Source organism: Helianthus annuus, chromosome 10 (genome assembly GCF_002127325.2).
Source record: "Helianthus annuus cultivar XRQ/B chromosome 10, HanXRQr2.0-SUNRISE, whole genome shotgun sequence".
Taxonomy (NCBI): domain Eukaryota; kingdom Viridiplantae; phylum Streptophyta; class Magnoliopsida; order Asterales; family Asteraceae; genus Helianthus; species Helianthus annuus.
Window position 1 is genome coordinate 2,794,302 of NC_035442.2, and position 143,328 is coordinate 2,937,629.

General features: G+C 36.4%; 16 protein-coding genes and 2 non-coding genes across 20 annotated transcripts; 4 read left to right on the top strand and 14 right to left on the bottom strand.

Annotated features, from left to right (window-relative positions):
- Positions 1–15,959: 15,959 nt before the first annotated feature.
- LOC110880564 (probable pectin methyltransferase QUA2) lies at positions 15,960–21,755 on the top strand. Its single transcript, XM_035979034.1, has 9 exons — positions 15,960–16,424; positions 17,689–18,426; positions 18,508–18,643; positions 19,007–19,247; positions 19,871–20,096; positions 20,208–20,377; positions 20,484–20,787; positions 21,056–21,194; positions 21,289–21,755. Exons 2-9 carry the CDS (start codon positions 17,693–17,695, stop codon positions 21,451–21,453), a joined length of 2,115 nt encoding a protein of 704 aa, XP_035834927.1. The 5' UTR covers positions 15,960–16,424; positions 17,689–17,692; the 3' UTR covers positions 21,454–21,755.
- Positions 21,756–21,883: 128 nt separating this feature from the next.
- Positions 21,884–21,956, top strand: TRNAV-UAC. The gene has a single exon. It is a non-coding gene; the product is annotated as a tRNA-Val (tRNA).
- Positions 21,957–24,052: 2,096 nt separating this feature from the next.
- LOC118483339 lies at positions 24,053–34,644 on the bottom strand. The gene is made up of 5 exons (XM_035979035.1): positions 33,756–34,644; positions 31,555–32,662; positions 30,999–31,145; positions 29,698–29,918; positions 24,053–24,428 (listed from the first exon to the last, which is right to left on the bottom strand). The coding sequence occupies exons 1-5, from the start codon at positions 33,807–33,809 to the stop codon at positions 24,153–24,155; spliced, it is 1,806 nt and encodes a 601-aa protein (XP_035834928.1). The 5' UTR covers positions 33,810–34,644; the 3' UTR covers positions 24,053–24,152.
- Positions 34,645–38,952: 4,308 nt separating this feature from the next.
- On the bottom strand, positions 38,953–41,651 carry LOC110880427 (myosin-12-like). Its single transcript, XM_022128949.1, has 7 exons — positions 41,580–41,651; positions 41,437–41,496; positions 41,186–41,320; positions 40,916–41,065; positions 40,009–40,130; positions 39,878–39,904; positions 38,953–39,208 (listed from the first exon to the last, which is right to left on the bottom strand). The coding sequence occupies exons 1-7, from the start codon at positions 41,649–41,651 to the stop codon at positions 38,953–38,955; spliced, it is 822 nt and encodes a 273-aa protein (XP_021984641.1).
- A 26,869-nt stretch (positions 41,652–68,520) lies between these two features.
- LOC118483479 lies at positions 68,521–68,627 on the bottom strand. Its single transcript, XR_004870768.1, has one exon. It is a non-coding gene; the product is annotated as a small nucleolar RNA R71 (small nucleolar RNA).
- Positions 68,628–73,813: 5,186 nt separating this feature from the next.
- Positions 73,814–74,284, bottom strand: LOC110880425 (glycine-rich RNA-binding protein 10-like). The gene has a single exon (XM_022128948.1). The coding sequence runs from the start codon at positions 74,282–74,284 to the stop codon at positions 73,814–73,816; it is 471 nt and encodes a 156-aa protein (XP_021984640.1).
- A 507-nt stretch (positions 74,285–74,791) lies between these two features.
- LOC110880424 (loricrin-like) lies at positions 74,792–79,171 on the bottom strand. Its single transcript, XM_022128947.1, has 5 exons — positions 78,771–79,171; positions 77,793–78,179; positions 76,818–77,204; positions 75,843–76,229; positions 74,792–75,248 (listed from the first exon to the last, which is right to left on the bottom strand). The coding sequence occupies exons 1-5, from the start codon at positions 79,169–79,171 to the stop codon at positions 74,792–74,794; spliced, it is 2,019 nt and encodes a 672-aa protein (XP_021984639.1).
- Positions 79,172–79,675: 504 nt separating this feature from the next.
- LOC110880423 (loricrin-like) lies at positions 79,676–80,146 on the bottom strand. Its single transcript, XM_022128946.1, has one exon. It carries the CDS (start codon positions 80,144–80,146, stop codon positions 79,676–79,678), a length of 471 nt encoding a protein of 156 aa, XP_021984638.1.
- A 506-nt stretch (positions 80,147–80,652) lies between these two features.
- LOC110887076 (loricrin-like) lies at positions 80,653–81,123 on the bottom strand. The gene has a single exon (XM_022134980.1). The coding sequence runs from the start codon at positions 81,121–81,123 to the stop codon at positions 80,653–80,655; it is 471 nt and encodes a 156-aa protein (XP_021990672.1).
- Positions 81,124–81,627: 504 nt separating this feature from the next.
- Positions 81,628–82,098, bottom strand: LOC110887075 (glycine-rich protein DOT1-like). Its single transcript, XM_022134979.1, has one exon. The coding sequence runs from the start codon at positions 82,096–82,098 to the stop codon at positions 81,628–81,630; it is 471 nt and encodes a 156-aa protein (XP_021990671.1).
- Positions 82,099–82,602: 504 nt separating this feature from the next.
- On the bottom strand, positions 82,603–83,073 carry LOC110887074 (keratin, type I cytoskeletal 10-like). The gene has a single exon (XM_022134978.1). It carries the CDS (start codon positions 83,071–83,073, stop codon positions 82,603–82,605), a length of 471 nt encoding a protein of 156 aa, XP_021990670.1.
- A 507-nt stretch (positions 83,074–83,580) lies between these two features.
- Positions 83,581–84,048, bottom strand: LOC110887072 (keratin, type I cytoskeletal 10-like). The gene has a single exon (XM_022134977.1). It carries the CDS (start codon positions 84,046–84,048, stop codon positions 83,581–83,583), a length of 468 nt encoding a protein of 155 aa, XP_021990669.1.
- A 19,993-nt stretch (positions 84,049–104,041) lies between these two features.
- On the top strand, positions 104,042–108,706 carry LOC110883804 (5'-adenylylsulfate reductase-like 4). Its single transcript, XM_035979037.1, has 5 exons — positions 104,042–104,402; positions 106,775–106,962; positions 107,636–107,760; positions 107,844–108,155; positions 108,662–108,706. Exons 1-5 carry the CDS (start codon positions 104,178–104,180, stop codon positions 108,691–108,693), a joined length of 882 nt encoding a protein of 293 aa, XP_035834930.1. The 5' UTR covers positions 104,042–104,177; the 3' UTR covers positions 108,694–108,706.
- A 732-nt stretch (positions 108,707–109,438) lies between these two features.
- LOC118483340 (uncharacterized hydrolase YugF-like) lies at positions 109,439–112,223 on the bottom strand. The gene is made up of 4 exons (XM_035979036.1): positions 111,412–112,223; positions 110,320–110,412; positions 109,914–109,981; positions 109,439–109,800 (listed from the first exon to the last, which is right to left on the bottom strand). The coding sequence occupies exons 1-4, from the start codon at positions 112,111–112,113 to the stop codon at positions 109,608–109,610; spliced, it is 1,056 nt and encodes a 351-aa protein (XP_035834929.1). The 5' UTR covers positions 112,114–112,223; the 3' UTR covers positions 109,439–109,607.
- A 3,407-nt stretch (positions 112,224–115,630) lies between these two features.
- Positions 115,631–119,931, bottom strand: LOC118483341 (probable protein phosphatase 2C 10). Its single transcript, XM_035979038.1, has 5 exons — positions 119,751–119,931; positions 118,477–118,716; positions 117,197–117,473; positions 116,253–116,407; positions 115,631–116,031 (listed from the first exon to the last, which is right to left on the bottom strand). Exons 1-5 carry the CDS (start codon positions 119,772–119,774, stop codon positions 115,894–115,896), a joined length of 834 nt encoding a protein of 277 aa, XP_035834931.1. The 5' UTR covers positions 119,775–119,931; the 3' UTR covers positions 115,631–115,893.
- A 3,081-nt stretch (positions 119,932–123,012) lies between these two features.
- Positions 123,013–126,155, top strand: LOC110889595 (protein CDC73 homolog). 2 transcript variants are annotated; one of them, XM_022137159.2, is made up of 5 exons: positions 123,013–124,214; positions 124,916–124,998; positions 125,106–125,199; positions 125,230–125,234; positions 125,977–126,155. In XM_022137159.2, exons 1-3 carry the CDS (start codon positions 123,233–123,235, stop codon positions 125,196–125,198), a joined length of 1,158 nt encoding a protein of 385 aa, XP_021992851.2. In that variant the 5' UTR covers positions 123,013–123,232; the 3' UTR covers position 125,199; positions 125,230–125,234; positions 125,977–126,155. The 2 variants fall into 2 exon arrangements, with proteins under 2 accessions (XP_021992851.2, XP_035834932.1); XM_035979039.1 differs by lacking the exon at positions 125,230–125,234.
- Positions 126,156–127,649: 1,494 nt separating this feature from the next.
- LOC110889594 (glutathione S-transferase T3) lies at positions 127,650–130,367 on the bottom strand. Its single transcript, XM_022137157.2, has 4 exons — positions 130,049–130,367; positions 129,911–129,984; positions 128,527–128,833; positions 127,650–128,436 (listed from the first exon to the last, which is right to left on the bottom strand). Exons 1-4 carry the CDS (start codon positions 130,163–130,165, stop codon positions 127,873–127,875), a joined length of 1,062 nt encoding a protein of 353 aa, XP_021992849.1. The 5' UTR covers positions 130,166–130,367; the 3' UTR covers positions 127,650–127,872.
- Positions 130,368–131,653: 1,286 nt separating this feature from the next.
- Positions 131,654–141,474, bottom strand: LOC110889593. 2 transcript variants are annotated; one of them, XM_022137155.2, is made up of 8 exons: positions 141,089–141,474; positions 138,803–138,943; positions 138,052–138,279; positions 136,976–137,183; positions 135,418–135,554; positions 134,554–134,634; positions 133,644–133,710; positions 131,654–132,040 (listed from the first exon to the last, which is right to left on the bottom strand). In XM_022137155.2, exons 1-8 carry the CDS (start codon positions 141,391–141,393, stop codon positions 131,732–131,734), a joined length of 1,476 nt encoding a protein of 491 aa, XP_021992847.1. In that variant the 5' UTR covers positions 141,394–141,474; the 3' UTR covers positions 131,654–131,731. The 2 variants fall into 2 exon arrangements, with proteins under 2 accessions (XP_021992847.1, XP_021992848.1); XM_022137156.2 differs by lacking the exon at positions 141,089–141,474 and having other exon boundaries at positions 138,052–138,274.
- Between the last annotated feature and the right edge of the window lie 1,854 nt (positions 141,475–143,328).

The window sequence follows — 143,328 nt, forward strand, 5'->3', positions numbered from 1 at the left end:
TGCGTAGCTAATTCGTAGCAAAATATGCTCGTAGCTAATCCGTAGCAAACTCGTAGCAAAATTTGCCACCATTTTTCCATAGCAAAATTGCCCACGGATTTGCTACGGATTTTGCTACCGGTTTTGCTACGTTATTTGATTTATATTAATTTTTTCACTTTTGCTACGGATTTGCTACGAGTTTTGCTACGAAATTCATTTGCGACGGAAGTTCGTAGCTAACCGGTAGCTAATTCGTAGCAAAATGTGTTCGTAGCTAATCCGTAGCTAAGTCGTAGCAAAATCTGCCACCACTTTTTTCCGTAGCAAAACTCCGTAACTGATGCCTGTTTTTGTAGTAGTGGTACCTGTTTGGACTAAACCTAAAACCGCGAATTCCGTATTAGGTTCGTGTCGTATTTTCGGGCCGTGTCAGAAATTCACACCCCTAGTTCTTTCTGTGTTTTAAAAGAGACATATTCACATATCTATGCAAAGAAGAAGCAAAATGTACACCAAATATGATATGCGAGAGGTTACTGATGTAAGAAATGATTCTTTACCTGACTTTTGATAGAATAAATTGATTCACATGAGTCCACGTGTATAACTAAAGTTTGCCAAAAAAGTTCGGTTCGAGAATCGAAACTGGTAACCCAACCTGATGATGTGTTGCAAAACACACTCATTTATCTATGTATTTTGTCTCTTATTTCAATAGGTTTTTAGTTGTTTTGGTCATTTTAGGATTGCATTTTATTAGCATATGTTTTCGCAGGTGTTCGTGTGCAATTAGAGCTAAAACGAGCAAAAACGGTGAAGAAACAAGCACGCAGGATAAATGTATCCGGCTTTGGATGTGTTTCGGAGGATGCAAATGAATTAGAAATAAAGATATTGGAAGTTGCAGTGATAAAGGTTGAAATACGTGGATGTAGAAAAAAATGAGGATAAAAACAAAGTTAGAATAAAGATTTTACGAAGAAAACAAAATTATGGTGAAACTCATTGATGGCGTGCCGCGAGGGAGGGAGGCATTCCCTCTCGCAACACGTGAAGGGCTAAAAAGTTCCAGAAAACTATGAAAAATGCCATTACGACTATTTTGTCTTATCTGCGCCTCATGCGGCATGCGAGACATATTTAAGCCTCCCTCGCGACGTGCGAGGGAGCTGTTTGTCGAAAAACAGGATGCTTTCACCTATTTAAAGCCAATTTCAACCCCAGTTCGTATTCCACAACCTCTAGACGACTAAGGACGATCAAAAGGAGAATTCCAAGCTTGAGGAAGGTGCTAGGATTGAAGAATTAATGTAAAGTTCGGATCTTTAAATAAATTCGCAATCTGTTAGTTAACTTTTCGGTTTTTATTTTATTTAACTGTGATGAACACCATGTATTTGATTTCTATTCTATGTTTTGAACTTATGAACATGATTACATGTTACTTTGCTAAACCTAGGTTTAATGATCTTTTGACTGTCTGTTGACTTTTTAACCAAGTTTGTGTTAAATTTACAATGGTTCTATCGTTTTACTGATTATGATCATGTATGCTTTAGTTTTGTTGTGATTACTTAATTAGTTCCCATTATTGATGTGTTCGAAAAAAAAGAGATTCATCATAGACACGTTAAAATCAACTGTTAGTTCGTTTATTTGATCCGTTTGCGTTCTAACCCTATCATTAGAGATAATTATATGTTAATTAATCAACTAAAATCAGTAAACTAAAGTGTGAATCCAATTCTATTGATTTGAGAGAAGATTTGGGATTGCTAGCTTGGTAGCTTTTCGTTGTTATACAGATTGGGTGACCGATAACTCAGCTTCATCTGTCTATTCGAGTCTAGTTATTTCCTGGGTTGTTAGTGTATCATCTTAGAACTAGCTTCACACCTAGCATATTTTTAGGGTGTCTTTACTGGTTTAGATAGTTGTGGGATTCGGGATTTCTAGGGAAACATGTATCCATCTAGCACTTCATTCACATTCTGATTGGTCTTAATAGATCGGGTTTTAGGCTCTTTAGAGTGTGGGTCACATTCATAGTTCTCTAATCATTATAGGATCCATTTTGGTTGTTCTTTTTAGCTCAGTTTCTAAGATATGGAAAGGGGGGTCCCGCTCCTAGCTGAATAGTAACGATAGGACTTCAACATCTCTAACGGGAGGTTAGTCGGGTTAGAAATCAGAACTTGGTAGATTTTTAAACTTGGAAGTCATTGCATGTCATTATGGATTCTTACCTAGGTAGTTTGTTCATTCTCATTAGTTACATGTTTGCTTGTTTTATGCCTTATCTTTGTTTTAGTCTTGTTAGTTGTCGTTAGTTTAATTACGTTTTTAGTTAATTAAAAATCCGCTTCAAAACTAAAACCAAATAATCCATTTAAGTAATTAGTTGAGTCAGAGTCTAGTTTAGCGTCGTTAGTGATATCTGGACTTCATTAGATTGTACTACTGTTGATAGGTACACTTGCCTGTATAGTGGTCTAGCATTCAAAAGAATCTAGCTTAAAACTAGAGTGTCTAAGCTAGGTAAAGTTTAATAGACCATATTTACCACATCACCTGACCGAACCGGTTTCACCCAAACCGGTCCCAAACGCTGGTTTGGCTCCCTACACTATAAAAATGACCCGAACCGGCTTCATATCCAAACCGATCCCTAACCCGAACTGATTGAAATAGGTTTCGACCATTAGACTCATTCTAGTCGTTAGAAAACGGTAATTTGATCGTTCAGGGCTGATTTCTAACCCCCATCACCATTTTGCCATCCCTTGTTATTAAAAATAGCTAGTGTGTTTATGTGGTTGATTACAACTTAAAAAAAAAGCGCTCTCGTCCCGCAAGCGTTTCACTTCACCATACTTCTGAAATGCTTCCAAGTGTTCCCATTTGGACCGAAGACGATGAGTACACCTTGGAACGTGCCTTGGAACATGCTTTTGCACACGTTTGGACCTTAGACTTACAAGATGGGGGTACAAGGTATCATTGTCGTCCTGATTTTAGGAATCGCTTTAAGGATAGATTGACAAGAAAGATTTGCAGCCGAGCGTACAAGTGATGAAATCAAAATAAAGATGTTGAGTGTATCCAGGATGCTTACAAGATTTCACACAATCCACCACAGACAGATGGTCGAGTTGGAAGATTCAAATAATGAGGAGAATGTTGTTGTAGAATATATAGCCGAATATATTTACAAAAATGTAAATTGGAAGGTAGGTTTTTTTTTTTCATTTTATTTATATGTAACCTTTCTTTTGTCAACTACAAATTGTGTGGAACAAAACATGAACTGGTTTGAAACCGAACCAAGACTGTCACTCAAACCGGTTCCAAAGCAATTTGTAAACCCGCAAAAATCGACTTTATACATATCCGCATTTTCACGTGACTTTTAATTATATGTATAATCAGTGGCGGATCTAGGGGTGTTTTGGGGGTTCTCAGGAACCCCATCGATTTGGAAAAAATTGATAAAAATAGTGGATAGTTTGTATGATTTTTAAAAAAATAGTAAGAAATAGTGAAAATCTACCAAAAGGAACCCGATCGAAAAAATCCCTGGATCCGCCACTGTGTATAATTGCTATATGATATAGCTATGAAAAATAACTTTTGGATGTTTTTTATGTTTTAATTAATCCACATTTTTTATGATTTAGTTTGTTTTAGAAAAACACTCACGTCCAATATGATTAATTATTTTTTTTTATTCAAAAACTATATACACTCAATATGGTAAGGTTAACATTTCATGATTTAAATTTATTTCAGTATATATTAATAAATTATCGCCCTTTTAGCTAAACTATAGTTATTTTTAAGAGGGGATAATTTTTATTCAGAAAAAAATCATAATTGATCCATTAAATGATATGATAGCAACGTAAAACAGAATGAGTAATGCTACTGAACTGGGCCCCATCTGTCCCAAAATTTAAATATAAAAATTCCATGACGTATGATGCATGTGACCATGATACTAGAATATCTAATTCTTTAATTATTTTAATTTTAATTTTAAGAGAATACGATATCAGTTTCTCGTTTCCTTGGCCTTTTCAATCTTCATGTGCCAAGGTGTACGTGTATATATTTCACTATTGAATATAAGTTAGGGTATAAGGGGCGGAATCCGTAGAACCCGTTCATCACCAAATCATCGGCTGACACCTCATCTTCCCTAAGGGGTACCCGTCGGAACTTGCTCTCTCTGCACCGGTGTTCCTGTGAACGCGCCCCATGCACCTTCTTCATAGCTCAATGATTACAAACACACACAAAATCAACCCTATGCGGATCAGTGATTAGTGATACCCTCTGCCCCTACCTGACCAACCTTACATGTGACCCGTGTGCCGATGTTCCCGATATACCCACGCTACTCGCGAGCTCTACCCGATGTATGTCTCCAACACCCTTAGACGTTACCCATTTAACTCGTTAACTCATTTGATCTATTTAAATAACTGAGGGGCTGTTTGGCAACATCTAAATGGTTAAGTGCTGAACCAATAAGAGGTCTGAACCATTAAGAGCCTGTATAATGCTTAACCGTTCAGATGCAAATGTCTGACCAATTCAGATTAGAGGTCTTAACCATTCAGACTTTGTATAAATCTTAACCATTCAGAGGCAAATTTCTGAACCATTCAGACATCTGCTCGTGAAACAAACAGTCTGAACCATTAAGTGTTGAACCAGTAAGAGGTCTGAACAATTAAGAGCCTCATAAGAGGTAAACAAACAGTCCCTAAGTTATGCACTTCATGTTTGGATTACCTTTGTTATATATTGTTCGTGTTTGAGCTTGGGTTTAAGATCATAAAACAAATTAGATATCGTGTTGTATTCGTCATGGATGACTATACTATACAAATTCTGTCTATGTGAAAAGAAATTAACAAAGAAGTTAAATTGCTTTTAAAATCATCTCATCTCAAAACATATTTTAGTTTGTTTCATTTTGGGTAAAACAAAATAAAAACATCATGTTTTATGAAACCTCTATGTAGCTAAATAACAATGATATACATACACCAATGACGCATTAAAGTGACTCATGAGACAATGATATAACACATACGGCTTAAAGGACTTTCTTCTCTCCCTTAGGCCGGAGGGTGAGAAGGCCGCCAGCCCTGTTACCTCACCTCTGATAGCGCCGAAGGGGCGCCATCATCCATAGCCAGCCAATTAAAAGGGGGGTGCCATGGTTCATCCGCCACCGTGGTAACGAGGAAGAAGGTGTGTGCAGGTGGGGCCCACATCATTTCATCCAATAAATTTTTTTATTTTGTTTAAAAGGGGGCTTTATACCATACCATGCAAGTTAAAGGGGCTTTATTCCATGACGTGGCGTTGACGTGGAACTGGCGTGGTGTGATAAAGCCTCTAGGGGCTTTATCCCACACCCTCCAGCCTTAGGCCATGTGTAGTCATAAAGTTCTTTGCGGGACATTATGCGACAAGTGGCGGAAAATGCAAAAGGGGGGCTTTATGGGGCTTTATATCACAAGAGGGTATGTAAATATATGTGTGTGAGTGAGGGAGTAAGGGGCAAAACGTGATAAATTTTGCGGGGATTCAAAATTCAGACCCCATAGCGTCGGTCATAATGGTATAGCCGGACGCTATGGGGCGTTATACACCATTACAGCGCGATATAAAGCCCTATTGCGGATGGTCTTATATGACCCATATAACTCATACATAGTCTGTTTTTTATGTTTCTGGTTTTTGTAATATGTTTTTTATCGTCCCTCCTTTTTTGTAAGCTTTCTAACAGCTTGCTGACTCTTTATATATAGCTATAAAGATAATTGCCGTTAAAAAAAAAAAAAAACTACATAGTCTCATATGATATGTATGACGTGCCTACAGGTGTCATGATGTCTACTTATGGGGAATGATGTACCAATAATAACAACTTATAAATAACATAAGGGTATCTGCGGCACACTCGGGAGTGCATGCGGTGACCCCTAACCCCGATCGGGAACACCGTCGCCATCAACGCGGGGACCCGATTCGGGGAATGGTTTCGGTGTGTATTCACCGCGTTGAAAGGGCATGATTTTTGAGGAACGGTCATTATTTTAACGGTCGAATTTAAAAAAAAAAATTTACTTTTTAAACATATATAAATAACCACACCATTCACTCAATTTTTATACTCTCAAACCACAACAATTTCACACATTTTTTTTACTCTCCAACCACACCCACTTCACTCATTTTTTATACTCTCAAACCACACCCACTTCAAACCGAGCAATGGAAAACCAACCCCGCGAAGCCAAGAAAAAAACTAAGGGACGGGGCTCGCAACCGTCTCGTGGTGGTTCGAGCGGTGCAAGTGCACAACCACAACCCCCTTTCGGATACACTTCACAACCACCGTTTTTTTTCCAACAACCTTCACACCCCTCCTTTTACAACACCCAACCACCCAACCTTCAAGCCAATTTCGGCTATTTTCAAAATTTGTTATCAATGGACGCTCCTCCTCAATCCTCCGCCTTCGACCCATATGCTTTTTCGTGCCCCACAAGTTCCATCTACACGAGGAAATGTCGAACGTCCTCTACCTATTTACGACGACGAGGACGATGAGGTAGTGCCCGAAACTCAAAATTTGGGCGACGAGGACGAGGACGATGAATGTAATGTGGATGAAGACGCGGGCAACGAAGAAGATGACGCTCGTGATAAAAAGGGAAAAACGGTGAGCGAAAAATGGACAAAGGTCCAAGAAGAGGCGTTGGCGAAGGCGTGGGTACATTGCTCTACCAACAAAAAGAAGGGCAATCAACAAAACCGTGATAGTTTTTGGCGTAAGATTTTAGATCATTTTAACGCCACCGTCGGTGGAAGTAACCAGACCGTGCATCAAGTACGGTCTAAATGGAACCCGATGTTGACGAAAATAAACTTTTTCAACGGCCTATACCAACAAGCGGTAAAAATTATATTTTTTTAACATTGTATATTTTTTAGTTTTATTTACTAAGTTCATATTTTTTTAACACTTATTATTTTATAATATGTAGGATCGCACACGAGGAAGCGGATGTAAGGATATCGACGTGATGAAAGTCGCTTTAAAAGAATTTAAAGAGAGATTTCCGAACGGTTTTCAACATGTCGAGGCGTGGGAGGTCGTTCGAAAACACGACAAATGGGCCCAAGTCCCATTGTTGGGTGAGGAAGGTGAAGGTTCGGCACATAAAAGAAAGCCCGTTGACGTGGACCCTTCGATACCGGATATGAACGAAGACCCCTCGCCACAAGGACCACAACGGCGAGACAAGCGTCAAGCGACATCGTCCGAGGGAAGCTCGGCCGAGTTGGCGGCACAATTTAAAGAGTACACCGCCATGAAAGAAGCGAAGCACGCGATGGAATTGGAGGCGATCGAATTGAGGAAGAAAAGAGAGTCGGAGGCTCGCGAGCTTATATCGGAACAACGCGAGATGATGAAAAACTACAATTACGATCGAGATATGAAAACATTCCTCAAGCCGCACGACGATGCTCCGCCAAATATGTTGCCGTTCATCCTCGCCCGAAAGCGCGACATCGCTAACAAGTACGGATGGCCATGCGATTTCTAAAATTTTTATTTTCTAGTTTTAATGTAATTTTATTTTCTAGTTTGAATTTAATATTTATTTTTATTTTCTACTTTGAAATGTCTTTTGTTAAATTTTATTTAATTTTTATTAATATTTTTTTATAAACATGCATAATTTCAACAAATAAAAAAACAAAAAAATAAAAATAAAAAACAAGTCATCTAAGAGGGGAGTGCCGCCATCAATTTAAGGTGTTAGGGGAGTTTAAGAGGGGAATTGACGTGGCACACGAGGATTGGTGGGGCGTAAGAGAGGGGACTCCCCTCTTAGAGGAGTGCCCCTTACACCCTAAGAAACACATTAACCAAACATTGATTATCAAAATTGGTTTTCCTCACCTATCTAATGTCTAATGTTCAAACTTCTTATGTTAGTCCCTTCGTTATGGCTTAGTGGTAGGAGGATTGGGTTTTTCAACGGAGACTCAAGTTCAATTCTTATTTTTGTCATATTGGGGTGGATATATGCAATAAAGAATTTGGACTAAGCCTTGTGTGAGGTTGTCAGTTTGATTCCAAGCCCAACCGGGTTTTCGTCCCACATTGTGTTACGCCAGAGAGTTCCACTCTTGTGGTGGTACAACGACTGTCAAGTGGCAGTTTGGTATAGTTTCCCGGGGGAACGATCAAAAAAGCCGAAATTTGAAGTAAGCGAGGGCCCGATTAAGACAACATAGTTTGACCAGAGTGGAACAGTACATTGCTCTCCGAATTGAAGAGTGTGATAATCTTACACATGAAATTCACTGTTTAAAAAATAAATAAATTATGCTTTATATACTTGTACCTTATACATTCTTAATGATATCACATCTTCTAATTTTCCTTTTGTTCTCTTATATTTTGATAACTTTTCATTTTTTTCTATTAAAGTATTAATAACTTTTACTTTTTTTTTTCTCTTAAAATACAACATAACCCTTATGATTTGGTTTGAATTTTCAAAAACCCTATACTTTTCGTTTCTTACAACATAATTTTTTTTTTCTAATTTTTTTACATAGAATGCAATCGTTTCGACTGAGTTATTATTTTTTATGATAATGTTTTACGTTTTAGTCTAAATTTCGAAAGTTAACACGTTGTAACACGTTTGTGTTGTTCAACATCTTCACATCTATTTTTTATGTTGTTTAACGGCCTTGTCGCAACAGACAGGACCTAAGTCGACCTATTCTTTTTTTATATGTTTTACGTTTCGTTCTAATTTTTATGAGTTAACACACTGCAAAACACGTGCGTACTTTAACGTTTTTACGTCTACTTTTCATTCGGTTTAACAGTCTTGCCGCAATGCGCGGGACCTAAATACTAATCTATAATAAATAATATCAAAATAGACCATGAGAAAAATATTATTACCTTGTTACATTTGCCCTTAATATACATATAATATGATTCATGAAACACTAAAAATGACATAAAGTAGAAAAACAAAAATTGTTAAAGATTTGTCACATGAACACCAAGGTACATTGTTCAGAGCGTACCATTTCGCATTTACCCGAATATCCTTCAATGGCGGTGTTAAAGCTCCATATCAAAAAACCACTTTCTCTCTCTGTATCTATACATGACTACCATAAACAATGACGAATCTTGAGATTTCCGACCGGGGGTCAACGTCTATACCAAAAATTTCTATAAAATCTGGGGTCAAAAACGTAGATACCAAAAAATTTCTATACGAAAACTACATACTCTCCACTAACAAGTAAAAAGTTTGGGGGTCGGCCGCCTCATAAAGCTACGCCCTTGAGCATAAGCCAATGTGTAGTGGGGGTTATATAAATAAGAGGTTATACGACAAGTGAAAAATGTGTAAGAAAAACGTGCCGCTACTTTTGGCGGCAGATCGATGGTGGTTATAGGTGACCCCAATTCTCAGTATCCTATTTCTATTAATCTATAGTTAATATCTATAAGAACAATATTGTACAGGTTGAATAAATTTAATTTTATATACAAAATAAAAAAGTTATATCTTTAAAACCACGTGTATTACACGAGTTGAATAAATGTAATATTGTTTACCAAATAATAAAATAGTACATCTTTAAAAAACCTCATTTATTACAAGGGTTGAATAAATGTAATTTTATATACCAAATAATAAAAAATTACATCTTTAAAAATATAAGTATTACACGGTTTGAGCAAATGTAATTTTCTGTACTAAATAATAAAAAAATATATATCCTTAAAAAACCTTGTGTATTGTATGAATTTTTTTCTAACCTTTTTGGCCCTTAACGTCTTTTTTTAACCCTTTTGGCCCCAAACATTTAACGGATGAGGTTAGTGTTAGGGACCAAAAGGGTTAGAAAAGAAGACGTTTGAGGCTTAGATGTTAAAAAATTCTTTTTTGGGCTAAAAGGTTAAAAGTGATATAACTACAGGGGCCAAAATCGTAATTTTTTCTAAAGAATTTTTTAACATTTAAGCCCTCAACGTATTTTTTTCTAACCTTTTTGGCCCCTAACGTCTTTTTTTAACCCTTTTGGCCCCTAACATTTAATGGATGAGTTTAGTGTTAGGGGCCAAAAGGGTTAGAAAAGAAGACGTTAGGGGCTCAGATGTTAAAAAAATTCTTTTTTGAGCTAAAAAGTTAAAATTGATAGAGTAAATTACGGTTTTGGCCCCTGTGGTTGTATCACTTTTACTATGTTAGCCCAATATAAGAATTTTTAACATCTCTGCCCTCATGGTTTTTATAACTAACCATTATGACCCATAAGCCTAACTATTTTGGCCCTCATGGTCTCTATAACTAACCATTTTGGCCCCCATGATCTCTAGACTTAGGGGCCAAAATGGTTAGTTACAGAGACCATGGGGGCAGATATGTTAAAAATTCTTATTTTGGGCTAATATAGTAAAAGTGATATAACCATAGGGGCCAAAAACGTAATTTACTCAAATTGATATAACTACAGGGGCCAAAATCGTAATTTTCTCTAAATAATATTATAAATGAGAAGAAGATTAAACTAAATAATAATTATCCATAAGATATTAAATTAAATAATATTTAATAGGAGGGTTATCTATAATTAATATCTATAAGAACAATATTGTACAGGTTGAATAAATTTAATTTTATATACAAAATAAAAAAGTTATATCTTTAAAACCACGTGTATTACACGAGTTGAATAAATGTAATATTGTTTACCAAATAATAAAATAGTACATCTTTAAAAAACCTCATTTATTACAAGGGTTGAATAAATGTAATTTTATATACCAAATAATAAAAAAATTACATCTTTAAAAATATAAGTATTACACGGTTTGAGCAAATGTAATTTTCTGTACTAAATAATAAAAAAATATATATCCTTAAAAAACCTTGTGTATTGTATGAATTTTTTTCTAACCTTTTTGGCCCTTAACGTCTTTTTTTAACCCTTTTGGCCCCAAACATTTAATGGATGAGGTTAGTGTTAGGGACCAAAAGGGTTAGAAAAGAAGACGTTTGAGGCTTAGATGTTAAAAAATTCTTTTTTGGCTAAAAGGTTAAAAGTGATATAACTACAGTGGCCAAAATCGTAATTTTTTCTAAAGAATTTTTTAACATTTAAGCCCTCAACGTATTTTTTTCTAACCTTTTTGGCCCCTAACGTCTTTTTTAACCCTTTTGGCCCCTAACATTTAATGGATGAGTTTAGTGTTAGGGGCCAAAAGGGTTAGAAAAGAAGACGTTAGGGGCTCAGATGTTAAAAAAAATCTTTTTTGAGCTAAAAAGTTAAAATTGATATAACTACAGGGGCCAAAATCGTAATTTTCTCTAAATAGTATTATAAATGAGAAGAAGATTAAACTAAATAATAATTATCCATAAGATATTAAATTAAATAATATTTAATAGAAGGGTTATCTATAACTAATTAAAAAAGATTAAATTAAAACAATAATTATATATAAGAGATGCTCTAATATGATGACAAGTGTCTCAAAAGTGGTTTCTTTTATTATATAGTATAGATTTTAAGAGAATACGATCTCAATTTCTCGTTTCCTTGGCCTTTTCAATCTTCATGTGCCAAGGTGTACGTGTATATACTTCACTATTGAATTTAAGTTAGGGTATAAGGGGCGGAATCCGTAGAACCCGTTCATCACCAAATCATCGGCTGACACCTCATCTTCCCCAAGGGGTACCCGTCGGAACTTGCTCTCCCTGCACCGGTGTTCCTGTGAACGCGCCCCATGCACCTTCTTCATAGCTCAATGATTACAAACACACACACAATCAACCCTATGCGGATCGGTGATTAGTGATACCCTCTGCCCCTACCCGACCAACCCTACATGTGACCCGTGTGCCGATGTTCCCGATATACCCACGCTACTCGCGAGCTCTACCCGATGTATGTCTCCAACACCCTTAGACGTAACCTATTTAACTCGTTAACTCATTTGATCTATTTAAATAACCGAGGGGCTGTTTGGTAACATCTAAATGGTTAAGTGCTGAACCAATAAGAGGTCTGAACCATTAAGAGCCTGTATAATGCTTAACCGTTCAGATGCAAATGTTTGACCAATTCAGATTAGAGGTCTTAACCATTCAGACTTTGTATAAATCTTAACCATTCAGAGGCAAATTTCTGAACCATTCAGACATCTGCTCGTGAAACAAACAGTCTGAACCATTAAGTATTGAACCAGTAAGAGGTCTGAACCATTAAGAGCCCCATAAGAGGTAAACAAACAGTCCCTGAGTTATGCACTTCATGTTTGGATTACCTTTGTTATATATTGTTCGTGTTTGAGCTTGGGTTTAAGATCATGAAACAAATTAGATATCGTGTTGTATTCGTCATGGATGACTATACTATACAAATTCTGTCGATGTGAAAAGAAATTAACAAAGAAGTTAAATTGCTTTTAAAATCATCTCATCTCAAAACATATTTTAGTTTGTTTCTTTTTGGGTAAAACAAAATAAAAACATCATGTTTTATGAAACCTCTATGTAGCTAAATAACAACAATGATATACATACACCAATGACACATTAAAGTGACTCATGAGACAATGATATAACACATACGGCTTAAAGGACTTTCTTCTCTCCCTTGGGTGAGAAGGCCGCTACCTCTGTCACCTCACTTCCGATAGCGCCGGAGGGGCGCCACCACCCATACCCAGCCAATTAAAAGAGGGGCGCCATGGTTCATCCGCCACCGTGGTAACGAGGAAGAAGGTGTGTGCAGGTGGGGCCCACATCATTTCATCCAATAATTTTTTTTTATTTTGTTTAAAAGAGGGCTTTATACCATACCATGCAAGTTAAAGGGGCTTTATTCCATGACGTGACGTTGATGTGGATCTGACATGGTGTGATAAAGCCTCTAGGGGCTTTATTCCATGACGTGACGTTGATGTGGATCTGACATGGTGTGATAAAGCCTCTAGGGGCTTTATCCCACACCCTCCAGCCTTAGGCCATGTGTAGTCATAAAGTTCTTTACGGGACATTATGCGACAAGTGGCGAAAAATGCAAAAGGGGAGTTTTATGGGGCTTTATATCACAAGAGGGTGTAGTGATAGGGGGTTATATAACCCTTCAATTATACATACATAGGTATGTAAATATATGTGTGTGAGTGAGGGAGTAAGGGGCAAAGCGTGATAAATTTTGCGGGGATTCAAAATTCAGACCCCATAGCGTCGGTCATAATGGTATAGCCGGAAGCTATGGGGCGCTATACACCATTACAATGCGATATAAAGCCCCATTACGGATGGTCTTATATGACCATATAACTCATACATAGTCTGTTTTTTATGTTTCTGGTTGTAATATGTTTTTTGTCGTCTTCTCCTTTTTGTAAGCTTTCCTGCAAGCTTGCTGGCTCTTTATACATAGCTATAAAAGATAATTTGCCGTTAAAAAAAAAAACTCAATACATAGTCTCATATGATATGTATGACGTGCCTACAGGTGTCATGGTGTCTACTTATGGGAATGATGTACCAATAATAACAACCTACAAATAACATAAGAAACACATTAACCAAACATTGATTATCAAAATTGGTTTTCCTCACCTATCTAATGTATTCGTTATGGCCTAGTGGTAGGAGGATTGAATTTTTCATCGGAGACTTAAGTTCAATTCTTATTTTTGTCATATTGGGGTGGATATAGCCAATAAAGGATTTGGACTAAGCCTTGTGTGAGGTTGTCAGTTCGATTCCGAGCCCAACCGGGTTTTCGTCCCACATTGTGTTACGCCAGAGAGTTCCATTCTTGTGGTGGTACAACGACTGTCAAGTGGCAGTTTGGTATAGTTTCCCGAGCGTGGGCCCGATTAAGACAACATAGTTTGACCAGAGTGAACAGTACGTTGCTCTCCGAATTTAAGAGTATGATAATCTTAAACATGAAATTCATTGTTTAAAAAATAAATAAATTATGCTTTATATACTTCTACCTTATACATTCTTAATGATATCACATCTTCTAATTTTCCTTTTGTTCTCTTATATTTTGATAACTTTTCATTTTTTTTCTATTAAAGTATTAATAACTTTTACTTTTTTTTCTCTTAAAATACAACATAACCCTTATGATTTGGTTTGAATTTTCAAAAACCCTATACTTTTCATTTCTTACAACATAATTTTTTTTTTAAATTTTTTACATAGAATGTAATCGTTTCGACTGAGTTATTATTTTTATGATAATATTTTACGTTTCAGTCTAAATTTTGAAAGTTAACACGTTGTAACACGTTTGTGTTGTTCAACATCTTCACATCTATTTTTTATGTTGTTTAACGGCCTTGTCGCAACAGAGAGGACCTAAGTCGACCTATTCTTTTTTTATATGTTTTACGTTTCGTTCTAATTTTTATGAGTTAACACACCGCAAACACGTGCGTACTTTAACGTTTTTACGTCTACTTTTCATTCGGTTTAACAGTCTTGACGCAATGCGCGGGACCTAAATACTAATCTATAATAAATAATATCAAAATAGACCATGAGAAAAATATTATTACCTTGTTACATTTGCCCTTAATATACATATAATATGATTCATGAAACACTAAAAATGACAAAAAAATGACATAAAGCAGAAAAACAAAAATTGTTAAAGATTTGTCACATGAACACCAAGGTACATTGTTCAGAGCGTACCATTTCGCATTTACCCGAATATCCTTCAATGGCGGTGTTAAAGTTCCATATCAAAAGGGTGCTACTTTCTACACCCACCCTATCTACTTTTTTCACCCCCTCTTCTCACATACTTACAGGTGGGGCCTGCGTGAGACCGACAGTTTTCCTCTCACAAAGGGGGGTATAATCCAGTGACGAATATACCCACTCTCTCTCTCTATTTATACATGACTACCATAAGCAGTGACGAATCTTGAGATTTTTGACTGGGGGTCAACGTCTATACAAAAAGTTTCTATAAAATTGGGGGTCAAAAACGTATATATCAAAAAATTTCTATGCGAAAACTACATATTCTTCACTGACGAGTGAAAAGTTTAGGGGGTCGGCCGTCCCATAAAGCTACGCCCTTGACCATAAGCCAATGTGTAGTGGGGGTTATATAAATAAGAGGTTATACGACAAGTGAAAAATGTGTAAGAAAAAGGTGCCGCTACTTCTGGCGGCAGATCGATGGTGGTTATAGGTGACCCCAATTCTCAGTATCCTATTTCTATTAATCTATAGTTGTTTAATTAACTTAATTAATAATTTAATTTATTAATATGATGTAAATCTTATTGATTGACGGCAATTCTTGACACGACCCGCTAACTCGACACTACAAAAAACAGTTTCGGATTGACTAACACGATATGTTTGAAAAACAGGTCGTGTTCGGGTTGACCCGTTAACCAGTATAAAAAACTGTTCGAGTTGACGCATTAACCCGTTTAACTATTTTAAAAAAAAATCTTATGTATATTTGTTTTTGTTTTTTTCGTTTCTATTTTATATAGTTAGTCATCATTAAATAATGTTATCGATAACCCCGCTTAAAACTCAACAACTCACTTATAAATTTATAAAATTGTCAACTTGTATGACTCATTTAAAAATACAGGTTACACTGTTACGCGAGTCAGGATCGGATTGACCTATATATAATATTAATATGGGTCGAGTTTGGGTTGAACCCGTCAACCCGCCAACTTGTAACACATCAACTCGACACGATTTACACCGCTAATTGTTGTGTTATTTTAGTAAATATAAAATTAATAACAACAATAATAATAATAATAATAAAATAATTACACTTGGTATCCAAACACCTCTTCATTAACGCGTGATCTGATTCTGATGAGTGAGAAAAAAAGAATTTTATTTCCGCGTTTAATTTTTTATTATTATTATTTTTCAAAATTTGTGTTTTTTTTTTGGTATTTATCCAATATATTATTTTCACACATCCATAGTCTGCCACTACCCATTGCAGTTTTCAGTGTCAATCTGTACATATACATACAAATATGTTAAATATTTAATATTATCTATATATTTGTATCTATATGTTTTCTCTCTCTTCTTTCTGTCTATCTCTATCTTTGTTACTTAGTATATAGTTGAAGTGATGAGTAGCATTCACTATCAACTTTTGTTGTGATTGGGGAGATTCATATAAAGGGAATTATTTATTTATTTATTTTTTTGTAATAAATAAATCAGTTTAATTTCTACATATAAGGGAGTTTGCAGGATCATGTGATGAAAAATTGCAGAATAATTGACTGAAAGTTTGAAACTTGCTTCAGTTTCTTGCATTTAATCAAGGTAAGAGCTTCTAAATTTTAATTCTTTTTTAGTTATCCAGTTCAATATTTTTAAATTTGTTGCACCTAATCAAGTTAAGAGCTTCTAATTCTAGTTTTTTTTTTTTTTTTCATTTTGAATTTTGCTTGAATTTGTTGCATCTGATCAATAAGAGTTTCTAATTCTAGCTTTTTTTTATCATGCAATTCAGATTTTTTCTTGAATTATGTTTGAATTTTGCTTGAATTTGTTGCATCTAATCAAGGTAAAAGTTCTGTTTTTATTTTTTAATCATCCTAAGCAGAGTCTTTTTTTTTTTTTTTTTTTTTTTTTTTTTTTTTTTTGGGAATTTGCTGCATCTAATCAAGGTAAGAGTTTCTAATTCTAGTTTTTTTAATCATCCAATTCAGCTTTTCTTTTTGAAATTTGTTGCATCTAATCAAGGTGGCAAATTCTAGTTTTTTTACCATCCAATTCAATTTTTTTTTTAATATTGTTTGAATTTGATGCATCTAATCAAGTTAAAAGTTTCAATTTTTATTTTTATATCATCCAATTCATTTTTTTTTCTAAATTAAATTGCTTGAATTTGTTGCATCTAATTAAGGTTAGAGTTTCTATTTATAATTTGTTGCTCGTCTACCTCCTATTCTTATGTAATTTGCCCTGGTGATTTTAATGAAATATATACAGAAAAAAAAAATCATCTATTTTTTGCTGTTTTCTTTCTGGTTTTAATGGAATCTTTCCCATGTATGTAATGCACTGATGTTTAACATCTGATCATCCTCATGAAACTGAATTATACTTGGTAGTTGGTATTATTATTAAGAGTAAACTTCCGTTTTGCTCCCTGTGGTTTGGTCATTTTAACGGTTTTGCTCCAATAGTTAAAAATAGCCATTTTCCTCCCTGATCTTTCGAGTTTGTCGCCAGTTTGCTCCCTAATCTTTCGAGTTTGTCGCCAGTTTCCTCCCTGATGGAGTTAGAGGCTGGGAGCAAAATGAAGATAAGTTAGAAAAATCAGGGAGGAAAATGGTTATTTTTAAACTATTGGAGCAAAACCGTTAAAACGACCAAACCACAGGGAGCAAAACGGAAGTTTACTCTATTATTAATTTATTTTGAACTCAAAAACACTTATGTTTAAGGGTTGATCTATTTGACTTATATGAGCATCTTTGGTCATTTGCAACTATATTCTAAGTGTATCTTTTTTCAAAATTTAGAGACGTTGTAAAAATGTAGTGTTTGTGTGACATCTTTATGTGCTTTTCGAATGTAGAACAATGTCACGGCCGCTCCACAGAGGTTTCTCCGGCGGCGGGAGACTATCCGGCGACTTTCATGACTTCTTAGAAGACTCCCAGATGAAATTCAAGGCCGAAAAGGAAGATTTCGATAAAAACCGATTATCCCCTAATCATAGATGCTCATGGAACCCATTTCATTTTATGTTTACATATACAACTAGTTCACCATCCAAACAAAGTGTTCACGAAAACGGTTTTATTGTTCCTGATACATTCAGCCCTGTATCATCACGAAAACGCTATAAACTAACGTTATTTTTACTCAAGTTCAGTTTATTCGTTATTGTATTTCTTGCGCTTACGGGTTCGTTTTGGTGGACACTATCACTCACAGCCGCGTCTAGAAACCAGACGTTTCGCGGGTCTTACAGACGCCTTCAAGAACAACTGGTTTCGGATTTTTGGGACATTGGTGAACTCTCACTAGGTGCTTCTAGAACAAAAGAAACAAAAGAAACAGATTTTTGTCCTCTAGAGTGTGAAAATCACATACCATGTTTTAACATTAGCGAAAATCTTGAATCGGGTTTGACCGAGGGTCAACAACAAGACCGCCATTGCGGGCCCACATCGAAACAGAATTGCTTAGTTCTTGCTCCTTCGGGATACAAGATTCCGCATAGATGGCCTACTGGAAGAGACGTTATCTGGATCGATAACGTTAAAATCAACGCACAGGAGGTACTTTCGTCGGGAAGTTTGACAAAAAGGTGTGTTTCGAATCCTCTTTACGTTAAAACAAATAAACAATATGAACGAAAGTTGTCGAATGTGTTATGATGTGGATGCAGGATGATGCTGTTGGATGATGATCAGATTTCGTTTAGTTTTGCGTCTTCGATGATTGACGATAGTATCGAAGACTATTCACATCAGATTGCGGAAATGATCGGTTTACGAAACGAATCTTACCTTGTACAAGCTGGAGTAAGTGAAAAATACGAGTAAACTTTCGTTTTGCTCCCTGTGGTTTTGTCACTTTAACGGTTTTGCCCCAAACCTTTAAAAATAGCCATTTTACTCCCTGATGTTTTGGGTTTGTTGCCAGTTTGCTCCCTGCGGGGAGCAAAATGGAAAAACAAACAATTTGGATGGAGTTAGAGGCGGGGAGCAAACTGGCAAAAAAACTGAAACATCAGGGAGTAAAATGGCTATTTTTAAAGGTTTGGAGCAAAACTGTTAAAATGACCAAACTACAGGGAGCAAAACGAAAGTTTACTCGAAAAATACCCTTTTGAATATATTTTTCTTAATGATGTTTGCTTACAGATTTCTACATTTTTTTATCAGGTGAGAACGGTATTGGATATAGGTTGCGGTTTTGGTAGCTTAGGAGCACATTTCTTTCAAAATCATCTTTTGACTATGTGTATAGCGAATTATGAGTCTTCGGGGAGTCAAGTCGAAATAACTCTCGAAAGAGGTCTTCCTGCAATGGTTGCTTCTTTTACTGCAAAAAAGTTGCCATTCCCGTCACTTTCGTTTGACATGGTACATAGTGCGTGGGATGGGATCGCCTGGAATCACAAAGGTACCATTTTCGTTAGCTAAATTCTCGTTATCTTCTGTTACCATTCGTTTTACGCCTCAAGACTTTCGTTTTGTGAGTACCACTTATGTGGTGTCTAACTGCTAGATGTTTAGTTACTGTAATATGCCAAACGAACCTAAATAGAATACAATTAGTGATTAAGAGGGGGGGGGGGGGGGGTTCATAAAACTGTGCTAAGTATTAAGAAAATGACGAACTGGGAAAAATGTAAAAAACGCGAATTTGTATCGCCACGTGATGTAAAACGCAAGCAAGGACAAACACTAACTTATACCTCAAGCTGCCGTAAAACGTAGACTAACTAGAATTTACGCCGACAAAGCTTCAACTTAAAGAAAAAAAAACAAAGTTGAAGGGCCAAAAGTGAAACATACAAACTTAAAGGACTGAAGACGTAAACTAACTTCGCTACAAGATAAAAACACTAAAAAAAAAACCTTAAAACACTGTAGATAAGAAACTACCTTATTTGTTATATATAGTAATAGTAATTTCATAGCTTAGGTTTTGTTACACTTGCATTAGATTTCATATGCACTACTCATTTATACTTTATACTGAATAGTGAATAAATCATCTCCTTTTTTTTTCAAATGTTATAGACGGTATACATTTGATAGAAGTCGATCGAGTTCTTAGGCCTGGTGGATACTTTGTTTGGACCTCATCGGTTGCAAACACACGGGCTTCTGGTCGAAAGAAAGATAATTCAAACACAGGGGATATCGTGCGCAATTTTGCGAAAGATCTATGTTGGGATTTATTATCGCAACAAGACAAAACCGTTGTGTGGAAGAAGTCTAGTAATAAAGATTGTCATGCTTCCCGGTAAGACCACATCCATACATACTACACTTTTTTGTAACCATTCCTGTTTAAATTCCGTTTTTACGTTTACTGATATCGTTTTGTGAACTATTTTTTAATTTTATTTAATAGGAACCACGACCCTTCGGTCTGCAAAGTGGGCCATGATGTTGAATCGCCGTATTATCATCCACTAGAGGCATGCATTGGAGGAACACACAGTCGCCGGTGGATTCCAATTGACGAAAGACCAAAATGGCCTTCTAGAGCCACATTAAGCTCCAAGGAACTCGCGGTTCATGGTAAAAAAAAATCTCTTTACATTTTGACGAAAACGTAGTTTAGAATCTAGTACAGTTACATACAGACGCTTAACTCGATTACTATTATTGTTATTATTGTTATCAGGTGTACCTTTTGATGATCTTATTGAAGACGATCTGAACTGGAAACCGGCGGTTAGAAATTATTGGTCGCTACTTTCCCCACTTATATTTTCGGATCATCCAAAACGACCCGGAATAGAGGACCCGATTCCCCCTTATAACATGGTCAGAAATGTGTTGGACATGAATGCTCATTTTGGCGGTTTTAATTCCGCCTTATTAGGAGCTGGGAAATCTGTATGGGTCATGAATGTGGTCCCCACCAGTGGGCCCAACCACCTTCCGCTTATCCTAGACCGAGGTTTCGTTGGTGTCTTACATGATTGGTACATATTTAATTCTATTGCACCTCTTAGTCTCTTACATAGTCACATTCCGTTTTACAAGTGGTAATTTCGACCCGTTTACTTACAAATGGGCTTGGTTTTGTTTTTTTAATAACTCAACATGTTAAATAAAAAAAAGTTGGTAAAAAAAGGCGAACGGGTTGAATGTTTCCCTTTGTCAAAGTTGGTCCAGATAAGAATCTGCCCGCTCTTGGGCCCGCTCCTCATCACATACTAAGAAGTTTAACATTTGAACCGGACCTTGTAGGTGTGAAGCATTTCCAACGTATCCTAGAACTTATGATCTGGTTCATGCCGAAGGCTTTTTATCACTAGAAACTTCAAAGCGGCGTCGTTGCAGTATGCTGGATGTATTCTTTGAAATGGACCGGTTACTCCGCCCTGAGGTATCTAAATAACATCATAAAACAAAATATAATAAAAACATTAAAAGATTAAAATGGTGAATGTTTTTTTAACATTATAAAAAATGAATTGCAGGGTTGGGTGATACTACGTGACACGTCATCTCTAATCGAAGCCGCAAGAACAATCACTACAAGATTAAAATGGGAAGCGCGAGTTGTAGAAATAGAGAGCAACAGTGACGAAAAACTCCTTGTCTGCCAAAAACCTTTGATAAGAAGGCGGTCAAACCCGTCTTAAATAAAGTCAATATCCATTGGACAATCATACACTTCAACAGTAGAAGTTTTACAAAAAAGCAAAAATCCCATGGGAGCCGTAAGGCAATCGTGGGGCGAATGTAATTAGGCGGATATTTATAGTCGGGGAGGATTTTACATTTTTTTTTGTTAGAAATCGGTTTGTGTTGTTATCAACTATACGAAAAACGGGATGAATTTAGTTATGGTTATAGGAATAAACAGAAGCTGGGATCAGTGTTAATGATAATGATGATATACAAAGATTTGGATGTTGAAGCAAAGTGTTATGTTGTTGTCTTTTATGTTCTTGGTCATATTTTTCATTTATCACCATGTTGTTTGATTCATTGAAATAAAAAAATAGAATAATAAAAAAATAACAAGCTTACCTATTTAATTAAGAGTGTAATCTAATAAAATACACAAAAGCAGCTGTGGTGTAGTGGTTATCACGTTTGCTTTACACGCAAAAGGTCTCCGGTTCGATCCCGGGCAGCTGCAATTAATTTTTTATATTATGTTCATAATTCTTATGGCATCCCTTTATGTATGTTATGATATCCCTTTGATATTTAATTTGTTTTGGGTGTCTGGTTGGTTGTAGGCATGTTTTTTTAGTAAAATTTGTCGTTCGAAAGAAGAAAATAGTTATGAGGTAAAATTAGTTATCAGTTTATATACTTTGATAGCCGAGCTACAATGCTCAAAGGTGTGGCATCAATGGCGTCGTTACACTATATTAGCAATGTGATTTGTTACCATGACATAATTAGCCACAAAGTTAGGGTTTGAGTTAAACATGTTCGGGTCATAAAATGCCCGACATGCAAATAACATTATTAAAATCGTCTGTAAACAAGTTCAATACCTAACATGTTTATAACACAAGTAACATGTTTATTAAGATGGCATAGATTTAAAGTCCTTTCCTTAAAGGGCTAATTAGGTCGTTAAGGATTTTTATCGAGGCGTGTGGATTGGTCCTATCATATTATGCTTATGGTGGATGTCATACGGTGTCATAGACTAATCTAACCCTTATGGTAAATTTTCTAGACTAGTTTAATTTGGGGGATGTAGCAACTAATTGTTTACTCATGTGGAAGAAACTTTTCAAAATTGGCCATGATTAACATAGAGAAACTTTTTGAATAATAACATATTAAAGATATTAATAATGATTGGAATTGAGAAGAGATCTTTAAAATTATCACACACCAACATAAAAATCAAATTTCAAACCCCATAACGATTTTGATAATTACAATCTACAAGTTACTTTGATATTTAATTAGTGATGTAAACTTGGTTAGGTTATGCATTATACTCTTCCATAATTACTGACTGCCAGTCTGCCACCTCAACGTCAAATCACCATCTCTTCCACCCCATGGGCGGTTCTATATGGGGACCTACTTGTAGTATTAATCAACGTGGTAGTAGTAATAGTAGTAGCCACACAGGGTAGGGGTGAGGGTCCCGCTAATAACAATGGATAAAAATGTTCGTTTACGTAGCCCTCGAAGAAGTCCTGATTAGGCCCCATATTGCGTGTTGCCAGTATTGAAGGCTTGAAGCACCATTAGCAAATACTTGGGCATCGAGCATCGTTCACTCGTTAGCAAGTAAGATTCACCATTCTAGCAACCCGTCAATCGTTCACTTAATCACTTGTTATATTCTTTATTTCTATTTTCTGACCTTTATTTTTTATTTTTCTAATCAAATTGTTAGTTTAGTGTATTTTATATTTATGTTTGCAGTTTAACAATATATGGTTTCTAGCTTAAAAAATATAAAAGTAAAGTTATGTGCATGACTTTAAAGAATGAGTTCATCAAAGATGGTGTTGTGTGTCACAACCCAAAATGGCTAAATGACTGTTTTCTTCATGTTTGTTTTGGCTAATAAGAATCTAAGATTTCCAAAATTACCTTAGAGCACATCCATTATCCATGCTCAAATTAGTTTTGACACCATATTAATGCTTCGAGTGTCTTCTAAGTTGTAGAGTTTTTATAATATTTTCGAAGTGATTTGTTTTGTCTGAAACTAAGAACATAAATACGTAATACATTAGACACGTTAGCTAATGAGCCAAACAAATTACGTCAAACGCATATCTATTGGTATGGTATTTGTTTTAATAAAATTTGGTTAATTTAAAAAAATTATTATTATTATTATTATTATTATTATTATTATTATTATTATTATTATTATTATTATTATTATTATTATTATTGGTATACATAATCAATGTATAAATAGAAAAGAAATGTGTATCTTTTGTTTATTCTACTTGTAGTTTACACAAAAGTTGTTGTGGTGTAGTGGTTATCACGTTTATTTTACACGCAAAAGGTCTCGTGTTCGATCCCGGTCAGCAACATTTAATGTGATAATATGTTTTCTATTTTTTTAAGTTGCTTGTACAAACATTTTCGTTCATTGAATACGAACACATTCATTTTCTTTCTTTGTGTTCATTTAGAACAGTAATGAACAAACATAAACGACCACCAACAAGAAAATCCGTTTTCATGTTCGTTTGTCTACTCGGTTACATGCCTAAACTTCTCAAACATAAATAAAAGTAGAGCAAAAGGCTTCATTTTATTATTATTTTTCAAACACAATTTGGACCTATCAACATTTCACAATCCAACACAAATAAACAGAAAAACCATGATCAATCTACAAACCCTTAGTAGACCGATGATGAGCGCGGGGCTTCGCCCCATGCCGCCCACTACCTTTCTGACCATCACCGCCACCTCGATGCCGACTAACCGAACCCGACCCGCCACTCCCGATCCTCTTCACCGACCTTCTACGAGAACTCAAACCTCCATTCCCGAGTGCAGCTTTAGCAACGGCTTCCGTAGCAACTTCCCGGGCCTTTTGTGGATTCACGGGTTGTTTGTTCAAGAATGCGAGTTTTGGAAGAAGCCCGCAAAGCGTTTTTCGGATTTGATCATCGTTAATCTCCACACTTCTATCACATCCCCACACTTCAACCCAGGCCCACAAAACCAACCTGGAAATCTTAATCTCCGACATGGGGAAATTATTCGTCTTAACCAACCACAACATCAACACGGGTATGATAAGGATCCCAACCACAGAGAAGGCAGTGTCCACACTTGGGAATCCGGTTGGGAAGATGACAATTATGAAAACCAGTATGATGGGAGATATGGGGATTACAAATACGATGAAGGGTATAATGTAAATCAAGGATATCCGATACAACAACAGGTCAATCAAAGAAATCACATCCCACACCCGATTCCACAAAATCAAGTTCAACATGGAGTCTTACAATTCAATGCGGGGAATCAAAGAGCTAATAACTGGGTTGGGGGGCGATCGAATACAGTTTGTGGATGGTGTCCCACAAGTCGTTCAGGGGGCGCCAACTCAAGGCGTTTAAGGTCACTGTCGACCAGTTGTAGTACCTAACTCGTCGGCTATAGTCACACCGGTTGGAAACAATAACAGACCGTTTGAGGTTAGGCCTCGGTACTTGGGCCACCTCCCAGAGTTTTATGGAAAAAAGAACCGAAGAACCATACTTGCACATAGCAAGTTTTGATTCAATTTGCCAAACTATAGGAGGTTCGGGTTTTACAAAGGATGAGGTTAAGTTGATGCTGTTTCAGCTTACCTTGAAAGACAAAGCTCGACAATGGTTCACGACATTACCTCCGGGTAGTATCTACACTTGGCAAGAGATGAAGCAGGTGTTTTTGGACGAGTATTACATGATGAATAGAACCAGTGAAGCTCGGGATGCAATAAGAGCCTTCCAACAACATTCATGGGATGTGTTCCATGAGGCGTTCACAAGGTTTAAGGAGTTGCTAAGAAAATGCCCCCATCATGGCATTCAGACATGGGAATTGATTAAAGCGTTCTACGATGGGCTACTTCCTGATGATGTAAGAGATCTCATAGCCATCTGTAATGGTACGTTTCTCACGAATACAGAAGCTGCAGATTGGGCATATTTGGAGAGACAGAGTGCTACTTCTAAAAGGCAGGCACAGTCTAGCAGGAGAGTAAGATCAGCATCAGCGAGATCAGTTGATTATGAAGCTGAAGAACGGGTCGAGAAATTGAAACACCAAAACTTACTATTAGAGCGACAAGTGGCTTAGATGAAGTTGGGAAAGGGACCCGAAGTTAGGGCGGCTAGTGCATAGAGTGTACAGATTGTGGTGATTAGGACACTAGGTTGGAGAGTGTCCCTCGAGGATGGGTCAGAATGAAGAAGTGAATCAAGTATTCGGCAAACGAAAACAATATGATATGAAATCGAATACATATCATCCAGGTTTGCGAAATCACCCAAAATTTAGTTATGGTAATTCTGCTAATCAAATAAACCATAATTTTCAGGTACCCATGCAAGGAGGTCAACGGTATCAGAGCCGTCAAGGTAATTACTCGCAAGGTAATTACCCAACTTAGGGCCAGTATAATCAGGGTAATCAGCAGGGTAACTCCTAAAGTGCTAGTGGTGGAACGAGTGATGACAAATTAGATGCAATTATGATGTTTATGAAGGACATCCAGAAGGATAATGAAGTTTGAGACAAAAATTCCAAAGCAATGCAGAAGCAGCTGGGCAGTTAGCAGAAGATCTGGCTCAGTTGAGAAGAGATCCAGGTAAGTTGCCAAGCACTACCACAGTTAATCGAGCACATCAGTCATCTAGCGCAAAGAATGGAAGAAATGTGCACGTCAACGCGGTAAGTATTCTTCCAACTTTTGAAACTGGGAGTGTTGAAGTAACTCCACCATCACAATTAGTTGAAAAGGTTGTGGAGGACGTTGATACTGAATCGAATTCTCAACATGAACAGGAAATGTTTGTTGAAGTTGATGGTAAGAAAGTTAAAGTTCCATTTCCTATGGCGTTATTAAAACCATCTGACACATTTGTTTTGGGTAAACGGGACCCACCAAGGGATGAAAAGTGGGAAAGTTTTAAACAAGCTAAAATTGATCTACCCTTACTCGATGCGATTAAAGAGAGTCCGATCATATTGAGTGTTTGAAAGAATTAAGTACCCAAAAACGACTTCACAAGTTTCCTAAAAAACTTGATTTGACTGCAAATGTGAATGTCGTTTTGTTGGGTACCCTTCCCCCAAAACTTCAAGATCCCCGTTATTTCAGTGCAAGTGGGTGAATTTAGAATAGAAAGGGCATTGTTGGATCTTGAAACGTGTGTGAGTATTCTACTAGGGAGTCTGTATGACCAATATGATTTTGGTCCGCTGCAAAAAGTCAACACCACCGTGGTGTTGGCTTATCAGACTCCCATGTGTTCGAGGGGGATTGTAAGAGACGTGCTTGCGAAGGTTGAAGAGGGTTACTACCCAGTTGACTTTTTAGTGCTTGATTGTACCACAAGTTCAAAGAACACATAACCTCTAATCATTCTGGGTAGGTCGTTCTTAGCAACTGCTCATGCAATTATCAACTGTGCTGATGGAACGGTAAGTATGAGGTTTGGTGACCGCGAATTGCGGTTAAATGTGTTTTCGGATGCGACTAATCCTCCCATTTCAAGTGAACGCTCAAAATCTGAAAATGGTGAAGAAAATGTCTCTCCTGCAAAGGAGATTCAAACAAAACAGGAGTGTTTGTTGGTTGACAGGTTTGAAGTGGCAGGAAGCGAACCAGTAAGGAAAAATGAAGGTGCGTCTCATGAGGGGTTCAAGACAGAAAAATGGAAGCCACGAGGGAAGAAGAAGGAAAAGAAACCGCCTGAATGTGATAATGCAAAACGGAGGTTAAAGTTATTCGGTCCAATGTGGAAGACAGTGGACGACTTACCAGAGCATTGGCGGAGTACAAACTTATAGGCCATGGGACGCAAGCATCCCATTCGACCACCATGAAGGTATTTCAGGTATGGTATGGCTGACCTTTATTTTTTATTTTTCTAATCAAATTGTTAGTTTAGTGTATTTTATATTTATGTTTGAAGTTTAACAATATATGGTTTCTAGGTTAAAAAAATATAAAAGTAAAGTTATGTCCATGACTTTAAAGAATGAGTCCATCAAAGATGGTGTTGTGTGTCACAACCCAAAATGGCTAAATGACTGGCTAAATGACTGTTTTCTTCATGTTTGTTTTGGCTAATAAGAATCTAAGATTTCCAAAATTACCTTAGAGCACATCCATTATCCATGCTCAAATTAGTTTTGACACCATATTAATACTTCGAGTGTCTTCTAAGTTGTAGAGTTTTTATAATATTTTCGAAGTGATTTGTTTTGTCTGAAACTAAGAACATAGATACGTAATACATTAGACACGTTAGCTAATGAGCCAAACAAATTACGTCAAACGCATATCTATTGGTAGGTAGAGGATCCTGTAAAAAGTCCAACTTTTGTGATAAGTGTGAGAAATAATTTGGGAATGACAAGTGTCCCTTATCTTAATTAATTCAAAAGGGTATATTAGTAATTGTCCATTCTTATCAATTAATTGATTTCCAAAGATAACTGCCAAAAATATCAGGCGATATATTAGGGATGTGATTCGAATTCGATTTGTTCTATACATTTAATTGTTTACGGTAAGTTCTTGTTGTAGTGTTATATTCCCCAGTCAATAGTGTTATATTATGTACAGGTATCTTTAATCTCCTTTTCATAGTGTTTTATCCCCATCAATAGTGTTTTATTATGTATAATGTCTTACAATAAATAGATAGTGTTATATCTTTCTATAGTGTTTTATCATGTAATATACTGTTCCTTTTCATAGTGTTTTATCCTCATCAATAGTGTTTTATTCTGTATAGTGTCTTACAGTAAACAGATAGTGTTATATCTTCCTATAGTGTTTTATCATGTACTATATTGTTCCTTTTCATAGTGTTTTATCCCCCATCAACAGTGTTTTATTTATGTATAGTGTCTTACAGTAAACAGATAGTGTTATATCTTCCTATAGTGTTTTATCATGTAATATACTGTTCTTTATAGTGTTATAAAAAGTTGTTATGAAGGAAATCAAAGAATTTATTTCAGTACGAGAAATTCGCTGATTTTTTAGGAGATTGATGGGGGTTTTGAAATAGTTACCATAAATTCGCTGATTTATAGGAGATTGATGGGGATTTTGAAACAGTTACCATGTTTGAAACGTTGGAAAAGTCACTATTGCCCTTTAATTTTACATAAAGTCCTTCTAATTAAAACACAATTTACATTTTATACCCTACTGATCTCAACCACTAGATCAAATATCCAATGGTTTAAAACACTTCTTACCATTCTCACATTTTAGACACTTTTTATCATATCCCTACCCTCTATTGGTATGGTATTTGTTTTAATAAAATTTGGTTAATTTAAAAAATTATTATTATTATTATTATTATTATTATTATTATTATTATTATTATTATTATTATTATTATTATTATTATTGGTATACATAATCAATGTATAAATAGAAAAGAAATGTGTATCTTTTGTTTATTCTACTTGTAGTTTACACAAAAGTTGTTGTGGTGTAGTGGTTATCACGTTTATTTTACACGCAAAAGGTCTCGTGTTCGATCCCGGTCAGCAACATTTAATGTGATAATATGTTTTCTATTTTTTTAAGTTGCTTGTACAAACATTTTCGTTCATTGAATACGAACACATTCATTTTCTTTCTTTGTGTTCATTTAGAACAGTAATGAACAAACGTAAACGACCACCAACAAGAAAATCCGTGTTCATTTAGAACAGTAATGAACAAACGTAAACGACCACCAACAAGAAAATCCGTTTTCATGTTCGTTTGTCTACTCGGTTACATGCCCTAAACTTCTCAAACATAAATAAAAGTAGAGCAAAAGACTTCATTTTATTATTATTTTTCAAACACAATTTGGACCTATTAACATTTCACAATACAAATAAACAGAAAAACCATGATCAATCTACAAACCCTTAGTAGACCGATGATGAGCGCGGGGCTTTGCCCCATGCCGCCCACTACCTTTCTGACCATCACCGCCACCCCGATGCCGACTAACCGAACCCGACCCGCCACTCCCGATCCTCTTCACCGACCTTCTACGAGAACTCAAACCTCCATTCCCGAGTGCAGCTTTAGCAACGGCTTCCGTAGCAACTTCCCGGGCCTTTTGTGGATTCACGGGTTGTTTGTTCAAGAATGCGAGTTTTGGAAGAAGCCCGCAAAGCGTTTTTCGGATTTGATCATCATTAAGATTGGTTTGAATTGGGTTACCCAACAGATTTAAAGCTTGCAAAGAGTTGTAATTCGCTACTAGTTGACCAAGTGCTTTTGATGTTGTAATTTTGTTGAAACTTAAGTCCAGTATTATTAATTTTAGCAGCCTGTGCAGCCCGTCGACGTTGCTAATTTTGTTTCCGGCAAGGTATAGCTCCTTAATCAGAGTACAGTTAGATAGCCCTGCAGATAAAAAATACAGCTTTGACTTTCATGGTCAAACAATCGAATTTCGGTTTCAAAGATTATGCGTATAACAAAAACCAACTTTTATATATATATATATATATTTTTAAATGTTTCATAAAAATATAATTTTCTCTATTTTTGAGTAATTGTTTTAGCTAATTGTGCGAATTGCTGACACGACATGAAAACACGACACGAACCTAACATGAAATTCGTGGGTTTGTAACTGTTATAAATGGGATCAAGTTAGTCTTGGGTTGAATTCGCAAACACGTTAAGCTAAACTGGTCGTGTTCGGTCAACCTGTCGGGTTCACGGGTTGACCCGTTTTAGCCTGTTTATTGTTTTTTTTTTTAAATGTGTTTTATGTCATAAAATTTACTTGTCAGATGTTTAATGCCAAAATTCAAAAATAAAGTTAAAAAGATATATTGAAAATGAAATTTTATAAATTATAGTTTATACATATAATTGTATTATGTACATTGGGGATGGTTCAAATGAAAACCACTTTTATTGCGAAAACTCGAAAACTAACTAAAAAAGCCTAAAAAACACACAAAAAAAAATTTGTCAATTTTTTGTTATAAAAATCGCTAGTTTTTTTATATAAAAAAATTTCAAAAAAAAAAAAATTTGTAGTGCATATGTGTAGTACACATACACATGTGCACCACAATTTTTTTTTTTTGAAAAAAAGTTTTTTTTTATATAATTTAAATAGCGAAAATTGGCATGCAAAAAAAAATGGTATGTTTTTTAGGCTTTTTTAGTTAGTTTTCGAGTTTTCGCGATAACTAGTGGTTTTCATTTGAACCTTCCCCTATGTACATTTTGTATTTTTTTGCTGTAAAAAAAATAAAAGATCAAAAAAATCGGGTTAAACGGGTTGTGTTCTTATCCACCCGTGAATACTCGTGTCTCGTTCCGAATCATGTGTCTGACAGGATTTTCGGTTCACGTCAAATTTTTAGGTTCATGCCAGGTTGGACCCGCGAACACAACCGGTTTAACACCCCTAAACCCCATGAAGGCTAAATGGTAATTTTACCGAAGGAAAGTCGAGTTGCTTACCCTGCCCGATTCGTGAAATCCGGTTGTAACTTAGGTCAAGGATCCTCAACCGAGTAAGCTCTCTAAGGCCTTCAATAACACTAATCTTGTTTCTCGATAAATTTAGAACATGAAGACCCTTTGGCAATGACCCCGGTGCTATATTCACTACAAAAAACACCGTAAACCAGCATAAATCAGTTAGAGTTAATTACTGTTTTCGTCCCTGTGGTTTGTCAAAAATCACTATTTCAGTCCATTAGTTTAAAAAGTGCGATTTCAGTCCCTGTGGTTTCACTTTCATAACCATTTCAGTCCCTGTGTTTTCACTTTCGTAACTATTTCAATCCATTTATTTTGTTACTAGAGGGACTGAAATGGTTACGAGGTGGACTGAAATGGTTACGAAAGTGAAACCACAGGGACTGAAATCGCAATTTTTAAACTAATGGACTGAAATAGTGATTTTTAACAAACCACGGGGACGGAAACAGTAATTAACTCAATCAGTTAATATTCGCGTCGAAAAACATTAAAAATGAAATCTTGAAAATGGGTTGGTATAGAATTTAGAAACCTATTGAATTCCCGGATAAGTTGACCGAACGAAGACTGGTAAAGCTCGAAATTACGGGAATGACCTTTAGTCCAATACCAGAAATATAAGCAACCTTTGAAGAAGAGTTTAAAGATTGTATCACCCTGTTTGCGTATGCAATCTCTTCAGGAAGATCGGTAACATCTTCGGCCGGCTTTTTACCGTTGTCCGGTGAGGGCGGAAACGTAATTTCACCGTCTTCTTCGTTACCGATTGTCAAAACAGGTCCTGCTGGTATCTCTTGAACCCATTCATCTACTCTTGTCAATGGTGATCCAGCTGGAAAAGCCATCCACTGATTAATCGAATTCCATCGTTGATCTTCTTTGTTGACCATTTCCAGTTTTGACTTTGACTTTGACTTTGACTTTTCAGTTCTTCTGTTTGGTTCTAGATCAGAAGAGTACCCTCCTTGTTGATTGATTATAAGAAGCTTATTCTGAACTCCTTTTATCGGTTCGTGTAAATTTCTATGACTCCACAAGAACAACTTCCACCATAATCTTCGGCTTTTCGACGGCAAGATTTGACTTGAAGAGCACTTTCGGAGAATCACTTTATCAGCACTGTAATTACTCGTTATAGAAACAGGACTCATACTACCATCTCCTGCTAACTTCTGCAAATCTTCAAAAGACTCGTTCGGGGCGATTTTCGGTTTTAACATGACCCGTTTCGTTTCGATATTCGAACACGATCGCTTTAGCTTCGGGGAAGGTAAAAACGGCTTCTTTGAAGTCCCGGGATCGCTTAAATGCCCATCTTTGTTGATCTCTATGTCTGAATAATTGTTTTGATGATCATCTTGTTCTTGAACCGGGAGGTTAGTTTTGGAATTTGCGTCGTTTTCGTGTTCGTCTTCACCTTCGTAATCGTATGTCACCTCTTCTTGTTGTTGAGATTTTACAGGAGTTTCAAGGTTGACCACCTTGACATTGCAGGCTGAACTCTTGGGGATAGAAAAGGGTACATCTAGACTGAATGTTGACTTTGACTTTGACTTTGGGTTTGACTCTTGGTCATCTTTATCTATAGGTTTTCCCAAGTGTTGTAAATTCACTTGCAAAGTTTTATTATCATTCTTTTCCTAAGAATAAAAACAACATATGAAGTCAAAGAAAGTCAATACCATGATCATATTTCTAAGAAAGTCAAAGAAAGTCAACACCTTAAAATATTAATTAGGAAGTTGACTGCCCAAAAAATATAAACTTCTTTACCAAATTAGAAACAAATAAAAAATATATAACCAATTTAATACACATCCGATACGGAGCTGATCCAAGAGTTAAAAGGATTCGTACTTATACCGATCGGACTAAGGCAAATTAACTAAAAGGCTCAACTTAAAAATGACATGATATGTGCTACATTTAGGGCTGTGAACGAGCCGAGCCGAACCGAACCAGGGTGGGCTCAGGCTCGGCTCGTTTAAAAATCGAATCGAGCCGAGCCGGCTCGTTTAAAACCGAGCTGACTTCGAGCCGAGCTTTTTTCGAACTTTTTTCGAGCGAACTTCGAGCGAGCCTCGAGCCACGAACTTTTTAAACAGAATAGTAATTTTAAGCGAACTATAAAATGAATAAGAAAAGATTTATTGTTACTTACCTTAATCTATATCTTTTAAATCAATATTAATAATTAAAACTATACGTTAACAATCTACTTCTTTCGATAAAAAGCTATAGCCTACATTCGGAGTTACATGGCTTATAAGTAATGGACGGAAACGTCTCAACAGGTCGGATCATGTGACATATGAGTAAATGACCATAGACTGATAGACTGTTTGACTCTCAAACCCGAATCCCATCATCTCGAATACCGATTTTGATCTCTTAACTGTTTCCCCAATTTTTGCAACTTTGATTTATGTTCCTTTTATTGTAAAAAAAGTCTAAATATTTTAGCAAAAATGAACATAGTTAACTTATAAATCTTTAATTCAAGAATGAATTTACATCAAGATAGTTGGTAAACGGGCAACAAGTTGTACCGCTACCCCTTTTTGAACAGCAAAACTAAGTCTTTTAAACCTACGTCCATAGATCTTGGGTCATAACATTACTATGCATGACCCTTTGAACTCGACTAAGTAGGTCCACAGCCTGTGATTCATATATATTATCAAACAAACTAAGAATCCTTACAAAATTCAAATACAAAACATGAAATCTCACCTTAATCTTCTTGTTCTTCCCTGCCAATGGAGTAAAGCAGCAAAGAATAGACATGATTTCTTGAAACCCCTTTAAAAGATTCAACTTTTATCAAAAACCCACAAACAAGATTCAGTTTTGATAATCTGGGAACAAAAAAGATTCAATTTTTATGAAAAACCCACAAAAAAGATTCAATTTTTATCAAAAACTCACAAACAAGATTCAATTTTGATAATCTGGGAACAAAAAAGATTCAATTTTTATGAAAACCCCCACAAAAAAGATTCAATTTTTATGAAAAAACCCACAAAAAAGATCCAATTTTGATGATCTGGGAACAAAAAAGATTCATTTTTTATGAAAAACCCACAAAAAAGATTCAATTTTGATGATCTGGGAACAAAAAAGATTCAATTTTTATGAAAAACCCACAAAAAAGATTCAGTTTTGATAATCTGGGAACAAAAAAGATTCAATTTTTATGAAAAACCCACAAAAAAGATTCAATTTTGATGATCTGGGAACAAAAACAAGATTCAAATATCAGCTGTAATCAATGGGCAATGGGTTTCTTGAAACCCCTTTAAAGATTCAATTTTTATACAAAACCCAATAAAAAGATTCAGTTTTGATGATCTGGGAAGAAAAAGATTGAAATATTAGCCGTAATCAATGGGCAGTTTCCAAAGAAGAGATGGTGGTGAAGTGGGTGAAAAGTGGTGGTCGGAGAATGAACAAGTGGTGGTTCCGGCGGCCCTTTTGGAAGAATAAAGAGGGTGCACCACCGTGACAACTGCCAGAGTGATGGGTAAAAAGAGCTTCTGTGGAGAAGCTTGCTGCCAGCTGCGGTGGTGGTTGGTTGTGTTCGTTAAGAGAGAGGGCGGATGAAACTATGAGGGACAGTTATCATTTATGGAGGACCAAATATAACAATAATTGTGCAGGTAGAAGGGTAGGAGTGTAAACGAGACGAGGCGAGCCCGAGCTTGTCTAGGTTTGAGCTTGAGCTCGTTTAACATATAAAAGCTCGAGCTTGAGTTCGGTTCGATTCGAGCTTTATTTCTAAAGCTCGAGCTCGGCTTGAAGGTAATTTTTCAAGCTCGAGCTCGGCTCAGGCTCGACTCGTATAGTATTTATTAATTAATTTATATTAATTATAATTATAATTATTATTATACATATAATTAAGTTATTTTTTTTATATTTATATAAATGGTAATTATTATTATATAAAAATATGTTTAATATATTAATAAAAAATATATAAACAGAAAGCTCGTTTAGGTTCGCGAGCCGGCTCGAGCTCGATAAGCGAAGCTCGGGCTCGGGCTCGTTTACTAAACGAGCTTGTTTTTTAGGCTCGGGCTCGAGCTCGTTTAAGCTCGGCTCGTTTGAGCTTTTTTTCGAGCCCAGCTCGAGTAGCTCGCAAGTAGCTCGGCTCGTTTGCACTCCAAGCAACGGGTCATCCACAACAATTGTTTAGTTTTGGTATGATTTTATCTTTGGCAGATTAGGGTTTGCAATTCAAAAAGGGGTGACGTGAAAACAATTTATAGCTATATCGTATTTAAGTACACATATGGTGCACTGGTGTAAATGAAGGATAAATAGGGATGGCAAAATAACACGAGTTTAATGGGTACCCGAAATCAAAACATACAAGATAGGTGTACCTGAAGTTTGATGGGTGTATTTCAAGCCCGACGGGTATAGGACCAGATATGAGATTAGTTTAAAGAAAGTTGTGGCATGGGAGATGTGTGAGATTAGATGAAACCTGACCCGATTAATCGAAACCACATACCCGTTTATCAGAATCATTTACTAAAAACAGTTTTATTTTAATTTTTTTATTTTCCCTTAACCTATGTTTATTAGTGTCTTATTTTGGTATATTCATTATGTGAAAACTTTTATTTTAATTTTGAAATATGTGTTTACTACTATTATTTATATGTAAATGTTGTGAAGCATATATATAAAATTACAAAAAAAAAAAAAAAATATTGTATTATTTATTTATGATAAAACTTATATGTATGTAATGTATCATATCTAGTATAGTTTTTATATAAATAAAAACCATGTAGCAACAACAACAATAATAATAGCAATGTACTTGGAAATCCCAATAGGTATTTTTTTAAAATAAATTAACGGGTATACCCGACAACCACGGGTATGCTTGATACCCTACAGGTAATTACTCGACAAATACCCGACGGGTATTGGCACGGGATAAGACACAATTTCACAACCTTCTACGTGACTGGGATTACTAATACCCAACCCGAACTAGGACCCATTGCCAGCCCCAGATTAAACCCAAAAAATAAAGTCGTGGTTTGCCCAAAAGGATATCGACACATGTTTTACATCAATTGAAAACTATAAAAACAAATACTAATATTGGTTCAGAATTTTCGATGATACCAACATTGGTACCGATATTGTTCAATCAGTATTGGTTCTGTTAAATATGGCACCAGTATTGTACTGTACTGGTACTTGACATAGTTTATGATACCCATGATTATAAAAACCCCGACTAGTCTCTGAGTGTCACCGATTAATCACTAATCGGATGGTCACCGATTAATCACTATGCGGTCAATAGTGATCCTATGCTTCCCTTGGCGAAATTCCGGTCAAATTTGGACAAAACCTTATAAATTCCCGTCAATTACTTTAAAAATGGCTTAATGGGGGGTTAAAACATATCTACTTAACTTAAAACTACATATGAAAATGTGTGTGTGTATAACTAAAAATTACATATAAAAAATCTCGATCTGATTAATCTCTATTAATCCCGACTAATCGCTAGTCGATACCCCACCGATCGACTAGCGCCTAACGATTCTTACAACATTGATGATACCTAAGAAATAAGTTATTTTTCTTTTTAATAAAATTTATATCCAAATGTTAAGGATAGAAAATTAAAAACTAGTGCGTATTTTGTTTTATTTTTTAGTTGACAAACGTATGTTGTAAAGAAAAATAAAATTATTAAAAAAAACTGAATAGGTTAAAAGTGTATCTTATTTGTGAAATTGAAACTAAAAAATAACAAAAGAAAACCAAGTGTCATATTTTTAGACGTAACGTTACTCTTCATCGAAATTCAATGTATGTATAATTAGTGGTGTGTAAATGATATTCTTTTTTTATATCTATCGTTAAAACTAAAACCAAAAAAGATAGAGATCGTACGCGCATCGTACACGGTTCTGAAATAATTATTTATTCCTTTATTATTAAAATATGCATTTTTTTTAAATCAACTTTCATTAACCAAAAAAACCGGCTAACTATCTATTAAAATATGCAATTATTAGTTGTTATTTTAACAGTAACCTTATTATTAAAATATGCAATTATTAGTTGTTATTTTAACAGTAAAAGTAAAGCAATTATTAGTTGTTTTTTATTTATACTCGAGATAAGATAAGATTACATTAGGTACTCTTAAAATTTATATATAGCTTAATAAAAACATTCAAATTTTTAAAGCAGTGTTTAAAATACTTGTTAATGAACAGAAATAACCAATAACAAATTGGCACGTGTCCCTTTCTATCACCGTAGATATCAAATCATCTGTAACGGAAAATGTCTTTTAAGGGCATTTTCTGACACATCAGCATCATAACGCCCCATGTAATAGTTAAGGTCCCTTATTGTCCTTTCATTTATTACTTTACATGTTTTTTTTCCTCATTGAGCATTATTCTGAAATGTCCTTCCTTCTTCATGTCTCTATGATGCCCATAAATGATGATATGGAGGCATTATCAAACCCTGTCATACCCATATAATGATCATTACGCATGGCCTCAGTATGTTAGTTTAGTATAATTTGACCAACAACAAAATGACATGTGTCAAAACAATATTTTGTTTGCTAGGTACACAATATAAGTTTTTCATTATTCTATTGAAATCTAACGACTATCAACTTGACATTTGAGGCAAAGTTTAATGGGGTCATGCCTCGATAACCTCAATGTTAAACATGCGTGAAACGCTGTCCTATAGGGCATTAGGCTCAGTGTGACGCTGGATGCAGTTACAGCAGTTCACGCACCAATAAAATGTGTTTTCTATTCTAAGCTCAACATTTATACATGTGTTTTCGCATAGCAAGCCCCCGATAGGTTTGCACGATAGATGTCTTTGAAATGAGATGAGTACTTATGATCATTCTTTTACCAAATCTTTTCGAAATATATATTCTTTTCTGTGTTATACAATATATTTATATCAATCTCTTGAGAGAAAAGAGGTAGTTTGCATTTCACAAGGCAAGTAATAACAAAACCACATTATAACATTTTCATAAAATCACTCGATTTTCTATTGAAGTTGGTTGTTTCAGTTAATTAGCTATAGTTAACTATTGATAAATTATAAATACATAACTCTTTAACATGCAAGAATGCAACAAGACATAATAGAGTATATGTTTGTTGTTTATTTGCATTTTGAGAGACATAATAATAGCTAAAGGGATGGTGAGGTCACATGGAAAACTATTAGTTAGTGGGTCCATTACCACAAGAGAATATATTATATATCTAACAGAAAATGATAATTTGGTGACCACAAATTGTTCAAATGGTAGATTTGTGATGCAAATAGCACCACCTCCTCTTATTTTCTATCATTATTTATATTTTAAACTTATTTAATATTGCATTATTCTTGTTCTGGTCAAGTATTGTAAGATTAAGGAAGAAATATGATCAGGGGTCTTATTTATTAATGTTAATCATATAACTAGACTAGTGGGAAGGCCTGCGCGTTGCGGCGGGTGTCCCGATTGATATCGATTCAAGTATAATATCTATTATAAATCGACTCAGTTGCATCTCACAAACACTCGACTGATGCAAGTCTTGACACTACACTGTTACTCGAACATGAACTACTCAACTGGGCTATATGGTTCTTATGTTTTTTTTAGTTTTTAAAATCATACTAAACAAGAAAAAAAATGTTTGTGGGCCAGGCCAAATCGACCCTACATTCTTTGACCCATTATCCAACCCATTGATTATGTGTGCATTCACTCTCCTAGACATGGTGTCCTAACGACATAACGTTTATCAATGAAACAACAATCATTTTATCCAACATTTGCAACTCTTAAGAAACTTCGTCTTCTTTATCTAAATTTGTGTCTTGATTTTTATCAACCACCATCTGCCTGTCACATTTCTCCCTTCTCCCGTTTCCATAACTGAAGAATGGCCGTTGCAAAATGCCGCATTAAGTCAACCACTTCTTTGCTAGAGATTCTGTGCATGGCTTGAGCCCATTGGTTACATATTATGAATATAGCCGGTGCATTGATTCGACCTGGTGAGTAGGGAAGCGGTCCATCCACGGTTTCTTCAGGCTCGTACATAAGGCTTTTAAGAGGCCATTGGCTTAATGCACTCACAAGTTCCTTTTGAGCACCAAACCTACATGAGAACCGTATAGCCCAGTTGAGTACGAAAGAAACAAAACTAAGCTTCTTCACTGGTAACTCGATACAGATAGTGGCTTAATTCGCTTTTGATTTGCAAGAATTAATATACAAAATAGCATTCAAACGATTAAAGTGAGTTTAAAGGGGAAAACTGGGGATGTTTACGGTCCGGTTCAGCCAGTTTCGAGGAAAATTTTGGGCGGTACCACTAACTACGATTTTTGAGAAAAAGACAAACCAAAACAAACCGGCTCGATTGGTTGGGTCGACCAAATCCATTCGTTTTTGGTGGTTTAAACAAAAAAAGAGTCAAAAGCATAACTTTTTTATTACATTATATTCCTAAAAGGGAAAAAAAGAATACATATTGAATGGCTGGTCTGATTTACACAGCCAGCGCTTCGACCGGTTTTGACAAAAATTTTGGGCGAAACTTTTTCGTTTTTTTTACGATTTAGACAAAAATAAAGAAAAGAATCAAAGCATAATTTTTTTATCAAATTTAAAAAAATATAAGAATTGTTCCTACATAATATATATATCATTGTATTCCTAAATTGAGGAAAGAAAATTATGTTGAACTGTTAATTCGGTTTACCCGGCCAACTCTAAGTTCCAAAACCATAAACCGTCAAACCGTTAAAACCAAACAGTATATAACCAGCCGTATTTCTTCGGTTTAATAATCCTACATGTAAACAACAATCGTAAAAGTAAAAAAAAACTACCTCAGATATGCGATTTCTTCTAAAAGCGTTCGCAATGGACGCATCAACTCCGATCAAATCAAACTCCATATCTTCTTCGTTATGCTTAATCACTTTAACTTTAAAATTCTTCCTATACTCATCCAGCCTTAAACTATTATCAACCCCCAACGTCGCATACGCATCGGAGTACGTTATATCCTCTGTCTTCAAATTAACAATCAAAACAGCCCAAATTCAGTCATCAAAACTAATTAAAACAATAGTTTGTTTAATGTACAGAAATTAAACCTAACCTATAAGATTAAACATAAATTTCTCAAACATAGTTATCGAATAATGTATGGAAAGCATACCAGCAAATCACTATAGTCAAATCCGTTAATGTACATAAATTAAACCTAACCTCTATGGAAGATGCACACCTTCATACTACAAAAAATAGCTCCATCTTGAATTCTTCTCAAACCATTACCTGTTCTTTAAACCATGACCTACAAAAAACAAAGATCCATCTTAAAAACACAAACAAATGTAAATGATTACATAGCTTTTATAGCTTTTGCAAAAAAAAAAAAAAAAAAAAAAAAAGACCACATGATAACACACGTAAACCAAAGTACTAAGAACATGTGCATTTATAGCTTTTCAGTTTAATGATCAACAAATTAGATAGCATGGTGGATTAAAAGATACTTAGATAAAGAAGAACACAAATGAAAATTATCATACCTTTCTTTAGCAAGTTCAAAGAGGTTTCAAATATGTGACCATATTCAACCCGTTTTATCATTTTAAATGGGTTGACTTTTGTAAATGGGTAATTCTAGCTTAAAGGAAACGAGGCAAAAGGGCTGAAAAGGGCTGTTAATGTATTTCAATGCATATAACCTCCTAAATAATTTCAAAAATTAACTTATTCTACCGAAACTATTTTATAAAAGGGTTGAACTTTTTGTTTTTAGGCCAACCCATTTCATCATGTTTGTTACCTGCTCATCCTGGTTGATTCCGATAACATCCATAGCATTTCTTGTTTCCAAATACACTCGCCCATCATCTATATTCGCTACTTCATAGCAGTTAGTCCGATTCAAATAATGAAACTTTCTCGGGTCTCCTAATTTGAACCTCTTGACATCCTGAAAAAGAACAATTGTATGTATAATCTATATGTAAAAACCAAACTCCACTCAATACAATATTTACAATAACCGAATTCACACGTATTTCCAAAAAAAATGAAGTCATCTCAGGGTTACGGCACAAAGCATATAAAAACAATGGTAGTTCATCTCGGGATCCGACACTTGGCAAACTCGTGATCTTTCTAGAAGGTAAGTTCTAACCACAGTCCACAGCTCTAGATATCTTCCCTTGCTTGTCGAATTGGATCTCTACAAATTTACCAAAACGACTGGTACAATCACTCAGTCATGTGAACTTTCCTGTAAATTAACTTTTAATTCATTAAAACAAATGTATCTAAATGAATTATTATGCGGACTTTTACCCTGGAATTGTTGTTCTTCACCATTTTGGCATTCCCAAAGGCTTGCAGAACTGGATTTGACTGGTAAATAAGGTCATTAGTGTCTAAAGTTAAATAAATCTATATATCATATAAAATTATCATTAATTGTTTTCATCACTCACCTCTAGAATTTGTTGTTCGATTGTTCTTCCTTCTGTACCCGATCGACCTCCCATGAAAGCAAGATATCTCATTAACACGATTAGCATTGAGCAGCTTCAGACAACAACTCCAGCAACAAATACGGCCAATCAGTAGCCGAATTCGCCAAACTCCTCAAAAACTCATCGCTTTTATTCAACCGTTTAACAGCATTCGCCCTAAACCGTGACCGTCATTGACCCACATCTTCAAAATTTTTTAAATCAAAGCAGATCCATATTAGTCCTGGTGCATGAATTAATCAGAAATATGACCAAAAGCTAAAAATCAAGAACTGAAACAATTTTGCCCTAATTTGTGCTTACCTTGTGAGACCGAGCAGCGAAGCAAGTAGTAGCGCTGATCGCCGACGAATCAGCGGGGGGGTTTTTCCGGCCATGTCAACAGGTCTGCGATGAAAGTGTCTGGTTTACTCTAAATGAAGATGTAAAGTGGGTGAAAATAATTACCTTCAAACGGATATCATCATCACCGCCGCCTGAAGACTCCATCGTCCTCTCTCTTTCGATTTCCTGGTCACGAATCGCCACCAGTTGGTTGGACGACAAATGATTCATTTACCTGCTATTATATTAGGGTTTTTTAGAATTCCATGTGAAATCCCAAAGTTAACTCTGAATATTGAAATGGACGGTTCAAATCACCGGCCTTAAATGTAGGCTCTTCTGGAATTCCATATTCCATGGATGAAATCCCTAAACTGGCCTTACAGTGTCTTAAAATTTTGGGCAGTACCCCCTCTAAAATGGTTGTACTCCTCTTGTACATCATGCTTCAAAACTTATACATATGGTAAAATTACAATCATGTACATCACTTCTTCTTTTTATAGTATTATAGATTAGTAGGTTATATTATTGCAAGAATTAGTATTAAATCTACTGTTTCATATTATTAAGTTATTTTATTATATATTGTTTGAAATAATGCAAGAGTTGAAAAAACAGAAAGTCATGGGGTCAAATTGTCTAAGTGGCCAAACCTTTAAATTTCCACACAAATAGAATTGGATCAAATAGAGCAAGGTAAACTTTTTTTTTTATTTTCAAATAGAAGTTAGGATTTCAAACTCAAGTATAAAATTTTGGATAATAAGGTGTGACTGGCAACTCTAATGGGTGGCCAATGGTGTATATGATATTACCGAATAGTTATGTGCTTTTTTTAATGACGAATTTCTTTTAATCCGTGTTGTTTGTGAGATTTGAACTTAAGACCTCACCCTCTCAAACATAAATATTTATAGAGTTATGTTAATATATTTTTATGTAAGATTAAAATTAACAAGATAATTGGTTACATGTTAGAGTACTGGGTCAAACTTGGGGAGAACAAAGGTGGGTAATTCATAATGAACTATATTACATAAATGGTAATGTCTTGTGAAAATCATATGAAGTCTATTGGAAATCTGACATTCTTTAATTTAATCAAAAAATAGATTTAACAAGTAAAGTGAATCCAGAATTGATGCATATATATATAGGTAGTACATAAAGCATAAATACAAGTAAATCTACAACATTATGAATATGTGAGATGAGCAAAGTTTACTAATCCTATATATATATATATATATATATATATATATATATATATATATATATATATAGGAAGCCGCTAGAATGAAAACCATCTCGAGTTGTAAGAACCGCGAGAACTACACCCCACGGAGCGCCGTTCGCCATGATTTTTTTTTACAAGTAGATGTGTATATTATAAACACAGCCGTAAAAAATCATGGCGAACGGCGCTCCGTGGGGTGTAGTTTTTTACACCACAAGTTTGGTGAAAAAAAAAAGAAAAAAGAAAAAAAATTAAAAAAACCAAACTTGTGGTGTAAAAAACTACACCCCACGGAGCGCCGTTCGCCATGATTTTTTTACGGCTGTGTTTATAATACACACATCTACTTGTAAAAAAAATCATGGCGAACGGCGCTCCGTGGGGTGTAGTTCTCGCGGTTCTTACAACTCGGGGTGGTTCTCATTCTAGCAGCCCCCTATATATATATATATATATATATATATATATATATATATATATATATATATATATATATATATATATATATATATATATATATATATATATATATATATATAGGGGAAGGTTCATTTAAGAAGAAATTTAATGTGAGAAGAAAAAGAAGAAATGATATATTAGTAAAATACTATTTCATTTATAACTCATATCATGAATTTTTAACTCTTTAATTAATTAGTCAATTAATCATTAATTATCCTACATATAATCTACAAAACCTACACATATCAAAATTTTTCTTCATATACCCTACACATTATAGAATTTTATCCTACACAGTCGAAATTTATCCTACACACCTCGAAATATATGCTACACAAGTCGTAATTTATCCTACTAGTAATTTATTCTACACTTTAAATTATGTTGTTTTTTTAATTTGGAAAAAGTATATATTTTGAAAAGGAGTTACAAATTTAATTTAGTTAGTTATTAAAGGGGAAGAAAACAAATTAATGATTTTTGTAAGATTACCAATATACCCTTATATTAAAATTAAATGCAAATATTAAATGAAGTAAAATGAAGCATTCTTATTGGTTAAAACTTCTTCTTTTTTCTTCTTACAACAAAATTCTTCTCATTTGAACCCTCCACTATATATATATATATATATATATATATATATATATATATATATATATATATATATATATATGGTCCGGATTTAGGGAAAACGGTGAAAAGTGTGAGAACGGTGAGAACACTTATGGATCGTCAGATCAAAACAATCTATGGACTAGACTGGCGCGGTGGCGTTTTCGTAAATAACATCAATTTTATTACTTGAACGTATTTCATTAAGGGTAAAAATGTATTTTACTGCTCAAATTCAAAAACGCCAAACTAAAACTAATGAGCAACACGCCATTTAAAACGACTAAAACGCCAAAACTTAATGATAAAACATGTTGCAGACTTAGCAGGTAGATGGAATAAACAGTAACTAAAAGTCAGTTATTAACATTTATTAGAAAAAATTCCCTCCTAAACTACACGCCAAAAACATCATTATATAAACAACGTTACCATCACTTCCATTGATCATAATAAAAACGTAATCTTTAACCAAAACGCCAAATTTAACCAAAACGCCAAAATGGCAACCATCGTTTCATAGAGATACACCCTCATAATCAGAAGATTCGTAATACGTTTTGACAACAGAAGAAGAGTGTACAATCAAAGCCATTTTGAACATGGAAGAAGAGGTACAGATGAGTATCCTATCACTTGGCATCCCTCTTGATAACGAATGTGATGAAACACATAAGGTTACGAGGAAATTAACCAAAAAATTTTGACCATACAAAGCAAAGGCAAAAATGGACCCATTCATCATATCATGGCGTTTTGATGAAGATACAGACATGGTCACCGTTATATGTGATAACGGGACGCAGGAAGACTACGTGCTTGAAGACATCATGACCAAGCAAGGGGTTGGGTTCCTGGAGGAGTACACAACACCACATGTTTGAACACATACATGAACATAAAATTGGCGTTGATGCAGGACATGTTCAAATGGAGGCTTCAAAATCTTTAAGAACAAGAAGCCAATGAAAGTGAAAGTGATGACTTGGATGAGATACTAGAAGAAGAAGACGAAGGGAGTGATGGATACTTCTCAGATAAAGTCCTTTCTGACGAGGAGTTTTAATTTTTTTTTATTTTCTTTTGTGTAATTTTTTTTCAAATAATAAAATACTATATTTCTCTTATTAGTTACAAAATGCCAGAAATGCCATTAAATACAAAACACCAAATAATAAAAACTATTTTTTGTGTGTAATTTTTTTCGTGTTAGTGTATTTTTCATCTTGGTCTACAAAATACCATTAAATATAAAATATAAAGTACCAAACTTGAAAGATGGGACATATTGCAGCCTTAACATATAAATATAAAGTTGAACAAAACATTAAATATAAACAGTAACTGAAACTGAAACGAAGGATACTTTATTACTAGCATTTATTATAATAAAATTCTGCCTAAACTATGCGCCAAAAACATCCTATAAAGAGAAACGTCTCAGTACAATCCATGATCACAACCAAAAACAACGCCATGCTTCCTAAATAACACTCACTTTAAAACGCCAACAATAGTTAAAAAAACCACAGATGGCAAACCTTGTTTCTTGGATATTCAGTATTGTTCTGTATGAAGTTTCACTGAATGGATTCTTACCTGAGGTGGGTAACTCTATAAGATTTTGCTAAATGATATGGACGAATATTCAAGAAAAAGAGCCTGATGACAATGATATGTCATTTTGTGTGCTTTGTTCTTGAAGAAAGTTTAGATGATAAGAAGGGATCGATCCCAGTGTAAATGTTATTTTGGACTCCATGATAATAATAGCATCCACAAAGACTTTGATCTACAACAACATGTCAACAAACAACAATAGATCACACCAAAATACAGGATGCCATATCTAAGGTATTCAAAGGTTTAAAGCACAAAAACTTCAAGAAAAAGAGACTGATGACAGTGAAGATTTGGATGAGAAATTCGATTAACACTTTTAATTTTTTTTTCATTTTCTATTTTTTCTAATTTTTGGGGGTTTTTTTTCTGTGATTTGTTATCTAATTCTCCACTGATAAAATACATTATTTCGGTAAAATGTTTACAAAACGCCAAGATGCTACAAAATACCAAACCCCTTAAAGTGTGAAAACTGTGAGAACGGATCATGGCCGAACAAGTTGTTGCTATATAAAACGCCAAAATGCCGAAACTTAAAATAAAATTACTTTAACCAATTATTATTAAAAAAAATCCAAAAAATAACCATCAAAACAATGTATAAAACAATGTGCCATCTTTATCTAAACGCCATTAAATACAAAACGCCAAACCCTGAAAAGATGGGATGTGTTACAGCCTTAACAGATGAGGCTGAACAAATAGTAACTGAAACGACGGAAACTGTATTACTAACATTTATTATATTAAAAGTCACGCCATCGTAATTGAATTGATTTATCTTTTCAAAACGCCATAATTGCCTTTCACATTATAGGCCTGCATACTACATTGCATGACAAATGATACACAAAAATACACATCAAAAAATTACTAATGTTTTTTAGCGCCAAAAACATATATCTACCTCGCGCCAAAAAAAGGTCATTATATAAGTAGAACAGGTAAACAAAGCTTGGAGTATTATACAAGTAGAACAGGTAAACAAAGCTTAACACTCCACACATTCTCTAAACACGCCACAGATTGTCTAAACACGCCACACATTGTCTAAAAACGCCATACAACTTAAAAAAATGGCTCAGGTTATTGCATGGAGGTTTGAGAGGTCAGGGAGACGTTTCGTCCTAAAGTTCTCTGACAGGAGAAGGGTGAAAGTCAAGACAATCAAGGCCATACTTAGTATGGATGAAGCCGTTCAGAGGGATATTCTGGCCCTTGGGATTCCAGTAGCCTACGATTCTGAAAGTACTCGAACGGTAATAAAAAGATTGAAGAGAAAATTTCCTGCAGATGATGATGATGTTGACGATACTGATCTACCAAAAGTTACCAGTTGGAATTTGGATGAAGAATCAAGAACAATGAACGTGAGTTATCAACACGGGGTAGATTATTCATTGACAATGGACGAAATGTTGAACCCAGATAGACTACATCTTTTGAACATCTCTGTGATTTCGCACCTTCGAACGTTGCAAGATCCAACGTTGTGATGATATTTAAGTATAGGATGCAATAAAGAAGAGACGAGATTATGGCGTTATACGCCAATGCACAAGATGATGATGATGAGTCTGAAGAAAGTGATGAACTAAGCGATGGTTACATCTCTGATGTAATACCATCCACAGAAGACTATTAGTTTTTGTTTGATTCCATCTTAGTTGTACTCTTTTGAGTTACTAATGAATTATATTGAATTTAAGAACGCCATGAACGCCAAGAAATTTACCTTTATAACATATATAGGGTTAATTGAACTGGTGAAATCTACAAAAACACCTAATGAATTTGGGAACGCCATGGACGCAGAGAAGTTAGAATTATTAATTGATTTTAATGAATTTGGGAACACCATAAAAGCCAAAATATTTACTATGTAATACAAAAAAGATTAATTCATCAAGGAAGATCTAAAAAAACATTAAAACGCCAGGTAATTATTGAATCTAACTAAACGCCAAAAAAATCTTACACGCCAAAAAATGAAGCGGTGTTGTGAGACGCATTGAAAAAAATATTATAAAAGGACAAAAATGCCCCTCCACCCTTCATTATATCGCATGCCACGTGTTCGACCAGGATCCGTTCTCACCGTTCTCACACTTTTAGGCGTTTTCTCCTGATCCCGTTTATATGTATCTATATATATATAGTGGAAGTATAATGTACAATATGCCTTATCGTATGAGCGTACGAGATTTAAAGTCCGCACGTTATAAACCCCATAAATAAAATCCCACAGGTTGTAAAGTAATAAAAACCGCAAGTTAAAAAAACAAAAAAACGCATGTTGAAAATGAAAAATTCCTCATGTTGTATAAAAAATCACATGTTATAAAAAAAACTTGCATGTTATGAGCAAAAAGCCGTATGTTGTAACTCAATCTCGTACGCATCGTACGTTAACACAAATTGTACGTTAACCAACCCATATATATATATATATATATATATATATATATATATATATATATATATATAGTGAGATTACTCGCGCTTCGTTGCGGGATTTCGGTCAATATTAGCTCGGTTCGATACGGTACCAAGACTCGAAATAACAACCGAAGGAAATACGCCCAAAACGATATCGACACGTGTTTAATATTGATCGAAACCATAAAAATGAATACCAGTACGATACCAATGTTGTTCAACCAGTTCCGTTACCGTAGCCGCACTCGCTATAGGTATTGCGAATACAACTCCATCTTCAACAAACTTTATAGCGACACATCAAGAAAACCATAAAAATAAATACGATACTGTTACCAATGTTATAATTCAAACAACACTAAATTGATTCCTCACACTAAAGAAAAAAAGTCAATTATGTTTAAATAAAGTAATAATCCAAAAATAAAATATAGTAAAAAATAGTTAAAGTAATAAAATATTATATTAACTAGATAACTAATAAAATTAAATATACTAATACAATAAAGAAAAATCTAAGGGTAAATTACATTTTTCGTCCTTTATGTTTGTACCGGATTGTAACGGATAGCCTTTAACTTCAATAATTACACTCACAATCCTTTATTTGCAAAACGTATTACACCCTAGGTCCTTTGTTATTAACCAGGTTAAATTTTTCAGTTAAATATGAAATATTCTCTGCGCATAAGGGTAATTTTGTCCTTTAATTAGTAATTGGTCCTGCACTTCATAAAAATCTAATCTATCACAAATGCCATCATCAACCAACCCAGATCTTGATAACCACGCCTCTCTCTCTCTAACACACTTTCCCTCTGATCTTAAACAACAAATCAAAGCCAAATTCAACGATTAAACAGAAAAGACGAGAAATCAGATCAAATGTTCGTAAAAAACATCAAAAAGAGTATCTAAGAGATTGGTACCGGCGCTGCAAGAGGTAGGAGGATCTTTCTGAAGATCCTTGGGCTCCTTCAAGATCCGCTTCGAAGCCATCGCTCAATGAAACCATAAATTTGAGCAAACAGAAACCTAACGAAAGTTAGATGACGTTTTGCAAAAATGAGAATCAAGTTTGATGATGTCTAGTTTGGATATTACATGAAAGATTTGGAGATTTGGGAAATTTGGGTTTGGTTTAATATGGGTTTAGTTGATGTTTATGATAGATTTGGGTTTTGTTTGTTTGATTTGCAATGGCAACTGGAACAAAAAGGGGGAGGTGCACGGTTAAAGGTAAAAAAGAAATGAGGGGTTGTTTATTGCAGAGATTGGGAGACGCAAGAGAATATGAAGTAGATATGATCTAAATTTATATTCAACAACACCCTACTAATTATGTTCTCCACCACCCCCACCACCTGCTACCTCAACCACCTGCCGTCTTCTTTCTCACAACACCACTTGCGGCAAAGCAACCATAACCCGTAGATACATCCGGCACTAACAACACTAAAAAAATCACCTTTTGTCAACAAAATTACCGATCTTCAGGTAGGGTGTTTGTTGTTGATCTTTGGGGTAGGGTGGCGGGAGGTGGTGGCGGTAAGATGTGGTGGTTAGGTTTTAAAGTTATAAAATTGGGGAAGAAGATGTGTGTATGTAATTTTTTTTGGTTTTATGTATTAAGCATTTAAATAAAAACCTGAATTGACGATAATACCCTTAAGTGAATAAACTTAACTGAAAATTTTAACCTGTTTAGTAACAAAGGACCTACGGTGTAATGAGTTTTGCAAATAAAGGATTGTGAGTGTAATTATTGAAGTTAAAGCCTATCCGTTGTAATTTAGTACAAACATAAAGGACGAAAAGTGTAATTTACCCAAAATCTAAAGTTAAAAATTATTCAAAGTAACAAAAAAATAATAATAAAATAAATGTTATTGTAGCAAAGTTATCACCAGTCGATGGTGGAATTCCGCAATTGGGTGCTGAGATTGGAAATGATATGAGCGAATTATGATACTAAGATAGAAGTCTTAATGTGATCTAAGGGCATGTTACACTAAGACAGGCATAAGTAATGACCATTTTAATTATGAAGCTTTGATATTGTCTATTACTAACATCAAAATAATAGACTAACTTAAAAAATCTACTTAAATGAAGACAAATCACCTTTGGGCAGAAGTGTAATCATCTAAGCATGTGTGCAAAGTAATTGTGACAAATCAGTTTTGACCAGAAATAAGACAATCACCTTAGTTATGCACTTGTTAAGTATGCTAGACATGAATGAAGTAAATTAGCTTTGGCCAGAAATAAGACATTCACGTTTGTAATGCATAATTAACATAGCTTTTATAATACTTGAACAATAAATAGTTGTATCAAATCACCTTTGGGCAGAAGTGATACATCAAAAGCTCATCCAAGTGAAGCTATTCGGTTTTGTAAAAAGTTACCTGATTCTCATTAATTAAGTGTTTACAAAACCAATTATTTAACAGCAAACCACCTGTTAGCGCGGATCGAACTTTTTAATAGCAAACCACCTGTTGTTACAGGGGGACAAAGTTCCCCCGCACGGGGTTCGTGGCGGAGCACCGAGCTAAAATTTAGTTCACAATAACAACCTAATAAAGTAATGAGATTTCGAAAAATTGACATGTCGAGAACATATTAGATTTTGGATAAAATTTAGTTTTCGAATATATCCGAAATTGTGATTTCGAATAGGATTTCAGATAAAATTTCGAATTATTCCGAAATTGATTTCGAATGATATTTCAGATGAAATTTCGAATCTTTCCGAAATTGATTTCGAATGATATTTCGGATGAAATTTCGAATCTTTTCGAAATTGTAATTTCGAATAAGATTTCGGATGAAATTTCGAATCTTCACAAAATTGTGATTTCGGATGAAATTTTGAATCTAAACTTACGTTAAATCATCCATATCCATACAATAATAATATAATAATAACCATCATCTTCATCATAAGAAGAAGAAGAATATTCCACATACTAACTCAAAAGATTGCCCTAGAGATCACTATAACTAGCAATATGAGGATGAGCACCAATATTATAAGCACCAAGAATCGGGTCAGCAAATGAAGACTATCGGGGTCTGCCCTGAATCCACAACTGAATCCCCACCCGCTACCACCGTCTTTCTCGCCACTTCCGGAGCCCCTTCCGTAGCTTTGCCCACAGCTTCCTTCCTTCCAGGTACCCCCCCTTCACCAGAGGACGAGCCTTTTCGGTAGCCACCAACAAACCCAATTTTGCCGCTCTGCCGGTTCCTTCCGTCGCTTCCACCGAAAACCATTACAATATTAGGAACTTCAGCAATTTTTCCTCCTCCTCCATCACTATCGCCGTCGAGAAAAGAGCTAGCGGTATCACACGGTCGGGTGTAGTACGACGGTGAAGCGAAGCCAATCATGATCGCCACCGCTGTGACGAATAGAAGATGGGTGAAACTGCCACAAGCCATGATTAAAGTCAAATGTGAAACTGAATGAAATGTTAAACTAGTGTGTTGGTAGCCTAATGAAGTAATGAGATTTCAAAAATTTGACATTTCTAGAACATATTAGATTTCACATAAAATTTGGTTTTTGAAGTTATCCGAAATTGTGACTTCGAATAGGATTTCGGATGAAATTTTGAATTATTCCGAAATTCATTTCGAATGATATTTCGGATGAAATTTTGAATCTTTCCGAAATCGATTTAGAATGATATTTTGGTTGAAATTTTGAATATTTCCGAAACTGATTTCGAATGATATTTCGGATGAAATTTCGAGTCTTTCCGAAATTGATTTCGAATAATATTTTCGGATGAAATTTTGTATGAGGTTTTGAATCTTTTCGAAATTGTGATTTCGGATGAAATTTCGAATCTTAACTTAGGTTGAATCATCCATATCCATACAATAATAATATAATAATAACCATCATCATCATAAGAAGAAGAAGAATATGCCACATACTAAGTCAAAAGATTGCCCTGGAGATCACTATAACCAGCAATATGAGGATGAGCACCAAGATTATAAGCACCAACAATCGGGTCAGCAAACGAAGACTATCGGGGTCTGCCCCGAATCCACCACCGAATCCCCACCCGCTACCATCGTCTTTCCCGCCGCTTCCGGAGCCCATTCAACAGCTTTTCCCACCGCTTCCTTCCTTCCAGGTACCCCCTCCTTCACCAGAGGACGAGCCTTTTCTGTAGCCACCAACAAACCCAACTCCGCCGCTCCGCCGGTTCCTTCCATCACTTCCACCGGAAACCATTACAATATTAGGAACTTCAGCAACTTCTCCTCCTCCTCCATCACTATCACCGTCGAGAAAAGAGCTAGCGGTATCACACGGTCGGGTGTAGTACGACGGTGAAGCGAAGCCAATCATGATCGCCACCACTGTGACGAATAGATGATGGGTGAAACTGCCACAGGCCATGATTAAAGTCAAATGTGAAACTGAGTGAAATGTTAAACTAGTGTGTTGGTAGCCTAATGAAGTAATGAGATTTCAAAAATTTGACATTTCTAGAACATATTAGATTTCAGATAAAATTTGGTTTTTGAATTTATCCGAAATTGTGACTTCGAATAGGATTTCGGATGAAATTTCGAATTATTCCGAAATTCATTCCGAATGATATTTCGGATGAAATTTTGAATCTTTCCGAAATCGATTTAGAAATGATATTTCGGTTGAAATTTTGAATATTTCCGAAACTGATTTCGAATGATATTTTGGATGAAATTTTGAGTCTTTCCGAAATTGATTTCGAATGATATTTCGGATGAAATTTTGTATGAGCTTTTGAATCTTTTCGAAATTGTGATTTCGGATGGAATTTTGAATCTTAACTTAGGTTGAATCATCCATATCCATACAATAATAATATAATAATAACCATCATCATCATCATAAGAAGAAGAAGAATATGCCACATACTAAGTCAAATGATTGCCCTGGAGATCACTATAACCAGCAATATGAGGATGAGCACCAAGATTATAAGCACCAACAATCGGGTCAGCAAACGAAGACTATCGGGGTCTGCCCCAATTCCACCACCGAATCCCCACCCACTACCACCGTCTTTCCCGCCGCTTCCGGAGCCCCTTCTGCAGCTTTGCCCACCGCTTCCTTCCTTCTAGGTACCCCCTCCTTCACCAGAGGACGAGCCTTTTCTGTAGCCACCAACAAACCCAACTCCGCCGCTCCGCGGGTTCCTTCCATCGCTTCCACCGGAAATCATTACAATATTAGGAACTTCAACAACTTCTCCTCCTCCTCCATCACTATCGCCGTCGAGAAAAGAGCTAGCGGTATCACACGGTCGGGTGTAGTACGACGGTGAAGCGAAGCCAATCATGATCGCCACCGCTGTGACGAATAGATGATGGGTGAAACTGCCACAAGCCATGATTAAAGTCAAATGTGAAACTGAATGAAATGTTAAACTAGTGTGTTGGTAGCCTAATGAAGTAATGAGATTTCAAAAATTTGACATTTCTAGAACATATTAGATTTCAGATAAAATTTGGTTTTTGAATTTATCCGAAACTGTGACTTCGAATAGGATTTCGGATGAAATTTCGAATTATTACGAAATTCATTCCGAATGATATTTCGGATGAAATTTTGAATCTTTCCGAAATCGATTTAGAATGATATTTCGGTTGAAATTTTGAATATTTCCGAAACTGATTTCGAATGATATTTCGGATGAAATTTCGAGTCTTTCCGAAATTGATTTCGAATGATATTTCGGATGAAATTTTGTATGAGGTTTTGAATCTTTTCGAAATTGTGATTTCGGATTAAATTTCGAATCTTAACTTAGGTTGAATCATCCATATCCATACAATAATAATATAATAATAACTATCATCATCATCATAAGAAGAAGAAGAATATGCCACATACTAAGTCAAATGATTGCCCTGGAGATCACTATAACCAGCAATATGAGGATGAGCACCAAGATTATAAGCACCAACAATCGGGTCAGCAAACGAAGACTATCGGGGTCTGCCCCGAATCCACCACTGAATCCCCACCCCCTACCACCGTCTTTCCCGCCGCTTCCGGGGCCCCTTCTGCAGCTTTGCCCACCGCTTCTGTAACACCCCAAAAACATAAACCCGTATATTATAAAGTTCAAAGAATAGATAAACAAGAGTTTACCAACTAGGAATTTAACCTAGTTAAATTCCAAGTCTTGAATTAATGCATGTTATGGTTAAAATAATTAAAACTAAAGAAAAATCATAGTAAGGGGACTAAACTTGTCAAGACTCAAAGTTGTGTTACTAATAGTAACAAAATTAAACCAAACCTCCCAAATTGGGAGTCTGGTCGATCAAGAAACAAGCAGGGGGCGACATCCCCATATCCAAACCCTAACTCAAGCAAAATCTCTTCAATTGAAGCCCTAAATCAGTTCCAAATCGAGCTTTAATCACATATTAGTAAACACCTCGTTGTGAGGATCAAAAGGTATGTGAAATTCAGTGATTTTGTTACATCACAAATTCTAGGTTAATTGTGAAACATGAGAAATTTAGTTTGATTGTTGATGCATGACAGTAATTAGTTAGATTAAAGATGATATAGTGTCTAGGATTAAAACCTAGACAACTATATATGAAATCATGCCCTAATTTAGGAAAATTCCATGAATCCATGGATGTTAAGTTATGGGTTTTGTATGTTGATGATGAATATTAGGATTTTGAGTGTAATCCTAGTATAAATTTCATTATAAGAAGTAATTACAGTGATATTGATACTAAATGTATACAAAAATTGTTATTATAGTGAAATTTGATGGCAAATCATAAAGTCATGAACTTGTCTATGAAGGTGGGAAAATCCGACCCGCTAGGTGTTTGTAGAAATGCCTAAGTGGGGATTTAAATGTGAAATTTGGATAAAAACGCAGATTTGATAATGGTCCATAATTATGTGATTATGGTCATAAAAAGGAGTTCTAAACATGTTATAAAAACTGAATTTTCTAGGCAAAGAGTCCGGTTCATCTAGCGGACAAGCCGGAGGGAGTTCACGAGGAAAAGATGCGCTCTAAAAGGTATGAAATTTATCGTTTCATTACATTATACATATCGTAGCTTTATGAGTTGGTTAAAGAGGAATGAAAGCATGATGACCGAGAATTTCCATTATGTCATGAATTTGGCTATTGCCCTAAACAAGTTATAAACATGAAGTCGAGCGTCCGTAAGGTGCTTATACTCCGCACCCAAACGGGTCAAACAAGTTATGGTAATAAACACGAAGCATGACTTTATTATATTGTGCGAATAATACATGAGGTGTAGGCCGTGTAACGAACACCGTAGATAAACTTATAAGCCTTGTTCTTTTTATAGATGCTAAGTTTTGATTTTGATGCTTGATCATAGTACGAAAGATCAACTAGTAGTCTTGCAATTAGCGTGAATGTTAATTTCCGTAACATGCCCGATTAAGTTATAGTTGAGTAATGTGATAACCGATGTACAAATACGAAGAACTAGCCCAGCCGTTTAACGAATCATACGAAAGTATGCTGTTTCGACTCATAATGAACCAGCAAAAACTGCATTTTTAAACAAGGGAGAAATGTGCAGAGTCTACCGTAAATTACGGTAGTACCGTAATTTACGGTGACCTGCAATTCTTTTACGGTGGATACCTACTGAGTTACGGTAGGTCCCAAATGTCCAGAAGTCACCGTAATTTACGGTGACACCGTAAATTACGGTGGAACCTTGTTTGATAAAAATTGTTTTGATCAATTTCTCGAATCAGTGTTCGGACCTGGTTCGAATACGTAATTTCCAAGAGTGATAGTACTAATGCTTGTTTAAAATGTTAGTTCTCAGGTACCCAAGTAAAGGATGAAGATCAAGCAAGCGAGTTGAACCGAACACACACATTTTTAGAACGCTTCCGCATCCAAACTTTGTGTTAAAAACTATGTAAATTAATGGTAGTTACCGTCTTGAATGTGGTTTGTAACAACAATACATGTATGTTGTAAATATTTGGGTTTAAACTATGAAAGTTTTTGTCAAGTCGACATTTTGGCACTAAATGCATGCTTTTTAGGTTGTTAAATCTGGTAATATAAACTGGGTCTTACAAGTTGGTAATCAGAGCTTAAGGTTGCCAATAAGTGTTCGGTTCAAGCTTGATCAACATCCGGTAGGAGTAATTGCTTAAGTAAAATTTAAGGAGTATAGAAATAATTCACGAACAAATATGCATGGAAAAGAGTGTGTAAACACACTCAAATACAAGAAAAGCATGAAACAAGAATAATAGAATCAAGAGTGTGTAAGCACACTCAAACACAAGAAAGGCATGAAACAAGAATGATTGAGTCAAGTTACGAACTTGACCAAATCAAAACAAGTAAAACATGTATTACAAATGAAATGTTTAACAATGTATGTAAACATTTCAGTATCAAAGATGGCAAGTGGAGGTGATGGTGATGCGGTGCCAAGAGTCACCGAACAAATGAGAATAGTGATTGCCGAAGAAGTTGGAAAGGCGATCGAAAACAGTTTGTCGAACTTCATTGATAAAATCCAAAATACGGTTTTATCAGTGGTAGAAGAGAGAATCAAGAAGCTAGAAGATAATTCAAATCTAGCAAAGGAAAAATCTGGGGAACGAAAACCTTGTTCATACAAGGAATTCATAGCTTGTAAACCCCCTATATATAATGGGGAGGTTGATCCAATCGTGTGTCAGCGATGGATAGGCGATATCGAGGGGGTATTCGAGAGAACCCACTGTGATGAGAATGACTACGTAGCTTATGGTACGGGTCAGTTAAGAGGTCAAGCGAAGGACTGGTGGGATAATAAAAAGAAGGAGATTGGAAACGAAGCGGCCAAGGCCATGACGTGGGAGGAGTTTAAGACGCCGTTTCTTAAACACCATAGCCCCAAAGCAGTTATAAACAAGATCAAGGAAGAGTTCATGCAACTCAGACACAAGGGTGAATCCATAGACAAGATCACGGGGATGTTTATGGACAAAATGAAATTCTGTGACGATCTGATAACGAACGAAGAGCAAAAAGTTTACTATTACCATAACATGCTAAGCGCAGAATATAGGGAGTTCATAACCCCTTCAAAGTATGAGACCCTTACCGAGATTGTCAATGCTGCTCGGGAAAGGGAGATTGAGTTGAAAAAGAGTATAGAGCGGGGTGAACGAAGGGCACAGGATATAAATCCAAGCCCTACCAAGAAAGCAAGAACGAATGAAACGTCAAAGAAATCAGATGCAAAGGGCGGTACACCAAGTTGCAAAATCTGCGGCAAGAATCATAAGGGTGAATGTCGCTTCAAAGATAAGCCTTGTCCTATATGTCGAAAAACAGGACACATGGCTATATCATGCCCGGAAAAAGTGACCGTTTGTTACAATTGTTACCGAACGGGTCACAAAAGATCGGAGTGCCCAGAATTGGCCGGAAAGAAAGAAGGGCAAGACCCAAAGGGTGAAGCCACAAAGGCCAAAGCAAGATCGTTTCAATTGACCGCTGCTGAAGCAAAGGTCGAACCTGACGTGGTCTCAGGTACATTCACTATAAATTCAATTCCCGCACGTGTGTTATTTGATACTGGTGCGAATAAATCCTTTGTTTCATATGGGTTTATTCGACACCCTTCATTTGTTCTAACAAAATTACCTATGCCTTTAGAGGTAGAGATAGGTAATAATAAAATCTTTATTGTCTGTGATGTATGTGAAAACTGCACGATGAATATCGATGACGAGGAATACACAATAGACTTGATCCCGATGTCGATGGGAGAATTTCAAGTGGTAGTGGGAATGGATTGGCTATCCCGTTACCACGCAAAGGTGGTGTGTTTCCGAAAGGAAATAAAGCTAACGTCTCCTAGCGGAAAGCAAGTTACGATATATGGAGAAAAAGGAGGTAACCCAGCGATATGCACAATGCTAGAAGCTCATAAACTCATGAAACATGGATGCAAGGCCTTTATGGTATATGCGAGCGAAACGGAAAAGGAACTCCTCAAAATTGGGGATGTATCGGTCGTGCGAGATTATGAAGACGTGTTTCCGGAAGAACTACCGGGGATACCGCCAGAACAGGAGGTAGAGTTCGGAATCGAGTTGATTCCGGGCGCGAAACCCGTGGCCAAGGCGCCATACCGACTTGCACCGTCGGAGTTACAAGAATTGATGTCTCAAATTCAGGAATTTCTTGACAAGGGATTTATCCAACCGAGTGTGTCTCCGTGGGGCGCACCAGTCTTATTCGTGAAAAAGAAAGATGGCAGTATGCGCATGTGTATCGATTACCGGGAGTTAAACAAACTCACGGTGAAGAATCGATACCCACTTCCAAGAATTGACGATTTATTCGACCAACTGCAAGGAGCAAGTTGGTTTTCCAAAATTGATCTCCGATCCGGTTATCACCAATTGAAAGTCAAGGAGGAGGACGTACCCAAAACGGCTTTCCGTACGAGGTACGGGCATTATGAATTCCTCGTAATGCCTTTCGGATTGACCAATGCGCCCGCGGCTTTCATGGACCTCATGAACCGGGTTTGCAAACCCATGCTAGATAAGTCGGTAATTGTATTTATCGACGACATTCTGGTATATTCAAAGAGTGAAGCCGAGCACGTGTGTCATTTGCGGGAAATATTAGACACACTCAGACGAGAGAAGCTGTATGCAAAATTCACGAAGTGTGCTTTCTGGTTACGGGAAGTACAGTTTCTTGGACATCTTATTAGTGCTGATGGAGTACTAGTAGATCCGTCAAAGATAGAAGCTGTGACGAAATGGAGCCCTCCAAGAAATCCCTCGGAAATCCGAAGCTTTTTAGGGCTTGCGGGATATTATCGGAGATTCATACAGGATTTCTCCAAAATTGCCTTACCATTGACCAAATTAACTCGTAAGGAGGAAAAATTCGTGTGGGGCATTAAGCAAGAGGAAGCTTTCCAAACACTCAAGGAAAAGTTGACCCACGCTCCGGTACTGACTTTACCGGAAGGAACTGAAGACATGGAGGTTTACTCGGACGCTTCTCAATTGGGGCTCGGATGCGTGTTAATGCAACGAGGCAAGGTCATCGCCTACGCCTCGAGGCAATTGAAGATTCATGAAAATAAATATCCGGTTCACGACTTAGAATTGGCAGCGGTGGAGTTTGCCTTAAAGATATGGAGACATTACTTGTACGGAGTAAAGTTTACAATCTTTACCGACCATAAAAGCTTGAAATATTTCTTCGACCAGAAGGAATTAAACATGCGGCAAAGACGGTGGTTGGAAACCTTCAAAGACTTCGATTGCGAAATACATTACCACCCCGGTAAGGCCAATGTAGTGGCCGATGCGCTGAGCCGCAAAACAGATTATGCCCCGATACGGGTACGATCAATGCAACTGGTTGTGACTTCAAGTTTACTAGAACGAATTCGAGAAGCACAAGATGAAGCTGTAAAGGCGGAAAACTGGAAAAGGGAAAGAATTATTGGTCAAGTTAAAGACCTTGAAGTGGGCAGTCACGGCCTAAAGACTCGTTTTAATAGAATCTGGGTTCCTAACACATGTGGTGTTAAGAAGCTTCTACTTGATGAAGCTCATAAATCCCGTTATTCTATTCACCCGGGAGCGACCAAAATGTATCACGACTTAAAGCAAAACTATTGGTGGCCCGGAATGAAGCGGGACACTGTGAAATACGTGGAAAAGTGTTTGACATGCCTACAAGTCAAGGCGGAGCACCAAAAGCCGTATGGTAAACTCCAACCGTTAGAAATTCCGGTTTGGAAATGGGAGCAAATCACGATGGACCTATTGACCAAACTGCCTAAAACAAGTCGTGGTTTTGATGCTATTTGGGTAGTCGTGGATAGGTTAACCAAAAGCGCTCACTTTATTCCCATTCGTGAGACTTATACATCTGAGAAAATGTCGGAGGTTTACACCAATGAAATCATAGCAAGGCATGGGGTACCGATATCCATTGTGTCAGACAGAGATACTCGGTTTACTTCGAAATTCTGGCGTGAATTCCAAGAACAGATGGGAACTAAATTGTTCCTTAGCACTGCTTATCATCCACAAACGGATGGGCAGAGCGAAAGAACAATACAAACATTGGGTGATATGCTGCGGGCTTGCATTATTGACTTTGGGGGTAGTTGGGATGTCCATTTACCCTTGGTCGAATTCGCATATAACAATAGCTATCACGCGAGCATTAAAATGGCCCCGTATGAGCTATTATATGGCAGAAAGTGTCGGACTCCGGTATGTTGGGGAGAGGTGGGCCCGCGAGGGCTAGCACCAACTGATATAATCCGAGCTACAAATGCGAAAATCGACATAGTTCGGACGCACTTGAAAGCGGCTCAAGACCGGAAAAAGGCATACGCAGATAAAAGAAATAGACCAATTGAGTTTCGGGTTGGCGATATGGTCATGCTAAAGGTTTCCCCATGGAAGGGTATTATCAGATTCAGAAAAAAGGGGAAGTTAAACCCGAGATTCATTGGGCCATTTAGAATCATTGAACGAGTTGGTAAGGTAGCTTATCGACTTGAATTACCCGAAGAGTTGAGTGGGATTCATAACACATTCCACGTATCACATCTCCGGAAATGTTTGGCCGACGAGACCGCTCATGTCCACTACGATGATATCGAAGTGGATAACAGTCTCAACTATGCAGTAAAACCGATTGCGATTTTAGATCGTAAAGAGAAAAGCTTGAGGAACAAAGTGATACATCAAGTCAAGGTCAAATGGGACCACAGAAAAGGGTCAGACACTACTTGGGAACCCGAAGAGGAGATGCGGCGTCTCTACCCTACATTATTTGGTACGTAATTCGGTTTCGGGGACGAAACCCTTTTTAAGGGGGGTGGACTTGTAACACCCCAAAAACATAAACCCGTATATTATAAAGTTCAAAGAATAGATAAACAAGAGTTTACCAACTAGGAATTTAACCTAGTTAAATTCCAAGTCTTGAATTAATGCATGTTATGGTTAAAATAATTAAAACTAAAGAAAAATCATAGTAAGGGGACTAAACTTGTCAAGACTCAAAGTTGTGTTACTAATAGTAACAAAATTAAACCAAACCTCCCAAATTGGGAGTCTGGTCGATCAAGAAACAAGCAGGGGGCGACATCCCCAATTCCAAACCCTAACTCAAGCAAAATCTCTTCAATTGAAGCCCTAAACCAGTTCCAAATCGAGCTCTAATTAAATATTAGTAAACACCTCGTTGTGAGGATCAAAAGGTATGTGAAATTCAGTGATTTTGTTACATCACAAATTCTAGGTTAATTGTGAAACATGAGAAATTTAGTTTGATTGTTGATGCATGACAGTAATTAGTTAGATTAAAGATGATATAGTGTCTAGGATTAAAACCTAGACAACTATATATGAAATCATGCCCTAATTTAGGAAAATTCCATGAATCCATGGATGTTAAGTTATGGGTTTTGTATGTTGATGATGAATATTAGGATTTTGAGTGTAATCCTAGTATAAATTTCATTATAAGAAGTAATTCCAGTGATATTGATACTAAATGTATACAAAAATTGTTATTATAGTGAAATTTGATGGCAAATCATAAAGTCATGAACTTGTTTATGAAGGTGGGAAAATCCGACCCGCTAGGTGTTTGTAGAAATGCCTAAGTGGGGATTTAAATGTGAAATTTGGATAAAAACGCAGATTTGATAATGGTCCATAATTATGTGATTATGGTCATAAAAAGGAGTTCTAAACATGTTATAAAAACTGAATTTTCTAGGCAAAGAGTCCGGTTCATCTAGCGGACAAGCCGGAGGGAGTTCACGAGGAAAAGACGCGCTCTAAAAGGTATGAAATTTATCGTTTCATTACATTATACATATCGTAGCTTTATGAGTTGGTTAAAGAGGAATGAAAGCATGATGACCGAGAATTTCCATTAGGTCATGAATTTGGCTATTGCCCTAAACAAGTTATAAACATGAAGTCGAGCGTCCGTAAGGTGCTTATACTCCGCACCCAAACGGGTCAAACAAGTTATGGTAATAAACACGAAGCATGACTTTATTATATTGTGCGAATAATACATGAGGTGTAGGCCGTGTAACGAACACCGTAGATAAACTTATAAGCCTTGTTCTTTTTATAGATGCTAAGTTTTGATTTTGATGCTTGATCATAGTACGAAAGATCAACTAGTAGTCTTGCAATTAGCGTGAATGTTAATTTCCGTAACATGCCCGATTAAGTTATAGTTGAGTAATGTGATAACCGATGTACAAATACGAAGAACTAGCCCAGCCGTTTAACGAATCATACGAAAGTATGCTGTTTCGACTCATAATGAACCAGCAAAAACTGCATTTTTAAACAAGGGAGAAATGTGAAGAGTCTACCGTAAATTACGGTCGTACCGTAATTTACGGTGACCTGCAATTCTTTTACGGTGGATACCTACTGAGTTACGGTAGGTCCCAAATGTCCAGAAGTCACCGTAATTTACGGTGACACCGTAAATTACGGTGGAACCTTGTTTGATAAAAATTGTTTTGATCAATTTCTCGAATCAGTGTTCGGACCTGGTTCGAATACGTAATTTCCAAGAGTGATAGTACTAATGCTTGTTTAAAATGTTAGTTCTCAGGTACCCAAGTAAAGGATGAAGATCAAGCAAGCGAGTCGAACCGAACACACACATTTTTAGAACGCTTCCGCATCCAAACTTTGTGTTAAAAACTATGTAAATTAATGCTAGTTACCGTCTTGAATGTGGTTTGTAACAACAATACATGTATGTTGTAAATATTTGGGTTTAAACTATGAAAGTTTTTGTCAAGTCGACATTTTGGCACTAAATGCATGCTTTTTAGGTTGTTAAATCTGGTAATATAAACTGGGTCTTACAGCTTCCTTCCTTCCAGGTACCCCCTCCTTCACCAGAGGACGAGCCTTTTCTGTAGCCACCAACAAACCCAACTCCGCCGCTCCGCGGGTTCCTTCCATCGCTTCCACCGGAAATCATTACAATATTAGGAACTTCAACAACTTCTCCTCCTCCTCCATCACTATCGCCGTCGAGAAAAGAGCTAGCGGTATCACACGGTCGGGTGTAGTACGACGGTGAAGCGAAGCCAATCATGATCGCCACCGCTGTGACGAATAGATGATGGGTGAAACTGCGACAAGCCATGATTAAAGTCAAATGTGAAACTGAATGAAATGTTAAACTAGTGTGTTGGTAGCCTAATGAAGTAATGAGATTTCAAAAATTTGACATTTCTAGAACATATTAGATTTCAGATAAAATTTGGTTTTTGAATTTATCCGAAATTGTGACTTCGAATAGGATTTCGGATGAAATTTTAAATTATTCCGAAATTCATTTCGAATGATATTTCGGATGAAATTTTGAATCTTTCCGAAATCGATGTAGAATGATATTTCGGTTGAAATTTTGAATATTTCCGAAACTGATTTCGAATCATATTTCGGATGAAATTTCGAGTCTTTCCGAAATTGATTTCGAATAATATTTCGGATGAAATTTTGTATGAGGTTTTGAATCTTTTCGAAATTGTGATTTCGGATGAAATTTCGAATCTTAACTTAGGTTGAATCATCCATATCCATACAATAATAATATAATAATAACCATCATCATCATCATAAGAAGAAGAAGAATATGCCACATACTAAGTCAAATGATTGCCCTGGAGATCACTATAACCAGCAATATGAGGATGAGCACCAAGATTATAAGCACCAACAATCGGGTCAGCAAACGAAGACTATCGGGGTCTGCCCCGAATCCACCACCGAATCCCCACCCGCTACCACCGTCTTTCCCGCCGCTTCCGGAGCCCCATCTGCAGCTTTGCCCACAGCTTCCTTCCTTCCAGGTACCCCCTCATTCACCAGAGGACGAGCCTTTTCTGTAGCCACCAACAAACCCAACTCCGCCGGTTCCTTCCATCGCTTCCACCGGAAACCATTACAATATTAGGAACTTCAGCAACTTCTCCTCCTCCTCCTTCCTATCGCCTTTGAGAAAAGAGCTAGCGGTATCACACGGTCGGGTGTAGTACGACGGTGAAGCGAAGCCAATCATGATCGCCACCGCTGTGACGAATAGATGATGGGTGAAACTGCGACAAGCCATGATTAAAGTCAAATGTGAAACTGAATGAAATGTTAAACTAGTGTGTTGGTAGCCTAATGAAGTAATGAGATTTCAAAAATTTGACATTTCTAGAACATATTAGATTTCAGATAAAATTTGGTTTTTGAATTTATCCGAAATTGTGACTTCGAATAGGATTTCGGATGAAATTTTAAATTATTCCGAAATTCATTTCGAATGATATTTCGGATGAAATTTTGAATCTTTCCGAAATCGATGTAGAATGATATTTCGGTTGAAATTTTGAATATTTCCGAAACTGATTTCGAATCATATTTCGGATGAAATTTCGAGTCTTTCCGAAATTGATTTCGAATAATATTTCGGATGAAATTTTGTATGAGGTTTTGAATCATTTCGAAATTGTGATTTCGGATGAAATTTCGAATCTTAACTTAGGTTGAATCATCCATATCCATACAATAATAATATAATAATAACCATCATCATCATCATAAGAAGAAGAAGAATATGCCACATACTAAGTCAAATGATTGCCCTGGAGATCACTATAACCAGCAATATGAGGATGAGCACCAAGATTATAAGCACCAACAATCGGGTCAGCAAACGAAGACTATCGGGGTCTGCCCCGAATCCACCACCGAATCCCCACCCGCTACCACCGTCTTTCCCGCCGCTTCCGGAGCCCCTTCTGCAGCTTTGCCCACCGCTTCCTTCCTTCCAGGTACCCCCTCCTTCACCAGAGGACGAGCCTTTTCTGTAGCCACCAACAAACCCAACTCCGCCGCTCCGCCGGTTCCTTCCATCGCTTCCACCGGAAACCATTACAATATTAGGAACTTCAGCAACTTCTCCTCCTCCTCCATCACTATCGCCTTTGAGAAAAGAGCTAGCGGTATCACACGGTCGGGTGTAGTACGACGGTGAAGCGAAGCCAATCATGATCGCCACCGCTGTGACGAATAGATGATGGGTGAAACTGCGACAAGCCATGATTAAAGTCACATGTGAAACTGTGTGAAATGTTAAACTAGTGTGTTGGTAGCCTAATGAAGTAATGAGATTTCAAAAATTTGACATTTCTAGAACATATTAGATTTCAGATAAAATTTAGTTTTTGAATTTATCCGAAATTGTGACTTCGAATAGGATTTCGGATGAAATTTCGAATTATTACGAAATTCATTCCGAATGATATTTCGAATGAAATTTTGAATCTTTCCGAAATCGATTTAGAATGATATTTCGGTTGAAATTTTGAATATTTCCGAAACTGATTTCGAATGATATTTCGGATGAAATTTCGAGTCTTTCCGAAATTGATTAAGAATGATATTTCGGATGAAATTTTGTATGAGGTTTTGAATCTTTTCGAAATTGTGATTTCGGATGAAATTTCGAATCTTAATGATGTGTGTAAAATGCAACATATAAATCACATCAATTAAGGCATAAAACTAACCCTTTTTAAGTACTAATGTTGGAAAAAGAGTGTTTTTGTCTTCCTTTTGTATTTTCAGGATGAAATGAGCTCAAATTCACAAAAGAAGCAAAAAGACAACTAATTCTAGCATAAATACAAGAAAAGGAATAAAAGTAGACTGCCCGGACCCTCAACAGCATCCTCCAGAGCAAAGAAGAGAAAGCAGAAGTCTGAACACGCCCCGTGCTCAGCCAGCACGGGGCCGTGCCCAAGAAGCAGCATAAAAGACAAACTTATAGAAGCTTCCATTGCCCACCACGGGGCCGTGTCCAGCGGGCACGGGGGCGTGGTGAAAGTACAGCAGGCGCATTAATTGTAATTGCGAATTACAATTAATGAGGAGAGAGAGTGTCAGACGGGCACGGGGGCGTGTCCAGTGGACACGGGGCCGTGCCCAGCCTTCTGTTCAGCCTATAAATAGGAGTGCTTGGTTTCATTTCAACTCATCCCTTGGCACACCACCTCTCTCACACTTCATCCACCACCCACCACCACCATAACACCATCATCCACCACCATCATCCATTGTCCATCATAGAGTGTGTGAGTCGTCTCGGGATCCAAGATTGATCGTAAGAGTTCTTGACAATCAAAGCCATGTTTGCCTAAGTCTCTTACATCACTTGGTGAAGACAAGTGTTTAGTATAATACTTTTTATTTTCAATCTTTTGCACTTTTTATTTGGTTTTGTATTAATGACTTTAATAACTAGTTGCTTATGTTGAAGGTGATCTTTCCTTATCGTTTGTCCGTGGTGTCTTGGCATTATTTTACTGTCTATATAAAATAAAAGATTTTCACCATTCATATCTCCACGGTCTATATGGAGGTATGTTGGCTACCTGGTCGGTGGTTAAGGGAACGGTTTGGTAAGGGTCTTGCCCTTGTTCAGCGTTTAGAGGTCCTGCTTGGGACCTGGGTCAAATTTAGTAGGATCTCCTTCAATGCCCATAGGTATTCGATGGCGGGGATCCAAACTCTTTGACCCCCTCATAAGTTAACTACTATTAATACTATAACCCGGCTATTTAGGACTGTATCCCTGCTGACTCAGACTACTTAGCCGAGGGTAACGTCACCGCCGAAAGCGGGGCCTACCACAATTTGCATTAATAACTTAATTCATTATCTTTCAATAATCCGACCCTTTAGGATTGTATCCTTGCTGACTCAAACTACTGGGTTGAGGGTAACGTCGCCTTCAAAAGAGGGGCCTACTACAATAACTAAGATAATCTCTTAAACAAGTGCAAAAGTGCGAAAATAATCAAAGGTTATACTAATACACGTGTCGGATCCAAGTGATTCATCTTGTCTATCTGTTTTATTTTATTTTTATTTTTCAGCATTTAGTTAGTTTTTATTTTCTTAGTTTAAAAACATTTTTCTTACTTTTTTATTTGATTAGACGTTGAGGATAAACCGGTATTAAAAGCTCTTGTGTCCTTGGACGACCTCGGTATCTTACCAACACTATACTACGTCCACGATGGGTGCACTTGCCCATATGTGTGTTTAGTGTTAGTGAATATCGTGTTTTTATAAATTTAAAACTTGGCTAAAAGTGTAAAAAGGGTTTAAATATACATCAAAAATATATTACACTACACACGCATCAAGTTTTTGGCGCCGTTGCCAGGGACACAAGGATTTTAAGAAACTTAGGAATCAACGGCCTAATCATATTTTTATTTTTCTTTTTAATTTTTAGGATTTTTCTTAGTTTTTTCAGCTTCTGCAGGGCTCAGCACGGGCCGTGCCTGGTCGGACACGGGCCGTGCCCAGCATCGTTACTGGCAGTTTTTTTTTTTGTTTTCCAAGTTACAGAAGGCTGACCACGGGGCCGTGCCGGTGCAACACGGGGCCGTGTCCAACTTCCAGTAACTGGGATTTGGAAAACAATCACTGAAACTCCGACCACGGGCCGTGTTCGCTAAACACGGGGCCGTGGTGAACCTTCTGACCAACATTCTTTTCTGTTTTTATTGCAGGACTTGGAACCCAACGCCAACCTCACGTAGTGTATGAGCTCCAGTTCCAATAAAGACATAAAAGAACCACTAGAAGAACCCGAACGCTTTCTCAGAAAAAGGTTAAAAGCCAAAAACCAAGAGAAGGTTTCGGGTGATCCACCTCCAATGGCGGACCAACGTACCCTTATGGATTATCTACGACCCACCGTAGGTAATCTAGGCGCCGCTATCAATGCTCCGAATGTCGAAGCTAATAACTTAGAACTCTGACCGCATTTGATACAAATGCTCCAGAACTCCGCAACCTTCCATGGGCTTGCGGACGAGGATCCCCATCTACATATAACTAATTTCTTGGAAATATGTGATACCTTTCGGATCAATGGAGCATCAAACGACGCCATCCGCCTCCGTATGTTTCCCTTCTCACTAAAAGACCGAGCGAAAGCTTGGCTCAACAACCTCCCAGCTGGATCGGTAAACACCTGGGATGAACTAGCCCAAAAATTTCTATATAAGTATTTCCCTCCCGCTAAAACTGCTAAGTTAATGACTGAAATTAATACATATTCACAAGAGGACGGGGAATCCTTATATGAAACTTGGGAAAGGTTCAAGGAGCTATTACGCAAGTGTCCCCATCACGGCCTTGCAATATGGCAACAAGTATCCACTTTCTATAATGGATTGTTGCCACACACTAGGCAGACACTTGATTCTAGCTCCGGGGGACTTTTAGGTAATCGACGCCCACACGAAATATATAATCCAATTGAGGAAATTTCTCAAACCAATTTTCAATGGCACACCCCCCGGGGAAATAAGTCAATCGCCCCGGGCGCCCATAAGGTCGATGAAAGCACTTCTTTACAAGCCCAAATCGAGGCCCTTTCTTCAAAGATAAAAAAATTGGAAATGACAAAAACAGTCTCGGTTATGGCTTGTGAAGGGTGTGGTGGGTCACATGAAAATTGGAGTTGTATGAAAGAAACAGACGATCAACAAGAAATGGTAAACTACATTGATAATAGACCTAGGCCGTCGGGTCCCCCAACGGGAACTTACAACCAAGGATGGCGAAACCACCCAAACCTTGGTTGGAGGGAACCCGGCAATAGTAGTAACCAACAAACCCAACGAACAAACTTTCAACAACCAAGAAATGAGTCACAAAATTTCACTCAACAACAAAGTGGACGAGAAAGGCTCGAAGATACTGTATCTCGCCTCGTCTCCGACACTGATAAGAAAAACTCGGAAAGATTTCTACAATTAGAATCAAATTTTAGAAATCAACAAGCTAGTATTCAAAACATAGAAAAACAATTAAATCAAATAGCTCAAAATTTTGCCGAGAGACCGCAAGGCGCATTACCTAGCAATACCGAAACAAACCCAAAAGCGCAAGTTCACCTCATCACACTACGGAACCGCACCGTAGGGCCTGCAGAAGTGCCACCACCAACGGAAGAAACAGTACCCACACCTCTGCAGGAAAAGAACTCCCCTCCGTCACCAGAGCCTACCAAGGCTCCTCGAGTTCCATACCCCGGTAGGTTAATTCGTCAAAAGACCAATGAGCAATTCGCAAAGTTCGAAAGTCTGTTAAAACAATTGCATGTCAATATTCCTTTTATCGAAGTCCTAACCCAAATGCCCAAGTACTCTAAATTCATGAGGGACTTCCTTACACATAAAAAGAAAATTGAAAGTTTGTAATTAGTCAATTTAGGCGAAGAATGCTCTGCCCTCGTACTCAATAAACTTCCCCAAAAGAAAATCGATCCCGGAAGCTTCACGATTCCCTGCTCAATAGGGGAATCACCCGTTCGTAATGCCTTAGCCGATCTTGGGGCTAGCATTAACCTCATGCCCTCATCAATGTTCAAAAGACTCGGCTTAGGAACCACGAGCCCTACAAAAATGAGCATACAACTCGCTGATCGATCCGTCAAATTCCCACAAGGTGTCATCGAGAATGTCTTGGTAAAGGTAAGCAGATTCGTTTATCCAGCTGACTTTCTCATACTCGATATGGAGGAAGACACCGAGGTCCCCCTCATACTAGGGAGACCCTTCCTTGCCACCGCCCAAGCAGTGGTAGATATGAATGACGGGACACTCACCTTGAGGTATGGGGATGATGAAGTGAAGTTCGGAGTTGGGAAGAGAATAGAGGACGACGACCCGGTCAATTACATGAAGGTTATTGATTCGAGCTTGGATGCTGCTCTCCGATGGTGTAACATGGGACGCCAGGCATCCCACTCAGAAAACATATAACCTCGCATTGGGTCTAGCCAAGGACCCTTATAAACGTGGCGCACCACGGAGGCATTCCGCGGAACTATCCTTAGTTTAGTTTAATCTTTTAGTTTTAATTTGCAGAAATAAAACACACTCATGGTGGTAATGGATGAAAAAGGGAACGAGAAAAATGGCCCCATGCACAATGAACAGAGCAACCCGACACAAATCTCCATCACAGAAGGCTCAACACGGGCCGTGCCCAACCAACACGGCCCCGTGCTGAGCCACCTGCAGAAAAACGCCCAGTTCAGGTAACTGGACACGGGCCGTGTTCAGCGGACACGCCCCCGTGTCCAGGCTTCTGTCTTATCTCTTTAATTTCTGTTACTGGCACCTGACCACGGGGCCGTGTCCAGGATGCCAGTAACATAAATCTTTGCTTTTTAACCCACTTTTACACATTCTAATCAACCGAAAATCTTATTTTTGGGACACATTGAGGACAATATGTAATTTAAGTGTGGGGGGATGCTAAAACCTTGAATTTTGCAAATCCTAATTACAAGCCTTACACAAAACTCTATTGGAACCGCTGAACACCCCAAATTTTTTTTTTTTTTCAAAAACTTTTCGTTTTTTTTACTTGTCTTGGTTTAATTTGGGAATAACAAGTTCTAAAAAGGTTATATTTTTACAAATTTACAACCGATAGCGTCGTGATAACAAAGAACCAACATAAGAAAATTACGAAACGGCATAACAAGTCTAGTTAAAAATTCGATTATATATACTTGATCGCATTAAAAACTCATTCCCACAAAAGTGAGTTTTGAGCCTTTATTGAGCATACAAATATACATCTTTAGACTAAATGCTCATTTTTCGTTTCTTGTGTGAATAGCCGCTTGGTTCTTACAACTCTAGAACTTGCCACGACGATACATTCCCGGTCCTTACCAACTTAAACCCAAGTAAGTAAGTGATAGAGGCATTAGGACTAACCATATTTTTTCTACACCATTATTTTTCATTTTTTTTACCACCTACCCAAAATCCCCCTAGTTAGCCCCTTTGAGCCTAAACCTTTCATTTCATTACCCTAAAACCCTTTTTACCCACCAAAAACCCTTTTTTATTTTTCACCCTTTATTTTAGTAACAAGCTCGGTTTTTCGTAAGATCGCTATTTTATGTGACTTTCCAATATATATATATATATATATATATATATAATAAAATATATGATGAAGTCAAAAACAAACAAAAGCTATATAAAAGCTTGTTTGGAGAAATACTTCAAAATAAAGAATCACTAAAAACAAGGTGTGTCACGAAAACCGACGCTCTTTATGATTTTCGCCCTTTTACTAACCACTAACCCAACCACCCACCTTTAACCCAAGCCTAACCCTTCACCCAAAAAGTCCTCTTGATATTTACAAAGGTAAAAAGTTAAAAAGGAGGAGGATTGATTGCTTGGCAAGCCTATGAAAGGCGTAAGTTCCATGCCGCTCTCGAGTGATTCACTAAAAAAATACACCTTCGGCCGAGTGTTGAGTGATCTCCCGTGAGGTATGTGAACTTGTATATAAATGGAATTTTAATAAGGCATGCTATGCCCGAATAAGTAATTTATCCTGTGAAACGTTCTAAATAAATCATAACGAATAGGATTGTAAATAAATAAAAATAAAACTTACAAAGATCTTGGATTCCCGACACTCTATGACAAGCCAAAAACTTTCTCTTCTACCTATTCCATTTGGGAGTGTAAGCCACATTTAAAGAGTTTTGCTTGAGGACAAGCAAAAGTTCAAGTGTGGGGGTATTTGATGTGTGTAAAATGCAACATATAAATCACATCAATTAAGGCATAAAACTAACCCTTTTTAAGTACTAATGTTGGAAAAAGAGTGTTTTTGTCTTCCTTTTGTATTTTCAGGATGAAATGAGCTCAAATTCACAAAAGAAGCAAAAAAGACAACTAATTCTAGCATAAATACAAGAAAAGGAATAAAAGTAGACTGCCCGGACCCTCAACAGCATCCTCCAGAGCAAAGAAGAGAAAGCAGAAGTCTGAACACGCCCCGTGCTCAGCCAGCACGGGGCCGTGCCCAAGAAGCAGCATAAAAGACAAACTTATAGAAGCTTCCATTGCCCACCACGGGGCCGTGTCCAGCGGGCACGGGGGCGTGGTGAAAGTACAGCAGGCGCATTAATTGTAATTGCGAATTACAATTAATGAGGAGAGAGAGTGTCAGACGGGCACGGGGGCGTGTCCAGTGGACACGGTGCCGTGCCCAGCCTTCTGTTCAGCCTATAAATAGGAGTGCTTGGTTTCATTTCAACTCATCCCTTGGCACACCACCTCTCTCACACTTCATCCACCACCCACCACCACCATAACACCATCATCCACCACCATCATCCATTGTCCATCATAGAGTGTGTGAGTCGTCTCGGGATCCAAGATTGATCGTAAGAGTTCTTGACAATCAAGGCCATGTTTGCCTAAGTCTCTTACATCACTTGGTGAAGACAAGGGTTTAGTATTATACTTTTTATTTTCAATCTTTTGCACTTTTTATTTGGTTTTGTATTAATGACTTTAATAACTAGTTGCTTATGTTGAAGGTGATCTTTCCTTATCGTTTGTCCGTGGTGTCTTGGCATTATTTTACTGTCTATATAAAATAAAAGATTTTCACCATTCATATCTCCACGGTCTATATGGAGGTATATTGGCTACCTGGTCGGGGGTTAAGGGAACGGTTTGGTAAGGGTCTTGCCCTTGTTCAGCGTTTAGAGGTCCTGCTTGGGACCTGGGTCAAATTTAGTAGGATCTCCTTCAATGCCCATAGGTATTCGATGGCGGGGATCCAAACTCTTTGACCCCCTCATAAGTTAACTACTATTAATACTATAACCCGGCTATTTAGGACTGTATCCCTGCTGACTCAGACTACTTAGCCGAGGGTAACGTCACCGCCGAAAGCGGGGCCTACCACAATTTGCATTAATAACTTAATTCATTATCTTTCAATAATCCGGCCCTTTAGGATTGTATCCTTGCTGACTCAAACTACTGGGTTGAGGGTAACGTCGCCTTCAAAAGAGGGGCCTACTACAATAACTAAGATAATCAAAGGTTATACTAATACACGTGTCGGATCCAAGTGATTCATCTTGTCTATCTGTTTTATTTTATTTTTAATTTTCAGCATTTAGTTAGTTTTTATTTTCTTAGTTTAAAAACATTTTTCTTACTTTTTTATTTGATTAGACGTTGAGGATAAACCGGTATTAAAAGCTCTTGTGTCCTTGGACGACCTCGGTATCTTACCAACACTGTACTACGTCCACGATGGGTGCACTTGCCCATATGTGTGTTTAGTGTTAGTGAATATCGTGTTTTTATAAATTTAAAACTTGGCTAAAAGTGTAAAAAGGGTTTAAATATACATCAAAAATATATTACACTACACACGCATCACTTAACTTAGGTTGAATCATCCAAATCCATACAATAATAATATAATAATAACCATCATCATCATAAGAAGAAGAAGAATATGCCACATACTAAGTCAAATGATTGCCCTGGAGATCACTATAACCAGCAATATGAGGATGAGCACCAAGATTATAAGCACCAACAATCGGGTCAGCAAACGAAGACTATCGGGGTCTGCCCCGAATCCACCACCGAATCCCCACCCGCTACCACCGTCTTTCCCGCCGCTTCCGGAGCCCCTTCTGCAGCTTTGCCTACCGCTTCCTTCCTTCCAGGTACCCCCTCCTTCACCAGAGGACGTGCCTTTTCTGTAGCCACCAACAAACCCAACTCCGCCGCTCCACCGGTTCCTTCCATCGCTTCCACCGGAAACCATTACAATATTAGGAACTTCAGCAACTTTTCCTCCTCCTCCATCACTATCGCCGTCGAGAAAAGAGCTAGCGATATCACACGGTCGGGTGTAGTACGACGGTGAAGCGAAGCCAATCATGATCGCCACCGCTGTGACGAATAGATGATGGGTGAAACTGCGACAAGCCATGATTAAAGTCAAATGTGAAACTGAGTGGAATGTTAAACTAGTGTGTTGGTAGCCCAATGAAGTAATGAGATTTCAAAAATTTGACATTTCTAGAACATATTAGATTTCAGACAAAATTTGGTTTTTGAATTTATCCGAAATTGTGACTTCGAATAGGATTTCGGATGAAATTTCGAATTATTCGGAAATTCATTCCGAATGTTATTTCCGATGAAATTTTGAATCTTTCCGAAATCGATTTAGAATGATATTTCGGTTGAAATTTTGAATATTTCCGAAACTGATTTCGAATGATATTTCGGATGAAATTTCGAGTCTTTCCGAAATTGATTTCGAATAATATTTCGGATGAAATTTTGTATGAGGTTTTGAATCTTTTCGAAATTGTGATTTCGGATGAAATTTCGAATCTTAACTTAGGTTGAATCATCCATATCCATACAATAATAATATAATAATAACCATCATCATCATCATAAGAAGAAGAAGAATATGCCACATACTAAGTCAAATGATTGCCCTGGAGATCGCTATAACCAGCAATATGAGGATGAGCACCAAGATTATAAGCACCAACAATCGGGTCAGCAAACGAAGACTATCGGGGTCTGCCCCGAATCCACCACCGAATCCCCACCCGCTACCACCGTCTTTCCCGCCGCTTCCGGAGCCCCTTCTGCAGCTTTGCCCACCGCTTCCTTCCTTCCCGGTACCCCCTCCTTCACTAGAGGACGAGCCTTTTCTGTAGCCACCAACAAACCCAACTCCGCCGCTCCGCCGGTTCCTTCCATCGCTTCCACCGGAAACCATTACAATATTAGGAACTTCAGCAACTTCTCCTCCTCCTCCATCACTATCGCCGTCGAGAAAAGAGCTAGCGGTATCACACGGTCGGGTGTAGTACGACGGTGAAGCGAAGCCAATCATGATCGCCACCGCTGTGACGAATAGATGATGGGTGAAACTGCGACAAGCCATGATTAAAGTCAAATGTGAAACTGAGTGAAATGTTAAACTAGTGTGTTGGTAGCCTAATGAAGTAATGAGATTTCAAAAATTTGACATTTCTAGAACATATTAGATTTCAGATAAAATTTGGTTTTTGAATTTATCCGAAATTGTGACATCGAATAGGATTTCGGATGAAATTTCGAATTATTCCGAAATTCATTCCGAATGTTATTTCCAATGAAATTTTGAATCTTTCCGAAATCGATTTAGAATGATATTTCGGTTGAAATTTTGAATATTTCCGAAACAGATTTCGAATCATATTTCGGATGAAATTTCGAGTCTTTTCGAAATTGATTTCGAATAATATTTCGGATGAAATTTTGTATGAGGTTTTGAATCTTTTCGAAATTGTGATTTCGGATGAAATTTCGAATCTTAACTTAGGTTGAATCATCCATATCCATACAATAATAATATAATAATAACCATCATCATCATCATCATAAGAAGAAGAAGAATATGCCACATACTAAGTCAAATGATTGCCCTGGAGATCACTATAACCAGCAATATGAGGATGAGCACCAAGATTATAAGCACCAACAATCGGGTCAGCAAACGAAGACTATCGGGGTCTGCCCCGAATCCACCACCGAATCCCCACCCGCTACCACCGTCTTTCCCGCCGCTTCCGGAGCCCCTTCTGCAGCTTTGCCCACCGCTTCCTTCCTTCCAGGTACCCCCTCCTTCACCAGAGGACGAGCCTTTTCTGTAGCCACCAACAAACCCAACTCCGCCGCTCCGCCGGTTCCTTCCATCGCTTCCACCGGAAACCATTACAATATTAGGAACTTCAGCAACTTCTCCTCCTCCTCCATCATTATCGCCTTCGAGAAAAGAGCTAGCGGTATCACACGGTCGGGTGTAGTACGACGGTGAAGCGAAGCCAATCATGATCGCCACCGCTGTGACGAATAGATGATGGGTGAAACTGCGACAAGCCATGATTAAAGTCAAATGTGAAACTGAGTGAAATGTTAAACTAGTGTGTTGGTAGCCTAATGAAGTAATGAGATTTCAAAAATTTGACATTTCTAGAACATATTAGATTTCAGATAAAATTTAGTTTTTGAATTTATCCGAAATTGTGACTTCGAATAGGATTTCGGATGAAATTTCGAATTATTACGAAATTCATTCCGAATGATATTTCGGATGAAATTTTGAATCTTTCCGAAATCGATTTAGAATGATATTTCGGTTGAAATTTTGAATATTTCCGAAACTGATTTCGAATGATATTTCGGATGAAATTTCGAGTCTTTCCGAAATTGATTTCGAATGATATTTCGGATGAAATTTTGTATGAGGTTTTGAATCTTTTCGAAATTGTGATTTCGGATGAAATTTCGAATCTTAACTTAGGTTGAATCATCCAAATCCATACAATAATAATATAATAATAACCATCATCATCATAAGAAGAAGAAGAATATGCCACATACTAAGTCAAATGATTGCCCTGGAGATCACTATAACCAGCAATATGAGGATGAGCACCAAGATTATAAGCACCAACAATCGGGTGAGCAAACGAAGACTATCGGGGTCTGCCCCGAATCCACCACCGAATCCCCACCGTCTACCACCGTCTTTCCCGCCGCTTCCGGAGCCCCTTCTGCAGCTTTGCCCCCCGCTTCCTTCCTTCCAGGTACCCCCTCCTTCACCAGAGGACGAGCCTTTTCTGTAGACACCAACAAACCCAACTCCGCCGCTCCGCCGGTTCCTTCCATCGCTTCCACCGGAAACCATTACAATATTAGGAACTTCAGCAACTTCTCCTCCTCCTCCATGACTATCGCCTTTGAGAAAAGAGCTAGCGGTATCACACAGCCGGGTGTAGTACGACGGTGAAGCGAAGCCAATCATGATCGCCACCGCTGTGACGAATAGATGATGGGAGAAACTGCGACAAGCCATGATTAAAGTCAAATGTGAAACTGAGTGAAATGTTAAACTAGTGTGTTGGTAGCCAAATGAAGTAATGAGATTTCAAAAATTTGACATTTCTAGAACATATTAGATTTCAGATAAAATTTAGTTTTTGAATTTATCCGAAATTGTGACTTCGAATAGGATTTCGGATGAAATTTCGAATTATTACGAAATTCATTCCGAATGATATTTCGGATGAAATTTTGAATCTTTCCGAAATCGATTTAGAATGATATTTCGGTTGAAATTTTGAATATTTCCGAAACTGATTTCGAATGATATTTCGGATGAAATTTCGAGTCTTTTCGAAATTGATTTCGAATGATATTTCGGATGAAATTTTGTATGAGGTTTTGAATCTTTTCGAAATTGTGATTTCGGATGAAATTTCGAATCTTAACTTAGGTTGAATCATCCAAATCCATACAATAATAATATAATAATAACCATCATCATCATAAGAAGAAGAAGAATATGCCACATACTAAGTCAAATGATTGCCCTGGAGATCACTATAACCAGCAATATGAGGATGAGCACCAAGATTATAAGCACCAACAATCGGGTGAGCAAACGAAGACTATCGGGGTCTGCCCCGAATCCACCACCGAATCCCCACCGTCTACCACCGTCTTTCCCGCCGCTTCCGGAGCCCCTTCTGCAGCTTTGCCCCCCGCTTCCTTCCTTCCAGGTACCCCCTCCTTCACCAGAGGACGAGCCTTTTCTGTAGACACCAACAAACCCAACTCCGCCGCTCCGCCGGTTCCTTCCATCGCTTCCACCGGAAACCATTACAATATTAGGAACTTCAGCAACTTCTCCTCCTCCTCCATGACTATCGCCTTTGAGAAAAGAGCTAGCGGTATCACACGGCCGGGTGTAGTACGACGGTGAAGCGAAGCCAATCATGATCGCCACCGCTGTGACGAATAGATGATGGGAGAAACTGCGACAAGCCATGATTAAAGTCAAATGTGAAACTGAGTGAAATGTTAAACTAGTGTGTTGGTAGCCAAATGAAGTAATGAGATTTCAAAAATTTGACATTTCTAGAACATATTAGATTTCAGATAAAATTTAGTTTTTGAATTTATCCGAAATTGTGACTTCGAATAGGATTTCGGATGAAATTTCGAATTATTACGAAATTCATTCCGAATGATATTTCGGATGAAATTTTGAATCTTTCCGAAATCGATTTAGAGTGATATTTCGGTTGAAATTTTGAATATTTCCGAAACTGGTTTCGAATGATATTTCGGATGAAATTTCGAGTCTTTCCGAAATTGATTTCGAATGATATTTCGGATGAAATTTTGTATGAGGTTTTGAATCTTTTCGAAATTGTGATTTCGGATGAAATTTCGAATCTTAACTTAGGTTGAATCATCCAAATCCATACAATAATAATATAATAATAACCATCATCATCATAAGAAGAAGAAGAAGAATATGCCACATACTAAGTCAAATGATTGCCCTGGAGATCACTATAACCAGCAATATGAGGATGAGCACCAAGATTATAAGCACCAACAATCGGGTCAGCAAACGAAGACTATCGGGGTCTGCCCCGAATCCACCACCGAATCCCCACCCGCTACCACCGTCTTTCCCGCCGCTTCCGGAGCCCCTTCTGCAGCTTTGCCCACCGCTTCCTTCCTTCCAGGTACCCCCTCCTTCACCAGAGGACGAGCCTTTTCTGTAGCCACCAACAAACCCAACTCCGCCGCTCCGCCGGTTCCTTCCATCGCTTCCACCGGAAACCATTACAATATTAGGAACTTCAGCAACTTCTCCTCCTCCTCCATCATTATCGCCTTCGAGAAAAGAGCTAGCGGTATCACACGGTCGGGTGTAGTACGACGGTGAAGCGAAGCCAATCATGATCGCCACCGCTGTGACGAATAGATGATGGGAGAAACTTCGACAAGCCATGATTAAAGTCAAATGTGAAACTGAGTGAAATGTTAAACTAGTGTGTTGGTAGCCAAATGAAGTAATGAGATTTCAAAAATTTGACATTTCAAGAACATATTAGATTTCAGATAAAATTTAGTTTTTGAATTTATCCGAAATTGTGACTTCGAATAGGATTTCGGATGAAATTTCGAATTATTACGAAATTCATTCCGAATGATATTTCGGATGAAATTTTGAATCTTTCCGAAATCGATTTAGAGTGATATTTCGGTTGAAATTTTGAGTATTTCCGAAACTGGTTTCGAATGATATTTCGGATGAAATTTCGAGTCTTTCCGAAATTGATTTCGAATGATATTTCGGATGAAATTTTGTATGAGGTTTTGAATCTTTTCGAAATTGTGATTTCGGATGAAATTTCGAATCTTAACTTAGGTTGAATCATCCAAATCCATACAATAATAATATAATAATAACCATCATCATCATAAGAAGAAGAAGAATATGCCACATACTAAGTCAAATGATTGCCCTGGAGATCACTATAACCAGCAATATGAGGATGAGCACCAAGATTATAAGCACCAACAATCGGGTCAGCAAACGAAGACTATCGGGGTCTGCCCCGAATCCACCACCGAATCCCCACCCGCTACCACCGTCTTTCCCGCCGCTTCCGGAGCCCCTTCTGCAGCTTTGCCCACCGCTTCCTTCCTTCCAGGTATCCCCTCCTTCACCAGAGGACGAGCCTTTTCTGTAGCCACCAACAAACCCAACTCCGCCGCTCCGCCGGTTCCTTCCATCGCTTCCACCGGAAACCTTTACAATATTAGGAACTTCAGCAACTTTTCCTCCTCCTCCATCACTATCGCTGTCGTGAAAAGAGCAAGCGGTATCACACGGTCGGGTGTAGTACGACGGTGAAGCGAAGCCAATCATGATCGCCACCGCTGTGACGAAACGATGATGGGTGAAACTGCGACAAGCCATGATTAAAGTCAAATGTCAAACTGAGTGAAATGTTAAACTAGTGTGTTGGTAGCCTAATGAAGTAATGAGATTTCAAAAATTTGACATTTCTAGAACATATTAGATTTCAGATAAAATTTGGTTTTTGAATTTATCCGAAATTGTGACTTCGAATAGGATTTCGGATGAAATTTCGAATTATTCCGAAATTCATTCCGAATGTTATTTTCGATGAAATTTGAATCTTTCCGAAATCGATTTAGAATGATATTTCGGTTGAAATTTTGAATATTTCCGAAACTGATTTCGAATGATATTTCGGATGAAATTTCGAGTCTTTCCGAAATTGATTTCGAATGATATTTCGGATGAAATTTTGTATGAGGTTTTGAATCTTTTCGAAATTGTGATTTCGGATGAAATTTCGAATCTTAACTTAGGTTGAATCATCCATATCCATACAATAATATTATAATAATAACCATCATCATCATCATAAGAAAAAGAATAATATGCCACATACTAAGTCAAATGATAGCCCTGGAGATCACTATAACCAGCAATATGAGGATGAGCACCAAGATTATAAGCACCAACAATCGGGTCAGCAAACGAAGACTATCGGGGTCTGCCCCGAATCCACCACCGAATCCCCACCCGCTACCACCGTCTTTCCCGCCGCTTCCGGAGCCCCTTCTGCAGCTTTGCCCACCGCTTCCTTCCTTCCAGGTACCCCCTCCTTCACCAGAGGACGAGCCTTTTCTGTAGCCACCAACAAACCCAACTCCGCCGCTCCGCCGGTTCCTTCCATCGCTTCCACCGGAAACCATTACAATATTAGGAACTTCAGCAACTTCTCCTCCTCCTCCATCATTATCGCCTTCGAGAAAAGAGCTAGCGGTATCACACGGTCGGGTGTAGTACGACGGTGAAGCGAAGCCAATCATGATCGCCACCGCTGTGACGAATAAATGATGGGTGAAACTGCGACAAGCCATGATTAAAGTCAAATGTGAAACTGAGTGAAATGTTAAACTAGTGTGTTGGTAGCCTAATGAAGTAATGAGATTTCAAAAATTTGACATTTCTAGAACATATTAGATTTCAGATAAAATTTAGTTTTTGAATTTATCCGAAATTGTGACTTCGAATAGGATTTCGGATGAAATTTCGAATTATTACGAAATTCATTCCGAATGATATTTCGGATGAAATTTTGAATCTTTCCGAAATCGATTTAGAATGATATTTCGGTTGAAATTTTGAATATTTCCGAAACTGATTTCGAATGATATTTCGGATGAAATTTCGAGTCTTTTCGAAATTGATTTCGAATGATATTTCGGATGAAATTTTGTATGAGGTTTTGAATCTTTTCGAAATTGTGATTTCGGATGAAATTTCGAATCTTAACTTAGGTTGAATCATCCAAATCCATACAATAATAATATAATAATAACCATCATCATCATAAGAAGAAGAAGAATATGCCACATACTAAGTCAAATGATTGCCCTGGAGATCACTATAACCAGCAATATGAGGATGAGCACCAAGATTATAAGCACCAACAATCGGGTGAGCAAACGAAGACTATCGGGGTCTGCCCCGAATCCACCACCGAATCCCCACCGTCTACCACCGTCTTTCCCGCCGCTTCCGGAGCCCCTTCTGCAGCTTTGCCCACCGCTTCCTTCCTTCCAGGTACCCCCTCCTTCACCAGAGGACGAGCCTTTTCTGTAGCCACCAACAAACCCAACTCCGCCGCTCCGCCGGTTCCTTCCATCGCTTCCACCGGAAACCATTACAATATTAGGAACTTCAGCAACTTCTCCTCCTCCTCCATGACTATCGCCTTTGAGAAAAGAGCTAGCGGTATCACACGGCCGGGTGTAGTACGACGGTGAAGCGAAGCCAATCATGATCGCCACCGCTGTGACGAATAGATGATGGGAGAAACTGCGACAAGCCATGATTAAAGTCAAATGTGAAACTGAGTGAAATGTTAAACTAGTGTGTTGGTAGCCAAATGAAGTAATGAGATTTCAAAAATTTTACATTTCTAGAACATATTAGATTTCAGATAAAATTTAGTTTTTGAATTTATCCGAAATTGGGACTTCGAATAGGATTTCGGATGAAATTTCGAATTATTACGAAATTCATTCCGAATGATATTTCGGATGAAATTTTGAATCTTTCCGAAATCGATTTAGAGTGATATTTCGGTTGAAATTTTGAATATTTCCGAAACTGGTTTCGAATGATATTTCGGATGAAATTTCGAGTCTTTCCGAAATTGATTTCGAATGATATTTCGGATGAAATTTTGTATGAGGTTTTGAATCTTTTCGAAATTGTGATTTCGGATGAAATTTCGAATCTTAACTTAGGTTGAATCATCCAAATCCATACAATAATAATATAATAATAACCATCATCATCATAAGAAGAAGAAGAATATGCCACATACTAAGTCAAATGATTGCCCTGGAGATCACGATAACCAGCAATATGAGGATGAGCACCAAGATTATAAGCACCAACAATCGGGTCAGCAAACGAAGACTATCGGGGTCTGCCCCGAATCCACCACCGAATCCCCACCCGCTACCACCGTCTTTCCCGCCGCTTCCGGAGCCCCTTCTGCAGCTTTTCCCACCGCTTCCTTCCTTCCAGGTACCCCCTCCTTCACCAGAGGACGAGCCTTTTCTGTAGCCACCAACAAACCCAACTCCGCCGCTCCGCCGGTTCCTTCCATCGCTTCCATCGGAAACCATTACAATATTAGGAACTTCAGCAACTTCTCCTCCTCCTCCATCACTATCGCCGTCGAGAAAAGAGCTAGCGCTATCACACGGTCGGGTGTAGTACGACGGTGAAGCGAAGCCAATCATGATCGCCACCGCTGTGACGGATAGATGTTGGGTGAAACTGCGACAAGCCATGATTAAAGTCAAATGTGAAACTGAGTGAAATGTTAAACTAGTGTGTTGGTAGCCTAATGAAGTAATGAGATTTCAAAAATTTGACATTTCTAGAACATATTAGATTTCAGATAAAATTTGGTTTTTGAATTTATCCGAAATTGTGACTTCGAATAGGATTTCGGATGAAATTTCGAATTATTCCGAAATTCATTCCGAATGTTATTTCCGATGAAAATTTGAATCTTTCCGAAATCGATTTAGAATGATATTTCAGTTGAAATTTTGAATATTTCCGAAACTGATTTCGAATGATATTTCGGATGAAATTTCGAGTCTTTCCGAAATTGATTTCGAATGATATTTCGGATGAAATTTTGTATGAGGTTTTGAATCTTTTCGAAATTGTGATTTCGGATGAAATTTCGAATCTTAACTTAGGTTGAATCATCCATATCCATACAATAATATTATAATAATAACCATCATCATCATCATAAGAAAAAGAATAATATGCCACATACTAAGTCAAATGATAGCCCTGGAGATCACTATAACCAGCAATATGAGGATGAGCACCAAGATTATAAGCACCAACAATCGGGTCAGCAAACGAAGACTATCGGGGTCTGCCCCGAATCCACCACCGAATCCCCACCCGCTACCACCATCTTTCCCGCCGCTTCCGGAGCCCCTTCTGCAGCTTTGCCCATCGCTTCCTTCCTTCCAGGTACCCCCTCCTTCACCAGAGGACGAGCCTTTTCTGTAGCCACCAACAAACCCAACTCCGCCGCTCCGCCGGTTCCTTCCATCGCTTCCACCGGAAACCATTACAATATTAGGAACTTCAGCAACTTCTCCTCCTCCATCACTATCGCCGTCGAGAAAAGAGCTAGCGGTATCACACGGTCGGGTGTAGTACGACGGTGAAGCGAAGCCAATCATGATCGCCACCGCTGTGACGAATAGATGATGGGTGAAACTGCGACAAGCCATGATTAAAGTCAAATGTGAAACTGAGTGAAATGTTAAACTAGTGTGTTGGTAGCCTAATGAAGTAATGAGATTTCAAAAATTTGACATTTCTAGAACATATTAGATTTTAGATAAAATTTCGTTTTTGAATTTATCCGAAATTGTGACTTCGAATAGGATTTCGGATGAAATTTCGAATTATTCCGAAATTCATTCCGAATGATATTTCGGATGAAATTTTGAATCTTTCCGAAATCGATTTAGAATGATATTTCGGTTGAAATTTTGAATATTTTCGAAACTGATTTCGAATGATATTTCGGATGAAATTTCGAGTCTTTCCGAAATTGATTTCGAATGATATTTCGGATGAAATTTTGTATGAGGTTTTGAATCTTTTCGAAATTGTGATTTCGGATGAAATTTCAAATCTTAACTTAGGTTGAATCATCCATATCCATACAATAATAATATAATAATAACCATCATCATCATAAGAAGAAGAATATGCCACATACTAAGTCAAAAGATTGCCCTGGAGATCACTATAACCAGCAATATGAGGATGAGCACCAAGATTATAAGCACCAACAATCGGGTCAGCAAACGAAGACTATCGGGGTCTGCCCCGAATCCACCACCGAATCCCCACCCGCTACCACCGTCTTTCCCACCGCTTCCGGAGCCCCTTCTGCACCTTTGCCCACTGCTTCCGTCCTTTCAGGTACCCCCTCCTTCACCAGAGGACGAGCCTTTTCTATAGCCACCAACAAACCCAACTCCGCCGCTCCGCCGGTTCCTTCCATCGCTTCCACCGGAAACCATTACAATATTAGGAACTTCAGCAACTTCTCCTCCTCCTCCTCCATCACTATTGCCGACAAGAAAAGAGCTAGCGCTATCATACGGTCGGGTGTAGTATGACGGTGAAACGAAGGCAATGATGATCACCGCCGCTGTGACGAATAGATGATGGGTGAAACACCACAAGCCATGATTAGAGTCAAATGTGAAATTGAGTGAAATGTTAAACTAGTGTGTTGGTAGCCTAGTGAAGTAATGAGATTTCGAAAACTTTTTCTAGAACATATTAGATTTCGGATAAAATTTAGTTTTCGAATTTATCCGAAATTGTGATTTCGAATAGGATTTCACATGAACTTTCGAATTATTCCAAAATTGATTTCGAATGATATTTCGGATGAAATTTTGAATCTTTTCGAAATCGATTTAGAATGATATTTCGGTTGAAATTTTGAATATTTCCGAAACTAATTTCGAATGATATTTCGGATGAAATTTCGAGTCTTTCTAAAATTGATTTCGAATGATATTTCGGATGAAATTTTGTATGAGGTTTTGAATCTTTTCGAAATTGTTATTTCGGATGAAATTTCGAATCTTAACTTAGGTTGAATCATCCATATCCATACAATAATAATATAATAATAACCATCAGCATCATCATAAGAAGAAGAAGAATATGCCACATACTAAGTCAAAAGATTGCCCTGGAGATTACTATAACCAGCAATATGAAGATGAGCACCAACAATCGGGTCAGCAAACGAAGACTATCGGGGTATGCCCCGAATCCACCACCGAATCCCCACCCGCTACCACCGTCTTTCCCGCCGCTTCCGGAGCCCCTTCTGCAGCTTTGCCCACCGCTTCCTTCCTTCCAGGTACCCCCTCCTTCACCAGAGGACGAGCCTTTTCTGTAGCCACCAACAAACCCAACTCCGCCGCTCCGCCGGTTCCTTCCATCGCTTCCACCGGAAACCATTACAATATTAGGAACTTCAGCAACTTCTCCTCCTCCTCCATCACTATCGCCGTTGAGAAAAGAGCTAGCGGTATCACACGGTCGGGTGTAGTACGACGGTGAAGCGAAGCCAATCATGATCGCCACCACTGTGACGAATAGATGATGGGTGAAACTGCCACAAGCCATGATTAAAGTCAAATGTGAAACTGAGTGAAATGTTAAACTAGTGTGTTGGTAGCCTAATGAAGGAATGAGATTTCAAAAATTTGACATTTCTAGAACATATTAGATTTCAGATAAAATTTGGTTTTTGAATTTATCCGAAATTGTGACTTCGAATAGGATTTCGGATGAAATTTCGAATTATTTCCGAAACTGATTTCGAATGATATTTCGGATGAAATTTTGAATCTTTTCGAAATTGATTTCGATTGATATTTCGGTTGAAATTTTGAATATTTCCGAAATTGATTTCGAATGATATTTCGGATGAAATTTTGTATGAGGTTTTGAATCTTTTCGAAATTGTGATTTCGGATGAAATTTCGAATCTTAACTTAGGTTGAATCATCCATATCCATACAATAAAAATATAATAATAACCATCATCATCATCATAAGAAGAAGAAGAATTTGCCAAAATCTCACAAGCCATGATTAAAGTCAAATGTGAAACTGAGTGAAATGTTAAACTAGTGTGTTGGTAGCCTAATGAAGTAATGAGATTTCAAAAATTTGACATTTCTAGAACATATTAGATTTCGGATAAAATTTAGTTTTCGAATTTATCCGAAATTGTGATTTCGAATAGGATTTCAGATGAACTTTCGAATTATTCCAAAATTGATTTCGAATGATATTTCGGATGAAATTTTGAATCTTTTCGAAATTGATTTCGCTTGATATTTCGGTTGAAATTTCGAATATTTCCGAAATTGATTTCGAATGATATTTCGGATGAAATTTCGAATCTTTCCGAAATTGATTTCGAATGATATTTCGGATGAAATTTCAAAGGAAATTTGAATCTTTCCAAAATTGTGATTTCTAATAATATTTCGGATTAAATTTCGAATCTTTCTGAAACTGTGATTTCGGATGAAATTTCGAATCTTAACTTAGGTTAAATCATCCATATCCATACAATAATAATATAATAATAACTATCATCATCATCATAAGAAGAATAAGAAGAAGAAGAATATTCCACATACTAACTCAAAGGATTGCCCTGGAGATCACTATAACCAGCAATATGTAAGAAAAAGGATTTGAGAAACAGGACCTTATGGTAAAAATCCGTATTGGGTCAAATGTGTGAATTGGCAAATAAATACCATGTCGTTATAGATATAAAACGTTTGGTCGTTTAGGCTAACCGGGTTAAATGGTGATGATAACACCATTTGACAATATCGACTATAGATTGTTTGTCGAGTCATATGCTCTTAGGAACAAATAGAGTATGAGAAATTGCGTTACTATGAATTAGCAACAAATATGATGAGGTATTGAAACAGGTCAATACTTTGACCCAAGCCAGGTATGTGTAAATAAGATTATAGCTAAAATGTGAGATTTTGGTCAATATGATGTTGAAAGTCCTTCGTCGCAAGAGAAGGGACTAAAATTGACCAAAACGTCCTTGAACGATAAACCGGTAAGCGACCCTTTTTGCTGGGAAATAAGGTTTATGATCAATTAAGTCTTTTAATAAGTGTAAAAAGTTAAAGGTATAAGCCTTTTGGGTAAAACGTCTCAAAATGGGACTTTTCCGTAGAATGACAAACCGAGGGGCAGAACTCGAAATAAATAGTTTGATAAATTAAATCCACCACAAATATAGTTGTGATGGAAGATTAGCAAATATCTTAATATGAGAATAAGATATATGTAAAAGGGAGAGCGTGATATGAGTTTAAAATGCTTAATTCCTTACGGGTCAAAAAAAAGTATACACGCAAAATGGGTTACGGATGCATAGAAAACCCGTGAATAGAACCTTGGTTAATAGGAAACAATTATTGTATGATGTTCCTGAGAAATTGAATGCAAAGAAACAAGCTTGTTTGACAAATCATGAATGGGTCAAAAGTTTTATAAATAAACACAAAGTCGAGGGCTTAAAATCTAGAAAATTGTTAATCCGGATGTCGGATTCTAACTCTATATGATAGAGAACCAAATTACGATCACGTAGGAAGAAACGAGATGTAAAACGGACACAATTATAGTGAGTTATGAATGTTTTCGTGAAAAAATGGTGTTGCTGGTAGTTTGCAATTCCCAGCTGCAATTATTCTGTGAAAAAGGGGGGCTTCGCGCCCCGCGACCGGTATAGGCAATTGGCGTCAAGCAGCGCGACGGGCTTCGCGCCCCGCGAGAGCAAAGTATGAATCCTGTCGCGGCCCGTGACAGGTTAAAAGGCTGGCAAAAATCTGTTATTTGATTGTTTTGACTTACGGTTTTGTTTAGACATGTTATAAACTCCGTTTAACTAAAGCATTTCATGTTTCATGAAATGTAGGTATACCGTGAAGTGCCGGATGACGATCAAGCTAAATTAAGAACCGAACACGATCAAGATTTAAGCTTCCGCATTATGTTTCGTCATCACGTTTTAAGCAACGATATATATATATATATATATATATATATATATATATATATATATATATATATATATAGGCTAAAGATAAAAAGAAAACCACTTTTATTGAGAAAACCCGGGAAACTCTAAGCTCCCAACTTTCTTTTTGAAAAAATTAACACACGTAATATACATGTTTTTAAGAGTTTTGGGCAAAAAAAATCGAAAAAGCGCCGAGTAGATATTTTTAAAAAAAGAAACAAGTTTTGGTGTAACATATGTCACATTTGCTGAACATATTTTACACCAAAACTTGTTTATTTTTTTTAAAAATATCTACTCGGCGCTTTTTCGATTTTTTTTGCCCAAAACTCTTAAAAACATGTATATTACGTGTGGTAATTTTTCAACAAAAAAAAAAGTCGGGAGCTTTGAGTTTTCCGGGTTTTCTCAATAAAAGTGGTTTTCTATATATCCTTACCCTGTATATATGTTTTTAAAACCCCGTATTTTCAATCGTATGTGTAATTTAAAATAAACAATTATATACGAAACTTATATGAAATAACGTTAAATCAAGGAAGGGTCTTACATTTAGCTTTATGGTTTAGTTTTTTGCATTTAGCTTGGGGGGGGGGTGTTAGGTTTTTTTAGGTTTTTGGTGTTGTAGTGGGTTTATTTTGTTGTGTTCACATTACATTGGTTCTCGCAATAAAGGTGGTTCTTGCATGAACACTATCCTATATATATCGGGGAAGGTTCTATGCAGAACGCTAAATATTGCGAGAACACGCAGAACACAATGAATCACCCATTTTTTCAATTCGAAAAGCCTATCAAGTAAATAAAAAATGTTACAAATGTAAGATTTATTGTTTACTACACCGGAATTGAAAATAAAATATGGAAGTTTTTCACTGTATAACTTACACACATGTATTTTATTTGTAAGTTAAATTACCAATATGTATGTAGGCTATGTGTAGGTAAAAATATATGATTTTTTTATGTATATATAATACACACTAGGTTATCACCCGGGATTGCTTCCCGGGCAGCAAAAATTAATTTTAAATACTCAAAGTGTATACTTTAATACTTAAATAATGTGACGTATTAGGTAAGTTAATCACAAAGTGCATACCTTGTTTTTGGAGCATTCTATAAGCATAGAAGTTCCGCGGATTCGTGTCGTGGATTCAAAAGTAGATAAACATCAAATAATAATGTCAAAATTAGACTACTTCCCGGACAGGTAAAATTAATTTATATTAATCGAATTATATCGTTGAATAAAATGAAAAGACATGTTTTCAAACGTTCTTAAATGTTTAAATAAATAAATTAAACTTCGGTGTCCATACTATGCTACTATGCGGTACCAAAGGCGGACCCAGGATTTTAATTATTGTGGAGCGATCAAGACTTTTGCTGTGAAATAACACTATTTTTATCATGGGGCGGCTCTCTCCTTTTCTTTACATGTGGGTGCACCCCTATGCTACTTGAACCAGTAAGAAGGAACTCGAGGAACCCGAACCCAATTATTATTAATACCGGAACCCGAATACCCATCTTCATTCAGTTTGATAATCCAACCATTCCTAAAAAGAAAGAACCCGAGGAACCCAGACCCATTTATTATTAATATTCGAACCTGAATACATATTTTCACTGTATAACTTACACACATGTAGTTTATTTGTAGGTTAAATTACCAATATGTATATAGGCTATGTGTAGGTAAAAATATATGATTTTTTTATGTATATATAATACACATATGAATGTAAAAAAACGTAAAATTTTATAAATATTAACCTTAAATCCCAAAATTTAGTGTTTTAAAGTTGTTCTTTTTGTTCTCGAAATAGTTAGTGTTCTGTAATAATTCTCATCCTATATCTATATACAGAACTAACTACTTAGTGGAAGATTGGGAGAAGATTTAAAAGGAAAGTGGCCATCGTTAAAGCTTCAACTATGAGATAAAACAAGAGTAGGTGTGGTCTAGATATCTTACACTTTTGTTTTCAACCTCTTAATATTTTCATCTGCTAATTTTTCTTAGAGTAAACTTCCGTTTTGCTCCCTATGGTTTGGTCACTTTAACGGTTTTGCCCCAAACCTTTAAAAATAGCTATTTTACTCCCTGATGTTTTGATTTTGTCTCCGGTTTGCTCCCCGGCTCTAACTCAGTTAAAACAGTCACTTAAAAGTAGGGGTATTTTAGTAATTTTACTTGTAATCAGTAGGGTATTTTAGTAATTTTACACATAAGCATTTAATTATTTATTTTAATATTAAAAAATAAAAGTTTAATTATTTATTTATTATGTTTGCCTTCCCCTTCTCTCTCAATCTATACATATCAACACGTGAATCCATCTCATCTCCACCCTACTACCCCCTTTCTCCCCCTCGATGTGCTGACTGATGACAGGTTCCCCACCGGCGCTGGTTAACCGACAACACCCCTTACTTCACCTGCTCTTCTCTCTCGGCGATCGGAGCGCCATTCCGGTGACTCCTCCGACACCCCCCCCCCTTCTGGTTCCGTCAAACACACACCACCTGCATTCTTGTTCTCTGCAATTGTTCATGGAGAAAACCCTAAATCCACCATTGCGGCTCTTTTTTTTTTACTCAATTTGAGGACCGACCACCACCATTGGGGGGTGGTGAGCGGCGGCAGACATCAGGGAGCGAACTAGAGAGAGAGGGGGAGAGAGAGAGAGAAGCGGAGGAGCAGTCCGACGACTGCCCGTCGGCGGCGGTCGGAGTCTCGGTCCGACAGAATTTCCGGTAAAACCCCTTCCTCATTTCCTTCATTTTTGTGTTTTCTCTGAAGAGTCTGATGAAAGATGATAATGATAATGTTTATGGTGGCGGCGGCGACGATTATGGTGGTGGTAAGTGTGTGTGTGTGTGTGTGTGTGTGAGAGAGAGAGAGAGAGAGAGAGAGAGAGAGAGAGAGAGAGAGAATTGTGGTGGTGGTGGCGGCGGCGGACTATGGTGGCGGTAATGGTTGTTGTGGGTGATGTTTGAAGGTGAGAGCTGATGATGATAAAGTGGGGTGATGTTTGATATGTATCTGTATATATGAATAAATAGCAATGATTTTAGCTTTTTATTTTTATTAGTTAACTCTTTTAGGAATTAGTAATTAGTAATAGGTAATTAAATACTCATATATAAAGGTACTAAAATACCCTTACTTTCAACTGGATGTTTTAACCGAGTTAGCGCCTTGGAGCAAACCGGAGACAAAATCAAAACATCAGGGTGTAAAATGGCTATTTTTAAAGGTTTGGGGCAAAACCGCTAAAATGACCAAACCACAGGGAGCAAAACAGAAGTTTACTCTTTTTCTTATATATCCTTAAAGGACGCCTTTGGAAAATTTTGAGCCTGTCTTAAGAGAAGATATACACAAGGTAAACTTTGATTGAAAATGTAGTATACTAGTTTTTGCCCCGCCCGCGTTGCGGGGCAATAAACCGAATATTTCTCTCTCATAACATGTATGTCTGTATAGAGGGCAAAAGCGTAATAATATTTTGAGCTGGAGGCGAAATCATAATTTTAATCCGAGAGGAAAATCATAATTTTGAGGGGGGGGGGATCGTAATTTTATTTTGAACTGTGGGTAAAAACGTAATTTTGAGCTGAGGGCAGAATCGTAATTTTAAGGTAGAGGGAAAACCAACATTTTATTTTTAACTGGGGGCAAAACCGTAATTTTAAACGAAGGGCGAAACGGTTATTTTAAACTAAGAACAAAATTAAAAATGAGTTTTTGAACCGAGGGCCGTAATTTTGAGGTAGGGGCAAAATTATAATTTTATTTTGAGCTGGGGGCAAAAACGTATTTTTAAATGAAGGACGAAAGCGTAATTTTAAACTAGGAATAAAATTAAATTTAAAAAAGGTTGGTCTAATGAGGGAGTGCCAGGCAGCTGCCTCGCACTATTCCCCTTTGTGGGGCACTAAGCCGAATATTTCTTTCTCATAATATGAACGTCTATGTTTCAGTTACTTGTACTTATAACATGATCTAAAAAAATACATCGAGTCAACGAGTTAAAACAAAAGACTACCATAGTTTTGTTAAAAAAAACTAAAACGATGGAAACACTATAATTTTTAACTGGGGGCAAATTGTATTTTTTTTTTCAAGACAAATAAGCAGGTGCTAGGGCCCTCTGACACAAAAAACATTACACCGAGTCAACCAACTAACACAAAACACTACCATAGCTTTGTCCAAAAAAAATAAATAAATTAAACCATGGGATGACTATATTTTACACAGGGGCAAAATCGTAATTTTACAGGAAAAAATAAAAACAATGGCAAAATTGTAAATTTGAACCGAGAGAAAAATCGTAATTTGGCTGGACAAATGGGGAATTGCCAGGTAGGGAAAAAACGCTAGCAAAACTGTAAATTTGAACTAAGTGCAAAATCGTAATTTAGCTGGGAGGGAAAAAAACCAAACCAGTGGCAAAATTGTAAATTTTAACAGGGCAAAATCGTAATTTTGAACAGGGGCAAAATCGTAGTTTTTAACTGGGGTAAAATTGTTTTTTTCTAAACCAAAGACGGAGGCAAAATCGTAATTTGTCAAAAGCTAAAACGATGGCTAAACTGTAATTTTGAGCAGGAGTAAAATCATAATTTTAAGCAGGGGAAAATCGTATTTTTTAATTAGACTGGACCAATGAGGGAATGTGAGAAAGCTGCCTGACACTATTCCCCACATTGTATTTGTAATATAGATAAATAAATAAATGTAGTATAGATAAATAAATAAGTCAACAGGTTGTCAGGATCCGCCTAAATACACAACTTTCTTTGCGAGTTCTGGAAGGTTTCTGAACACTAAAGATGCGTCTAGGGCTGCCCGGAAGTTTCCCAAACAGCCTACAAGTTGCTGGAACATCTTGGCACCATCGGAAGACTCTAGATCAGCCAAGAACACTCTAGAATGACCATGAAAACACTTAGAAGTCATGGATATTTTGAAGGAACTCTCTAGAATTCAGCTCATAAAAATACTAGATATTTGTATGGAATTCTCTAGTTAAGAATTCTCTAGAACTAGTATGAACTAGTATAAATAGGTGATGAAGGTCTCATTTTGAGATCACCCCACATAACCTCTCATAACTCATTCATAACCCAACTTCTTGTAAAAACTTTGTACTTGTAACTTTGTTCAAGTAATACATAACCATCTTTGTTGTAGTATTGCACTACAAAATCATACATGTGATCCTCACAAACAAAGACTTCCGCTGCTATACATAACCAAACTCATCCAAAATGCTGAACTTAGAAGTATTCTAAGTGCCACACGAGAGTTCAAGAATAACTACGTGATAAGTGGTATATGTCGGTTCACTGGGATGGCAAACAAGAAAAGCAAGAAAGGAGCAACGAGCAAGAAAATCGTCTCTAGAAAAAAAAAGAGACACACAATCACAACCAGAATCAACAAGAAGTTGAAAGCCTGTCTATGGATTTGGCCGGATCCTTAGACAAAATGAAGACTAATGTCGAAGCTTCGGTCACACAACTTGGAATTCTTGTCAATCGTTCCTTGGAAAAGCTAGACACTTTGGGAACATTGCGAGATGAGTTAAGAGGACTCAAATAAGACTTCAAAACCACTATCGACGTCATACACCTCGAGATACAAGCCATGATCCAGGAGGAAATCACAAGGCTGCGGAGTGGGTAGACGCCAAGATCCAAAACTTTCGCAAAAACTTTGCTGGGTTAGAAGCAAAATTGATCGACACCAACAAGGCACAACCAGAAGCATGTCTGGGGTCCATGCAAGTAACGGGAAAAGCATAACATCAAAAAGTTCCCGAACAAAGAAAAGAAAAGATCCACAACCACAAAACCAGAAAAGAAGTCGGAAGAAGGACTTCAACTCGTTAACATGGTAAACGGGAGACCCATTAAGGCACTAGTTGACACAGGAGCAAGCCATAACTTCGTCTCAATAGATGAAGTAATAAGACTCGGTGTTTAAGTAACAAAACAAAACAAAACGCAACGATGAAGACCACAAATGGACCCATCCAACCAACACTAGGGACGGCCTATGGCGTCAAAACCACAATCGACAAATGGAAAAGTAAGATTGACAATGTATCAAAACTGCCACATAACTTAGGTTAATCATCCAATTATCCATACAATTATAGCATAATAACAACCGTCATCATCATAATTAGAATATGCCACATACTAACTCAAAAGATTAGCCTGGAGATCACTGTAACCAGCAATATGAGGATGAGCACCAAGATTATAAGCATCAATCGGGTCATCAAACGAAGACTACCGGGGTCTGCCCCGAATCCACCACTAAAGCCCCATCCGCTTCCACCACCACTTCCACCATCTTTCCCACCGCCTCCGGAGCCCCTTCCGTCGTTTGCTTCTGTCGCTTCCACCGGAAATCATTACAACTTCAGCAACTTTTCCTCCTCCTCCACCACTACTGCCGATGAGGAGAAAAGAGCTAGCCGGTGGGGTGTCGTACGACGGTGAAGCGAAGGCGATCGCTGTGTTTCCTCCTCCTCCACCACTACCGCCGACGAGGAGAAAAGAGCTAGCCGGTGGGGTGTCGTACGACGGTGAAGCGAAGGGGATCATGATCGCCGCCGCTGTGATCAGGGTGAAACCGCCACAATAAGTTGCCATGATGACTGATGAGAGTCAAATGTGTGAGAGTGAGTGAAATGTGCAACTGGTGACTTGGTAGGATCTCATATATATAGGATCATCCACTAGTTTGTAACATAATGCATAGTCTTGTACTTTGTGCTTATAAGGTTTTCATGTGCTTTTGTTTTAGGTGTTGTAATTTGTTCTTTTTTAAGGTTTTTCTTGCTTTTCATTGTCGTAGTTGAGGATGCTGGCATCAGCGACCCCACACTAACATTTATGTTTGAGGTCATATCAAAAGGAAGAGGAATATACTATACTAGGTTATATACCCGTGAGCTTCACAGTTATGGGTTGTTTTATAAAAATTTATATTTATAAAAGAATTTTATATATATGATTTCTTATAATTAGATAACCTCTTCATACTAACATTTTATTGGTTTTTGATTTTTTTAAACACCACTTTAACGTCCTTTCTACCACGTGTTTTTCTTACCACGCCGCCTTGCTAACGTGACTGCTACGTGACGCTTAACGTCTCCTCTTTATACCCTCCCACGCTTAATGTTTCAACCTCAAAGCACACCCAGCAGTTTATATACCCATGACCTTCACGGGTTATGGGTTATGTTAAAAAACTCTATGTCTATAAAAGTATTTTTATTTATGATTTATAACCTGATATCTTTTTCATGCTAACACCCATGTTTGACAAACCTTACCAATAAGAAAAAAAAAACAAAAATTGGATTACTTAGGGCATTTACTTCAATATGGCAATAAGTAATATAAATTGCAATATTATGAATTCTCTACAAAATACCTATTTAATTTCAGATGGTCACGGATCCGAACGAATATGGATCGGACCTTTTGATTCGAATAATCCAACTTGTACTAACGAATTATGAGTTCTAACTGTTAAACGGTGGAAATTGAAGTGAGTTAAATCAAATATTACAAAATAATTTAATAATAATATTTTAATAAATATAATTGATATTATGGTCAGGTTTTTTTGGGTTTTGGTCGGTTTGGGTCCGGGTTTTGACCAGGTAGAGGTGGGCCCGAGGTTCCTTTTTCTTCGGCCGAGTCTGAAACTGGTTTATACCCACACTAATTGGTTGTGTAAACCTTTTAAGTAGTAAACTTGATATTGTTAAACACAAGAAAAACCATTTTAAAAGTTCACACACAAATGACACAACTATAAATCTGTAGTCATTAGGGAAGATACCTTTGTAAGTCGGTTGAGACTTGGACCAGGATGAAGTTTCCCCCATGATTAAACAAATCAAGGCACATGCTTTAGTTAAAAGGCCCATCCTGAACAACACAAAATGGAAGCATATTATATAATAAGGAACTTTAATTAACAAATGCTTGAATTACGGATTACCTCCTTATGGTCTTTTTAGCTATGTAGACCAAAATTTTTATCCAACAAACAAAATCCCGAATAGTTGAGTGGTTTGGAACCGAATGAAAGAACAATTGCTGAAGAACAATGGCCGAAGATTGAACTTCAAAATCTGCTAAGCAAAATTTGAAGCAACATAATTTACTTGTTGCATTGTGTTGTTATACCCCAAGCATAGAGGGTTTCTCAAAAAACTTTTGTGATTTTTCACTTTTAACATAAAGGTTTTCATATTTTGTATTTTACCCTTTTAATTTGTTCACTTTTAACCCGAAACTTTTCATCTTTTGTAATTTCATCTAAAACTTTTTTATTTACAACTTTGGTCCCCCATACTTTTTATATTTCGCAAGTTTTCCATTTTACGCTTCGTTTAAATTTTGTGAGTTAATACGTCGCAACGTGCGTGTGTGGTTCAACGTTTTTGGTCTATTTTTTCACACTTGACAAGTATGTCGTAACGTGTCTATTTTCCCCCCTTTGGCAAGTTCGCCGCAACGGGCGGATCCTACGTCGACTTATTATTCTTTTGTATGTTTTACATTTCTGTCTAATTTTTTCGCATTAACACATCGTAACGGGTATGTGTGGTTCAATGATATTACGTCTGTTTTTCATTCGGTGTAATTCTTTTCATTTTATCTATTTTATTTTATGAGTTTTACCGATGTTCAGGGTCGATGCCAGTGATGTGGCATTGGTGCTACTTGGCACAGCTTTATGAACGTTTTTAGCCTATTAAACTTTTTACTAATTTTTTTTTCGGTACTTACTTTACTTAAAAACTAATTTTTTACGTGCATATTTTATGTGCCTATATGTATAAATATGATTTGCTCTACGTTTCGACGTAATTTTTTTTTTTTTGGAAATGAGTCAGGTCAAGTATATTACGTTTTCATTTAAAGAAACCATTTTTACGTGCATATTTTTATGTACGTTTCGGTATAAATTCAAGTTGTTCTACATTTCGAAGTAACTTTTTAAGGAAATGAGTCAGGTCAAATATAATATGTTTTCATGCTTATTTTATGTATGTTTCGTAAATTTTGTTTCGAACCGAGTGGAGTCAAATTGTGACTTCTTAATTTTCCCTTTTTTTAAAAGCTCTAATTAATCCATTTTGATTACACGTGTTAGTTTTTCCTTCATACCAGTTATGTTTTCTATATATGAGTCGGATCACATATATTACGTTATGATTAGACGATATGAATTTGATTTACTTCACATTTTGATTCAATCGCAATGCTTATACAAGTTACATTGAGTTTAATCGGATACGTCGAAACGCGTGTTTTCATATGGTAAATGCATCACATAACGTTTGGACTAATCCATTAAATGTTTACGGTGTACCCACGCTGCAACGCGCACGGGTTTTATTGCTAGTTACAATTTATTTATTAACTTGTATAATTTAGTTTAACCAGACATAGGGCATGTTTGGCTTAGCTTATTTTCAACTTTTGCAAAAGGACTTTTGCCCAAAATAAGTCAGGAAATCCTGACTTTTGGCAAATCCAAAGGACTTTTTTTTGCCCTTCAAAAGGAAAGCCAAACACTTTTCAAAAGTCCTTTTGCCCTTCAAAAGTCCTTTTACCCTTAAAATAAGGAACCCCAAACACCCTCATATACGATAAACTAAACCAGTATCTATTTTATAAACTTATAGCTCAATTCCAACTTTGAGGGTCCGAATACATTCAAAAATTACATTTTATATTAAAAGATTATAACCATAACGAAACGAACCAAGATCGACCACAAAGCTAATATTTTTTAACAACATTACAGTATTAAAATGATCAAAGAAAATTATAAAAGCCCAATAAAACCCGCCCGGAAAATTAGAGCCTGAAATGGTCTAATAATTTAGTTGGGCCTCGGCTTTATAGACCATTTAGTACCAAGCTAAGGTCAACTAACTAACTAAAACAGTAAAAGGTAAAAACTATACAAATTGAAAATAGAGTACTGTGATTTCTATGATAATTGCGGTGGGAATACAGTCGTTATTAATTCATTTTATTATTACATCGTTACAATACTAGCACTCAGTATTACAATTTATATTTCATATATAAATTCTAAGCAACGTTGTTTGGTGCTCATAATTAGGTTTTTTTTACATATTTCCCTTTCTAAAAAGGCCTTATTACATATTTACCTAATCATTAAAATCAATTAAAATTTTCCCTTTCTAAAAGGCCTTATTACATATTTACCTAATCTTTAAAATCAATTAAATATTTCCACTTCCTAAACTATATATATATCATATATTTATCCTTTTCATTAAAATTACTTTTATTAGATTACTATTTTATCCTTAATGAACTTATTAAACAAATATTTACATATTTCTCATTTCCAATACCATCATTAATCAACCTAATGTGAAACTAGTGAGAATGTCTGCGCATTGTCTCAGGTATTTATGTTTGGAAGTAAAAAATAAGTTTTGTAGAAAGCATAGATAGTACTATCACTAATAAAAAATTGTAGAATAAAAAAATACCTTTACTAAAAGTATAAATATAAGCAGTGGGTATAAGAGATTTTCTACTTATTATAAATTGATCAAATGTAAGAATGAAATAAGAATTAGAGGCCCTTATAGTTTCATATATTGGGGTAATCTTGCTACATAATCATCATCTTTCAAGCTTTCCATCTTCTTGTAACTAATAGCTCTCAAGTAAGCATTTCTTGATTCAAATGCCGCCTAGAGAAACATTTTTTTTTTCTTCATTTATTATATTTTCTGTACCAAAACACAACCAAAATCGACATATTTTTCACTTAATAGGGTAAAAGTGACCACTTTAATTGTCGTATGTAGTGAAAAGAATTTAACATGTGACTTTGGGTCCTTTTACTTGACGTGATGATGGGGTCATGGTTCACAAAATGTGACAAGACAGATTATTTAAGAAAATATAATATGTATAGTTAATGATTTGTTTAATTTGGACAAGAATGTGTGGTGTGTTAATTTGATCAGGCACGTTTCAACCAAGGCCCATATGATTTATGCATTAACAATCTAAAGTTTGAATAAAAGATTTATAACGTTTTATGCATTGATAAAGTTTGAATAAAAGATTTATATGGTTTTATGACTTTGAAAATTGTCCTTCAACCCATTTAAACAAAATAACATAAGCAATTGATGCAAAACAATTAAAGTTTGAAGAAATTGTAAGCATCATCACTGGATCTCAAATTGCAAGATATAATAATCTACCAATGTGGGTGTGTTTATACGGTGTTGAAATTTTATGGGATCAGTTTCAAAATTTCAAAAACTCATGGGGTTAGGTCTTGTGTAATGGGGCGTCACATCACGTCAAACTTAAGTATAACGTCCTATGGCGCCCCTGAACACCATTATAGGGGGCGCCATGTGCTAAAAATCTCTCCTCCTCGTGAAAATTTTCACAGCGTTGCCCATTCTTCCCCACTCACACACACATATACATACATACATATATAAAGCCCCATACATATATATCCTCAGTACACACTCGAGTTATATAAAGCCCTATAAAACCCCTCTCTTACGTGTTTCGCCACTTGTCATATAACGCCCCACAAAAGACTTTATGACTACAAATGACATTATTAACAAAATTCTTAAGTGGAAAGGTTGGCTGTTACAAAGGTAAAACAATGTATTGTCAGGACCATAAAAGATGCATTATAAGATTATTATACTTCTTTAATCTTTTATATAAACGACCACCCTTTTAAAGGCATTGTTGAGAGAAAGAAATAAAGGCATTGGTTGGTTCTTTGTGGTGCTGTTTTGTAAGGTTTGAAATTTTGTATCTCATGGGTTTTACCTTTTTGTCTTTCATTTTAAGTATAAGATGATTTAATAAAAAGTAAAAGTATTACCCGTGAGGTATATGTTTTTTTCCTACATTTATTGCCTACGTTGATTTCACATAAACCAAACCCCTTACACCGTTTTTTTAACGGTAAATTTGGATCACTGACGGACCATTAGAGTATCATCACGTCACTAGCGGAACCACCCGATCATATCCATCTCCACTAGGCATTCCAATAAGTATGGGAAAACCTCCTTTGAGTACTACTGGCCATTTCACAAAAATCAAGTTTCTACCAAATCTTTTGGTTCCTCGTTTTTAAGATACTAAGCATCGTTAGTTCACTTGAGGAAGCATCGACATCATGAGAACCTTGAGCTTGCCATTTGAGAATTTGGTGATTTTGAAACTTGTATTTTTAGCGGTTTTGTGTATGTGTGTTTTTTGCTTTTATTAGAGCTAGAGAATTGGTGTGTTTAAACAACACACCCAATACCTATCATGTTCGGCGAATATTGTAGACGGAGAATGATCCTTTTGATTAGGAATGAATTTGGATTATCAAAGGGTTTGAATTTTGTTTAGAAAAAAGAAGATCTTGAATTATAAGGTTGTAGGGATCAGTTATCATAATCATGGTAACTGGTTTTTTGGATTAAAATTTTAATAAGTTTAAAATTAAAAGTCTAATTACAATTAGTTCGCTGATGACATCTTTACCCTTTTGATTCAAAAAATATCAAGGGTTAGGATTAGTTTATTTATTTCACTAATAGAGGGGAGGTTCACATTTGAACCTAACCCTATGTAATATATATTGATTTTTTTTGCGCTTCGGTTAACTAGGTTTAGGTGAGTTAAAAAAACGGTCACGCTTCTAAAACATGTTCATGTTCGTTCATATAATCAAATGAACAACAAACTTTTTTCATGTTTGTTTGTTTATTAAATAAACAGATTGATTACTGAGTGTTTAGTTTATTTAAACCATTAAAGGCAAAAAAAGTGTTTGTATTGTATAGTTAGGGAGCACGCGGTGCATGCAGGTAACGAAATTCGGGCAATGTACCAGAATTAGGAACACAACTGCCATCCTTTCGGATACTTCAAATCAGGTAGTGGTTTTGGGTGATCGTTACTAGATTCGGGTAGAAGAAACAACAACAACAACCATACCCAATATATCTCACATATATCAGAACTATTGGTAGGGTATGGGGGAGGTGGGATGTAGGCAAACCTTTCCTCTATCCTACGAATAGAGAGGTTGCTTCCTGAGAGACCCCCAGCTCCAAAACAACCAACAGGCAGATAGATGAAAGATGGATAAGTAAATAGCATAGCAGTAGTCAGATAGATCATCAGCAAGCACACATAGGCATAGATACAAGAAAATCATCATATGTTGGCCTACCTAAAGTGTAAAAGAAAACTAACACCCCTTCCCACCGCAAAGCTAGGGCACGTCTATACCCTCACCTACAAGTCCTTAACCTTAATCCTACGTCTCCACGAACTCCTATCCTGAAGCATGTCCTCAGAGAGGTGCAACTCTACCAAATCTTTCCTATGTCTTTCATCTCAAGTCAACTTGGGCCTGCCTCTACTCCTCCTTCCTTCCACTGTTATGGTTTCCACTGCTCTAACCGGTTCTGTCAACTGCCTCCTCTTTTAACTTGTCTGATATACTAGCTACTCCTAACCATTCCCTAAAAACCTCACTTCTTATTCGGTCTAACCTCGTGTGACACACATCCACCTCAACATTCTCATCTCCGCTACCTTCATCTTGCGTGCTTATGTTTTCTTGATGCCCCAACAATCTGTCCTGTATAACATAGCTGGTCTAACTGCTATCTTATAGAATTTTCCTTTCAATTTTGTTGGGAACCTCCTGTTACACAATATCCCAGTGGCTGCTCTCCACTTACACCAGCCAACCTGGATGCGGTGAGATACATCACTATCTATCTCCCCGTCCCTTTGCACAAACGATCCTAAGTACTTGAACTTAGTCGTTTGTGGGACCACTTGACCTTCAATGATAACCTGAGTGTCCTCGTTGTCACCTGCACCACTGAAATTACAATAAAGGCATTCAGTCTTAAACCGACTAATCTTTAAACCATTGCCTTCTAACGCTGCTCTCCATTCCTCTAGCCTCGCATTTAGGGTTTGTCTAGTTTCAGCAACTAGCACTATATCGTCCGCAAAAAACATGCACCACAGAACTGTCTCTTGAATAGACTTGGACAACTCATCCAAGATAACCGCAAAAAGAAACGGACTCAACGCGGACCCCTGGTGGAGTCCAACTTCCACGGGGAAAGACTCTGTATCTCCTACAGGCGCACGAACCCTAGTCACAGTCCTATCATACATATCGCTAATTAAGTCTATATACTTTCCAGAAACTCCCCTACCCTCCAAGCTTTCCCAAATCACTCTACGTGGTATACTATTATAAGCCTTTTTAAGGTCAATGAAAATCATACGTAGATCTCGCTTTTTCTCCCTGTACTTTTCCATTAATTTTGTCACTTTAAGGGTATGTTTGGCATGAAGCTTTTAGGAGCTTTTAGGAGCTTCTAGCTTTAAGCTTTTAAGAAAAAGCTCATACTCAATAAAAAGTCTTGTTTGGTTGAAGGAGCTTTAAGCTTTTAGGTTAGGAGCTTGAAGCTTTTGGTTGAACGCTACTACTAGTAGCGTTTAGAAGGAGCTACAAGCTTTTAGGGAAAAAGGACTATTTTAACCTCTAAATATAAGGAACTTTTTAATGCACCAACTTTCTAAATTTTTAGTTATGTCCATTTTGGTAATTTTATACATTTTATTAAAAGCTCCAGCTACTCTACCAAACACCAAATATATCTAAAAAGCTACAGCTACTAGCTACCAGCTACAGCTACCAGCTTCTAGCCACCAGCTACCAGCTAGGGGTGTTCATCGGGTTTTTTCTTCGGGTTTCGGGTTTTTCGGGTCGGGTTGTTCGGGTTTTTCTCTGGGAAAATTTGACTCGATAACCAACCCATTTAAAGTTCGGGTTAGTCGGGTTTGGTTTATTCGGGTTCGGGTTAGTTTGGGTCGGGTTATTCGGTTTTCGGGTTTAGATGTAAAATGAAAATAAATGTTTTTTTTTTTTATAAAATATCATCAAAATTCATATTGTTACTTTATAAATATCATCAAAATTCAAAGATTAATTGACAATATGCTATTATAATATTTAAAAAAACCCAAAACCTAGTGTTCCATCTATTAAAGACTCAAAATCTAAAAACTTTTATAAGAAAAAAACAATAAATGTTCGGGTTTTTTTTCGGGTTTCGTGTTTCGGGTTTTTCGGGTCGGGTTGTTCGGGTTTTTGGCCTGGAAAAAGTGACCCGATAACCGAACCATTTGAAGTTCGGGTTGGTCGGGTTCGGGTTTCTCGGGTTCGGGTTTTTCGGTTATTCGCTAATTCGGGTTCGGGTGGCTTTGAATTCGGGTCGGGTTTCGGGTTTTGGATAAAAATGAACAGCCCTACTACCAGCTTCCAGCTTTCAGCTACCAGCCACCAGCTACTTTTGCCAAACATACCCTAAGTGTTTTATATCTTTCACATTGCACTCAAAGCCCCAAAAATTGAAGAACAACCATTGATTTTTACATTTCTCTAAATTAAATTCTGCAAAAAGTTTCTAAATCTAATTTCTCAAAAGAAAAAATGTTTTAAAAATTTTATTTATATGCATATTAATAGTTGCAGTTCATCGGAGCTTCAGGCTCACAAAATCCCCAAAATTCTAGGGTTTTATTTCCGCAACATTTCCGTATGAATTCAATCGATCTCTGTGTATCTACATGTATATATCGTCATCAACGATAACTCTCAGTCCAACAATGGCTATGCGAACTGGATTGATTCTATTGGTGGTTTTTAGCAGTCTAACGTACGCCGATGAGCTTTCTAGGGTTAGGGTTTCGGATTCTGTTTGCCCTACGAAGTCAATTGGATATTTGATCTTTGGAATTGACGATTCAATTTGCCGTTTGAGTGGAATTGATTATTATCTCGGTGTTATTGAGGTATTTACTTGTTTATACACTTTTTGCACTTAATTATGTGTAATTGTTGTTGTTTTAAGTTATATATATATCGTGTTTGTGTGGTTAGAGTTGAATGCCTCATGCATCAATTAGAAGTTCCAGTCTAGCTCTATGATCATATATAAATGGTGATAGTTGTTTGATCTTGTTATTGATAGTCATTTGTACAAAAGAAATTTTGCTATGAATTATGATCGGTATTACGACTAACGAAAGTTTGTTGATTCGACATTTAGGTGATGTAGCATTTTGCATGCATTTATGGTCCCAATCATGTGAGTTTTGTGACTGTGAGTTTTGTATTATAATTTGTGGATTCGTAGTGCATACGTTGTTAGGATCACACAAGCAACAAACGAACAAACACAAACAGAAAAGCGGTAAAGAACACGAGAGATTTTACGTGGTTTGGTCAGTGGCGGACCTAGGATTTTTTTCCTGGGGGTGCAGAAATTTTTTTAAAGATTTTAGACCACTAGCTATATAAAAAATCGGTTCATAGCGGGTCGGATCAGGTTGGGTCATGTAAAACAAGTAAACACAAACAAACAAAGTTTCATAGCGGGTCGAATCAGATCGGGTCGGGTCCATTTCAATTCTCAAACAATCAAACCTTAGTTCCTAACTACCTATCACATTAACAAACAAAAAAACATCAAAGTTCAAACCATCCCTACTTATATCTCTTAATCATTCAATAAAAGAACAAAAAAACTTATCTATAACAAAACTATTAGTTGGGTTGGGCTTGAATGGGTATTAAGTTATTGAGCTTGATGGATTGAATTTAAGTTTTATTAAAGGAGTTAGTAGGCTAACTTGTTTACATGATTTGATCGGGTTTCAATCCGTGTTCAAAATCTTTTTTTACATAAATTTCTAACATTTTTTTCTAAGGGATGCGGTCGGAATTTTTCAAGGGGTGCGGACGAAAATTTCCAAGGGATGCGGTCTAGATTTTTCGCGAAAAATACCACTAAATTTTTTTTTTCAAGGGGTGCGGCCGCCCACCCACCCCATAACTTGGGTCCGCCCCTGGGTTCGGTTGCGGTGTGCAACTTACGTTCACAGGGGCGACTAGGGTTTTCTTTTTATTGAGTGATAATGAATTACAAGTGTAGGAGATATATCAATTGACTAGCTAATTAGGGTTACGGCCGGCCGGACCCCTCCCCTTTTTCTCCTCTAATTTCCGGTTAGCATAAAGTGGGCCAATGACTATTTATGCGCAACAGTGCATACATAAAAGAAGGTTGGCTCGGTGTATTGAGCACAAGATTGTATTAGATATGGATAAAGCAGGAAATCAGCTTTTGGAGGTGTTAGCGTCTATGGCTAAAAGTGAAGGATTAGGATAAAATACAAAGGATCCTAATTGTAAGAAGTGTAAGAAGGATTTATAGAGTGACAAGTGTCCAATAACCTAAAAAAACCCACTACACAAAAAAACCCCACTACAAAAAAAAACCCTTAAACATCCACCACCACCAAAAACCTAACCCCCCCCCCCCCCCACACACACACACACATCATCCACCCTAAAATTTTTTTTATTTTTTATTTTTATTTTTTTTTGCCGATGGGGTGGGGGGTGGGGGTTTAGCTTTTTGGGTGGGGGTGGGTGTTTAGTTATTTTTTAGGTTTTTGGGGGGTTGGGTTGGGGGGGGGGGGGGTTAGGTTTTTTTAGGTTTTTGGGGGGTGGGGGTGCGGGGGGGGGGGGGGGGGGTTAGGTTTTTTTTAGGTTTTTGGGGGGTGGGGGGTTTAGGTTTTTTGGTGAGGTATAGTTTTTTTTTTGTTTTTTTTTTTTGCCCGGGGGGGGGGGGGGGTTAGGTTTTTGGGTGGTGGTGGGGTGGGGGTGGGTGTTTAGGTTTTTGGTGGTGATGTAGTGGGTTTAGTTTTAGGTTATTGGACACTTGTCACTCTATAAATCCTTCTTACACTTCTTACAGTTAGAAGTCTTTGTAGAATAACTTGACCCCGTAGATGTCATAATTGTATTTTAAGAAGCATGTGAGAAGTTGCTATAAGAAAAACTGATAGTTGAGATGAATGCAAAGTTACTTATCTATCCCTAGCTTTAGGCTATTAGTTATTTATTCGATTAGCTCGTTATGAGTCGGCAAGTCACAACAATCACTTCGAAATAACACATCCAAACTTCCATCTTTGTAAAACTTTATTAAGAGAAATTTGTTCGTTATGCCTCTTCTTTATCATTTTGTATTTATATACATGGTTTACTTTCATTACTAATCTGTGGACTGTGAATCACATGCGGTTTTTGGAACCCACAAAAATGGTAGCAACCTTGTGTCAGTCGCGTGCTAATTGCATTTTTTTTTTAATTGAAGGGAGACGAGACTTCATTGCAAAAGGCTTTAAGTATAGTTGATACCAACACTCATGATTATGTTGCTGTCCTCTTTTATGCATCATGGTGCCCGTTTTCAACCGTTTTTAAACCAAGTTTATCAACAATGTCTTCGTTGTATCCTTCCATCCCTCATTTTGCAATCAAAGAATCCGTTGTGAAGCCGAGGTTTGCAACCATTACACTCTCACTTACATTTCCCAAAGTATATATTATATTGAGTTAATTGCCATTTTAGTCCCTATGGTTTGGGTCATTTTGCCAGTTTAGTCCAAAGGTTTCATTTTTAACATCTGGATCCAAAAAGGTTTCATCGTTCATTTTGGTCCAACTGACTTAACTCCATCCATATCTGTTAAGTCTGCCAAGGGCATTTTTGTCATTTCATTTTTCTTTTTATTAACCCTTTTTTCTTTATTGCTATTTCTTTTAAATGAAATGACAAAAATGCCCTTGGCAGACTTAACAGATATGGATGGAGTTAAGTCAGTTGGACCAAAATGGCAACGATGAAACCTTTTTGGATCCAGATGTTAAAAATGAAACCTTTGGACTAAACTGGTAAAATGGCCCAAACCACAGGGACTAAAATGGCAATTAACTCTATTATATTTTTGTATTCGCATTTATATGGCCGGTATGGAAAACACCAAAGATGTGCATGTGGTGTGAGTCCTTATATGGCCCGTTACCCTTTTGTTAAGTTTCATAAAGTTTTACCGTTACTCCGTTAGCTTTAATATAGAACCCAAACGAACTTTTTTCCATAAATGGATTGAAATATAAGCCGATGAGCTATTAATTTTGTTAGTTAAGACTAACGCTAGTTTATTTGTTGTAGCACACTTTCGAAATATGGAGTTAATGGATTTCCTACTCTCTTTGTACTAAACTCGACTATGCGTGCGCGTTATCATGGCTCTCGGACTCTTAGTTCTCTTGTGAGTTTCTACACAGATGTTACGGGTATGAAGTTTATTTTTTATGAAACCGACTACTAACTTTTGATTCGAGACATACTTAACTGATAAATTACTTTTTGGACACAGGTTTAAATGCTGAACAAGATAAAACATTCCTAAACAAAGTGGACGTTTTGGTTCATGATAAAGGCGACAATAACAACATAGATCCAGAAATCTGCCCGTTTTCATGGGCAAAATCACCCGAAAATTTACTTAAGCAAGAAACGTATCTTGCTTTAGCCACATTGTTTGTCGTTTTTCGGACAGTTTACCTAATTTACCCGTTTATCGTCACATCTGTTCAATATGCTCGAAGAACATGGTTGTTGTGGGATCACCCTTATGCCTATTTGAATCGCGCCATACAGTTATTTAGTTCACTTATAGGTTGCATGGGTAGGGGAAGGTTCATTTGAGAAGAAAGTTAATGTGAGAAGAAAAAGAAGAAAGGGCATAATGGTAAAACATTAAATAGTTTATAACTCATTCCATTAATTATGTTATCTCTCATTAATAAAGCACAAAACATTTTATCCTACACATTTCAAAATTTATCCTACATATATCTTACACTTAGCGAAATTTACCCTACGCATATCTAAATTTATCGTACACATTTAAGAATTTATCCTACACATACTAAAATTTATCCTACACATGTCGAAAATTGTCATTCATCTTAATTTTGTTTTATCTTGAAAGAGTATATTTAAAAGTGAGTTACAATTTTAATTAGTTAGCTTAGCTAATTTATTACAATTAGAAATTTACTTATATACCCTTATTAATAACATTAAATACACATATTAAATGAAGTAAAATGGAGCACTTCTATTGGTTTAAAACTTATTCTTTTTATTCTTACAAAATTTTTCTTCTCGTTTGAACCCTCCACTGCATGGGTATTGGTTTCTATAATGAAAGAAAGCACTAGTTGATTAACCTGATCCTTTTTTTTATATAAAATATAAAAGTTTTGTTTGTTTAACTTGGTTCTTGAAGTAGCTTGCTTCAGGTTTATGTATCATAGAGTACAAGTTGTATGTTTATTGAAGGAAAAGATAGATATATATGGTACTTGGATCAAACACCTATGTATTTTTTTTTTTTTTTTTTTTTTTTTTTTGATAATTGCGGTATCGGTATTAGTATCTGTAACAATAAAAATCCATATATATGGACGTTGTAGAGATTCTAAGATTTTCATATGTTTATTTGTACATCATGTAAGCCTTACATGCATTAATGTTCATGCGGGTTTTTGGTAACGATTCAAAACGGAATATGATCAAAATAACAGGTCCCAAGTATATTTATACTGGGTCCCACGGATGGCACCAATGTAGAAACGTGAACCTAGGAAAACGTCTCTTCGGTGAATGCTCCTAACATCAATGGTCTGGATCACAACCTACAAAAGAAAAGACCGGTAGGACTCATTGCAGGAATGAGGGATTCCTGTAACCACCTTCCTGCGTGAGAATAAGTATAGGTGAATGCTCCTAACATCAATGGTTCGACCCAGTTAACCCGTTTGAGCAAATAAAGTCTATAAATCACATAGCAGCAAGCACTAGCATTGTCTTTCATATTGCGGGATTCGTATTTACACTTTGCACCCTCGTTAATTCGTTCGATTTTTTGGTTTGGTTTTGGAAACTGTTTAGTTAAAAACATTGTTAACCTGGTAATGTTATCCATAAATGATTTAATTGTTCGATTACACGAGTCATATCGAATCATTAAAAAAACAAAAAAAAACTTAGGGACTCGAGACTCGTTACAACTGCAACTTGAAGCGTCTATTTGTGTCAGTTTTTCGACACTTTTTAACTTTTACCATAGGAATCAGGTAGTAGTTACTGTGTCGGGGCTGTTATTGTGGAGATGCTGAGGATCGTGGCCGTTGGTTGTGGCGGATGAAGGAATAGGAGGGAGCAAAAAAGACTTAAGGTGTTTGTAGAATTCCTTTGTTTTCTCTACAATGAAAGCATGTCCTGTGTCCTTCAAGACCACCAAATCTGCATTATCACCTAAATGCCTGCATCATATGCATATCACATTAGTGATTAGTCAATAATAGTCATCTCTCTCCGTTGACTTCAAAAGTCAAACACACACTGAAAGTCTCTCATTGGTCGAATTAAGTCGCACCTTTTTAATCTATAGCCCAATTCCAGTGGAAACACTTGATCTTTATCACCCCATATTATCATAGTTGGCTGCAAATTGAAATGGTCAATATGTGAGTCAACATTTACAAAAGTCAAAAGCCGAGTTTTTTTTTTTTTTTTTTTGAACGGCAAATTTGGATCACTGACGGACCACTGGAGTATCATCGTGCCACCAACGGAACCACCCGATCATATCCATCTCCACTAGGCATAATGCCTATACACCAATTCAGGATGAAACCCAATAAATATGGGAAAAACCCCCTTGTGAGTATCGAACCCAGGACCTATTGGTCCAAAGTCTTATCTCACCCCCAAGATACCACTAGGCTATAAAGCCATGGGTTGTCAAAAGCCGAGTTAAGCTTGATTGTAGGAAGGTTGACCTGGGGTATTTTTGGAATTTCAGAAAGTTTTCGGTCTTTGGCTAGAGCATGAATCAACTCCCTTTTCTCCTCTAAATTTTCTTTATTCATTTCCTGCACACAACATTTCATGTAACATGTTATGATTTCATTTATTAAAATTGTTTATCTATACCTATGATCTAATCGTCTAGTGGTATATTTTTTTTGCTCCTCACGAAAGTAAGTTAACGTAAATATATATTCCTAATTTTATCTCATGTCATGATTTGAACCCTGGTTTCCGTAAATCACTAGTTGGACACGGTTTTCAAGACTTATATAATTTTTTTTTAACAGAAAAAGATATATATAGCGTTAGGTTCATTTATGAACAAGCCATTTGATAGTGAACTGTGTGAACTAATCCTAGCCCTTGATAATACACGAGTGTAAATCAATGGCCAGGATTTGATGATGAAAATACACTAGTGTATTTTATGATTTGATGATGTAAATCAATGGCCAAGATTTGTTCACTCAGTTCACAAATACACTAGTGTTCACTCTAATATATATTATCTCTTCATTTTAGCAATCATTCTCTACTTTTTACAATATAAAAAATTATATGTTTTATAAATAAAGTTATCAATACATTATTTAATAAAAAAGCTAAGTTATATATGCTAATGTTATGCATGAAATTATATTGTTTTTTAAACTATAATTAATTTAAAGCAAATTACATATTGCATGTTTCAAGAAAGTGTGATGAACCCATACTCTACCATAATGTAATTTAAGGCGTCATAAATGTAGCATCCATACACCGGTAAGATTTTTCCCCATTTGTTACCAATTGAACATGAACCACTTGAACAATTTGTTGGCTTTAACCTTATTTTATATGTTAAATTGAATTAAATTTTTCAATAAATTTGCTCATTTTCATATACTTAAAATCATTATGAATGTGGTTTAGAAAGAGCTAACATTAATTAGAGACTTAAAAGTTATGACATAACATTTAAACGATGTTTTTTTTTTAAAATTATCCTCTCACACTTAGAAGGCCCGTCATTAAAAAATAATTTCTCTCACACATGGGGTACGTTTAGCAGAGATACTTACATCAATGAAGTCCACAAGTATACAATTCGGAGTCTTCACGGGCGGCTTCACAAACGTGACCCGCATCAACTCCTTCATCTTCTCGGGCGTTTGTGGCAATAACATATCCGCCGCCTCATCCAAATCCTTTACCACAAACAACCCATCCGTCAAATCCTTCTCCTCTAAACACACCCCGGCGCAACAAATCACCACCCTCTCCACCACCTCCTTAAACTGCGCCGCTAAACTATACGCCACAAACCCACCATAACTCAACCCCACCACCCTCATTTTCTTAACCGAGTTAACCTCCATGACTCGGTACACACACTGAGCCTGGAACGAGTCAGACCGGTCTGACCGAGTCGTGAACGAGTCACCAAAAAACACCAAGTCTGGCACGTAGATGTTGAAATAACGAACGAGTCGGGGGATGATGTGTGGGCCCCACTGCCACATGGCATTGGCTCCGAACCCGTGGAGGAGAAGGAGGTCGGGTCGGGTTTGTTTGCGGGTTTTGGGTACCCAGCAGTGCATGACGGTGCCATCGCCGAGGTCGGTGACCGTTGACCGGAGACCATAGGTGGAGAACGTTGACTTTAGGCACCATGTTCTGGTGGCAGTGAGACTGAAGCATTTTGTCATTGGGTGAGTAGATTGCACACAGTTGAGGTGTTTTTGGTGTGTGTGTAATGTGTTTGTGGAGAATAAGGTGGTCATATCACATATGTAATGTGTTTGGGGAGGTGTTAGAAAGTGATTGATATGATTTTTAATTCATATTTTGTATGTTTTTTATTAGTTTTTATCATATCATGGTTTGTATAAGTATCTCGTAGTTTAAAATTCGTTTGAAAAAAGTTAGCAAAAATCGGTCTATTTATAAACGGAGACTGCTTGGCTCAGCTCATTTACAAACCAAACCAGCACGACTCATCTCAAATTGATTTTATTTAACTTATTATATATATATAGTTGTTTGTAAGTGTGAGTATTTTGGATCGTCTACTCCTCACTTCGTAAAAGAAATAATTATATCTATTCTAATTTTATCCTAATTTTAGCTCAATGCTTAATACTAATTATATTATATCAAACATGTTTCTACCTATTACAAAACCAACTATTAAAAATCCAGGGTGTTGTGTATTAAAAGAGTAAGTTTTTCACTTCAAGATTTTTGTTTGATTTGTGTGTGTATATATATATATATATATATATATATAATACATTAAACATGTTTCTAACTATTATAGCTTTGATGGATAAGAAAATGAGAGGGTAACAACTATGCTTTAAGATTTTACTAAATTTATGTCTATATCAAGTAAAGAATAACAAATCTTAAAGCATCTATAGCTTTAATAGATGCTTAAAGGATTGACATGATATTGTTGTGAATGCCAATTGATTATGTAATGCATTGTATTGACATGATATTGTTGTGAATGCCAATTGATTATGTAATGGAAATCAAAACGGACAAAGGGTATATGTTATTTAAACTTTCATGTTATATTAATATTGATATTGATTTATTTTCAAGCAATTAAGGTATCTCATATCTACAAGAATGGTTGTTCATTTCAACATATACATACTAAATTTGTGTAGTAACATGTATAACCAACCATCATATGAGAGTATCTATAATAACTACCATGATATCACTAACCAAACGTATCAAATATAAGTAATAAGTTCACCAACCATATGCATAAAGCCATAAATCTTTTCAACAACCTATCATGTGCAACCATGTGCAAAACATAAAACACAATTGTAAATAAATTGTTATACACATGTAAATAAAAAAGCTAATTTCACTTTTTTTTTAGTTTTTTGTTATGGTCTCTTTTGAGTAACTTCTATGCTGGGCTTTTTTTTTTCCCCACAATGGTCAGCTGGTATACTTGAATAACTTCAATATACATAAGTGTTAGATTAACACAACTTCAAACATGTCATGAACACATAATGTCCACATATCACTTATATCAAACATGTCATGACTCATGAACACATAATGTCCACATATCCAAATTATCCATTAATAATTTATAAAATCAAAACATGTATATGTTGATTTGAAACATATATTGTAGAAAATACGTAGGATCAAATCTATCCATATCCCGGTTGGCATGTTTAGCTCTTAATGAGGTTCTCAATGGTTCAGACTCCTTACTTGTTCAGTACTTAATGGTTTAGACTGTTTGTTTCGCGGGCAGTCTGAATAGTTCAGACATTTACCTCTTAAGCATTATACTGAGTCTGAATGGTTAAGACCTCTAATCTGAATTGGTAAGACATTTGCCTCTGAACGGCTAAACATTATACTAGCTCTTAATGGTTCAGACCTGTTACTGGTTCAACACTTAATGGTTCAGACCACTGATTCAGAACTTAACCATTCAGAAGTTGCCAAACAAACTAAGAAAAATACCCACACTACACAGCAGAATTTCAGTTAGTATTGGTTTGATATGGTATGGTATGGTATGATACAACACTAGGACTCGTTATGGTGACCATAAAGAATATGTCTATGAGGAAATTAAGATATGTTTTACATCAATTAAAAACTATAGAAAGAAATTATCGTTGGATGGTATCGTTATGACGACGCATAAAGTTTTCCAAAGAAAATATTAAGCTAAATTGCTATGTTAAAAGTTTTAAACATTCTTGGAAAATGCTAAATGTTCATTGTTCGCAGTATAAAAAAGTATGTTACAGTTTATTAAACAATGTTGGAAAAATCCTATAAAATTAAGTTTAATTAAAGTTTGGATGAAACAAAACAGACCCGTTTCATCGTTAAACATACACTTTAAAACTTATATATTCTCCTAATCAAAACTATAAACAAATAATAAATTAGAGATTATTTCGAAAAAATTGTTAACATAAGAAGAATTTATATAAAATTCGTATCTTTTAGAGTGAATCTATTTACATATAATAAATTACCATCAGATGTAATTGCTTTCATTTATTCGGTTATTTGGTGGATTTATAAAGCGAGAAACACTTTGGTGTTTAGACGGGACTCATGCTAGGTGGCAAAGACGGTAGAAGACATAAAAATCGACTCTTTCAACTGAATAGAACTTGAAGCTAAGAATAATGATTCAGTCCCCTTATCGCTATGGAGGAAAAATCAGACTATTCGGGGGAGCTGGCGTGGGTAAAACGGTACTTTATTATGGAATTGATTAACAATGTTGCCAAAGCTCACAGAGGCGTATCTGTATTTAGCGGAGTCGGTGAACGGACTCGTGAAGGAAATGATCTTTACATGGAAATGAAAGAATTTGGAGTCATTAATCGTGTATTTTTTCAGTTTATTGTTATTTTTTATTATGTTTTGGCTAGTTTCTTGCTAGTTTTGTTATTGTTTATCTAATGCCGTTAAAAAAAATATGTAATGTGCATTATTTTCATTTAAAGTATGAATTTATATTTCTTTTATTCGATTGTATATAAATTGAATACAAGTTTGGATGTAATTATGTTTTTTTATTTTACATCAATATAAAGTTTTATAAAAAAAAAAAAAAAAAAACCTCTTGTTTGTTGTAAAACATTATATCGTATATAAAAAAATAAACTTAATACTTAGTTTATGAATTTTTTTAACACCAAATTTCATTAGAACACGCCCCTTATCAAGCCGCTAGCAACGAGCTAAACAAACAATCAAACATCAAAAGATAGCCATTTGTTCCAATCCATTTTAGATCTGCCATTGCTTTGTAATTGCCCTTTTTCGTGTGGAATAATATTATAAGTATCCAGTATCAAAAAAAAAAAATTAGATCTGTTCCTAATCCATAAATAACTAAAAGATTTGACGTCACCAACGATCTTGTTCACTCTAACCATCCAGTATAACCGGCTCGTTTGAGTAAGACCCTTTTTGGAACAACTAACATTAAAAACGACTTATAAACATCAAACCCTAACTATGCTAGATAAACGATCACACTAACAACCTAACTAATTCCATCATTTAGATCTCTAACCCAAACCTCGTGAATTTAGCGGGTCAAACCTAGAACATCATAGTTACATAAGATATTACTAATCAAAATTTGGTTAAAAAAAAGTAAAATCTAACAAATGTATGTGTGTTAGAATGTCATTGACATTCAAATCAATATATGCTTATTTTGCCAACCAATTAAATTTGAAGTAATGTACAATTATACCCATATGCAATAATCAAGCTCACCAATTACAATAATCAAGATTTAAACAAACTCACCAATTACAATAATCAAGAAAAGAATGAAATTAACATAAGATATCTCAACTACTCAAAAATATGTTCTATAGCAATCTAGTAACTTATAGCCCATCAAAAGGGTTTATCATTTTAAAGTATAGATTCACAACTATTTATATTCTTTTTACATAGAATTCGTAGAATTCTTTTTTTTCATTTTCATGTTATGATCCCGTTTGCTGTGAACAAACGGGACCACAATGAAAATATCACCTGAATCTAACTACCACACAAGATATGTCATCTTTACTCTCCCTTTTCAAAGCTTCCGCTATTAATCGTTTAGCAGCCTTCTGGGGGTCCTTGATTCTTCTTGCAATATTGACTACTTCTTGATTATCCATAACCTGGATTAATCGATAAAAACGATAAGTACTAATTCTACAAAGGCTATTCTCCATTAATGTATTAAAAGTAAGCTTTATGCGGCTTTCAACCATTTATTTTCTTGTTTTACTTTTTTTATTTTTGCCCGTTAGAGATAAATCATAACCCAAATCGACTAATTGCATGTCAAAATTGTCACATGTAGTTTAACTAATAGTAAAGGGAAAATAAGAAGGATTACCTTCCAAAGACCATCACTTGCCAACACAAGGAGATCAGTTTTGGTATCCACAATTGTATCTTGAATAGCAGGATCAGATCTCAAATGGGATTTCAGGCTTTTGTCTCCAAATGCACGAGATACCGCTAGTTGTCCGTTCACCCGAGGAACATCCCCTAATAAAAAGAAAAAAAATATATATATAAAATAAGCAAAAAAATTAACCTATGTTAAAGTCTTTAGATGATGGAATGTAACTGGAATTATGTTATAAACTGATAAATGATAAAGATGCCCAAAATGACAACTTTACCTCTAGTTGAATGACAACAACTTTACTTAAGGAATGGAATAAATTACGTTTTTGGCCCCTGTGGTTATATCATTTTTACTATATTAGCCCAAAATAAGAATTTTTAACATATCTGCCCCCATGGTCTCTATAACTAACTATTTTGGCCCCTATGGTCTCTATAACTAACCATTTTGGCCCCCATGATCTGCAGACTTAGGGGCCAAAATGGTTAGTTATAGAAACCATGGGAGCAGATATGTTAAAATTTCTTATTTTGGGCTAATATAGTAAAAGTGATATAACCACAGGGGCCAAAAACGTAATTTACTCTAAGGAATGTAACTGAAATTATGTTATAACCGATTGTAGCACAGAATGACCGCTTCAACCAGTAGCGTGTCTTCTGTTTGCTATATATTTTTTTCTAAAACTAGTGACGTGACATCTTATTTATCATTTTAGTGTACTTTTACATGTCATGTGGCAGCAGATGTGACGTTTAAATAGCTATTATCAATACAACTTTTATTAAGCAACTGCTAGAAACCGGTGACAAAAATATAATTCGGTTTCTACTCTCTATATCCTGCAGTTTGCTGCTTATAAACATATACCTCATTAAAGTCAAAATAACAGAAAGTCAAACCATCTAATAAAGTCAAAGTCAAACCTGGCATATTTGAAACAAATCCTCCTTTGTGCTCAATACTAGCCCTTTCAGTACTGGGCTCATGATCAGTACTTAATTGTATAGCTTTACCTCCTTTTGAAACAACAGCTCTAGAATCACCCAAATTTGCTACCCATAATCTTTGACCATTCATAAGAACAGCCGTCACTGACGTTGACCCGCCTCGCCCCAAATCTTTTTCATGGGAAAGAATTGCTTGATCAGTTTTCTCATACGCGTTGAATATCGATCTCTTTGGGTCAACCAAAAAATCGCCCTGTAAATTTTGGTCAAACTCATATGAGTGTCGGTAACATAACGAGTGGTTGACTTTTTTTAGTCAATGTAGTGTTTTTGTCATAAACATCATTCTTATTAGAAAAATTACAAAGAAATACAATGATTTGCAAAATGAATATAACTTTCATACTCATATTTGACACGCAAATAAATTGTAAAAAAAAAAAAAAAAACCGGAAAAAAATGTGCTCCGGTAAACTAGAGGTGGACAAATCGGGTTTTTTTTTTCTTTCTTTTTTTTGGAAAAAAAGAACGGTTATTCAAAAACCGGTTCAGTATGATGAGAACCTAAACCGGTACAAACCGGGTTTAAAACTTTTTCTTTTTGTGTTAAACATATGATAGAAAAAAAAGGAAATTACACCGGCAACAAGCTGCACCGCTACCCTTAAAACCGGTTTGGGCCAAAAAAAATTGGTTTAAACGGGTTTTTTACAACCAGTTCGGTATCTAAACCGGTTACAAAGATAACGAACATGAACCGGTCACAAATCAGGCCCAAACCGGTTTTTAGAAAAAAAAAATGATTCTGTTTTTTTTTTTTTTTTTATCGGTTTCAAATCTAAAAGCGTTTTTTTTTGCCCATGTCTACGGTCAACCAACCCAACCCGTACCACAAAACTGTTAGGCTTGACCCAAACGGGCCACTCCCATTTTGACCCGTTATGTTTTTTTATCGGTTTCAAATCTAAAAGCGTTTTTTTTTTTTGCCCATGTCAACGGTCAACCAACGCAACCCGTACCACAAAACTGTTAGGCTTGACCCAAACGGGCCAGTCCCATTTTGACCCGTTATGTTTTTTTATCGGTAAAAATCTAAAAGCGGTTTTTTTTGCCCATGTCTACGGTCAACCAACCCAACCCGTACCACAAAACTGTTAGGCTTGACCCAAACGGGCCAGTCCCATTTTGACCCGTTATCCAACCTGTCCGTTTTGCAACGTCTAATTGTAATATCATGATTTGGGGACAATGCGAACCTCGTTTAAGATATTATCAAACAGGTGTTTTTGAAGATACGAAGGCACACGATCTCCCGAATGGCCATCGTAGATAGCGAAAAGGCCGAGTTCATGGTGATCTCGTTCCACAAACCTAGCAACATGATAATCCTCCATTGGATGATTAGCTTTTCCTTTGACTAAGTCAAAACCGAATTTGATATCACCCTCATGGTTTTTTCCCTTACCAGACTTATATGATGTTGGGCCTCTTCTCAACTATGAACACAAATACAAACCAAAAATCATTAGTAAAAACAAGATAACAAAATACACATGTTTTTTTTTTTGAGTAAACTGGCAAAAAGGTTTGGTCGCTTTTGCCACTTTAATCCGAACCTCAAACCTTTTGAATCTGGGTCCATGTGGTTTCAGTTTTGTTGTCATTTTCGTCCAAAAGCAAAGTCAGATTTTTTAGTTAACATCCAGTTTTTTTGTCTTTTTTATTTCTTTTAATGAAGGGGAAAATGGTCTTTTAACGTTTTATTATAACAATTAAAAAAATCTGACCATTTTGCCCATCATTAAAAAGAATAAAAAAGACAAAAAAACTGGATCTTAACTAAAAAATCTAACCAGATTTTGCTTTTGGACGAAAATGACAACAAAATTGAAACCACAGGGACCCAGATTCAAAAGGTATGAGTTTTGGACTAAAGTGACAAAAGTAACCAAACTTTAGGGACCATTTTGGCAGTTTACTCTTTTTTTTTTTTTTTTTTTGCAACTTTGCTTATAGCCACCATGTTTTAAAAGAACAAAAGTTACTCTTTACTAAAAGTTTTTAACGCTCTACCATCTCTTTTATTTTTTACTAGGGGTGTTTACAGTCCGGTTTAGCTGGTTTTCACGAAAATAAAAGGCCAAAATGCTAACTAAAAACGGTAAACCAAATTGGCTGGGTTGGTTGGTTAGGTCGTATCGGTCAAACAAGCGAAAGCCGCTCGATTTGACACCCTAAAAATGGTAAAAGATGGTTCATGAGTATTATAAAAACCGGTAAATGAACCGCCCGATTTGATCCAAACCATGAACCGTACCGTATAAACCTCAAACTAACCGAACTAACCGATTTGATCCGGTTTAAACAATTTAAGACTACTTTTAACAAACAAAAAAAGATGGTAAACAAAAGTAAATAAAACTAACTTTGATCAACCAAACAATTATATAATCAAAACATGCATAAACAAATAAATCAATTATAAAAAGAAAAATTGCAGAATTATGAACCAAAAAAAAAAAAGAATTACCTTGAAACAGCATAAATTATCCATCAAATAATAATAATCTGCAAACAAGAAACTATTTTTTTGTCCTCCAACAAGCAAACCCACTTCAAAAAACAATAGGATTTGTGGATGAAATATAATAATTAAAAAAAAAAAAAAAAAAACTGGTTGTGTGAATTAGGTAGCAAAATGTGTTGTTAACAAAGATTGAAAAGGTTTAAAGTTTGGTATAAATAAACCGCGTTTGTTTGTTCGGAAAGAACAAAGAAAGTAGAAAATTCGCGCGTTGACTTCAGGTATTTGTTGACCAATAATAATGCCGCGTTGTCAAGTGTGTGTTACACAAAATATGCATTTATTTATTTATTTATTTTTTATAGATTAAGATAAGGGTATACGGAGTCGTCGGCAAAGTCGAGCGGCAAAGGGTGTTTTCCGTACGGGAACACCGCCGCCGACCCTTTTGCCGTGCGGTGAAGGGAGGTTAATCAGTGAGGGGTTGCCGCAGCGGTGAAGGGAAGAAGGAGAGAGAGAGAGGGGGTGTGTCTGGTGGGGTCCATGCTATCTCAACCAATCACACATTTTTCCTTTTTTTTAAAAAAAAAAGTTTACCGCTTCACCAAGTGACTAACCATTGTCAACACTTTTCAGCATAGTTTAAACACTTTTTCACTGATTGACGTGGCACACTCTGATTGGTTGATTTTTTAGCTTGTCACTCTCAAGTGTCTAACCACTCCTTATACCCTAAGATTAAGATCAAGATTGAGGGATGGAAGATGGGTGTTGAATATTCGGTTTCAAAATCAATACAATAACAATGGAGATTACACCGAAATCGAAGGTAAACGGTCAACAAACTGTGTTATATATATATGATAAGAAAACTTCTCTAACCTCAAAATATATATGGTTGTCTTTGTCAATGAGTTTTTCCATACTTTATCAATAGCTTTTTCTTCACTTCATATCATACGACTTCTCGATCAAAAGAAATTAAGAAAAAGAACAACAAAAAGAATCCACTATAAAAGAAAAAGGAAAACTCAAACACTTCAACAATCCATTAAGGCCACTAGGGGTGTTCTCGGGTAGGCTTATCGAGTACCCCCTACCCAATCGGGAACATTGCCGCTGGTGTATCGGGTAGGAGAATCATGTGGCGCTTTCTGATTCGGGTATGTGTGGAAGTTTGGTTTTTTTACCGTTGGGACGAGTATGTCACTAACCTTGGAGAGGAACACATACCTAATTTAATGGATAAGTACGTCATTAAACCTGGAGAGGAATGCATACCTAATTCATAAGACGAGTACGACGCTGACCTTAAAGAGCGTTTGAGGAACTACAATCCATGGGAAGATAAGCGCTCAACGGAGTTAGACTGCTCGTTTGATTTAATCGAACATCTTTAATTATGTTTAATATTATGTAGTTTCTTATTTTAGCCCCGCTTGCGGTATGCGCATATAATGTATATATGTGTGGGCGCTCGGGTGGCAAAAGTGAAAGTGCACTAATTCTAGCGTTATTTTACTAATTTCTTGAAAATAACGTTAAAAGAGGCGGATGGTTAATCATGCATCATGTGGTGGCGTTGATAGCCGAAAGACAAGGGGTACATGCACTAATCGGCATTTGTCTCAATTGCTGAGTGTTATGTGCCTTATGTCTAAGGCTTGATGCAAAACTACAATCGAGCCGAGGGTCTCACTGGAAGCAGCCTCTCTATTCCTACGGGGTAGAGGTAAGGCTGTCTACATCTTACCCTCCTCAGACCTACCTTAGCTTTGCTATTGGTGGAATTTACTGAGTATGATGATGATGATTATGTAGTTTCTTATTATATAATGTATGTTTTTAATTATGTGTGGTTTTTTAGTTATTATCCAACGTTTATTTTAAATTTCTTTTATTTTATTTGATTAAATAACATTATATTATTTTAATTTAAATATAGACAAAATACAAAAAAATATTATAAAAGTAATTTGGTTTATAAGAAGGTTTGAAATCCAATGTAGCATGCTGAAATGGAGGTTTGTGGAATCCAATGTTGTGGATAATTTAAGCAGCCGCACAGAAGGAAAAGAAAACTACACAATACGTAGAAGTTTGCTAAAATAGAATCGAGAAGAACATAACTAAGTAGTCGCAAAGCAATGAAACATAAAACTTACAACATTGTTTGCAAAATACAGCCGCAACAATAGTCAATGCAGAAATCTTGCAAACAAGCAAGTCCACAAAGGCAGGGCCGGCCCTGGAGGTGGGCGGGGAGGACCACCAGTCAGGGCCCGTGATTTCGTAGAGCACGTAATTTAAAAAAAAAATCCGATATTATATATGTTAAAAAAATTAATAGGGTATAGCCAAACAAATACTAACATAACATAGGCCCACTTACAAAAAAAATTATATGGTTTAGATTAGTTAACCCATCGAGATTACGTAAGTGAGCCCAATACCCAAATGATTTTAAAAATTAATAAAAAAACAATTAGTCCATGTTGGACAGCAACTAGTGCCCTGTGGATATTGAAACGTCATATAGCAGGATAGTAGGAGACAGATCTGGTTCGACGAAGAACTCACGCACAAAAGCCACAGAGTCTACCCTCTTTTGTTCTTCAATTTCAGTCTTGCACGCAACCACGGGCCACCACGCATAAATTCTGTTCGACTAACTCAGTCTCACGATCACGGATCACGTATTCAGGTAAACATCAAATCATCAATCATCAATCGGCCCTTGTTCAATACTTTAGTTGTTATGTTTTGTTTTTTGTCGAATTCACTCATTCAGGCCCTTATTAGTTATTAACTATTATGTTTCTTTTTGTCGAATTCAGGCCCTTGTTTAGGCGATTAGTTATTGTCGAATTCATGCCCTTTTTCTGTTGTGTTGAAGACTATATTATTGGTAATTTATACAAAAACGATTGTCAAATTCAGACCCGTATTCTATTTTGTTTTTCGAATTCAGGTATGATTTAAAATGTGAAGAGTTGATTCACCAATTTGCTATTAAGAATGCAGGGAAGACTTCACGAATAATTGGTTAGCAATTAGCCTATTAGTTTTTATGGTATTTCACTCATTCGAATACTATATTTTGTATTTTGTTAATTGCATTATTTTTCGAATGTTATATTTTTATCAATGGTTTATGATTGTATGAAAAATTACTTTAAAATATTTATTTCGTTACAGCCTGAGGGTACGTTTTTTCAAGCTCGAACAGTGTATAAAAATTCTCAAGACCAGCCCTGCTCAAAGGCCACACTTTGTTTTTCAAAGTGTTCTCCCAAACATCGCTAATCACATGTCCTTCGCATACCTATTTTTTATTAACAAGGTGAGGTTGAACCCGTCAATTTATAAACACGACCCGTTTAACACCTTTGTAACCTAGTAACAACCTTTTAATATAGTTACACCATACACTGTACAATACATTCCTACTCTCCTTCACCACCAGACCTTGAAACCCTAACACAAGAATGGATCCTCTAACAGCACTCAGAGAGATGACAATCCAAAACAAGCTCGACCAAATCGTCCGAGTCAACAACGAGTACCGATTCAACTCAACCCTCTCATTCCCCTGCACAATCGAAACCGCATACAGATCCAAACAAGGTAATCTCTACACACTCGAAACCCTCGTTTACTTCATCACAAACCTCCACATCAAGCACCACGATTACATCCGCAACGCCGGCACTCACCGGATCCCCGCCGTCACTCTTCTCGATCGAAAACCCCTAATCGAGTATCTTCACGGCCGAATTTCATCCACTGACGCCATTGAATTTCATGATTATCGTGTTAATAATCTACCCATTTACCCCAATTTGAATCTTGCACCGGTTGATGATGTTAATTTTGATGATTTAGAATCTAGGGTTAGGGTTAGGCCTCAGGATAAAAACCCAATTGAACTCATTAGAGAAATCGAGCGCCCGTTGCGCGACCGGGAGACAGTTCTAGAGTGTAGGCATAGAGATTTTTACAGTTTGCTTACCGCCGCGACGAAACGGGACGAAGAACGGCAGCGTGTTGAATCGCAGCAGCGGAAAGACGGTTTGGTTGCGAAAACACGGATAGGGGATGAGTTAGGGGTGGATAGGAATGTGAAGATGAAGGGGGGGAAGATAGGGGAGGGGGTGCCGATAATATTGGTGCCGAGCGCGTCGCAGACGTTGATAACGATATATAACGTGAAGGAGTTTTTGGAGGATGGGGTGTTTATACCGACGGATGTGAAGATGAAGGGGATGAAAGGGCCGAAGCCGGAGTGTGTGACGGTGTTGAAGAAGTTTAGTAGTAGGGATAGGGTGGTGACGGCGTATGAGGTGCGGGATAAGCCGTCGGCGTTGAAGGCGGAGGAGTGGGGGAGAGTGGTGGCCGTTTTTGTGTTGGGGAAGGAATGGCAGTTTAAAGATTGGCCGTTTAAGGATCATGTCGAGATTTTTAATAAAAGTGAGTTTTTCATTTGGGTTTGTTGTATTTGTATGTTTAAGATGTTTGATTATGAAGCTCTTTACAAATATGCCGATGTTGTTATTAGTAGCGAGCATAGCGCCCGCTGTAGCGTTTAGCGTGGCGATGCGGCAATCGGTCGCAATATGATTTTGGTGCCTCCATAACGTGAAATGAGCAGGATTATAGGTTTTTTGTTTTTTTAGTTTTAATATAAATAGCGATAAAATATACGTATAAAATGGTGGGATTTTAGTTTTTTTTTTGTATTAATATACATATAAAAAATGCGTATTTCGATAAAATATACATATAAGATATTTCTAAAATTTTCTTTTAGTACATCGCTAAACATAAAACAGCGCCCGTTATTTTATCGTTATCGCTATCGTGCGCTATTCGCTATTAACAACTATGAAATATACCGAGTTTTTATGTTATTTGTCAAACGGATTAAATTAAATTATCATGCTTTCTTAGGTGTAAATTAGTCATTTTTTTCGACTATGTTATTGTCGTATCAATTTTGTTTTTTAGCATATTTTCAAGATTTTTTCTTATGATTTATAACTGCGTAGAAGATGCAAGAAGTGTTGAACAAGAATCTTGATATAAAGTTATGTTACGGGACTTGTATTTAGCATTATGCTCTTTAAACTTTTATATGATCCGATAACATTTACCCTGTAAATATGTTCTAGTTCTTGGATTCTACATGCGTTTTGAGGATGACAGTGTCGAGTCTGCAAAGATTGTGAAGCAATGGAATGTGAAAATCATATCGGTGAGATTTGCTTCCATAGTTTTGTAGCGTATGGATGTATATATAATCGGTACATGATTTTAACCTTTTTTACTTTTTTTTTTATTTTGTTTTATTTTATTATTCAGATAAGCAAGAACAAAAGGCACCAGGACAGAGCGGCTGCACTCGATGTTTGGGACAGATTAGAAGAATTTGTGCGTTCACGGTCACGTTCTTGAGGTATTCAATCAATTTTATATATACATATAGATTTTGTAATTACTATCACTAGAATTACCACCCGCCGCAATGCGGCGGGGGATTCATTAGTTATATATCTTGTTAGATGAAAGGAAAATGTTTTCTCACATAACCACAAGTCTGTGTGTAAAACCGAGAAAAAAAATAACTAAGTCGATCTCTGACTCGCACGTTGCGACAGACCTATCAAATGGGGAAAAATAGACGCGTTGCGACGGACATGTCAAACAGGAAAAAAATAGATGAAAAAACGTTGAACCCCGCACGCACGTTGCGACGTGTTAAGTCGGAAATTTAGAACGCCACGTTAAACGGAGAACTTATGAAAGATACAAGAGACTAAAGTTGAAAGTGAAAAAAGTGTTGAGATTAAATTGTAAAAGATGAAAAGCTTTGGGTTAAAAGTAAAAAAAAATAAAGGGGTTAAATTTGCAAAAGATGAAAACTTTTGAATTAGAAGTGAAAATCAAATTAATCAAATGGGTTAAAATGCCAAAGATTGAAACTTTAGACTTAAATTGCCAAAGATTGAAACTTTAGAGTTAAAAAAGAAATCAATTAAACAAAAGAGATAAATAGATTTAGTTAAATTGATGTTTAATATTAGTATTAGTATTATTATTATTTAATAAAAGAGATAAATAAAAAATAAGGGTGAGAAATTACCAGAAAATGACACGTGTACAAAAAGGATTTTTGTTTATTAGTATAGAAAGATTGTATTAAACATTTAAACTTAATTGGTTTTGTGCAGAGTTTATTTATTTGGATTCGACAGGCAAAAACGACCAACATGAAGAACAAACGTACATGTCATGATCTGTTGCGTCTGTGAAACGGTATGATAATTGCTATTTGAAACCTGCTACTGTATGAATCTGTTAAAATATACAAGTCAAGAACATTTTGTATCAATCAAGTTGTTGTTTCTTAAAGCCTGATGATACCCCCCCCCCCCCCCCTCTCTTTATATGGATGCAGTATTATTGTGAGGGACATGTTGGCCTAAATCATGTTTACATTTTAATTTTTTTGCTTATAATTTTAATAAATTGAGATACTTTGCTGCGAAATCCAAGTGTAAAAAAAGTCGATTACTTCACAGGTAACGATCTTAAACTCACAGATTCGTTAATAAAAATTCGTTTGTTAATGATTTTAATCTTCATTCGAGAACAGAAAGTAAAAATCGATTTGTCTGGTCCAAAGCGCCGAGAACACCATATATGATGCTTTTACCGATATAACAAATGATTTTTGTCAAATTCTCCGACTGAAACGTTTGTCCACCGAACACAACTGCAAACAGGAAAGGAAACCAACCAGTGACTTCTCGTGAGGCGCCATTAAGGATGGCCGTTTGATATTGAACAATTCAAAGCCGAGCCTCGGGACTACTTACGTGGGGCCCGCAAGCCCCGGGGTGGCGAAAGTAGTATCGCGTTGGTTTAATTGTTTTTTTGGCCATTTTTAATATTTATAAGTCAATAAGTCATTTTGATCACCGAAGCTTTGCTGAACTCAATGGTTTTTCTACGCCTTGCGGGGCTTCATCTCCTTTGAAAATATTGTTTCCCGACAACTCGGTTAGTTTCTGGTTTGGGATCTTTTTCGCTGTCTTGATCACCGATTCTTCCTGACGAGCACAACAAACAACATATTATCGACAGGTTCAGTAACGGGTCAAAACGAGTTTAGGCTAAACACGCAAGCTTTAGTCAAAAAGGTACATTTTGATTAGTTTCAAAAACTTCTAACATATAGTTAATATATTTAATATGATTACAAAGACCAATTTATTCAAATAATAATCTAAACTAGTGCAGAAGACGCTTTAAGAAACTGTCTGTCAAGTTCAGCCTATTTGACCCATTTTTTTAGCTTAAAAAAATATTAGATTCATGTATGTGACCTTTTTAAGACTAAAACTAACCAAATCCGACCCATTTATAAATAACTAAAAGGTGTAAAAATCACTATCATCATTTGACCGTTTTCGTCCCTGAGGTTTGGTTAGTTTTGCGACTTTCGTCCAAAGGTTTGTTTTTTCACATCTGGAACTAGAAGAGTTGAAATCTTGCCATTTTCATCAGGCACTTTTGAGATGAGACGCTTCATCAATCCTGACGATGTAAAGAGAATATCATCATGCACTACTATGCGCTCTCTCATACCATGAATCAATCAATGTAAAAGTGTACAATAGATCATCTATATATCCAAGCTGACTAACTCAACAATCATAACCGACTCTATGCATACACACTGTATACATACATATATACACTCTAAGGGTGAGAGGGGCACTCCCCTCTTAGGGGAGTCATCTCTCTTACGCACACCCAATTACGTTATGCCACATCAACTCCCCTCTTAAACTCCCCTCACACCCTAAATTGATGGCGGCACTCCCCTCTTAGGTGACTTGGTTTTTTTTTTTTTTTTTGTTTTTTTATTTGTTGTAATTATGCATGTTTATAAAAAAAATATTAATAAAAATTAAATAAAATTTAACAAAAGACATTTCAAAGTAGAAAATAAAAATAAAAATTAAATTCAAACTAGAAAATTAAAATTACATTCAAACTAGAAAATAAAAATTACATTAAAACTAGAAAATAAAAATTACATTAAAACTAGAAAATAAAAATTTTAGAAATCGCACGGCCACCCGTACTTGTTAGCGATGTCGCGCTTTCGGGCGAGGATGAACGGCAACATATTTGGCGGAGCATGGTCGTGCGGCTTGAGGAATGTTTTCATATCTCGATCGTAATTGTAGTTTTTCATCGTCTCGCGTTGTTCCGATATGAGCTCGCGAGCCTCCGACTCTCTTTTCTTCCTCAATTCAATCGCCTCCAATTCCATCGCGTACTTCGCTTCTTTCATGGCGGTGTACTCTTTAAATTGTGCCGCCAACTCGGCCGAGCTTCCCTCGGACGATGTCGCTTGACGCTTGTCTCGCCGTTGTGTTCTTTGTGGCGAGGGGTCTTCGTTCATACCGGGTATGGAAGGGTGCACGTCAACGGGCTTTCTTTTTTGTGCCGAACCTTCCCCTTCCTCACCCAACAATGGGACTTGGGCCCATTTGTCGTGTTTTCGAACGACCTCCCACGCCTCGACATGTTGAAAACCGTTCGGATATCTCTCTTTGAATTCCTTTAAAGCGACTTTCATCACATCGAGATCCTTACACCCGTTTTCTCGTGTGCGATCCTACATATTATAAAATAATAAGTGTTAAAAAAATATGAACTTAGTAAAGGAAATTAAAAAATATACAATGTTAAAAAATATAATTTTTACCGCTTGTTGGTATAGGCCGTTGAAAAAGTTTATTTTCGTCATCATCGGGGTCCATTTAGACCGTACTTGATGCACGGTCCGGTTACTTCCACCAACGGTGGCGTTAAAATGATCTAAAATCTTACGCCAAAAACTCTCGCGGTTTTGTTGATTGCCCTTCTTTTTGTTGGTAGAGCAATGTACCCACGCCTTCGCCAACGCCTCTTCTTGGACGTTTGTCCATTTTTCGCTCGCCATTTTTCCCTTTTTATCCCGAGCGTTATCTTCTTCGTTGCCGGCGTCTTCAGGAGAGAGCGCCCCGGATACCCTAATATGATGTAGGAGAGAGTCAGGCCCATTGTTTAAATACTAACTCAGCTTTAAAATCCAAAACCTTCTACTTATAGGATTTTAAGGAACTTTTATTATTTATTTAATCATTTATTTTTTGTGTGTAGCAGCTAATCCTACTCCTAAATTACACAAAATTAATCCTAAATCTACCCCATCCATGCCAGGATAGGAACAGCAGATTTCAAAAATTTTAACAAAACTTTTGAATTTGTTAATTCAATTAATTTATTTTATAAATTAACAGCTAGCTTTCTACTGGAATTTTTTTTATCAATTTAATTCTTAGATCTAAAAGATCATATGTTCACAAACACAATCGTTTTTCAACATTAAAACTAGGGCTGTAAACGAACCGAACGTTCAGCGAACAGTTCGTGAACCGTTCGGCGGGAAGTTCGTTTATGTTTGTTCGTTTAATAAACGAACAAACATGAACGAGAAATTTCGTTCGATTAGTTAAATGAACGAACATGAACAGAGGTCTCGTTCGTTCGATTGTGTTCGTGAACGTTCGGTAAGGTGTTCGTGAACATTCGTTAATTTGCGTTCGTTTATGTTCGTATGTTTGTGTTTTAATTGAAGATCTTTTTACTTTCTTATATTTTATTTATACTTTTTATATTATTGAACTTTTATTTATTTTATTTCCCTAGCAGTTAAACCAGGAAACTCACTTTCACCTTGTTTATGCATCATTTCCCTTTCATTTCTCATTCTTTACCTCCACGAATACAATCGACCTCCGTTCCACAATAACAGATTCAAGTTCGAGTGCTACTCTCTGGGCCATCTATCTTTATCCTTCGTCGCGTTCGCCAAATTTATTTGTGTTCGTTTGTGTTCATGAACCGTTCGCGAACAGCTCATTTCCTTAATGAACTCGTTCGGTAAGTGTTCATGAACCGTTCGTGAACACATTTATTTCCTTAACGAACGAACATGAACAAGGTCTTGTTCGTGTTCGTTCAGTTCGTTTACAACCCTAATAATTTAAAACCTAATGACAATATATATTAAACAAAAACTGAAATCAATCAATAAGATCTCTAACCTTTTATTCAAACTTTCAGCTTCTTCATCAGTAACCTGACCTCCAAACACCGCCTTACTTATCCCATCCGACGGCTGCAATTCATTTCATCAAATCAACAACAAACACTCGATGATAACTGATTTTAAACGGTTTTACCTGGTGCGATTGGGCGGATGATCGAGCACCGGGTGAATCGGCGTTTGGATTTTCCGGCCACGTCAGTAGATCTGCGGTGGAAGTGTGCGGTTTTCTCGCCGGAGTTTTCTTCTCCATTTTCCGGTTTCTAGAATGTTCTGACGGATGTTTGAAACGACACCGTTTTGTTGTTGTGGTTTCAAGTAGCTAACGTCATTTCAAAATTTGTTGTTCTACTCAACTGGAATCCAATTATTTTGAATTAGATAGTTACATTTTTGGTCCCTCAATTATAGGTAAAGTATCATAAGTGGGTTGTAATTTCTATAATTTTAAGTGAGTTATAAAGTTCCGTCGGCAAGATGGTTAACAAAAGATGTGCTTCTACAGTTCTACCGCTAACATGAGGTTATAATAATTTCTATATTTTTTTCCTTTATTAAAACTAGTGAGATTTCCTCGCGTTATGCGGCGGGAGCTTGGTCGGTATTTGTTCGGTTTATTACGATACCGACACCCGCTACAGCAATCAAAAGAAAACACCCAAAAATATAAAGTCGGACACTTGTATGCATACGATACCAAAATAAAACCTCACTTTGTATACAACTCCATTATTAACAAAATTTATAGGGGAATATGGATAACCAAAAATTAACCAAATCCGTGTTTTCAACATATTTTTTTTTTAATTTAACGAACCAAGTTTTATCAGAGAAAAGTATTGTTTGAATAAACTATCGACTAACAATTTCAAGACCATAATTTACCTATACTTAATGGGCTGCCTTTGCATATAATATCTTTTAGTAATTATTCAATAAATTTAATAAGTTAATCATATTTAGAAAAGTAAAAAAAAAAAAACATGTTCGATATTTCGCGGAGAGCAATAAGCAACCTAACCAATAATTTCTTTTTTAACATAATAATAATGTAAGATATTACTATAATATACTTAAAAAAACATGTTCAATATTTGTAAATCAATAAAGATCTGATTACTGTTACGAATAACTTTTGCAGAAATCGCCTGCAAGCAGTAACACGACATAAAATCATTCATGAAAGAGAGGATTACATGCATCTTAGTAATATCGATCACACAAAACATGTTCTTGATTGTCTTTACTGATGTCATGTGTACTCTTTGGTAATTAATATCGTTAATTCAATTAGTCATAACTAATTGTTAATCACAGGTTCAAGATTTTCCATTAATCTGCTGCCACTTTATCTCTGGATTCCATATGTTTATACAAGCTACTCGTTTTGATTACAAATTCTTATGCTTCTGTTCAAGATTAAAATCGAAGCATAAAATTTTAGTAGTTGTATTCTAAGTTTTATAGTTAAAAAGTATCTGTTAAAAATTTGCAAAATTTCTTTACCAGTTACGTTTGGTTCGAGTTGCATAACTAAATTTTTCAACTGGTTTTTGGCTTGGTTTGTCAATTCTAGAAGTTTTCGAAATCAGCTTGGTTAAACCTGTGTCTCTTCAAAGAGACCAAGTCTTATCCCGATTCTGTTCACGACTTCATGGTCCAGTTTGGGACCGAACCAGCTGAGTCGACTCGGTTTACACTTTCACATCACTACCCCCTTCTGTACTGAACAAACAAAGCATACAAAACAATACTTTTAAATTAATAAATACTATAACCGCTTGCAGTTTGTCTACATAATTTAACAAAGAGAAACCCGTCAGCTCGTATCACTTTTCTTTCGTGGGGTCGCATCGTGTGGAGAACGGGGCACACCAAACACCCAATCAAGCACATTCAAATACTTGGATCGAAAAACATCTCTTTCAATTGCGTAACAATGCATTATGACTGCCGTTGAAAGGCTGAATATTAAAACATCGACTCGTTTAAAGTTTTCCAGTTGTGGTAGGTATCCTATGTCCGACATTGTTGTGAAGAAGCTTTCAATGGCTCGTGCAAGGCAGTAGAGTGATATTTCGATTCTCCTGCTCTTTTTCTCTATTGCTAAACTCAGACCCGTTGGGAACTGTTTCAAAAACATGTAAATAATCATATATACCCTTACAAACTTGAAAATTTTCATATACGCCCTTATAAAGTAGTTAAAATATCAAATATACATGATTTATTACAAACAATCTAATAAATGGTCATTTTAACCTTTATTTTTTTAACTTCAAGTTTTCATATATCTCATATGTTATATTCATAATTTTATATAACACATTTATAGCTTCAATTTATTTTTACCCATAAACAATAGTAGGGGAGGGTTATCTTGAGAACGCTAAATATTGCGAGAACTGTGAGAACGAATGAAAAAAACAATCAAAACCAATTTTTTTAGAGTAAATTACGTTTTTGGCCCCTGTGGTTATATCACTTTACTATATTAGCCCAAAATAATAAATTTTAACATATATGCCCCCATGGTCTCTATAACTAACCATTTTGGCCCCTAAGTCAAGAGATCATGGGGGCCAAAATGGTTAGTTATTACTTAGGGGCCAAAATGGTTAGTTATAGAGACCATGGGGGCAGATATGTTAAAAATTCTTATTTTGGGCTAATATAGTAAAAGTGATATAACCACAGGGGCCAAAAAAGTAATTTACTCTTTTTTTAATATAAAACCGCACTGTAACTGAAGTACAAAGTTTTAGAAAAATAAGGGTAAATTGTTTTTAATGAATTGGGTATATATGATATTTTAACTACTTTGTAAGGGTATATAAGATATTTATAATTTTGCATGGGTGTATATGATATTTTGCAAGTTTGTAAGGGTATATATGAAATTGACCCTAATTTAAATAGGATACGGATATATCTAGAGGCAACACAAAGGACTAGCTAGTATATAGGACAGTAAATGATCTGATGTTTGAAAAAAATCATATCCAAATGTTATTATTTTCTTAAGAGTAAATTTCTGTTTTCGTCCCTGCGGTTTGTCCATTTTAACTAGTTTAGTCCAAAAATCTAATTTATAACAAAAACATCCCTAAGGTTTGCATTTCTTAACGCTTTTCATCCCTAAGGTTTGCATTTCTTAACGCTTATCATCCCTGAGAATTAAATGAAAAAACACCCTTAGGGATGAAAAGAGTTAAGAAATGCAAACTTCAGGGTTGGATTTGTTATAAATTAGAGAGTAAAATGCACGGATAGTCCCTGTGGTTTGGTAAAATTTCTCCTTTAGTCCCCAACTTTTCAAAATTACACTCTTAGTCCCTGTGGTTTGATAAGATGTTACTCGGATAGTCCCCAAAGAGGATGGAGGTTAGTTTTTCTGGTTAAGTGGGTGTGAAATGACAAGGACTATCCGAGTAACAACTTGTCAAACCACAGGGACTATCCGAGTAACCTTCATCCGCTTTGGGGACTATCCGAGTAACAACTTGTCAAACCACAGGGACTAAGAGTGTAATTTTGAAAAGTTGGGGACTAAAGGTGAAATTTCACCAAACCACAGGGACTATCCGTGCATTTTACTCTAAATTAGATTTTTGGACTAAAGTAGTTAAAATTGACAAACCTCAGGGACGAAAACAGAAATTTACTCTTTTCTTAATTATGATTTTTTTATGTCGATTTTAGATAATGATGAGCAAGTTAGGTTGTATTACCGTGCCAAGTGCTAGCATGGTGACATTACATCTTTTGAAAATCCTGAAGAGGAAGCATGTCCAGATCCTGATAGATAAATAATAACAGCATTAACCAAGTTATAATAGACATTCTTGAATCAAGAAAATTAATCGATTGAGGGGCTTTTTCGTGTTAAATGAGAAAGTATATTGGTTTTCCACGGTATTAACCCTAAAGAATAATCAAAAAGCATTTTCAGTGTAATCTTATTCCAATTGTAATTAAGAAGCATATGTATCAAATAGATATTTCTTACATATTAAAACCAAAACTTTATTTTAACTAGAGCATAGTTATCAAAAGCGTGCGCTTTTGGCGCCTAGGCGTTTTTTCTGGGCGATTCCCAGTAATTGCGCCTTTGATTCCTAGCTAATTATAGCGCAGCCTAAATCCTATTGATATTTAATATTTTTCTTTATTAAGTTGTAATATCCCCTTTTTCTTCTGCAGTATTTATAGGGATTTTACTAACAAATGATATCACTAAAGATCAAAATCTCGTTTAGTAATATTCAGTTTGTATTAATTCGTAAATTCCACTTTTTCTGCAGTATTTATATGGCTTTGCTGCAGTATTTTTTTTGCTTACTCTTTTATTACTTTAATGAACTATTTGTTTTCGAATATTAACATGTTTGTTTTGAGTATTTTGTTATCTGAGACTTTTTAAATGGAGTATGAACATTTTTGTTTTGGTTTTGAGTACTTTATTGCTTTAATGAACTTTTTTATTTTTTTTATTTAAGTGCGCTTTTTTTTTCTCAGGCCCACGCTTTTTTTGCGCCTATCGCCTAGGCCCTAAGCGGAGCCTAAGCGCCTTGAGTGCGCTTCACGCCTTTGATAACTATGAACTAGAGCAATTAACTGTATGTATCAAATCAAGCTCACCAGGCAGAAGTACAGTATGTAGAAAGAAACAGGCTTGATCTTGCAGTACCAAAAAGACCTTTAGCCAATATTGTAAAAGGCCTGTATCAAGTAAAATAATAAGTTGATACGCAAACAAGAGTCCAGATAATCGTGGTCATTACGGTACCTAGGCCTGTAAACGAACCGAACGAACAAGAATATAGATATGTTCATGTTCGTGCATTTAACTTTAACCTGACACGAACATATAATTGAACAAATTTTGTTGCTCATGTTCGTTTATTAAGAAAAAATGGGCATGTTCGTATTCATTTATGTTCGTGCGTTTAAAACCTAAACGAACAGTTCACGAACGTACACGAACGTAAACAAACAAACTTAAACGGGCATAATTTAACAAACATAAAACAATACAAATTAACATAATTGAACAAACATAAACGAACACAAATGAAAGTTTTTTATATAAATTAGGGATAAATGACAATAAGTTCCATAAATTATTAGAAGGCCCAATTACTAATTATTTATATTTATATATAAGTAGTTAGAAAGCCCCTTTTATGTTTCTATTTGTATAAATTTAACTACTTATGTATTTATTAAATTTTAAACAAACATAAACGCCCAAACATATATTAACGAACGAGCATAAACGAACGTTCACGAGCATAAACGAACTTCCCGCCGAACAAGTTCACGAACAGTTCATGAACGTTCGATTCATTTACAGGCCCAACGGTACCACCGAAAGAAAACAAACAAGAGTCTAGATAATCGTGGATACGATACGCAAAACAGTAAAAAAAATATACATCTATAAGAGAAAATAAAAGCAAAAAAAATAATATTATAAGAACACGGGGATGAAGAAATATGTACCGTTTCCCAAGGCCTTGGCGATGTACTATAAGCGCGGGGATTAAATAAACAGGAAGATAAACCGGTACTGCTCTTTTGTACGCTTGGAAAAAGAATGAAATTGCATGCCACCTACATGATTGGTTTGCATGTATAATCTGCAGAATTTGCATATGCCGTTATAGAAATATTTAATAAAAACTTAACGACTTCAGTAGCAGTCAAAACATTAATTAGTTCTTTAACATGTTAATGAATTGTATATTATGCTTTATCTTTATATAAGCAAATGTAACTTTCTTTCTTGATGAACACTAAAAACACAAATTTTACAAATGTATTTTGTCCAAAGCTTATAACTTTCTAACAAATAATCAGTGTGACGTGTGATCACAAAATAATATCATTTATAAAAGAAAAACAAGTCAGTTCAGGTTCAAATTTTATCCAACAGTATAATTTTATAGTCATATTCAAACATTATACATTAATAAAATTCAATTTGACCCAACCCTGCTTTGTTTGTACTAAGAGATTACCCATTTTGATCTATTTCGACCAGTCGCGTTATCTGACTTACGGGCTAAGTAGTTAATGCGGTAAAATATCGGATATCGGTCAAGGACCGATATTTGAGATATCAGTTATTGCGGTGGGATATCGGTGAGATATCGGTAATTATAATATCATGCTAAATTTATATATATAGCAATTTAACACTAACAATTGTAACAAGTAAGAACTTACTAAGACTTAAAACACTAACATTTAACAGTAACAACTAACAATTAAGACTTAAAACACTAATAGTAGCAATAAGAAGAAAAATGAACGGTAGAAATAAGAAGAATGGTACTAATATCGGGAAAATCAGTGATTTATCGACCAAATATCGGTCCTATATCGGTCAAATATCGAACAATATCGCTGATATTATCGGTACCGATATTCTGACCAATATTTTGTATCGCTATCTCGGCAGGGGACCGATAACCGATATATCACTGATATATCCGTTGATATATCGGGATATTAACTACATAGCTTACGGGTACATATCACTTCAACAAATAATCTAATTTCTTAAATAAAATGACTGAGGAGGTTTTATGCTTTTTTAGACGCACTTTGTGGTACCCACTAGAGATTTAAAACTAACAACCCAAACCGACCCATTCAAAAGTGCATGGGTCAAAATTAGAGGTGTACAAACCTGTTTTTCTTTACAAACCGAACCGCTATTTAAGCCGAACCTGTTTTTTATGCTGTAAACAAACCGGGTTTTTCAAATCGGTTCGGTTTTAAAACCGGTTTTTAAGGTTCAAACCCAAACTGGTTAAACCGAACATAAACTGGTTTGGGACAAAAAAAAATGGTTTTTTTACAACCAGTTCGGTTTATAAACTGGTTTTAAAGTATGGGAATATGAACCAGTCTACAACCGCCGGGTCGAATTGGGTTGAAACCGGTTTTTCAAAATCCGGTCCGGTTTTTATTGTCAAACTGGTTTTTTTTGCCCACCTCTAGTCAAAATTACAGTCTCTAATTAAAATAAGAACAAAAGGCGGGGAGCAATTACCGAACAGGGAACTTTCATTTGAGGGTCGAGAATGACATCAACACCGGTGTTTTTGTAGAACTTTCGTATTTGTTCTAGATTAGTAAAAGGCATGCCACACGCAATATCTTTAACACCTTGAAGGATAATAGGGTCTTTTCCACCATGTTTATTGAGAAATGATTTGTATGATTGCGGCAAACTGTCTTGCTTCAATATGTACGCACACCTGGATAACCCAAATTGTTAAATCATAAATATATGAAAGAATGAGGAATATTGAAATCAATTTCATATGCCAAACATGTATGTAGCTAGTTTCGTTTTAAGCCAATTCCAGATAGAAACATGCCAGGATACTGTAAATGAAACAATATTCATACTTAAAGTTGTTACCTTATAGTTTTCTGGCAAGTTTTTTGATGGAATCAGCATAAACAAAACCAAATTGATACTTGGGTTGCCTATATAATTGTTTTAAGGTTTGGCCCGTATTGCGACTTTCGTCCAAGGTTTGTTTTTCCGCATCTAGATCCAAAAGGTTTAAAATCTTGCCAATTTCATCCGGCTCGTTAACTACATCCATTTTTCTCCGTTAAGTCAGCGGTACTTTCATCTTTTTTGTTAACTTAAAGGGCAATTCGGTCTTTTTCACTTTATGTACAAGCATTTAGCATAATGTACAAGTATTCAAGATACCCTTACTAAATAAAAAGACAAAAATACCACTGACTTAAACGGAGAAAAATGGATGGAGTTAGCGAGTTGAATGAAAATGGCAAGATTTCAAACCTTTTGGATCCAGATGCGCGGAAAAACAAGCCTTTGGACGAAAGTCACAAAACTGACCAAACCTTAGGAACGAAAACGGCATTTTACTCTTGTTTTAAGTAGTTGGGTTACCTTAATGTAAACTTTTGAATACTTGAGTGGGCCTATGTATACATTTATCCTACATAGTTTCAAACTTTCAATATATGGGTGGCATTAAAAAAAGAAGTTGCATACATGAGTTATCCCTATATATAATTAAGAGATACAAAAAATATGTGAAATCTATAAGAGGAAAACTTATACGGCAAGAAACAGTTACATACAATATTTGAGTAGATGCGAGACACATTAGGAATATGTCTCCATGGGCCCACGTGAGAGGTTTACAAATGTGTCCAAAACGCTTGCTTTTTATCCCACAACGTGATGCCAAGACAGCTGCACGCATAAGAATATAAACAGCCAAGCTTGTATGCTGTGTGTTGAATCCAGTGAGGAGCATCGATGGTCCGGCTATTGCCCCTGCTAATAGAGCCCTCCATCTTGCTGTTCTGTACATCGCGTATTAAAGTCAGAATTAAGAGAAATAACATGAAGCCAACAGATTTTGAAAAGCTCCGTTCAACATATTTTGGTTCTCCAGTCTGAGATATATGTATGTATTATACATGACTTCTCTACTCAAAGGATCCGGGCTTAAAATTTTGAATGGGTCAATATGCTAGTCAGCAACCTAGGGACGGCAATTCTTGACACGATCCGAAACCCGACCCGAACCAGACACGGAAAAAACAGGTTTGTGTCGACTAACACGGCCGATTTAAAAAACGGGTCGGGCTCAGGTTGACCCATATTAAAAACAGGCCGGGTTCGGGTTGACCCGTTAACCCGTTTAACTGTTTAGAAAAATAAAACTTTTATATTTATGTCTTTGTTTGATCACCGTAACATTAAGGTTCAGTTTGTTTCCCCTTACGTGATTAGATGAATCCTTACTACATATATTAATCAACTAAAAGCAGTTTATAGCTAAAATGAAGAGAGAGAGAGAGAGAGAGAAAGAGAGAGAGGTGCCTTCGGTGTCCTCCCAAAGCAGCTATTAACTCATCAACTGAAACAAATGTCCCAGCGAAAGTGCCAAGAAATAGACCATATCTGACTGTTTCTTTCAGTGCCAATATCAAATCTTGACCACCAGAAGCCATCTTCACCTTCCTGAACCAAAAATATCAATATGTAAAACTTGTATAAACGACCCATATTCCCTTGCTATGTTTTAACATAAACTATAACTTTTACCTTCAAAGTAAAGATGACAATGACATCATTTTCTAATAAAACAGAACACAGGGAATTGAAGTAATAAAAACACTCCACGTATTCCCACAAACCATGAAAATATATTTTCTTCACCCTAGCAAATAGTATTTTCTATGTGAGACTACTATGAAAAACACGTGCCAATGAGCTTGTGGTGGAGTGGTATGGGAGATACTTGGGTTTCCAAGAGACCCAAGTTCAATTCATGCTTCTTCCCATTAGTTTTCAGCGGCACCTGGTGATGATGGGAGACTAGGCGAGTAGGCGGCAATCGCTAGTTCGATACTTCGATCCTTGAACTGAATGGGTTTTACCTCACCGCACTGTCGTGCCTTCGGACGAGTGTTCACGGGCTTTTGCCCTAGGTAAGGGTTTTCCCCAGTTCGGAGACGAGTGTATCCCGATGTGGTGAATTTCGCAAATAGCCCATTTGGAGGATTCGTTGGCCGTTCAAAAAAAAACTATGAAAAACACGTCATCAAGAACTTAAAGGACTCCTGCCAATATTCTTACAACTTAAGTAAGCTAAATGAACAGTAAACTGCAAAACGGCCCCCACAAATTCCCAAATACCAATCCTATTTCCTAATAAATTATTTTTCTTGCATTAATAGCAGATGAACCTTGCATGAACAAGGAGCCATTATATGATAGTATCAAAATCCGGCTTATGAATATAGCTCATAAACCTTTAGCTGCTTTATATACCTTCCCTCTAAGAACATTAATGAATTTTCTTTCTCATTCTTCTTAAACAGTATTTTTATACATTTCCAGAACCCTAAATTTAACAGAAATTAGCATTAACAGATGGAATTTCACACGTTAACATTGAAGAATGCAAACATGAGGTCCAGTGTAGGGTAGGCTGAGAAATTGCCGAACCAGTGTGGGGGTACACCAGAGTTAAGCTACACTAATGCGAAACTTTAGATACAAATCCCTTTAAGTGATTTAAGAATATAAACAAGACGCTAGGCTTAAAACTTCAATGCCAATTCAAGCACTTCCCATATGCAAAATCAAAGTAAACTTCTGTCACCATCATAGTTGTCAATAGCGGCTATAGCGACCGCTATAGCGCACTATGTAGCGAAGCGACCAAGTATCGCAATTTGGGTCATAGCAATCAATAGCGTGAATAGCGACAGTTCGTTTTTTTTTATGTAAATAGCAATTAGATATAGCTATAAAATAGCTGGATTTATAGGTTTTTGTTAAATATACATGTAAAATAGCATATATACCAAGGTATTTTGATATAATATACATATAAAATTTTTCTAAATTCTTTTTCTAGTCTATCGCTATATATAAAATAGCGGTCGTTATTCGCTATGTAGCATATAGGTCCCTTGTCGCTATTCGCTATTAACAACTGTGGTCACCATCAAGTTTAATAAAATGATTTGTCTTGGGGCCTTAACTTTCCCTATACTTTTGTTTGCTTTAGCAATTAGTATTAGCCGTGTCTTAGTGTTAGTATTAACCAGGTTATGTAGATCGATTAAACCAATAAGGCTTCACTATTACAATTTAAACATATACATGCAGAATTCTCTATATAGTATCAGTAATCAAATGCACCGCATCTGCAACAAATCATTCCAACACTCCTATCAAAGTTCAACCTAAAATCAGTCCAGTGGCTAAACCACATCTGCACAACCAAACAACAACCACATAAACCTAAAAACCTATATAAACATAAACATATATCTCTACACAGTATCATTCATCAAATTCAATCATATCTCAACCTAAAACCAGTACAGTAGCTAAACCACACCTCCAAAACCAAACAACAACTGCAAAAACCTAAAAACCTATACTATAAACATAAACATATATCTATAGATTCTATACACAATATCAGTCATCAAATTCAATCAATCTGTAACAAATTACTTCAACCTAAAATCAATCCAGCAGCTAAACCACATCTCCACAACCAAACAACAATCACATACACCTAATTACCTAAAAACCTAACAGATCTAACACCACACACACCACAAACAACAACTTCAAATCACTTACTTATCCAACGACAACGTTCGTCGTCTCCGCAACCGCGCAAGTATCGCGAACAGAGACAAACCGCCTTTAATTCCAGCTCCGATAACAAATCCTTTAACAGAAGCAGTAAAAATCCTCCACCGCTTATCGTAATCTTCAACCGGAAACGAATCGAAGCTAAGTAACGCGTACGAAGACGAAGATGACGTCAGACCGCTTTTCTTCGATTTTCGCTCGCATTGTGAGCAGGTTTTGTGGCTATCGCCGTCGTATTCGCATGAACAGCCGACAACGGTGGCCGGAGAACCGTCGTTCGCCGGTGGCATGGTGGATTTTGAGTAACCGTATACACACAGTAGGTGTGTGTGTGTGTGTGTTTATTGGGATTATCGACAACAATATTGAAAGTGATTGGTTATCTTTTCTTTTGACTGAAATGCTTGTAGAATATTCATTAACCACAAATATTAAAGTGTTAAATGTCATTTTATTTCTAGTTTCATTCATTTTATCAGTTTAGTTTAAAGGTTTTATTTTTATCTGTGTGTCTAAAAAGGTTTCATCGTTGTCATTGAGTCTACTGAGTTAACTTCATTCATTTTTTCTGTTAACGAGAAGGGCAATTCGGTCATTTTATATGTAATTCACTGAACTACAAGGGCAATTCGACCATATAAAATGACCGAATTGTCTTTCTCGTTAACAGAATTAATGGATGCAGTTAACCCGGTTGACTAAAATAGCAATGGTGAAACCTTTTTAGACCCACAGACGAAAAATAAAACCTTTAGACTAAACTGTCAAAATAGCCAACCCACAAGGACTAAAATGGCATTTAACTCAATATTAAATATTGGACTTTTGAAGCTGTTGAGACTTTTATAAAATATATACTCTATCCAATCCCATCTATAAATGTTACCGATTCACGCCCAAGTAAGCATTACGTGACACCACTTTTGCAGGATTTAGGACATGGATAGCGTGTGTCACTGTATCGATAGGGCGTTACATGGGCGCAGAGAGGTTAAACATTAGCCTCGTAACGTTTGTAAGAGTAGAGGTGTAAAGGTGAGGTGACGGGTTTAGTCGACGTGAGTGATGGTAATGCCTTAGACATTTATGAATGTTTATAAATCCACCGTCACTTTCATAATCAAATTGTTGTATTAATTAACTTTTTTTAATTCGTATTATTTAACTTAATTAATAAATATAATATATTTAAATATTCTAACTTGTTGGAAAACTTTACAATATATAAATCTAATATAATAAAGCATTGCACAAGTTAGAAGTTACAAATAGGGGTGAGCAAGAAAACTGAAATAATCGAACTGTAACCGAATAACCGAAATAACCGAACCGAAACAAAAACCGACGGTTCGGTTTTCGGATTTTTAATAACCAAAAATTTCGGTTCTGTTTTCGGATAAACTTTTTCAATAACCTAAAAAACCGAACCGAACCGATAAGTTACAATCCATATATTTTTATTTTTAAGTTTAAATTGTTTAAGTGTTTAACCCAATGCTAGTAGAAAATGTTAATTTTATTCTTGAATGTTAAGTGTTTATAATAAAAATATTATAACTGAAATGATTTATTATTACCTATAAGATATAACAAAATTTAATATAAAAATTAAATTTAATAAAAATTTTGAAGAAACATAAAAATAGATTAGAAGGTTAGGTAACATTAACTAAAGAGGTTAACTATAATAGCTTAAATGTAAACATATAAAAAGATTGTTATAATATAAATTATACTTTTTATTTTTTGAATCTTACATAATTTTGTTCCAAAAACCGAAATAACCGAAAAACCGAACCGAACCGACGTAAAAACCGAAAAACCGAAACCGAAAAAAACCGAAACCGAACGGTTTTTAAAACCCAAAAACCGACATTTCGGTTTCGGTTTTGATTTTACCCAAAAACCGAACCGAACCGTGCACACCCCTAGTTACAAATATCATTTGTAAATCTATACTCTTTTTATATTATAAGAGTTGAACGCTCATCATTACCATTACCATTACCATTACTATTACCCTTAGTAATTGGTATTTATCTCATATGATGATATTATGTATATAATTATATTGTTTTGATTATTTAACCTATAAATAAATATATAGGTTGAGAATTAGGAAAAGGAATGTGTGTATAATTAATGCAATGGGACCAAAAAGAGTTTAAGATGAAGTTGGATTCCGAATATAAACATGTTGTTATTGAGGTTCATTATTTGTCAGG

Coding starts and splice junctions, on each gene's coding strand:
- LOC110880564 (XM_035979034.1), top strand. CDS start 17,693: ATGTCACGGCCGCTCCACAGAGGTTTCTCCGGCGGCGGGAGACTATCC. Junction 18,644..19,006: donor CTTACCTTGTACAAGCTGGA/GTAAGTGAAAAA, acceptor TTTTTTTATCAG/GTGAGAACGGTATTGGATAT. Junction 20,097..20,207: donor AAAGATTGTCATGCTTCCCG/GTAAGACCACAT, acceptor TTTATTTAATAG/GAACCACGACCCTTCGGTCT.
- LOC118483339 (XM_035979035.1), bottom strand. CDS start 33,809: ATGTCTATTCTTTGCTGCTTTACTCCATTGGCAGGGAAGAACAAGAAG. Junction 32,663..33,755: donor GGAAGAACAAGAAGATTAAG/GTGAGATTTCAT, acceptor TTTTATTCTTAG/GAAAAGAATGATAATAAAAC. Junction 24,429..29,697: donor CCAATCTTAATGATGATCAA/ATCCGAAAAACG, acceptor AACGATGATCAA/ATCCGAAAAACGCTTTGCGG.
- LOC110880427 (XM_022128949.1), bottom strand. CDS start 41,651: ATGAGATATCTTGCTTTCATGGGAGGTCGATCGGGTACAGAAGGAAGA. Junction 40,131..40,915: donor GAATCAACCAGGATGAGCAG/GTAACAAACATG, acceptor GTTAATTTGAAG/ACAGAGGATATAACGTACTC. Junction 39,209..39,877: donor AAACCGAAGAAATACGGCTG/GTTATATACTGT, acceptor GTTCTCATGTAG/GTTTGGTGCTCAAAAGGAAC.
- LOC110880425 (XM_022128948.1), bottom strand. CDS start 74,284: ATGGCTTGTCGCAGTTTCACCCATCATCTATTCGTCACAGCGGTGGCG.
- LOC110880424 (XM_022128947.1), bottom strand. CDS start 79,171: ATGGCTTGTCGAAGTTTCTCCCATCATCTATTCGTCACAGCGGTGGCG. Junction 78,180..78,770: donor CTTCGTTTGCTGACCCGATT/GTTGGTGCTTAT, acceptor GGCTTGTCGCAG/TTTCTCCCATCATCTATTCG. Junction 76,230..76,817: donor CTTCGTTTGCTCACCCGATT/GTTGGTGCTTAT, acceptor GGCTTGTCGCAG/TTTCACCCATCATCTATTCG.
- LOC110880423 (XM_022128946.1), bottom strand. CDS start 80,146: ATGGCTTGTCGCAGTTTCACCCATCATCGTTTCGTCACAGCGGTGGCG.
- LOC110887076 (XM_022134980.1), bottom strand. CDS start 81,123: ATGGCTTGTCGCAGTTTCACCCATCATTTATTCGTCACAGCGGTGGCG.
- LOC110887075 (XM_022134979.1), bottom strand. CDS start 82,098: ATGGCTTGTCGCAGTTTCTCCCATCATCTATTCGTCACAGCGGTGGCG.
- LOC110887074 (XM_022134978.1), bottom strand. CDS start 83,073: ATGGCTTGTCGCAGTTTCACCCAACATCTATCCGTCACAGCGGTGGCG.
- LOC110887072 (XM_022134977.1), bottom strand. CDS start 84,048: ATGGCTTGTCGCAGTTTCACCCATCATCTATTCGTCACAGCGGTGGCG.
- LOC110883804 (XM_035979037.1), top strand. CDS start 104,178: ATGTATATATCGTCATCAACGATAACTCTCAGTCCAACAATGGCTATG. Junction 104,403..106,774: donor ATTATCTCGGTGTTATTGAG/GTATTTACTTGT, acceptor TTTTAATTGAAG/GGAGACGAGACTTCATTGCA. Junction 106,963..107,635: donor GAATCCGTTGTGAAGCCGAG/GTTTGCAACCAT, acceptor TATTTGTTGTAG/CACACTTTCGAAATATGGAG.
- LOC118483340 (XM_035979036.1), bottom strand. CDS start 112,113: ATGACCACCTTATTCTCCACAAACACATTACACACACACCAAAAACAC. Junction 109,982..110,319: donor AAATTCCAAAAATACCCCAG/GTCAACCTTCCT, acceptor TTCAATTTGCAG/CCAACTATGATAATATGGGG. Junction 109,801..109,913: donor TTGGGCTATAGATTAAAAAG/GTGCGACTTAAT, acceptor CATATGATGCAG/GCATTTAGGTGATAATGCAG.
- LOC118483341 (XM_035979038.1), bottom strand. CDS start 119,774: ATGGATAATTTATGCTGTTTCAAG. Junction 117,474..118,476: donor TTGATAATATCTTAAACGAG/GTTCGCATTGTC, acceptor CAAAATTTACAG/GGCGATTTTTTGGTTGACCC. Junction 116,032..116,252: donor CAAGTGATGGTCTTTGGAAG/GTAATCCTTCTT, acceptor CGATTAATCCAG/GTTATGGATAATCAAGAAGT.
- LOC110889595 (XM_022137159.2), top strand. CDS start 123,233: ATGGATCCTCTAACAGCACTCAGAGAGATGACAATCCAAAACAAGCTC. Junction 124,215..124,915: donor TGTCGAGATTTTTAATAAAA/GTGAGTTTTTCA, acceptor AATATGTTCTAG/TTCTTGGATTCTACATGCGT. Junction 124,999..125,105: donor GGAATGTGAAAATCATATCG/GTGAGATTTGCT, acceptor TTTATTATTCAG/ATAAGCAAGAACAAAAGGCA.
- LOC110889594 (XM_022137157.2), bottom strand. CDS start 130,165: ATGGAGAAGAAAACTCCGGCGAGAAAACCGCACACTTCCACCGCAGAT. Junction 128,834..129,910: donor GCTGAAAGTTTGAATAAAAG/GTTAGAGATCTT, acceptor ACATCATATTAG/GGTATCCGGGGCGCTCTCTC. Junction 128,437..128,526: donor ACGGCCTATACCAACAAGCG/GTAAAAATTATA, acceptor TATAATATGTAG/GATCGCACACGAGAAAACGG.
- LOC110889593 (XM_022137155.2), bottom strand. CDS start 141,393: ATGCCACCGGCGAACGACGGTTCTCCGGCCACCGTTGTCGGCTGTTCA. Junction 138,280..138,802: donor GCTTTGGGAGGACACCGAAG/GCACCTCTCTCT, acceptor CGCGATGTACAG/AACAGCAAGATGGAGGGCTC. Junction 134,635..135,417: donor CGCCAAGGCCTTGGGAAACG/GTACATATTTCT, acceptor TACTTGATACAG/GCCTTTTACAATATTGGCTA.